We start from the raw sequence: 144,179 nt of genomic DNA on the forward strand, positions 1-144,179 counted from the left end.
CAGGATTCCTTCTGTTCTAATTCAATTGTTAAATGCTTAATAATGACTAACACTGTCATTAATGTTAGGAAAGAAAGGTATTGTTTTTTGACACGATCTGTGAAGACTCCAAGCATATTTTACTGTTTACAATGCCTTTATCAATGAATTCTCTTTCTAAATGGTGATTGTGTGATGACAGGATATAATGGCTAATCTTTATCTCAATGGCGCTTTCAAGACAACTTGGAACTCTGGGTGGCAAAAAAGGTCAAATCATAACGTCAGTGATCTTCAGTTTGCAAAGTCAGAGTTCTAGAAAGATGTCAGTTTCCAACTTGGATTTTCCCAGTCTGAGCAGCTTTATCTGATGCCTGCGTGTGTTCATGTGCAGTGCTTTACTTGGACTGAAATAGGTGCCAGTGCTCATTTTGGGTGCCGGTACGGTTTACATTTAGGTGCAGAAGCTCCACAATACTTTTGACCTAATATTTTATAAGAGTAACAGGAGCTCAAGCAGTACAACATTTGAAGTACCCAGCTCCGGTGAGCTCCTGCTCAAGTCGAGCACTGTTCATGTGTGTAAAATTGGCTCGGCTGAGAGGGTACGCTACCGAAAGTGTTGTAGGCATAGTGGTTTAATGTTTTTTTTTTTTTTACCACACTAGGCTACCGGAAGGCCAATTTGAAGTTCATGGTAATACACATGGTAGCCTAGTCTAGTAAATTGACCTTGTATAAAAATAAAATACACTACATGGCCAAAAGTATGTGGACACTTGCTCGTCGAACAAATGGGCATTAATATGGAGTTGGTCTCTCCTTTGATGCTATAACAGCCTCCACTGTTCTGGGAAGGCTTTCCACTAGATGTTGGAACATTGCTGCGGGGACTTGCTTCCACTCAGCCACAAGAGCATTAGTGAGGTCAGGCACTGATGTTGGGCGATTAGGCCTGGCTCGCTGTCAGCGTTCCAATTCATCCCAACTGTCATTGATGGGATTGAGGTCAGGGCTCGGTACAGGCCAGTCAAGTTCTTCAACACAGACCGACAAACCATTTTTGTATGGACCTCGCTTTGTGCACGGGAGCATTGTCATGCTGAAACAGGAAAGGGCCTTCCCCAAATTGTTGCCACAAAGTTGGAAGCACAGAATTGTCTAGAATAACATTGTATGCTGTAGCGTTAAGATTTCCTTTTACTGTAACTAATGGGCCTAGCCTGAACCATGAAAATAGCCCCAGATTATTACTCCTCCAAACTTTACAGTGTGCACTGCATTCGGGTAGGTAGCGTTCTCCTGGCATCCGCCAAACCCAGATTCGTCCGTTAGACTGCCAGATGGGGAAGCGTGATTCATCACTCCAGAGAATGCGTTTCCACTGCTCCAGAGTCCAATGGCAGTGAGCTTTTACACCACGCCAGCCGACGCTTGTCATTGCGCATGGTGATCTTGGGCTTGTGTGTGACTGCTCGGCCATGGAAACTACCAGAGCCAATTTGGAACTCGGTAGTGAGGGTTGCAACCGAGGATAAACGATTTTGAACCGCTTCAGCACTCGGTTCTGTGAGCTTGTGTAGCCTATCACTTTGTGTCTGAGCCATTGTTGCTCCTAGACTTTCCACATCACAATAACAGCACTTACAGTTGAATGGGGCAGCTCTAAGCAGGGCAGAAATTGTATTAACTGGTTGGAAAGGTGGTATCCTATAACGGGGCCACGTTGAAAGTCACTGAGCTCTTCAGTACTGGCCATTCGAATGCCAATGTTTGTCTATGGAGATTGCATGGCTGTGTGCTCGATTTTTATACACCTGTCATTAACGGTGTGGTTGAAATAGCCGCATCCGATAATTTGAAGGAGGATGCGTAGTGTACATAGGCTAACTGAACAAGAACGTTGCATATTTTCAGTTGCCCTGCTGGCAGTAGTGACGTGTGTGAGCGCTGTTCCAGGTGGCGCCACACACAAGACTAATGTAGCTCCTCCGAATGGGGCAGATGATTTTGCCATCTTTGGATTTCAGTTTGTGGCTCTGGTAGATCTCTGCCGTTTCTCCGTTCTGCTTCACCGGAGTTCAGGATGCGGCTTGTGTTGTCTGAAATCCTGCTTGCAGAGGTCAGGCTCTGTCACGATTAGAGTTCAGACGAAACCGGTGTTGCGCGACCGTTCTGGTGGTCCTCCGGCACGTGCCCCTTCAGCTGTGTAATGGTGGTCTCCGTATGACCGGCGACATCAACAAGTTGATACAGCAACCTTCCCAATTTCATATAGAGGACCACAGTTTGAGTCATAATACCCATAAACCCTAGCGGTTAAACAAGGAAATGGTTCCAATCGTTTCCCACAGTGGTGGAAAACGTACCCAATTGTCATACTTGAGTAATTGTAAAGATACCTTAATAGAAAATGACTCAATGTCAGGCGGTGGGTGTAGCTGGTGCATGAAGTCAGGCGCAGGAGAGCTGAGTGAACGCACTTTACTCAAGAAAATAGCACAAGTAACAGTACCAAATGTGCGAACAATAACGGTTGCCACAAAACACGGGTGAAAACAGCAACCTGACAAAACCAGACGGAAACGTACCGACATGAACAATAAACAATCACACACAAAGACATGGGGAAACAGAGGGTTAAATACATGACCAGTAATTGGGAAATGAAAACCAGGTGTGTGGGAAACAAAGACAAAACCAATGGAAAATTAAAAGTGGATCGGCGATGGCTAGAAGACCGGCGACATCGACCGCCGAGCGCCACCCGAACAAGGAGAGGAACCGACTTCGGCGGAAGTCGTGACACTCAAGTGAAAGTCACCCAGTAAAATACTACTTGAGGAAAAGTCAAAAAATGTTTGGTTTTAAATATACTAAAGTATCAAAAGTTAAGTACAAATCATTTAATATTCTTTATATTAAGCAAACCAGATGGTGCCATTTTCTTGTTTTTTTAATTTATGGAATGCCAGGGGCACACTCACTCCAATCAAACATTATTTACAAACGAAGCATGTGTGTTTAGTGAGTCCGCCAGATCAGAGGGTGTAGGGATGACCAGGGATTTTCTCTTGATAATTGTGTGGATTGGATCCTTTTCCTGTCCTGCTAAACATTCAAAATGTAACAAGTAATTTTAGGTGTCAGTGAAAATGTATGGAGTAAAAAGTAAATTATTTTCTTTAGAAATATAGTAAAGTAAAAGTTGTCAAAAATATAAATAGTAAAGTACAGATACACCCCCCCAATGACTTAAGTAGTACTTTAAAGTATTTTTACTGAAGTACATTACACCACTGGTTTCCATTAGGGGATTTTAGAAACACTTAAAATAAAGGCTGTGTTTTGTGTAGGCTTACCTTGGTGTGAAGTTTTGATCATGTGTAAATCTCTGTTTTTGGTAGGTATTAACACATGTAAAATACTCAATCTGATTTAGTGGGTCCCTTTTGTCTCATGAATGCATTGTTTTCAAGTTTGTATTAATCCAATATTTTGCCTAATTGTTGCTTTTACAGAGTACTATACTGCCCTACCAAACAAAAAGGCAGTAACTGCTTATTTGGTCGAAAATTAGTTAACGTAATTTTTGTTACATTAAATACATGCTTAATCATGTGGATAAGTTTCCTGCCTCTATTGTGTTTTGGAGAAAATGGGGGTCATGTTAGCAGTAACTGCAACATGATTACTATTTAACCAATTTTTCTCAGTTCCACGTTATGAGTAGTTACTGCCTTTTTGCTTGGTAGAGAAGTATAATGGGCATGGTTATAGTCTGTGAGATTTTAACATAAACGTTGTGTTCTAAATGCCTCAACTCTACATTGCTGACAGAATTCCTGATTATTACTGCAAATATGTAAATGTGTTAACTACATGGCGGTGTGCTCAATATGGCCCTGAAAGGGTTAACGGGTTTAAACGTTAAAGGTCAATGGGTGTCTTCTTGATGTTGTTTTGAATTCTGTTTTAAACATTCTACAAGATGTTTACTGTGATGTTAGAAATGGAAGAGTTCCGACTGAGGGTTCCAAGTGATTCTGAAGAGTTCCGAAGTTTGACACGTTTCACTTTTGTCTTCGCTAACAAGCTACTCAACTTTCAAGCTCTTTGCTTTATACCGCTATAATTTTCATCATTTAAAAATTAATAATGTGGTAAGTGATTTATTTTAGTTGTTTGATGTGTTCTCTTGTTAGTAAAGGCTACTTTATTTATCTTTATCTTTCATTTTAGGCACTGACTGTGAAATCTCAGATGGAAAATAAGGTATTATTTCACTCTAGTGGAAATTTTGAAGTCAGTCTTGGTCCAAATCACACAAAAAATACAGAAAACTGCTTAAAACTGAAACCTTTTACAAGTCAATAATTGTCTATTTGTCAGAATTTGAACAATGCAAGATATTATATACTCTATTAATTCTTCCCTGTTTTGTAGGAGAGCTACAGGCATGAAATCAAGTTTTCTGAAGCCTTGCACCAGGTACACCCAACCAGATTGGTGCTTCAACAGCAATCTGGTCACCAATAGGTCTGAGCTGCAGAGGGCCTTAGCCTATCAGATCAACCAGGATCTTCACTGCGCACGTGGAGATGCTACCACTCAGGTAACACATTGTGGCACGTTGTGTCCCCCAGCTATTTTAGAGGAACCCTACTGCTCTCTTTTCAGTGTATTGGAATAAACCCTTGCACACCTCACAATCTGGGGGTGAAATCTCAGGTCTGAGGGTTGTGCTGACAAAACATCAGATCCAGGAATGCAATGTCCACTCCTCCCCCTGGCTTAGATTCGCTGGGCCACCTGGAGCACAAAGAACCACCTGACCTACCGCGTAGAGGAGCTAGGGCACTGGCAGAGCCAATCAGCTGACATCATCGCAAGAGTAGACCAGGAGATGGCTGCCTTAGTGAAGGTAGAGTGGATTCAGGGTGTATGCAGGGCCAGGGAGAACAGTTGGGACACTCGAGACACACTGCACTGCCCTTGATACCTTCAGAACAGACAAGGAGACACTGTCTGCGTTTACACAGGCAGCCCAATTCTGATATTTTTTTCCACTAATTGGTCTTTTGACCAATAACATCAGATCGTTTCACATCAGATCTTTTTCAGAGCTGATCTGATTGGTCAAAAGACCAATTAGAGAAAAAAAGATCAGAATTGGTCTGCCTGTCTAAACACAAGCATAGAGATGCAACCAACATCTGAGAATGTTCAGATTTCAATGTGTTGTGTAGAACCAGGTGATTGGTGATCATGTAGAATAGGGAATCTGGTCCACAGATACTACATTCCCATGACTCGGGACATTCTAAATGTTGCTGCTCACCCTCCATGACTGTAAATGACCCTCTCTTTTCATGTGTGTGATTTAAACTGATTTCATGGGTGTTGGGTGTTTCCAGGTGAAGGCGATCGCTGAGTGCTGTCTGCAGGAGAAGGTCCTGTACAGGCAGGTGCTGAGGGAATGTGTGATGCTCTGAGACGGCCGGACGGCGGTGAAGCTGGTCCATGACGACATGGATGCTGAGCTGAAGCGGGAGGTGGAGCTGGCTGAGGAGATCATCCACCTGATTCAGCTGAAGATCCACCTGGTCCTGGACAACCTCTGGTCAGAGACTGGCCCCCTATTCCCTATTTAGTACACTACTTTTGACCAGGGCCCATAGGCTGCTGTTGTGATGAGTCTTGGATAATAAAACGCACCAATGCTTGTCTCGTTTTTGTACAAGTATTCCAATGACATTAATGAATTATTTGCAGATTGTAAAGTCTTTATCTCAACTGTTTCAAATCGGTTCCATAGGCATACCTAGATTGCTATCTATTGCTGTGTTTACACAGAGAGCCCAACTCTGATATTTTGCCAAATTATTGGCTGCCTGTGTAAACGCAGCCATTGTGTCTGCAAATTGTTCACCTGATCTGACTGTATATGAATGCATTATGTCCTCACTCTACCTGTAGCTCTCTGAAGGACGTGCTTACCCAGATGATGCCCGACCACATGGACAAGGGACAAGCTTTGAAGCTCAACGAACACTGTCTGACCTTTGACCTCCAGTCACCCAACCTGGGCTACAAGTACCAGCCTTGCCACATCGTCAAGGGGTGAGTTAATCAATCAATAGATCAATCAATCAATGAGCGTGAACATCTGTCCCCCGGGTCATATTGTCCTACCTAAAACTTTTTAGTCTCGTTGGAGGTGAAAAGAAAAGCCGGAAAGTTTCACTACTTTAGTGATTTATATGATAAACCCTCTCTCCATCCTCTTTCCCAGAACCCTGACCTATGATCGGTGGTTGCTTACTGCAAAAGACTGAAGCAAACAGCAGAGAAACTGGTCCTGGACTGCTCTTACTTCCGTGGGAATCTGCAGTAAACCCTCTCCAAGGTATAGTACAGGCTGGAACATAGTTTTGTATGCTCCTCCTTATGTTGACTGTATGTACATTAACTGCATTCAACAATGCTATATCAGTGTCTTATTTGGCAAGAGATTGACAGAAAGACTGGCACAGACTCTGTTTATGTTTGAAAAACATATGTCTATCTGATAAAAGTCTGTGTCATTCCTGTATGTCTGACTCGCTGTATGTCTGACTACACTGTTGGTGTAGCTGATGAAGGCTCTGGAGACCCAGAGCTGTGCCACTGACTTCGGCCTGAGGAAGAGGCTGAATGAGCTGAGCGCCACCAGGGATGCCCTAGAGTGGGAGAAACACTGTTGTGAAACGTTGTGTAAGCCTAACAGAGACCGAAAGAGTTCTACATAAGAATTATGCAAAACACACTGTAGAAAATGATAGTCATAGTTTATCAATGTAAACAATTCACAATTGTCATTGTGCTTAGTGAATAGTGATACTAATGAGATAAATTGACTGACCTGTAACTGACCTTTTAACCTGTCACCAGGTGAAGGCGACAGTGGTGGTCCTGGTCAAGGAGATGCAGAAGGTGGAGAGACAGATCATGAGCTCTGGCTCTGAGCAGCAGCTGGCCCACACCCGGCTGGATGTCCTGGCCCAGAGGGCCAACTACGAGCTCTGCATAGACCAGGTCTGTCTGTCTGTCACCTGCCTTCTCTCATCCTATAACAGTTTCATGTTAACAATACAATGTTAATTGTTTGTTGTCAGTATGTATGTGTGGCTGCCCTAACCCAGTGCTACCCCTCCAGCCCCACATTGCTCTTCTGCAGGAGACCAAGAACCTGAGGAAGAACACCTTTGGCCTGCAGAAGAAACTCCTCTCTCAGTGAGTTATCCCTCACAGTAGTGAAGATGACAAATTAATCTGCTAAAACATACCTTCTCTGGAACTAACAGTGTGAACATATGACACCTAACTGTTCTATGACAGCAACACCACACACACCTACCTCAATATTGCCTCCTTGTGGTTATGGGTATGAAAGACATTAGGATAATTTTTTGTCTTGGAAAAAAGTTATCTTGACTATATCAACAACATAACAAAGTATTTTTTCTTGTGTGTATGCTTTCAATTTCAAGTCAAGAGATTGGGTTGGAGCCAAAACCTGCTTGCACAGGGGCCACTACAAGCCTAAAACCATTTGGAATGGGACTTATTTGGAGGACAATTGATTGAGTGTTGTTTTGCGGTCACCCGGACACCTACTGCCTGTCCAGGGGGTGTCACCTCTTTAACCAGGTCAGATTTATTGTAGCAACGGCCCATGGTAACGCAGAGAGTCCATGGCGACATGGGTCGCGCTATCTGTGTGAAGGAATGCGACTGAATGAGAGGTTCCCTTTGCGTTAATATCCCGCGAAATGCTCTATTATTGGTATATCAAAAAGAAAACTAGCCGACCACTGTTCTCTTGAAAGTAAATATGGGATGCGGCAGCTCCAGGTTCACGGTGGTCGAGCCCGTGAGATCAAGCGAGTTGGACGGAGGAGAGGTACGCTGCCTGCAGTTCCTAATTTCGATTCCTATTTAAAAACTGTAATCACAATGTTATGAAGATGTGTAATACAGAAGGCAAAGTGGAAGACTTTTGGAATGGAATGGCACACACCCGGCGTGATGCGCGCCAGAGCGCTTTTCCTCTCAATTGATTCCCTTATTTGATTTGCGGGGGGCCTACCGATAGCCTAGTGGCAGTCTTTCTTTTTAGTCAAACTATTTGGCTACTTGATCTAGAAATAAATATGATACACTTTGTATTATTGCACCTGTCAAAACACCTAAGACACTATGCATTTGAGTTTGACGTTGTAATTCTCCAAACAGGATGACACAGTGAGTAAACAAGGCTGTAGGGGCGACTCTGCAGTGTCAAAGTTAACCACAGACAGTGGAGTGGTCCTGGACACTGGTGTGGTCCCCACCTTACTGGGGGCTGTACCCAGGAAACTATCACCACTGGCAGGTAAGAGGTTGGTGTGTGGTGGGGTGTGTGTGAGAGAGCGTGTGTATCTTGTACTCGTCAGAGACCTCCTATTTGTGTGTGTCTCCCACTCAGCCCACATCCCTGGCCTGGCCCAAGAGAGTGGTGAGAGACCCAGGTCCAGTGAGATCCTGGAACAGCTTCTGAGCCAAGGCATCATCGCCCAGCCCAGGGAGAGGGCCAGCGGCGAGGCATACAACATCATGGTGGGTACCGGTCAGGTCTAATGGTGGGGCAGAGCAAAGTGTAGCTTCATGTAGTCTCAGCCCTCTATGGTGGCGTCAGAATCAGGTGAGAGGAGGAGTTCCATAATCTCTTGTCATCATAAGACTGGGGCCTGGTTGGATAGTCTCTTGATTAGTTTCCTGGTTATTTATAAAGCTGCTGTCATCTTATGGAAGTGAGTGCATAACTGATTGACTATGTCAATATGCCAATGACAGTCACTGTATTGAAGAGATTATATTTTAGAGTTATACTGTAGTTACTGTGTAAATATGAGTGTTTACCTAATATGTGTTGTTGGAGTGTGTATTAACTCATGGTTTAATTGCTGTGTGTGTACGGTCAGATTGATGACAGAGAGACACCCAAACGTAGGCCTCCCCCTCACCTGGAGTCTCTGATGGGCAAGAGGGACCAGTCTGTCACCAGCCAAGTGGACATGGAGGAGAAGATGAGACAGGCGGAGGAGGAACGGAAGGTGAGGATTATGAAATCATGAAAAATATGAATGTTAGGTGAGGGGAATAAGGGAAAACTGGGTTTAGGCGGTTAAATGGGGACCAACTTTAACTAAATCTGCCTTGAATATGACTTGTGTGTCTTGAATATGACATGTGTGTGTATCTTGAATATGACCTGTGTGTGTATCTTGAATATGACATGTGTGTGTATCTTGAATATGACCTGTGTGTGTATCTTGAATATGACCTCTGTGTGTATCTTGAATATTTATTTGTTTTCTTTCTCATCTCAACAAGGAGGAGCTGAACGTGAACCTGAGGCCTAAGTCAGCTGGTGTCCATGACCCAGAAGCTGCATCAACATCCAGAGAGGGGGACGTAGTCAGCCCTGTGGAGGTCCTCCACACCCCTGATGCCCCTGAGACCCCACCCAGCCCAAGAGGGATCCAGCAGGAGCCACTGGATCCAGACCCAACTCAGACTCAAGAAGGAGTGGATGGAGGGAGTGGAGGGGTCAGGGAGGGCGGGGGAGAGGGAGTCCTAAGTGGGCTCACTGGGCAGCTTCTCTCAGCCTCTCTTGAGATGGAGAATGACTCCACATTTCAACAGACTGAGCAAGCTGAGGAGCAATTCTAGCACCTGGCTGGGAGCACCTTATCTGTCTATTGGAGCCCAGTGTGTCTGAGAAGGGAAGGATGGATGAAATGAGGGAGGGAGAGGATAGAGAGATGGTGCAGGGGGAATTAGAGGAAGAGTGAGCAGGTGAGGGAGAGAGAGATCAGTGATATCTATTTGTGTTTTGTATACAAAAGAGCCGAGTGTATGTGCATACAGTCTGTTTCTAAGACTTGTTTGATGTATGTGGTATAAAGAGAAGAGATCTCTGAGGATTTACTTTATGATGCAAAATCATACTGTATAAAGGTGGGCAATATTATGATTTGAAATTGAAATCATGAAGATATTTATTTTCCATTAATTTAAAAAAGGTCAAGACCCCCCCCCCCCCCCCTCTGTTTTGTGTGTTGCAATAGTGGACGTTGAGTTGAAAGCTGTTTTAGACACAAGATGGCGGTGTTTCCATGGAATTAAATTACTTCTTCAGCACTGTTCATTATAGTTCACTTGCAGAAAGTCTTTGGTGTCATGATCATATGTAAGAGTATCTTGGTGTTTTCACTATAAAAAGTAAGTTTTATTACTTTAATGTTAATTTGGCGACAAGCACCGGGAATTATTGTAAGCTTCTGTGTGGTGGTGTAATGCATCGGATGGTCGGACATTCATTGTATCTGTCCCTAATGTAAATAAGCAATTGAAATGAGAGAGAGAGTCAAGAACCCGACACCCTCAGCACACAGGGGGACAAACACCTACCTGGAGGTGACAGCATTCCCTCCCCCATATGCCCCCTTAGATACAACATAACCAACAAAAATGGATCACGACTCCTGCAGCTCTGTCGGATGCTGGATATGTACATAGTCAATGGTAGGCTTTGAGGGGACTCCTATGGTAGGTACACCTATAGCTCATCTCTTGGCAGTAATACTGTAGACTACTTTATCACTGACCTCAACTCAGAGTGTCTTAGAGCATTCAGTCTGTCCTCTGACACTCCTATCAGATCACAGCAAATTTCACACTACTTGAACAGAGTTATGCTCAATCATTAGGCATCAAAGCCAAAGGAACTGAATAATATTAAGAAATTATATATAATGGCCTCCCGAGTGGCGCAAGTCACTGCATCACAGTACTAGCTGTGCCACTAGAGATTCTGGGTTCGAGTCCAGGCTCTGTCGCAGCCAACCGCGACCGGGAGACCCATGGGGCGGTGCACAATTGGCAGTGCACGCTGACATGGTCGCCAGGTGTACGGTGTTTCTTCTGACACATTGGTGTGGCTGGCTTGAGGTTTAAGTGGGCATTGTGTCAAAGAAGCAGTGCGGCTTTGTTGGGTTGTGTTTCAGAGGACGCACGACTCTCGACCTTCGCCTCTCCCGAGTCCATACGGGAGTTGCAGCGATGAGACAAGACTGTAACTACCAATTGGATACCACAAAATTGGGTAGAAAAAGGGGTAAACATTTTTTTTGAAATGCTATAGATGGAAGGAAAATAGTGTGGAAATCTACCAAAAAAACAATTAGGCAACAAATTCAATCCGTTCTAGACAATTTCCTGGACAAAAGGTTTCATTGTAATAGTGAAAGTGTAAGCTTGGCAGTAGAAAACCTAAACAGTATATTTGACCTCTCAGCTTCCCTATTAAATTAAAACATTTCAAGCAGATAACCTAAGAAAATTAACAACAATGACAAATGGTTTGATGAAGAATGCATAAACCAAAAAAAGAAATTGAGAAACCTATCCAATCAAAAACAGAGACCCAGAAAACCTGAGCCTACGCCTTCACTATGGTGAATCACTAAAACAATACAGAAATACAACATAGAAAAAGAAGGAACAGCACATCAGAAATCAGCTCAATGTAAATTAAGAATCCATAGAATCAAACAACTTCTGGGAAAATTGGAAAACTCTAAACAAACAACACAAACAGTTATCTATCCAAAATGGAGATGTATGGATAAACCACGTATCCAATCTTTTCGGCTCTATAACAAATATACATGATCAAATACAAATCTTAGAATCAACTATTAAAGACTACCAGAACCCACTGGATTCTCCAATTACATTGAATGAACTACAGTACAAAATACAAACCCTCCAACACAAAAAGGCCTGTGGGGTTGATGGTATTATAAAATATACAGAACACAAATTCCAATTGGCTTTACTTAAAATCTTTAACATCATCCTCCGCTCTGGCATCTTCCCCAATATTTGGAACCAAGGACTGATCACCCCAATTCACAGATGTGGAGACAAATTTGACCCCAATAACTATTGGGGATATGCGTCAACAGCAACCTTGGGAAAATCCTCTGCATTATCATTAACAGCAGACTCGTATATTTCCTCAGTGAAAACAATGTACTGAGGAAATGTAAAGTAGGCAATTTTACCAAATTAACATACCCTGCACACCCTAATTGACAAACACATAAACAAAGGCAAAGTTTCTAATGCTTTGTTGGTTTCAAAAAAGCTTTTGACTCAATTTTGCATACGGGTCTGCTATACAAATTGATGGAAAGTGGTGTTGGGGGAAAAGCATACAACATTATAAAATCCATGTAAACAAACAAGTGTGTGGTTAAAATTGGCAAAAAAACACATTTCTTTCCACAGGGCCCGGGGGGTGAGGCAGGAATGCAGTTTAAACCTCACCCTCTTCAACAAATATATCAATGAACTGACGAGGACACTAGAACAGTCTGCAGCACCTGGCCTCACCCTACTAGAATCTGAAGTCAAATGTCTACTGTTTGCTGATGATCTGGTGCTTCTGTCCCCAACCAAGGAGGGCCTACAGCAGCACCTAGATCTTCTGCAAACTAAGCCCTTGCGACCTTAGTTTGACTGTTCCCAAATGACCCATCATTACCTTTTGGGTGTTATATGGTTGACAGGTTTGCTGTGTTTTTCAACTGGTGAAAAACCTAGTCTCAGTTCCCAAAATGACAAGATCTGATCACATGTCAGGTTAAGTATTACTTTGACATTTTCTAAACATGGCTGTCCTCCTAACGCTCCCTTGTTTAATCAAGTTGGAAGCCCATCCTGATAGTCAAGGATGGTGAACTTGAAGTGGAATGCTGAATGGAATTTGTAATGGAATTCCACAATTTTTTATTTAGTTAGTTACATACTCACATAGCGTTCATTGCGTTAAAGGATATCTCTATACTACAGTATATAGGCTATGCATTTAATTTAACAGGGCGCATTTGGCACACTCCCAATGTTATAGCCTATAAATGTATACTATAGGCCTATACACATCAAATATATGCACATAAGGGATTTAAGGATATCCATTGATGAGGATTTACCAGAGACTCTGTAGCTACGTTTTGTTAGCCAAAATGTAAGGTGATTCTGATTAGTTAGCATGCTGCACGCGAACGGAGACAACAAGGGGACGCAACTCGATGGTATCTTTATTGTGTGGCCGCTGAAACCCGAAACGGACCACTATGCGGCGGCTCTGCTCCGGGCTGTAATTTAAAGGGCGCGTGGGCACGCATGAATAAAATAGTATCTGATCCACCGAGATACAGAAAAGTCGCTCTATCAGGTTGCGGCCGGGAATAGTGACCAAGGAGAGGGCTATGGCATTTATTTGGTACAGAAGAGTCCAGTGGCAATTCACGCTATTGCATTCCGGTGATGGAGGAGATGACAATTATGACAGCTAGCCAGCCACATCAAATTTGCAACTCATAATCTTACTGTAGGCTACAAGCAACCAGGCACATACCAGTATTAGGGCCTATGTAGGCAGCGTGTCTCCATGGCTGACTTAGTCCATAGAGGTGGAACCATATGAACGATTTAGACAATAGTTCCGTATCAGATTTCTCAGTATAAAATTACAGACCAGTTGTGGAAAACAGGAGGGAGAATCATAATTTTCCACATTCATTCATGAAAGACAAAAGTCAACAGTTTTACAAAGTCTTATAGTTGTTATTAGGCCTATTTTAGTTATCACAGGCACTACAAGACCCACAAGTTGACATTCATCTGACCTCAAGGCACTGCTGTACTAAAATATACAATTTAATCTATTATTTGTATGATGTATATAATCACAAGCATAAGTAGCCTATTTGAAAAATGATCTGAAGATATGATTTTGTATGGACGGATCCTGCACGGGGCGGGTGCCCAATTGCCCTGGCAGCGTATTTACGCACGTACCGCTCTTCCCTTCAAGTCCACCTAAAAAGGTTATCATAAATTCCATCATTACCCGGCTGAACTCAATCCTAAACGCGTTTTAAAACAGTCCAGTCATCAGTGGCCTTCTATGAGACATTAGGGGCCCAGAAAACTAAACATTTATGTCCCTACCCATTGTGCATTATTCTCTTAGCAGCATCGCGTGTTTGATAGTCCAAAATATAATCTAACACGCTACTGCATTATTCTACAATGAAACTTGAGGCCCAGAGATTACACCTGTCTGCATTGGTCATGCTGAACTGCTGCTGCCACTAAAACACATGCGTCCCTGGGCTGGCCACTGTCTGTCTCCTCTCTGTGCGTAATGGGCCTTCCCGACCCGACCACCTGCTGCCAGGTATCCCTTGGGACAGGAAGAGAACCAAGACCTTCCTTTTTCAAGTTATATCTTCATGGAGTATAGTGGGGTCTTGTGTGTGACACTGTGGGTTATTAAGTAGCCGAAACCTTGCCGTGAGCACTAGTCTATACAATTGATGTAAGAACAGATCATTTTAGGGGTATGAAAAACCGAATGACCATAACTTTCCTGGTGGTTTAACATGTGGTAGGTAGTATGGTCCATTCTTCATCACCACTAAGCAGGCATGGATTTTTAATTGTGCGCGCTTCCCAGCTGTTTGCTGGAGCGTGTAGGGGAGCATGTGGGCGGGCAGCAATGCACGCACAGTACCGCCCTCGGTCTTGGAACTGGGTGGAGTTATTGGAAGCACTTTTAGGAATGGGTCCGAAACATATTTAGTTAGTCACGACAGTTACGAAGAAGAGTTGCAAACACCTGACGATCTCTTGGACAATCCGCTCCATATCTCCTTTAAGTGTCGAAACATAATCTACCTCGAATCTTGATTTTTGTCGACTTTGTTATTTCCCTGAAGCCTCTCCAGTGGTAAATGTCTTATTGTTCGTTTTTATAGCAATACTAATAAATAACGTAACTAGCTGATAAGGAAACATTGCACTATATTTTTGATTGTTTCTGTTAATACAATTTTGCACAAAAATATTGGTGAAGATGCACACCACGCAGAAGGACACGACCTACACGAAGGTTTTTGTCGGGGGTCTTCCATACCACACCACGGATTCCAGTCTCAGGAAATATTTTGAAGTGTTTGGAGAAATTGAAGAAGCAGTCGTGATTACCGACCGACAGACCGGCAAGTCCAGGGGGTATGGATTCGTAAGTATCAATATAGTATTTATTCTTCATAACTTTCTTACACAAAGTGCAAGTGAGACAGTGCAAGTGTCTGTCTAAGGCCTGCATTATTTCAAATGGCAGTAAATCACATGTCATCGTTAAAGTGGGTGTTGGTTAGGCTACTGTAGGCCTATTTTTTTTTTTTTTCATAAGTAGGCTTGTGTTTTCAGCTTGAAGCGTTTTATCATTGAAAACACCCGATTGGCGCACACGCGCACTGTTCCGCGCTAACATGTTCAGAAGATGAGTTTTGGGAAGATGATGAGCAGAACCTCATGTCAATGTCTATGAGCATTAATAAGAGACAGATGGGCTACTATAAAACTGGTTTACTGTCATGGTACCTCCCTCCTTGCAGCCATTTAGTTTTAAGCACATTTATGTGAAATATTAGCCTGTAGTATTTGATGAGTTGAGAGGTTTTCCTCGGGTTATTTGAAAAATACCCTACTACAGCACCAAAAACTCTTACATAGTCATTACTCTCAAATAGCGTACTTATAGTCACAAGTAAACTTGACTTCAGAGAAAAACAATGTACTGACAACAATTATTTTGAATGGATGAGTATCTATGGCCAGAGATGGCGTTATATCTAGCTTCTACTCTGGAAAACAAGGAAATAACTCATCAGGAGCTTAGAGCCTACCTAGGACCAAAGATCTCAACTTACTATAAGTAGTGGTGGTTATCTTAATTTTCAAAATATTGACTGACAGTCGGGTTGTGTGTGATATCCATATTTTCTCTATTTGCCTCCCTTTAGCTAATTGAATATGAACATTGGCGAGTCTTTTATTTTTCACCACTTCTTACCTGTGCTCTCTCCCCCTCTCTGTGTGTCTCTGCAGGTGACGATGGCGGACCGCTCGGCTGCAGACAGGGCCTGTAAAGATCCGAACCCCATCATCGACGGCAGGAAAGCCAACGTCAACCTGGCGTACCTGGGGGCCAAGCCACGGGTGATGCAGCCAGGTAAACACACTCTCACACTCACAGTCACACAGTCACATAGAGAGATACCTATAGGTGAAGTATACTTAACTCAGTAGGAAGCAACAGTACCTGTTCTGTATGGTAATGTTCTTAAAACATTGAGGCTGTTTGTTCTATAGAACATGCCCCAGGTCTCATCTTATTTTTATTTCCATATTGTCCACATTTTTTCCTCACAAATCATGCCTGGTGCAGAATACTTTCATGATGATCCCAAGGCTTATTAATCATTCTGTCACATAAATATGTAAAATGAATGTGTTCAATACATGATTCAGGATGTCCCGATGTGTCTAGAATGAACTGAATTACTGCATCCCAAATGGCACCCTATTCCCTATATAGTGCACTACTATGGGTACTGGTCAAAAGTAGTGCACTAAAAAGGCAATAGGGTGCCATTTGGGACTCACAGATGACATGAATAAGATCATTAATTAATTTGACCATACCTCATCTCCATCCAGGTTTCACTTTTGGTGTTCCACAAATCCATCCTGCCTTTATCCAACGGCCTTATGGGTAAGTACTGATGCTTCTTTGTGTGTGTTGAGGGAATGGTTGGGTGTTGATGAGTATACATTTACAAATGACCTCATCAGTGAAAACCTATATGAAACCTCACTAGAGTTACCTCACTGAATCTGTTATTTATAATATATTAGCAGTGATGTCCCTCATTTGGCGAAAGTCTAGCATTGTTAGACATGTTCATACAATGACATGTATGTTTATATAATCTGTTTATGTAATTGTTTTGTGCTTAGTCCTATTTTTCTCCATACTTGCATGATAATTATGTTGAGGGAGAAAAACAGTTTCACAAGTCCTCTTTCTTTTTATCACTGACTACAAAGTTGACCACCAATATAAGGTTTGTGTGAGTGAAAGAGAAAGTGTGTGTGTGTGTGTGTGTGTGTGTGTGTGTGTGTGTGTGTGTGTGTTTGTGTGTGTGTGCACTTGTGTGTGTGTGCACTTGTGTGTGTGTGCATGTGTGTGTGTTATGTGTTGAGTACAACTAATGGAAAGTTAGAGCCTCAATGACTCAATGTTATCTATCTCTCTCTGGTCCGACAGGCTCGATACAGGTTAACATAACTGGTGGTTTCAGGATTAGTTCTGTGGGCATGTCACAGATCAGAACAGGGAATTACCTGTAATTTCAAACGCACACAAACAAGCTCAAATGGTGATTATAGATGCATGTATGTTGGTTTTTAATTTTGGTTTTGAGTTTGAATTCATTTTGAATAGCAATTAGAGCTTTGTGTGCTTTTTTTTTTGTTACTGTTATGAAGTGGTGTTCATAGCTAAACCGTGTGCTGTCTATTTAATGACCAAAAAAAGCTGGTTTGATGATATTTGGGATGTTCTTTTACGATTTTGTGGAAGAGTGTTGACTTTGCCAGGGGGAGCAAAGTCTTTTTAATTTTTTATATTTGATGCTTTTGTGTTGTAGCTTGTGGTTTACTTTTTCATTGGTAACATTATGTTCTATATGTTGTTGGATGTGTTGTTGGAGTGAGGGACGGTTTTCTGTGTGCTTTTTTATTATTCCCCTGTCACCCCTACTCCAAACCAAACCCACTAAAACCATCAACAGCTCACAGCTCATTGCAAGACATTTCTAGGACCTTCTTGGTGTTATTAATTATCTTGCATTAACACCTAACCTCTCAAACTCACCCACAATTGAGTATTTCCCAGGAATTGCATATTCTCTCTTTCTCTCTCTCTCCACCAAGGGCATGTGCCGCATGGTCTTTGTCTCTTCTAACTCTCATTCTCTCTTATTTTCTCTCCCTCTCTCATCTATCTATCCGTATATGGTATACTTCAGGGCCGACTCTCAGGAGAGCTGCTGTTTCTCATTCAGAGATGATAAAGAAGAGAACAGTGAGAGGTCCATGACTAAACTGTAAATTGACAGTAGTCACTAACCTTATCCCTTACAGGACACGGGTGACAGATGAGGAAAAGTCATCCAAGGCTAGTAGTTTAGTTGAAGCAGAACACCTACTAATGTGTGTTTCTGTTAGTGTGTGTTTGTTTGTATTTGTCTGACCATAGTATTGTATGTGTGCGCACACATGTTCGCTTGTGTGTGTGTCCTTTCGTGTGTAGTCGAGTCCAGTGGTAGAGCAGTGCACCAGAGTCTCTACTGTGACACAAACAAATGTCTGGATGCCACAGCCTCTGAACAAGCTTTCATCACATGGGTCTGCGGCGTTAAGGAAAACAAGCTTCTCCATTGTGCCTCACAAAGGCTGGAGTGCTGACGCTGCAGTCGCATGAAGCCTGCACTGGTAGCGGGGTGGGGGGCTGGGCAGGGGTTCTGGGGCTCACTCCGTCCTGATGGGATGGGACACTCTTTAAAAACAGCAGTCCCGAACGCATGGAGGCTGGAGGTCCCAGGGAGGTTTAAAGGGCCACAGACACATCCAGTCAGTGCCACCTATGTGCCACCTGTGCTTTCCAACACATGTAGAAGGCCCAAGGCTGCAGAAAAAAGGATTTGTCCCAAATGGCACCCTATTCCCTGTATAGATCACTACTAGGGCCCTGATGAAAAAAGTGCAAAAAAGTGCAATCTATATAGGGAAAAGAGTGCCATTGGGACGCAGACATAGATGGGCACAGCTGTGGGAGGGTAGCAACCAGCTCCATGGCTATCACACCACTAGGTATGAGTCTCACCAATGATATGATCCCAACACATGTAGGAGGCTTGATAGATAGGTATAAAGCAGAGGAGGCTGGTGGGAGGAGCTATAGGAGGACGGGCTCATTGTAATGGCTGGGATAGTATGAATGGAACGGTATCAAACACATCAAACATATGGAGATCTAGTTTGACTCTGTTCCATTGATTCCATTCCAGCCATTACAATGAGCCCATCCTCCTATAGCTTCTCCCACCAGCCTCTTCTGATGGGTACTAGGTAAATGGCAGTACGTACAGGTCTGGGATCAGGCTACTGTTTGAGCCTGTAGCAACCAGATCCATTGTTATTATTATAGCACCATGTCGCCCCTCTCCTCAGCTCCTAATGCAACAGAATCCCAATGGTTCTAATGTGTCGGAGAGCAACAGGTGTGTACTCCTAAACTCCCTGCCACCCCTCCACTCTTCCCCCTCTCTGGTCGAAGATGTCACCCATCTGACATGTGATTGACACAGACCTTTATTTAGCCTTGAACTTTACCGACCGCAATGTTCCAGACAGAAAGATAATATATTTACACAGAGCATTGAGACACACAGTAACCCTAGTATTTTTAACCTTGCTTGTATCTCTAGGGAAACGAGGGCACTTAGATGGGAGTCAGAGGGTAGCCAGTGCTTCCCATGAGCAACACCGTTACGGAAGTGAATCCAGGCAGATGTGTGTGTTTTGTTTGTTAGGTGACACAGCATTTACCAACATATAAGAGGTTTATGCTGTTGGAGATGGAGAAACAGGTTGTAGTAGTCTAATGTTGAATGAGATTACGAAGGGGAGAGGGAGAAGGACAAGATAGAGGAAGTGAATAAAGGTATGGTGGGATATGAGCCCAGATGAGTTCTAGGGGTGGGAACATACCACTAGGTACTAGTAAGTCATATGTAGGATGACAGGCAAGCAGAAAATAGCTGGGGCCCAGCCTTCAGCCTCTCCTGTCAATCATACATGAGGCCAGGCAACAAAGAGCATGTCTGAGACCAGATCCACATTACAGGAATGTCGTCATGACTACTTATGGAAACCGTACTTGTGTAGGACTTATTGGCACTTTGCTATATATTTATGGAAAAATAACATTGGAATGAAACTCTTGGGCAGTCTTCAAACAGTCTAATGCAGGACAACAATCATGGGCCATTTTAATGTCTCTGTCTTCTTCATACTTTGGATGCATCCCAAATGATACCCAATCCCCCTGTATAGTGCACTACTGTTGACCAGATCCCTATGGGCCGGTGGAAAGGGAATAACGTGCCATTTAGGATGCAACCTTTATTTCCAACAACAGCATGTTTCTTGGGCTCCTGACTGGTGCACCGGTCTAAGGCACTGCATCTCAGTGCTAGAGGCGTCACTAAAGACCCTGGTTTGATTCCAGGCTCTATCACAACCGGCCATAATTGGGAGTCCCACAGGTGACGCACAATTGGCCCAGCGTCATCCGGGTTAGGGTTTGGCCGGGATAGGCCGTCATTGTAAATAAGAATTTGTTCTTAACTGACTTGCTTAGTTAAATAAAATAAAATAAAATTCACCATTCACCATTTAAACATACCAGTTCAATGCTGTCATTTCATTCTCTACAATTGCAAATATAGTGCTATTAAAAAGCACCTTTGCTGTGTGTTGTAACACTGCATAACATATTTTATATGTGGTGTGAAAGAGCTTCTTTTTGTGCCGGTTTTCCCCATACTGTAAGAAATAATCGTTTTTCCGAAAAGAGATGAAAACAGCATTTCAAAATACCTGTTTGATCCAACTTTTGACACCATGCTTCCATCCTGAATGGTACCTTATTACCTGTATAGTGCACTGCTTTTGACCCTGTGGGGATGCATCCCATATCTTAATATAGCTAGTAATGGGGAGGCACAACAATGGTCAGCTTTGACATGTGTTTTTCGGTGGACACTGCATTTTGTTGTTTCGTTGTGAAACCATCCTTTGTGTGTGTGTGTGTTTGAGAGTTTTTCTTTGTAGTGGCCCGTGTGTGTGTACACGTGTGTGTGTGTTGCGTTTTGTTTTGTTGTGCATTGTCCAGCCTGTGTGTGTGTCTCCACCTTGTATTGTGACTGTAACACTGTGCTGAGACAGCAGCGTGCCAGCAGGCCAGGCCGAGGCATCTGCCAAGAACGTGTTGTCATAGGAGCGCCCCTGACCCCTGAGTGATAGAGCTGTACTTGATCTTTTATTTTTCTTCCTTTTAATGTATTTATTATTTCCTTTTTGTTTCGTTCAGTGAGTGTTTGTGCTGTGTTGGTTATCCATGTGGACTGTTTTGAATTTTTTGTCTTTGACGTCTGTTTCTTGTAGAATTGCTGTTGTTTTTTCCTGTTTCCTCGTTGGGGCCAGTGTTTTGAGATGTGATTGGTTGGATAGTGGAGTGCTGACAATAGGGTTGCCACGATAGATCTTGTCTTTGGTTTCTATAATCCAGATTCCAAACTGTTTGACTGTACAAACGATTCCTCTCTCCATCTTGTTTCTTATTGGCTTGATTGATGTCAGTATTTATTTGGTCCGATCAATTGTTAGGTTGTTTCTCAAGAGATTTGAATGACCTGTTGACAACATCATCACACCATGCACATCATCATTCCAGACCATTACAAATCCACACCAGACCACAACTCATTGAAACCCAACACTGACAAATGGTGGTAAGTCAATATAAAAGTGATTGTCAATCATTGTCATAACACTGATTAGGTTACTCAGTCTTCTCTTACTGAATCATAAACTTGACTCCAATTAACACCAGTTTAGTTTTTTTGAGGAATGTCATTTGTGATTTCCCCATCAAGGTCAACGACTTGGGTTTCCTCCACCAAAACAATAGTGTAACTTTCCCAAACGACCATCATCATGCTAGCAGATAGCGCTAGAGAGCCTAGCGAGCCGAGCCTCATGGCCGGGATTTGTCATGAAGGGCTGAATATGCTCATTGTTCCTGATTGCTTATTTAATGAAAAGGTCCCTCTGAGTGCAGCTAGCCTAGCGCCCGGCCCGGGGCTCTTTGTCTAAGCACAGAGGGGGAAACAGCCAGCAGTGTCCTTTTTGAAAACTGTCCAGCTGTCAAAGTGGCAGTGACATTTTCACAATGCCCCCCTCATCTCATGTCCTCTCCCCCTCTCTTCCTCCCAGCGCTGCCTGTGAGCCTCCCTCCCCTCCTCTGTTCCCCATCCCCTCCCAACTAGGACTGGCACCAGAGCCAAATCCACATGTGACCAAGCACACACAAACCAAGTTCTCTCTTCTCGCCATCTCTGGATTGTCTCTCCATGACGGCATCAGTCGGTCACTGAAAACCCAAAATGTCTTCCTATCCCTTATCAGAGGACAAAACCCCTCTGAGCTTTGAACACCTCTCCACCAACCCATTTTTTTTATCCCACAGAGAGATCTCTATTTTGGCAACCCTATATCTCTAATAGCTACTTGCAGGCATCTCCGTGGTGTTATTGACTGGTGTATTGATGTGTTGGGGGGGCCCTTGGCCGCAGTGTGGTTGGGTTGGTTGCGTTTGGTTCTGCTGTCAAACTTGGGGTTTGCTGCTGTCTGTCAGTGGCTGTGTAAGGCCAGGTCTGTGATCTCTACCTCTAACTCCATGTCTGTTTCTGTCCTGCAGGATCCCTGCTCACTATGTGTACCCTCAGGCCTTCATGCAGCCAAGCACCATGGTCATTCCCCATGCCATGCAGCCCAGTGCAGCCTCTGCCTCCACCGGTTCCTCACCATACATCGACTACACTGGAGCCGCCTACGCACAGTATTCCGCCGCCGTGGCGGCTAGCGCTGCTGCAGCCTACGAGCAGTATCCCTACGCTGCCTCCCCTGTAGCGGCCGGGTACATAACTGCGGCCGGTTACGGCTACGTTCAGCAGCCCCTGCCTACGGCCGCACCGGGATCAGCCGTCGCTGCAGCCGCAGCTTTCGGTCAGTACCAGCCTCAGCAACTGCAAGCTGACCGCATGCAATAGCAGCCACTGCAGCCATTGGACACGAGGGGATGGGAGGCCCACTGCTGATTGGCTGTGCAGAGGAAAGGAGGAGGAGGAGGAGGAAGAGAGAGGGGCCGTGTTAAGTGACGGAGTCGTTAAGATGGTGGTGGTGAGGTGGGAGCTCCATACAGTAGCTTTCCAACTTGCTGTGCTTAACCCCCCCCCCCCCCCCCCCCCCCACACACAAAAAATGAGTAAACGTTACCAATTCACAGAACAAAGTAAGGTGGATATATCCTTATGATTATTATTGTTGTTATTAATATAACTATTATTATAATTGTAGTAGAGTATTTATTTATAGAAGAGAAATGCAACAACTAAGCTTGGTGTAAAATATTACCTTATGTTCCATTGCTGTCATTAACATAGAAGAGAGAGAGCGTTCTCTTTACGGGACACTTAGACGTGTCCCAAAGTGTTTTGTGTTCTGAAGCCCTTATAACATATATTTATTATCACATTTCGAGGACTCTTGTCGTTCTGTCTTTTCAAGTGCATTGAAGTAAATGTTGTGATAATCAGGGAAATGGACCAGTTTCCAGTGTGTTAGTAAAGACAACCTCTGCGTGTCAGGGAGTAGCTGAAATAACTGTGGAGAAAAGGTGAAAGTCTTGTCTCGTGTTAAGAACATATCTTCCTGATGCTGATTGTCCCTTTTTTGACTCTGTATCTTGATCTCTTGACCTATGCAAAGCAAACAGTTCACCAGGAGACAAAAAAGCTGCAGGAATAACCAAAAATGCCATCTACTCATCAACTCTTCAAAGGGCATCACAAACAATATGAAGGAAACTCCGAAAGAAAGGTTTTCAGACAATGAGAAGCACCAAATCAGTTACTCTCAAACACATACATTACGCACACACACACAGTTGTGTACATAGTGGTAAAGGACAAAGGGCTCAGTCGTGTTCCCCTCTGGCTCTGTGCAATGGGATCTAGTCAGAGTGAAAGAGAGGGAGGGAGCAGCTGCGGGTGGGGAGGGGGGTGGGACAGTTAGCCCAGCGCCACACAAATGGATCACTCTGGAAAGAACGCATCACTTGTGCTTATTTGTTGAGCTGTCACATTTTAATCCCTGGGCCCATTTGGGAACTGGCCCCTCTGGTCTGTCTGCCTGGCCCTGTCAGCATTTCCACCTCTGTCCTAGAGCTGGCCGGCTGGGCTGGTGTCAGGTACATACACTGCCCTTCTATCCTAACCCTAACCTTGTCCTGTACCCACTCCTCACAGCCTCACCAACCCCCTTGCCCTTGCCCTGTACCCATTCCTCTAAGCCTCACCAACTCCTCCTCTATCCAGACTACACACCCCAACTCCGGAGCTCCTTTCTGTGGGTCTGGAAAGTGGTAGCAGTGGGGAATGTAGAAAGGGGGTGGCGGGGCTGCAGGCGCTTGACATGAATCTGGGGGTTCTTTGTGTGCCTCACATTTGTGTTGCTATTTAAGAGTAAGAAAAGAGATCTATTTAAGATATTTATTTTCAGAGTTGACTATGTTCTATACGCTCTACGGACAAAGACTTAGTGGCGGTACTGAATTACTATTGTTATGTATTCATCTCAAGGCATATAAGTTATTGAGTAGGTTTAGTTGTATTATTATTAACATACTCTACCAAAAATGTTGATTTATTTAAGATACAATTCTGTATGTGCACTGTACAATTATACTTTTTGCCTTTTTGAAATCTTAGAACATGACATTAAATATTGGCTAGATTAATGCCTTTTGTATGAAACTTTATTTAAATGCAGGCATACTTGCGTGCAGACTGTTATTCTGCCTCTGTGTTTAGAACTGTTGGAAAAGACAAAAAAATCCTGACAAAATTAGCAAAATGCTTGCTTTATACATTAGAATGTATAGTCATTGTCATGGTTTGGATAGCTGTGCTTCTATTGCTTTTAATATACATCAGATGGGCTATTTTACACTTGGGAATTTTTATACTTGAACTATTTCTTACAAGGGAAAATATGAAAAATAAATGACAAAAAAATACTTTTTAAGGAAGCTTTTCATTGTCACTGGATTAAGGCATGTACAGTGTTAAAACCTTATTTCAGAATTTCAACACTATTTACTCTAAATTGAAATAAAAGGTTCTATATTTAAACAATGTTTTTTAAATTTATTTAAGATGGATATACGATGTTGAGTTGATCAATTATGTTGTTTTCAGGTTGGGTAACTTTTTGTGGGCCTTGTTGTGGAGGCCTGAGACCATTAAGTCTCCAGAGCAAATGATGTATGAAAGGTGAAGGTGTTAAAGTTGATGTTCAGCAGGTTCTATGGATACACATGTCCCAGATTTGTACCCTACAACACGAGAATGGCTGAGTCACCTCTTCACTAGGCAAAAGCTTCTCTCTCAAACACACATGGATCTGCATCTCAAATGGCACCCTATTCCCTTTATAGTGCACTACTTTTGACCAGGACCCCTGGTCAAAAGTAGTGCACTATAGGCTGAGTGCCATTTGGGATGCGACTGCTTATTTCTAGCTCCAGAACTCACAGGTCTTGTGTTGTATTATGTAAGGACTGTTCCATCTAAGTGTATTAAACACCTATAAACAGACTCACTGTCTATTTGTGCATACATCCTCAATTCCCAAGCCTCTCATCACCAAAATATGGTTGTAAAATCTTTTGGGAGACTGGTGTTTAAAAACAATGTTCTTAGTTTAGTTGGGTTAAGTAGCTGATTACTTTCCAGTGTGTGTGTGTGTGTGCTTCGTAGACTAACAGTGAAACGCTTGCTTACGGGTCCTTTTCCAACAATAAAGAGTTAAAGATGAAATAAACCGTGAAAATAACATGACTATATACAGTACACTGGTCTTTCCATGAAAGACTGATCAGGTGAAAGCTATGAACCCTTATTGATGTCACTTGTTAAATCCATTTCAATCCATTTAGATGAAGGGGAGGAGACAGGTTAAAGAAGGATTTTTATGTGTGCCATTCAGAGGGTGAATGGGCAAGACAAAAGATTTAAGTGCCTTTGAACGGCGTATGGTCGTAGGTGCCAGGCGGACCGGTTTCAGTGTATCAAGAACTGCATGCTAAACAGTTTCCCGTGTTTATCAAGAATGGTCCACCACCCAAAGGACATCCACCAACTTGACACAACTGTGGGAAGAATTGGAGTGACCTTGATAATTTATTGTTAAAACGAGAGGCTGCTTGGATCTTTAACTTAAAGACCCTTGCTCCCTTCGGTCTTAACGTGGACTTTGATCTGAAGCCATTCTTGTGATTGTTGTGATTGTTGTGACTTTGCCATTGTGGTTGTTTGTGGGCTTGTGTGGTCTTAAGTGAGTCTATGATCGTATGCTATCCATTTGTTTTTTGTATGCTGCTCTTTCTATGCCATTTTAATATTTGATAAATTAACCAATGATATTAGGCCACTCTTGGCCATGATTACAGACACCTGTGTGTCTTGACACTATATATAAACGAGTCATCCCGCAGTGTCTGTGATTGTACCCTGATGAAGACAGCTTGCCTGTCGAAACGTTGGTAAATTAAATATTTTTGCATCTGAGCTCCTAGAGTGTGCGGCTCTCCTTTATTTTTAAGGAAGAATTGGAGTCAACATGGGCCAGCATCCCTGTGGAATGCTTTCAACACCTTGTAGTGTCCATGCCCGATGAATTGAGGCTATTCTGAGGGCAAAAAGGGGGATTGGGGGGTGCAACTCAATATTAGGAAGGTATTCCTAATGCTTTGTAAACTAATTGTATAGGGAGTAGAAAATAACATGGCTATATACAGGACCCGCTCCACTACAGCCCCGTCAATGTGAATGGGGGCGTTCTCGACCCTCCGTTTCCTGTAGTCCACGATCAGCTCCTTTGTCTTCCTGACAAGGCAGAGGTCCTGAGTTTGCGCTAGGTATGGGCCGAATCGGGAGGAAGTGGTACTCGAGCAGCGTGACGTCCTTCACAGTGTTGCCGTGATCCGGATCTACTGTTGCACTCAGCTCAAAACTTGGGTTGCTGTTGGGGAAGTTTGAGGGGTGTATGTAGCACATGTAGCACATGGGGATGTGTGAGACTCCTCAGTCTCAACTGTCCCCACTTGAACCAGCAAATAGCTCGTTTTTTTCATGGCGCCGACAGGTAAGACACTTCAGGAGGGCGTTCACGTGTACTAGCAAGACAGAGGTCCCGAGTTTGCGTAAGCTATGGGCTGAATCGGGAGGAAGTGGTACAAGCTAAGCAAACAGCGTGATGTGCTTTACACGTGCTTGCGTGTAAATTACCACAGAGCAGCCAGAAGCCTTATGGGATTACATACAAAATGTCTGCTGGCTGTATGCTGGTGACCATGCTCCTGCTCTTCATTTTGTAACACTGTCACCCAAGGCCCCTCCACCATTTTAGCCGAACATTCAATGACGTGGGACAAGCATTCACCTCACACTCAAACAAACACGTCTGGCAGCAGAGAATTTGGGAATGGAGTCCTCTGTGGAAGCCTATCAATGATTCAGAGGCTTTTCTAATCAATAAAAGATCCCTACCCTCTCCTCCCTAACCTGGCACGAGGCAGCATGGTACCCTTTTCTGGTCAAAGTAGTGCACTGCATAGGGAACCGGGTGCCATTTGGGACACCGATGGTCTATTTCAGCCACAGTGTAACTCAGGCAGCTGCCATGACACAGCAGAGATAGAGGCCTTTCACGTGACATCACTACGGCTTCCATGGCATCTGACGTCCGCCATGATGGAATTCAGAGGCAGGTTGTGAATTGGGATGTGACAGACAGACAGTAGTAGGTGCCGTTAACATAATCAGGGGCACAGTGAATGGCCCTGTTAAAACTTGCTCCCAGTTTTATTTGAGTTGACGTGAGAAAGCTATAACCAGTGATTATATCAGCACATAATGATCCCCGCACACTGGGCACAGACGTCAGTTCAACGTCTAGTTTTGATTTACATTTGTTTGAGTTGTCAACTATTGTGAATTCAAGGTGAAATTCCCCCCCAGAATCTTAATTTAGGTTAAAAGTTGGGTAAAAAATAAATAACAATCCCCTTACGTTGATGACTTTTTGCAAATCCAATGAGTTTTTCACATTGATTTAACATCATCACATACATTTTTGTGGTTAAAATGATGTGGAAACAACATTGATTCAATTCGTTTTTGCCCAGTGGGCAACTTTATGATATTGGAGAGGATGATGATGAGGATGATGATAATGTTAATATACAATTTTCATATGACTAGCTTTTATAATTTGAATGTCCACACAGCACTATCCTTTGAGTCATAGGGTAAGACCATTGCCAGCCTACACAACATTAGACGTCAATCAGACGTTCCATACTTAGTCTAGGTGTCTGGGGCTCCCACCACTGCTCCTCAAGACCAGGCAGGGGGGAGAGAAAGACTGGAGGCACCGACTGGTACTTTGCCAGTGGTCCACTCACTCAACTGCGTTATCAGGTTCACAAATGTTGCTTCATTTGGAAGTCCCGGAAGTTTAGGGTTATCTGCGCGATTGACTGACAGGGAGGCTGGGTGAGGCGGCAGACGTAGGAACGAATCAACCCGGGACATTACAAAAGCGAAATAAAACACTACGCCAGGATTTGATAGGGACCTATCGAAGGTAAATCTGTTGGTTAGTTTGTTTTCTAACGATTGTTATATTTTTGACGAGATGGGAATGGGAGGGAGAGCGGCAGAGAGTTGGGGACTGGGGCGGCACGTTTGTAGATGGCTCGCCTCAGAAACGCGTGCGGTTATACTATTCGCTGTATTGGCACGAGAAAGGAAGACACCGATAGCCACAAAGGTCTGAACAATCGCCCTTTCCATATTATCTATGTGTGTCTTGTCTTTGTGTTTGTATGGCTAGTTAGACCATTGCGTATTTGCGGCGTTTTGTTTATTCTAGAAAACAGGTATTGCGTCAAAAAGGCTACAGTTACTGCTAGAATATACGAATTTGAGTATTTTGTATGTCGATGACATTGTTATTTGTGTATGTGATGACAACGGTATAGCCTATACAATGCAGCCTGCCGATGACACAGGATGAAAGTGTAAAGGATGACATGTCAACATTTGTTTTATTATTATGGTGTAGTGTGTGGCGCCGAGTCGAAATGACCTGTCACCTGACGCTATTATCATACCTCATACCTTGTTATCTATGTGAGGACACATGAACATAACATACATAGTTGTCGCACAGGATCAGTGCACATGTGTCACACCAACCTTGAATGAACCTTCAGGGAACATTATGAATGTTGACAGTTTATGTTGATATTTAGAAATTTTGTTTATATTATTATTCAATTCTCACGTGTTAGCCTGCTGAATATTTCCATATTGGTATAGATAGATTATTACTCTAAAATGTACAATTCATAAGCTCTATAAGTATACGAGTTTACAGATCTCTCTCTCACTCTCTTGACAAAACTCGAGTTTCAGATCTAGATGTTTTTTTATGAAGGGCCATCATCATGTCTAAGAATGAAATGGTCCTTAGCCCAAAGACCTTATAGGCCTATCAAGCACCAACCATAGAACCTTCCAACTTAGAATAGATGACAGGAAATCAGCACCACTAGCTTGAAGCAGGGGCCCAATATAGCCCTGAGATCAGATACCCAGGGCATAGAGTTATGAGACCCTATGGTGATTCTTAAGTATAATGGCATTCTCATTTCAGTAGAATAATAACACACCACCGATGTCTGCTTTCACAGCTGTTGGGTCCAAATCCCTCCCCTTGGTCAGACAATTGTTAGGTGCTTTGTTTACTAAGAAAACAATTTCTCGAAACCCTCTAACTTCAGGGTTCAACCTGGTCTCAGAGCATTTCATATTATTCTGTAAGTAAATCAGAGACACTCCATTTAGTATGATATGTTACGTTTCGTATGGTATGTATTCATTTGTGGATGTCCATTACCCATTTCGTATAATGCGTTATGAATTACAATTTGTATTATATGTTACGAATTTACTAAACATACAATATGTTACAAATTTACAAACTATACAATACGTTACGAATTTGAAAAACATACAATATGTTCTGAATTTGCAAAGCGTATGATATGTTATGAATTCCAGCTAGGTGGCTAACGTTAGCTCGTTGGCTAGGGGTTAGGGTTAAGGTTAGGGTTACATTTAGGAGTTGGGTTAAGGTTAGGGTTAGGGGAAGGGTTAACTAACATGCTAAGTAGTTGAAAAGTAGCAAGTAAGTAGTTGAACAGTTGGTAATTAGCTCAAATGCTGAAGTTGTCCATGATGAGATTCGAACTCGCAAACTTTGGGTCGCCCACCCATCCACCCTGACCAATCACCCTACGTTAGTTTAAGTAATTATCTGTTTATGTAACCATATCAAACGAAACATATCACACTAATTTGAGTATCACAGAATACATTTACTATGTTATGTCTAGTCTATGAGACCAGGCTGGGGTTCAAATCCTGTCCTGGCTCTTTCCCCTCAATCACTTTATACAAATAACTTACTGTAACACTGTATAGCTGGGGTCCAACAGTGAAAGAGCTAAAATGGCATTCGCTATGCTTTCTATCGCCATGGAGACTTTGGCAAACTCACAATGGCGAAGAGATGCTAATCAAGTCACACTGTGCCAGATTCTAGCTGTTGCATTCACACAGTTTTCAATGTTAATGTTTTCAACATATCTTCTGGTGAAAGAAATTATGAATAGGGCTGGGGCAAATACAGTGGCAGACTGTACTCTGTTTTATAGCATGTTGCAAGGCTTGTCAAATGTCTTTATTTACAACTATAGACATCTTGATATTTTGGAATAAAGGTAGTTCAATTGTGGCTCATACACTCTATGATCAGATATTCAGTGTTATGTATGCTAGTGAGCAGTCAACTCTGTCCACTGATCTAAGATCAGCTTTCCCTGCCTCTTATACCTTATCTCACCCATTGGAGCACAAGCACAAAAATGGACTCTGGACCAGTACTTAGAGAACGCCTCCACCTATCAGTCATTATTATACACACAGTCCAAAGATATATGATTTTAAGGAATAACCCTGATCAAGTTACATTGTCATTACATATTGGGTTATTTGTATGTTTTTATTTATTAGGCCGTCTTTAGAGGACAAAAGTAACTTTATTTTACATTTTGTGACATTTTACATACATGGTACTTTTTTTCATATGGCACATGGAAATCAGAAGAGGGTAGTCTACAGAGATAGGTGCGATTGGCTGAGAGTAGCTGAGAGGTGTGTTTATGGAGATAGGTGGGATTGGCTGAGAGTAGCTGAGAGGTGTGATTAAAAGCTCATGATCTATAGAGTGTGCAAAGCTGTCATCAAGGCAAAGGGTGGCTACTTTGAAGAATCTGAAATATAAAATCTATTTTGATTTGTTTAACAATTTTTCGGTTGCTACATGATTCCATATGTGTTATTTCATAGTTTTGATGTCTTCACTATTTTTCTACAATGTATAAAAGAGTAAAAATAAAGAAAAACCCTTGAATGAGTAGAGATTTATATTGTTGATTGATTGACTATGGCTTTTCAAATCTCACAATAGTGCTATTTGTAGGGTTAATTTTAAATTACAGTTGTGATTTTTCAGCTGTTCCTGAACCTCTTACCAGAAACAAGGTATATGGGGCTAATAACAGATATTCCTCTAATGATTGTCTCTTCGCAGCAAAATCTGCAGATCTGAGATGGTTTTATTCCCCAACATTCTGTACACAGTTGTTTTAACAACAAAGACACATTTGTCTTTCAACTTCCACTGTCTTCCAAGGGTGTCTAAATAACTTTCAAACATCCAGTTTGAAGACCTCAAACCAAACCCGAGGTCTCCAGTGGCTGGCTACAGACTCTAGGGCCCTGTACTGTCTGGCAGCCTGCATAAATAGACAGTGAAGCCCATGTTAAATATTTGGCACTGCTGGGAGAATTCTCTGGAGTGATTAATAGCATACGCCCAGGCTGCACCTCCCATCCACCACCAAGGAATTATTGCACTCACAGCACTGCTGGTGTGAGGCCTACTGCACACTTCAGATCACTAATGAATGTGCTAGCTGCTAGGTCCTACTGTAGCAGATAGCTAGGAGGAAGGCTGATGCATGGTCAACACAGGGACTGACTGAAAACCTCTTCTGCTTCTTATTAAAGTACTGGTGAGGGATGTTATCATGTTGAAGTGTAGGTGAGGTAGGGATACACAGCACAGCGCCTTCTCTGCTCAACTGGACTGAACTAGACTGTTCTAGGTAAAAAATTAAAAAATAAATGTTATTTGTCACATGTGCCGAATACAGTGAAATGCTTACTTACAAGCCCTTAACCAACAATGCAGTTTTAAGAATAAAAAAAAAAAGATTTACTAAAATAAACTGAAGTTAAAAAAAAGAATTTGAATAAAAATTGTAATAATAAATAAATAAGGAGCAACAATAAAATAACAGTAGGGAGGCTATATAGAGGGGGTACCGGTACAGAGTCAATGTGCGGGGGCATAGGTTAGTTGAGGTAATTTAGGTAATATCTACATGTAGGTAGACAAAGTGACTATGCATGGATAATAAACAGAGAGTAGCAGCAGCATAAAAATGATGGTGGGGGGTTGGCAATGCAAATAGTCCTGGTAGTCATTTTATTAGCTGTTCAGGAGTCTTATGGCTTTGAGGTAGAAACTGTTAGAAAGCCTTTTGGACCTAGACTTGGCACTCCAGTACTGCCTGGTATAGAGGTCCTGGATGGCAGGAGGCTTGACCCCAGTGATGTACTGGGCCGTACGCACTACCCTCTGTAGTGCCTTGCGGTCGGAGGCTGAGCAGTTGCCATACCAGGTGGTGATGCAACCAGTAAGGATGCTCTCAATGGTGCAGCTGTATAACTTTTTGAGGATCTGAGGATCCATGCCAAATCTTTTCAGTCTCCTGAGGAGGAATAGGCACTGTAGTGCCCTCTTCACAACTGTCTTGATGTGTTTGGACCATGATAGTTTGTTGGTGATGTGGACACCAAGGAACTTGAAGCTCTCAACCTGCTCCACTACAGCCCCGTGGATGAGAATGGGCGCTTGCTCGGTCCTTCTTTTCCTGTAGTCCACAATCATCTCCTTTGTCTTGATCACGTAGAGGGAGAGGTTGTTATCCTGGCACCACCCTGCCGGCTCTCTGACCTCCTCCCTATAGGATGTCTCAATGTTGTCGGTGATCAGGCCTACCACTGTTGTGTCGTCAGCAAACTTAATGATGGTGTTGGAGTCGTGCCTGGCCACGCAGTCATGGGTGAACAGGGAGTAAAGGAGGGGACTGAGCATGCACCCCTGAGTGGCCCATGTGTTGAGGATCAGCATGGCAGATGTGTTGTTACCTACCCTTACCACCTGGGGGCAGCCTGTCAGGAAAACCATCATTTCAAAAACAAAACGTTTATTCTTTCAGTGAAATACGGAACCGTTCCGTATTTTATCTAACGGATGGCATCCCTAAGTCTAAATATTGCTGTTACATTGTACAACCTTCAATGTTATGTCATAATTATGAAACAATTCTGGCAAATTAATTACGGTCTTTGTTAGGAAGAAATGGTCTTCACACAGTTCGCAACGAGCCAGGCAGCCCAAACTGCTGCATATACCCTGACTGCTTGCACAGAACGCAAGAGAAGTGACACAATTTCCCTAGTTAAAAGAAAGTCATGTTAGCAGGCAATATTAACTAAATATGCAGGTTTAAAAATATATACTTGTGTATTGATTTTAAAGAAAGGCATTGATGTTTATGGTTAGGTACACATTGGTGCAACGACAGTGCTTTTTTCGCGAATGCGCTTGTTAAATCATCACCCGTTTGGAGAAGTAGGCTGTGATTCGATGAGAAATTAAGTCGGCGGAGGCCGTTCCTAGGCCGTCATTGAAAATAAGAATGTGTTCTTAACTGACTTGCCTAGTTAAATAAAGTTATAAAAAAATCTAATATTTTTTTTTTGTTTGTTATGAAACCTTGAAATCGGCCCTAATTAATCGGCCATTTCGATTAATCGGTCGACCTCTAGTGTCTATGTAATTCTGTGATTGATGAAGTAAGTTAGTAAATAAATAATTAAGCCAATTTGTATATCGCTGATTCATGATCTATATTAGGGTTCGTGCAGATATCCAAGGGTTTGCGACATTCAGAATATGACTGAGGTAGTAATACAGAGACTGTAATCGATAAGATATGAAAATATCTGAAGAGTTATATTTGGGAAATTGAAACTCTATAAACAACATTTTCCGTGGTGCCCTGACTTCCTAGTTAATTAAAGTTACATGACTATTTTAATTGCGAAATTAAATTACACAGAGAATTGATTTGATAATATAGAGTCTTCACATTTAATGATAGTCAATGCTACGACAGTAGTCATTTAGGCAGGTTACCTTGGGGTTCTTGGGCACAGGGACTATGGTGGTCTGCTTGAAATATGTTGGTATTACAGACTCGGTCAGGGACAGATTGAAAATGTCAGTGAAGACACTTACCAGTTGGTCAGCGCAGGCTCCTGGTAATCCATCTGGCCTTGTGGACTTGTTTACTCACATTGGCTATGGAGAGCGTGATCACACAGTCGCCTGGAACAGCTTATGTTCTCATGCATGCTTCAGTGTTGCTTGCCTTATAGCGAGCATAGAAGTTATTTAGCTCGTCTGGTAGACTCGTGTCACTGGACAGCTCTCGACTGTGCTTCACTTTGAAGTACGTAATAGTTTGCAAGCCCTGCCACATCCGACGAGCGTCGGAGCCGGTGTAGTACGATTCGATCTTAGTCCGATTCGATCTTAGTCCTGTATTGACACTTTACCTGTTTGGTGGTTCGTCGGAGGGCATAGCGGGATTTCTTATAAGCTTCCGGGTTAGAGTCCCGCTCCTTGAAAGCGGCAGCTCTACCCTTTAGCTCAGTGCGGATGTTGCCTGTAAACCATGGCTTCTGGTTGGCGTATGTACGTACGGTCACTGTGGGGACGAAGTCATCAATGCACTTATTGATGAAGCCAGTGACTGATGTGATGTACTCCTCAATGCCGTCGGAAGAATCCCGGAACATATTCCAGTCTGTGCTAGCAAAACAGTCCTGTAGCTTAGCATCTGCGTCATATGACCGCTTACTTATTGAGCGAGTCACTGGTACTTCCTGCTTTAGTTTTTGCTTGAAAGCAGGAATCAGGAGGATATAGTTATAGTCAGATTTGCCAAATGGAGGGTGAGGGAGAGCTTTGTACGCATCTCTGTGTGTGTAGTAAAAGTGGTGTAGAGTTTGTTTGTTTTTTCCTCTGGTTGCACATTTAACATGCTGGTAGAAATGAGGTAAAACGGATTTAAGTTTCCCTGCATTAAAGTCCCCGGCCACGAGGAGCGCCGCCTCAGGATGAGGATTTTCTTGTTTGATTATGGCCTTATACAGCTCGTTGAGTGCCGTCTTGGTGCCAGCCTCAGTCTTTGCTGATAAATAGTCAGCTACAAAAAAATATAGATGAAAACTCTCTTGTTTAATAGTGTGGTCTACAGCTTATCATGAGATACTTTACCTCAGGCGAGCAAAACCTAGAGACTTCCTTAATATTAGATTTTGTGCACCAGCTGTTATTTACAAATAGACACAGACAACCACCCCTTGTTTTACCGGAGGCAGGTATTCTATCTTGCAGATAGACCGAAAACCCAGCCAGCTGTATGTTATCCATGTTGTCGTTCAGCCACGACTCTGTGAAACATAAGATATTACAGTTGTTAATGTCCCGTTGGTAGGATAGTCTTGATTTGAGTTCATTCATTTTGTTATCCAATGATTGTACGTTGGCTAATAGAATTGACGGTAGAGGGGGATTACTTACAAGGCACTCCGACCTACGTCCCCAATATCTCTGTCTCTTCTTCACGTGAATGATGGGGATTTGGGCCTTGTTGGGTGTCTGAAGTAAATCCTTTGCGTCCGACTCGTTAAAGACAAAATCTTCGTCCAGTACAACGTGAGTAATCGCTGTCCTGATATCCAGAATCTCTTTTCGGTCATAAGAGACGGTGGCAGAAACATTATGTACAAAATAAATAACACGAAAAAACACATACAATAGCACAATTGGTAAGGAGCCCGTAAAACGGCAGCCATCACCTCCGGCGCCATCATAATAAGACTGGATTATGAGAAGTGTGTGTGTTTGTCTCTGTATCCGTGTGTGTGTACCACAGGAGGTTGGTGGCCCCTTAATTGGGGAGGACGGGCTCGTGGTAATGGCTGGAGCGGAATTAGTGGAATGGTATCAGATACATCAAACACATGGTTTCAGTGCGTTTGATACCACTCCATTCCAGCCATTATTATGAGCCGTCCTCCCCTCAGCACCCGTGTGTGTGCGTGTCTGTGTGTGTGTGTGTGTGTGTGTGTGTGTGTGTGTGTGTTAGGGAGGGCTCATAATCCAGTCTGTGTGACGGTGACATCACTGGAGCTGATCCCTGAATGGGGATTGGTTTGCTAACGCTGGAGGAAGAAATACAATCAGGCGAATGGCCTGGCCTATGAGGTCAGTCTCCACTGATAACAACCGGATCAGGTGACCAGATAGATGCTGTTTTTCCTCAACTAAGAAAAGAGAACTTATATGGCTGAGTCCCAAATGGCACCCTATCCCTGGACTCCGCTATAGTGCACAACTTTTGACCATAGAACTCTGGTAAAAAAGAAATATTGCTACTAAAGTATACAGGGCTACCAATAGATCAGCAAGTTTTTCATGGACGATGACTGAAAGCAATGCCCTGTTTCTGTATGCATGAAATGCCCCCTTCTTTCCTTCTCTCCTCATGGTCACGGGAAGATGTTTAGGGGTGGTGGTGCTGAATTTTTCTCCCCGCTCTGCAGATGGCTATTTCAGTGTGCTCATACAGGAGTAGTAATGGTCCAGCGCACTACTTAATGTGTGTATATATATATATATATATATATATATACAGTACCAGTCAAAAGTTGGACACACCTACCCATTCAAGGGTTTTTCTTTATTTTTACTATTTTCAACATTGTAGAATAATAGTAAAGACATTAACACATATGAAATCATGTAGTAACCAAAAAAGTGTTAAACAAATCAAAATATATGTTATATTTGAGATTCTTCAATGTAGCCACCCTTTGCCTTGATGACAGCTTTGCACACTCTTGGCATTCTCTCAACCAGCTTCACCTGGAATGCTTTTCCAACAGTCTTGAAGAAGTTCCCACATATGCTGAGCACTTGTTGGCTGCTTTTCTTTCACTCTGCGGTTCAACTCATCCCAAACCATCTCAATTGGTTTGTAAAAAAAAAACACACCAGGAAATCAGCTCCAAGTGATTGGAATTTAAGAAGTCTGTTCCCAAGTATTCCCATGCATTGAGAGACACGATGTGATCGTATACAAATGTAAGCAAGGTTTGAAATGATTGTTTTAGTCAAACATATCTGTTTGGGGTTCTTGCGATCAATTTGCAGTCCACAAATTATTTGTAATTATGTTCCAGAACCCCGACGATCCGCTCAAGAACAAATCGGCCCGCGGCTGAATATAGTTGATGATCCCTGACCTATGGTATGGTGTACATGATGTGATATGAATGATTGTGTAGCGGAAGTTGTGGCAAAGGACCAGATGGCTAGAGGTCCAGAAAAACTCTGCCTGCGTTCTAAATTGCACCCTATTCCCTTTATAGTGCACTACTTTTCACCAGGGCCCTACGAATCCTATCGTGTTTTGGGTTTTTAGGTGTCTGCAGTGTCATAAGTGTCCTATAGCATTTCAAATGTCCCTCTGACCCTACAAATTAGCCAACCCCTATAAATCTAGACACAAAAGAAAAGTAATGGGTTGTATTGCATTTCTCTTGAAATCAAAAGAGAGACGTCATGGGGAACATGACCAACCCTGGTTACAGCCCCAGTGATGGATATCAGTACACTGACTTTATCTGCTTCGTTCCAGGACTGTCGCCATGGAAACGCTAGTGCAGCGGCTGGAGCAGGCCGTGATTCGTGTGGAGCAGGTGTCCGTCAACATGCAGGTGTCCAATGGCATGGCCAACGGGGAATGTAACGGGATCAACAGAGGTGAGTAGTAGAAACGTAGTGGTCCAGACCGTGACAGCAGTGTATAGCATTGGGTAGTGAGGTTCTAGGTTCAACTGGGAACACTACTTTATCCAATGAACGTTTATAAACATGTCATATTCTATGTAAAACTCTGAAAAGATACTGTAGTAGAAAAACGCCTGACCTCTCCTCTGTGGGCATTGTTTTCTCCTTCTTCCTCCTGTCTCTCCAGGTCAGTCCCAGTGTATGGAGGCCTTTGACCTGCTGCTGATGGGGCCGTTGTCAGAGTACTTGAAGAATAGCCGTGCCATAGGAGAGGATGTGGAGAAGCATGTGAGTGGCAGGAATGTGTGTGTGTGATTGCATATGACTGACTATCCTTGCGTGTTTGAGTGGCATCTTGCCAAGGCCGCAAATGGGAAATGGCTCTGTGCCATTAAGATCACAAAGTCTCCTCCTCAATCCCCAAATCCCTCAAATGTTCTCACTTACACACACACACACACACACACACACACACACACACACACACACACACACACACACACACACACACACACACACACACCAGCTGTCTTGGTTAACACACTGCCATTATATTTGGTCTTTGTCTTTATCTTAAACTGTTAGTCTACAGAAAATGAAACGAAGCAGGCGCCTTAACTGACAGAAACTCAAAGTGATGTTTGTACCAGAGCAGCAGATAAGAACACACAAAAAGATAATATGGATGATGAAAATAAGACAGTTGCCTACTCTGTCCTGTTATACTACTCTGTTCTGCTATACTACTCTGTTCTGCTATACTGCTCTGTTCTGCTATACTACTCTGTTCTGCTATACTGCTCTGTCCTGCTATACTACTCTGTTCTGCTATACTACTCTGTCCTGCTATACTACTCTGTCCTGCTATACTGCTCTGTCCTGCTATACTGCTCTGTCCTGCTATACTGCTCTGTCCTGCTATACTGCTCTGTTCTGCTATACTGCTCTGTTCTGCTATACTGCTCTGTCCTGCTATACTGCTCTGTTCTGCTATACTGCTCTGTTCTGCTATACTGCTCTGTCCTGCTATACTGCTCTGTCCTGCTATACTGCTCTGTCCTGCTATACTGCTCTGTCCTGCTATACTGCTCTGTCCTGCTATACTGCTCTGTTCTGCTATACTGCTCTGTTCTGCTATACTGCTCTGTTCTGCTATACTGCTCTGTTCTGCTATACTGCTCTGTTCTGCTATACTGCTCTGTTCTGCTATACTGCTCTGTTCTGCTATACTACTCTGTCCTGTTATACTACTCTGTCCTGCTATACTACTCTGTCCTGCTATACTACTCTGTCCTGCTATACTACTCTGTTCTGCTATACTGCTCTGTCCTGCTATACTACTCTGTTCTGCTATACTACTCTGTTCTGCTATACTGCTCTGTCCTGCTATACTACTCTGTTCTGCTATACTACTCTGTCCTGCTATACTACTCTGTTCTGCTATACTACTCTGTTCTGCTATACTACTCTGTTCTGCTATACTACTCTGTCCTGCTATACTGCTCTGTTCTGCTATACTGCTCTGTTCTGCTATACTACTCTGTCCTGCTATACTACTCTGTCCTGTTATACTACTCTGTCCTGCTATACTACTCTGTTCTGCTATACTACTCTGTCCTGCTATACTACTCTGTCCTGCTATACTACTCTGTCCTGTTATACTACTCTGTCCTGCTATACTACTCTGTCCTGCTATACTACTCTGTCCTGCTATACTACTCTGTTCTGCTATACTGCTCTGTCCTGCTATACTGCGCTGTCCTGCTATACTGCTCTGTTCTGCTATACTACTCTGTCCTGCTATACTGCTCTGTCCTGCTATACTGTGCTGTCCTGCTATACTACTCTGTCCTGCTATACTACTCTGTCCTGCTATACTGCTCTGTCCTGCTATACTGCTCTGTTCTGCTATACTGCTCTGTTCTGCTATACTGCTCTGTTCTGCTATACTGCTCTGTCCTGCTATACTACTCTGTCCTGTTATACTACTCTGTCCTGCTATACTACTCTGTCCTGTTATACTGCTCTGTCCTGCTATACTGCTCTGTCCTGCTATACTACTCTGTTCTGCTATACTACTCTGTTCTGCTATACTACTCTGTCCTGCTATACTACTCTGTTCTGCTATACTACTCTGTCCTGCTATACTACTCTGTCCTGCTATACTACTCTATTCTGCTATACTACTCTGTCCTGCTATACTACTCTGTCCTGCTATACTACTCTGTTCTGCTATACTACTCTGTCCTGCTATACTACTCTGTCCTGCTATACTACTCTGTCCTGCTATACTACTCTGTCCTGCTATACTACTCTGTCCTGCTATACTACTCTGTCCTGCTATACTACTCTGTCCTGCTATACTACTCTGTCCTGTTATACTACTCTGTCCTGCTATACTACTCTGTCCTGCTATACTACTCTGTCCTGCTATACTACTCTGTCCTGCTATACTGCTCTGTCCTGCTATACTGCGCTGTCCTGCTATACTGCTCTGTTCTGCTATACTACTCTGTCCTGCTATACTGCTCTGTCCTGCTATACTGTGCTGTCCTGCTATACTACTCTGTCCTGCTATACTACTCTGTCCTGCTATACTACTCTGTCCTGCTATACTACTCTGTTCTGCTATACTACTCTGTTCTGCTATACTGCTCTGTTCTGCTATACTGCTCTGTCCTGCTATACTACTCTGCCCTGCTATACTACTCTGTCCTGCTATACTGCTCTGTTCTGCTATACTGCTCTGTTCTGCTATACTGCTCTGTTCTGCTATACTGCTCTGTTCTGCTATACTGCTCTGTCCTGCTATACTGCTCTGTCCTGCTATACTGCTCTGTCCTGCTATACTGCTCTGTTCTGCTATACTGCTCTGTTCTGCTATACTGCTCTGTTCTGCTATACTGCTCTGTTCTGCTATACTGCTCTGTTCTGCTATACTGCTCTGTCCTGCTATACTGCTCTGTTCTGCTATACTGCTCTGTCCTGCTATACTGCTCTGTCCTGCTATACTGCTCTGTTCTGCTATACTGCTCTGTCCTGCTATACTGCTCTGTTCTGCTATACTGCTCTGTTCTGCTATACTGCTCTGTCCTGCTATACTGCTCTGTCCTGCTATACTGCTCTGTTCTGCTATACTGCTCTGTTCTGCTATACTGCTCTGTTCTGCTATACTGCTCTGTTCTGCTATACTGCTATGTCCTGCTATACTGCTCTGTCCTGCTATACTACTCTGTCCTGATATACTGCTCTGTCCTGCTGTACTGCTCTGTCCTGCTATACTACTCTGTACTGCTATACTGCTCTGTTCTGCTATACTACTCTGTTCTGCTATACTACTCTGTCCTGCTATACTACTCTGTCCTGCTATACTGCTCTGTCCTGCTATACTGCTCTGTCCTGCTATACTACTCTGTCCTGCTATACTACTCTATTCTGCTATACTACTCTGTCCTGCTATACTACTCTGTCCTGCTATACTACTCTGTCCTGTTATACTACTCTGTCCTGCTATACTACTCTGTTCTGCTATACTACTCTGTTCTGCTATACTACTCTACCCTGCTATACTGCTCTGTCCTGCTATACTGCTCTGTTCTGCTATACTGCTCTGTTCTGCTATACTGCTCTGTTCTGCTATACTGCTCTGTTCTGCTATACTGCTCTGTCCTGCTATACTGCTCTGTTCTGCTATACTGCTCTGTCCTGCTATACTGCTCTGTCCTGCTATACTGCTCTGTCCTGCTATACTGCTCTGTTCTGCTATACTGCTCTGTTCTGCTATACTGCTCTGTCCTGCTATACTGCTCTGTTCTGCTATACTGCTCTGTCCTGCTATACTGCTCTGTCCTGCTATACTGCTCTGTCCTGCTATACTGCTCTGTTCTGCTATACTGCTCTGTCCTGCTATACTGCTCTGTCCTGCTTTACTGCTCTGTCCTGCTATACTGCTCTGTCCTGCTATACTGCTCTGTTCTGCTATACTGCTCTGTCCTGCTATACTGCTCTGTCCTGCTATACTGCTCTGTCCTGCTATACTGCTCTGTCCTGCTATACTACTCTGTCCTGCTATACTGCTCTGTTCTGCTATACTGCTCTGTTCTGTTATACTGCTCTGTCCTGCTATACTACTCTGTTCTGCTATACTGCTCTGTTCTGCTATACTGCTCTGTTCTGCTATACTGCTCTGTTCTGTTATACTGCTCTGTTCTGCTATACTACTCTGTTCTGCTATACTGCTCTGTTCTGCTATACTGCTCTGTCCTGCTATACTACTCTGTCCTGCTATACTACTCTATTCTGCTATACTGCTCTGTCCTGCTATACTACTCTGTTCTGCTATACTACTCTGTTCTGCTATACTGCTCTGTTCTGCTATACTGCTCTGTTCTGCTATACTACTCTGTTCTGCTATACTACTCTGTTCTGCTATACTACTCTGTTCTGCTATACTACTCTGTCCTGCTATACTACTCTGTCCTGCTATACTACTCTGTTTTCCCTACTTCCATTGAGATAAACTTGGTGTAACTTGATTTAATGATACTGTATATGCAACTGTTGTCACCAAGCCAAATCGCAATGACATTTAAGATGAATCTTTAACACAGTGAGATTTTCTCTACCAGTGACAGTAGGGCTGGAGGGATGTTGAGAGGAGCACTTAGTGACCACTTCACTCCCCTGTCTGCTTTCTGTCAATGGGACTAGTATTATATGGAGATATGCATCCAATATGGCAGCCTGTAAGGAATTGGGTTCCATTTGGGACAGAGACATGGTAGATTCCTTGTTTTATCTCTCATAGAGTTGGCTCTGGGAATCTCTGACTGTGTGGGGTCCAGGGCTTGGCCAGGGAAAACCACTCTAGATAGATGGGAGGAGTAGGAGTGATTTAAATTACAGTTTGTTTCCTGTCCCCTACAAAGCCAATGGCGGGAGTGTGTTTGAACTTTAACCCTACATTCCAATATTTAAAATGCGACACAAGCACCTTTTCCACCAAGATGTCAGGCCGTTTTCCAAAGGGAGATGAGGTGTAGTTTGTGGCTGTAATCATGTTGGCAACCACTTTGATGATTTCTCTTCCGACTCCCAAAATAAAGCCAACAGTTTAACCTTGATTCATACCAGGCACTGGCAGCAAGTCCAATTGCAGAAATCCCTTTCTCAAGGGAGACATGATTTCAAATGGGAATTAAATAAGTGAGGACTTTAATATGTGGAAAAGCAGAATGACAGAGAAATAACCTTAATATGTGGTGAAATGGGACTGGGGGATGGGGGGAGGATATGCCTTCATGTGTCTTTTCTTTCGTAAAACAACATTCACTTAATCTCCTTCTCCCATCACAGTGAAATGAGGAGGAGGGGGTGTGTGGGTTAGAGGTGTTTTTTTAAGTTAGGAAAGCTCCTTTTATGGCAAAAGTTCCAAAGTTCCTCTGGAGGTTTTCCCAAACATGGGACATGCCTCGTGGGACCTGACTAATGCATTGTTACCAGCATGATGCAGTGCAGAGTGTGGCTTATAATAACCTCAGATTTGACATTTGAACCTTTTTCCTCTGTGATCGACAGGCGGAGATGGTGAACAACGCTCTGCAGCTTCAGAGAAGCTTCCTCAAAATGGCCACCACACACCAGGAGCCTGCTCAGGTAAGGATGATATGTGTAATGGCTTGGAGAACTGTCCTGAATGCAGATACCCAAAGCAAGTAAACAAATGTGTATGGATCAGGACTATTGGCCAACTGCACTGCACTTCAACACAGTTATCCAATGTGCACGTATCTACTGTTATCTACTGTAATGTAGCCAGTGTTGCCCATTACAGTGTCCCAGTATCGCCCATTTCAGTATCGCTCATTTCAGTGTTCCAGCAGCAGCCTTTTCCAGGCCTCTCTGTGTTTCCCAGTGCTGCTGGGCCAGTGGGCAGCCATGCGGTGCCCCGGAGCTCTGTTCATAGGGATTAACCCCCTTTCAAAAAGAACACTAATACAACACATTCACATATGGGGAATTGAGGGGGAAAGGGAGGGAGTATGGAGAGGAAGGGGGGGTTAACGTGATATCATCGCATTGGCTGTTTGTTTGTATTGGACCAGGAGGAGGGGGGTGGGGGGCAGAGCCCTAAGCTGAACAGGAAGTGATTAACTCCTATCTCGCATGTCATTGGTCAAGAGGCAGTGAGAAAGAATTCACCAATTGTCTGATACACAAACAAGGAGGAAGGGTTTAAGCGGAGGGAGGGGACAGAGAGGAAGGGAATAAGAGAGGAGAGGGAGGAGATGGAGAGGGAGGAGATGGAGATGGAGAGGCGAGGCGAGGAGAGGGAGGAGATGGAGAGGCGGGAGATGGAGAGGCGAGGACGGTGGTGGGTGGTGGCTGCATGGACTGTTTGCTTAAAGACCCCATGCAGTCTTCTAAATGATTCAATCATCACTGTATGTCTAATAAATCACTGTGTTTATTTAATTTTAAAAAGCTGAATGTTTTTTAAATCATTTATTTCCCTTAGCTGTCTTTGCCATTGAAATGCTCAGTCTGATCGTATGGGTGTGTTGATACACATTTTTATATATATACATACACAGCCCTGATTGGCGGATAGGCTCGTCTATACTAACTAGAGCCTACCCCGCTTACCACTTCATAGTAGGAGGATACATATGCAGATAAAAGATGATTGGTCAGAATAATCAGATCGTGATGTCATGATGTGGGCCAAAAACTCCATCCCACCACTTCTTACACTAAAAGTGCATTAGCATAATTTTCACAATTTCAGAGTGTTATTTCGACCTCGTAGTGTGTAAATATCATTACAAAAAAACAGGAAATCAATGTGGACGTGAACTAGTGAGGAGAACTTCCTGTATCTTTACTTCAGATAGTTAAGAGCCAGTAGAGAGCCAGTAGGGAGCCAGTAGAGAGCCAGTAGAGAGCCAGTAGAGAGCCTGTAGAGAGCCAGTAGAGAGCCAGTAGAGAGCCAGTAGAGAGCCAGTAGCCTGTAGAGAGCCTGTAGCCTGTAGAGAGTCTGTAGCCTGTAGAGACTGTAGAGAGCCAGTAGAGAGCCTGTAGCCTGTAGAGACTGTAGAGAGTGTGGAGCCTGTAGAGAGTCTGTAGAGAGTCTGTAGCCTGTAGAGAGCCTGTAGCCTGTTAAGAGAGACTGTAGAGAGCCAGTAGAGAGCCTGTATGGAGACTGCAGCGAGCCTGTAGCCTGTATGGAGACTGTAGAGAGCCTGTATGGAGACTGTAAAGAGCCTATAGCCTATAGAGAGCCTGTAGAGAGCCTGTAGCCTGTAGAGAGACTGTAGAGAGCCTGTAGCCTGTAGAGAGACTGTAGAGAGCCTGTAGCCTGTAGAGAGACTGTAGAGAGCCTGTAGCCTGTAGAGAGACTGTAGAGAGCCTGTAGCCTGTAGAGAGACTGTAGAGAGCCTGTAGAGAGCCTGTAGCCTGTAGAGAGTCGGCAGCCTGTAGAGAACCTGTAGAGAGCCTGTAGAGAAGCTGTTAAGAGAGCCTGTAGCCTGTTAAGAGAGACTGTAGAGAGCCAGTAGAGGGCCTGTAGCCTGTATGGAGACTGCAGCGAGCTTGTAGCCTGTATGGAGACTGTAGAGAGCCTGTATGGAGACTGTAAAGAGCCTATAGCCTATAGAGAGCCCGTAGAGAGCCCGTAGAGAGACTGTAGAGAGCCTGTAGAGAGCCTGTAGCCTGTAGAGAGTCGGCAGCCTGTAGAGAACCTGTAGAGAGCCTGTAGCCTGTAGATAGCCTGTAGAGAGCCTGTAGCCTGTAGAGAGCCTGTAGCCTGTAGAGAGCCTGTAGCCTGTAGAGAGCCTGTAGCCTGTAGAGAGCCTGTAGCCTGTAGAGAGCCTGTAGCCTGTAGAGAGCCTGTAGCCTGTAGAGAAACTGTTAAGAGAGCCTGTAGCCTGTTAAGAGAGACTGTAGAAAGCCAGTAGAGGGCCTGTAGCCTGTATGGAGACTGCAGCGAGCCTGTAGCCTGTATGGAGACTGTAAAGAGCCTATAGATAGCCTGTAGAGAGCCTGTATGGAGACTGTAGCGCGCCTGTAGACTGTATGGAGACTGTAGAGAGACTGTAGAGAGCCTGTTAAGAGAGCCTGTTAAGAGAGCCTGTTAAGAGAGCCTGTAGAGAGACTGTAGAGAGCCTGTAGCCTGTAGAGAGCCTGTTAAGAGAGCCTGTAGCCTGTTAAAAGAGACTGTAGAGAGCCAGTAGCCTGTATGGAGACTGTAAAGAGCCTATAGCCTGTAGAGAGCCTGTAGCCTGTAGAGAGCCTGTAGCCTGTAGAGAGACTGTAGAGAGCCTGTAGCCAGTTAAGGGAGACTTAAGAGGGACTGTAGAGAGCCAGTAGAGGGCCTGTAGCCTGTAGAGAGCCTGTAGCCTGTAGAGAGACTGTAGAGAGCCTGTAGCCTGTAGAGAGCCTGTAGCCTGTAGAGAGCCTATAGCCTGTAGAGAGACTGTAGAGATCCTGTAGTGCAGTGTTTCTCAAACTTGGTCCTGGGGACCCCAAGGGGTGCACGTTTAGTTTTTTGGGCCTAGAACTATAAAGCTTGATGATTATTTGAATCAGCTGTGTAGTAGTGATTGGGGAAGAAAGAAAAAACGGGTCCCCAGGATCGAGATTGGGAATCCCTGCTGTAGAGAGACTCTTATAGCTGTTTTCTGAGAATTTGGGTGACGATCCACAATGGCATTGGCAGAACGGACAATCCTCAAATTGGAGAGGCATTGATTTAGCCCGCCCAAAAATATATTGTTGTCAATCAATATACCCCCAGAGAAATCTACTAAAAAACCATACAGATACTGTATGGACACATTTTCACATGTACATAGTTTTATATAAACCTAAATCATTGCCTCTGGTGGAAAAGTGATTGTGACCCTGTACAGCTCTCCCATAGGGACCCCAGAGCTGCTGGTAAAACCTGTTTTTTCTCTCTACCGCACTGGCCCGGGGTTGTGCTCCGTGGCTTTTTATGGGCATGTTCTATATTTGAGCCGCTCCGTGTATGGGTGTGTGTGTGTTTGAAGCTGGGCTCACCTGACCCTGTGTGTGTGTGTGTGTGTGTGTGTGTGTGTGTGTGTGTGTGCCCACATATAAAAAAAAGACTACAGTTTACAATAGAATAGTATTCTGTAGTAAACTGCATTATACTATAGAAAACCATACTTCAAACTGTAGAAACCCTCGATCATGTGTAGTACTTACTATAACATTTTGTGGTATACTGTAGAATACTACATATATTAAATAGTACAGTATTATCTACAAAAAACACTAGTAAATACTACAATAATGTCTGCAAAAACACTACAGTATAGTATATACTACAGTTTTTACTATAGTAATACTACAGTATTTAATTTGCATTTACTCCACCCATTGCTCCCGAATGACGCAGCGGTCTAAGGCACTGCATCTCAGTGCAAGAGGCGTCACTACAGTCCCTGGTTCGATTCCAGGCTGTATCACATCCGGCCGTGATTGGGAGTCCCATAGGGCAGCGCACAATTGGCCCAGCGTCATCCGGGTTTGGCCGGGGTAGGCCGTCATTGTAAATAAGAATTTGTTCTTAACTGACTTGCCTAGTTAAATAAAGGTTAAATAAAGGTTACACATTCCCCTCCCTATTTGTGCCACCCATGAGTGAGAAACCAACATATTGTGTTCAGACTCCAGGCCTACCTACCTACAGGTTATGGAAAATTTGGTCTTAGTATTTGCCCAGTAGGTTTCCTCAAGGAGGAAGCCCCACTTCTATGTCAAAGATAATAAAACAAAAAATACCACAGTAATTACTAAAGTATATACAACAGTAATATTACAGTATTTATATTATAGTCAACTTTACTACAGTATACTACAATCATGTCCACAAAAACACTACAGTGAATACTATAGTATGTAAATACAGTAATACTACAGTATTTACATCATAGTATACTATAATATTTTTTCATATGGGTGTTTATCCCACAGTACAGCTGTCTTGCCTCGCCAGCCCTCTGCTCTGCTGCGAGGCTTTACACTGTAAAATCCAACCAGAGTTTTTTCCTTTGTTACTTTCACTGAGAACGTTGATATCATGTTTGCATTATAGCTCAGAGCCTGGCATGTCCGTGAATGTTAGCATATGGGATGCCAAGCCATGGTATCAGATATTGTACGCTTATATGATACAGATCAAATAGCTTGATCGTACACTTTAGGTAGCCTGGCGGGTAGAAGCGTTGGGCCAGACAAGGGAGAGAGATCTCTAGCCTCAGAGATATGTAGAACTGACAGATGAATCATCACGAGGGCCGGGAGGTTTTCCTGAGCACATGATTTGACCCGGCTCTGTTGACCGCCTGGGCTTATCATCATCACAGATGTATTGGAAAACCTCCTGATCCTTATCATCACATTTCATGTAGAAGTGGTTTTCTTTTTAGAATCCTTTAGCAAGTTCTTTTCGATGGGATCTGTAGATAGTGAAACTAAAAAGTCAGTCGACGTTGGTCCTACCTATGAAAGGACTTTCTATTTCGGGTTATGAAAATCATGTGCGTCTGATTTGGGCAAGAATTTGTTCAAAAACGTGTTCTCTCTCTTTGCCTCTCCCTCTGACACACGAGATAGACAGTCCTTTCATACGAAAGTCGACTGACTTTTTACTTTCACTCTCTCCAGATCCTATTGAACAGTCTTACTAAAGGATGCGGTGGAAAGGAGGATTATTTCATCCTCTCCACGTCTGTAAACGTTCTCTAGGAGGGGCTGTCTTCCCACTGATTGGACGACCTCATACACACTGGAATATGTACTTTATTATGTGTTTATTGTGACAACATATCAAAACCTTAAAGCATGTTCAATCAAAATACATTTTTGTAAGAGAAAATGTATCTAACCCATAATGCAATTCAATTGGTTGCCTTAGCAACACAAGAATAATCAAATAATTTCTCTAAATAAAGCTAAATAAAGAAACAGAAATGATTATACTTGTTTATCTTTCCCACAGCATATCGACAAGGCAGGGGATATTTAGTTCAATTGTCATAGCAACATCAGTTTAGATACAGGTCAAAATAAGAGAACTGTACAGCAGTATTACTAGGGAAACAATGCATTCCTTTCCCCAGTGCCTTACAAGGCCAGAGGGATCTCCTAATGAACAGAGGAATGCTGGGAGGGGAGGGAGGAAAGAAGGATGGAAGCTAGAAGGGATCTGGAAGTTCCTAGTGAAAATAGGGTCCTTCTAATAAAGTCCCAGTAAACTGTCATTAACATCTAACTGGCATGCATGGCAGGTTGCTTGTGGGCAAGGCAACCCGTTATAACCCCCCCCCCCCCCCCCCCCCCCCTCCCCTTGTATCTCTCTCCCAGATGGAGCTGGCTGACCTGCTAAAGCCTATCTCAGAGAAGATCCAGGAGATTCAGAACTTCCGGGAGCGTAACCGTGGCAGTAGCCAATTCAACCACCTATCAGCTGTCAGCGAGAGCATCCCAGCGCTGGGCTGGGTTGCTGTGGTGAGGAGAAAACTAACTGTTCACTTATCTAACCTCCTCATCACCCATTCACTCACTCACTTTGGTGGCACATAGGGCAGCGACACAGGTCTCTATTTCTGACAGTCTTGGACCATGCATCTTCTTCACTGTGTGTCTCCTTTTCCCTCTCGGTGTTTCTAAACTACCAGTAAAAAAAAATGGTTCCGTTGAATGTTGGTATAATATCCATACCATTACGTTCATCAAATCCCTTCCACTCAAGCTGCTTTGAGACTGAAATTGTGGTCTGGACTCTGTCAGAACAAGTCTACGGTTTGCCAGGGAGCCACTGTTTCACACGATTTGTGTCAAACCTGTTTGAACGCTCATGTCACCACATTCTCTTGAGTCTTTGCTCGACACTAGCCAAAGATGCATGTGGCCTATCCTTTGTGTGTGTATATATATGGCTTGTCTACTGTACAGTCACTGTGGTTTAATGCATTTCTGTCCAATAGGTGGTGAGTGACATAATAATATTCTCTCCATTTCTCTATCCATATGTCATTGAATGCAGAGCAGAGCTGTCTGAATTTATATGGGGTCAGCTTTGTTTTACAAGTTTTTCCTCTGGTGTCTCCATCTCTCTTCCAGAGCCAGAAGCCAGTTCCCTATGTGAAGGAGATGAATGATGCTGCCATTTTCTACACTAACAGAGTTCTGAAAGACTATAAAGACTCGTGAGTATGGCTGCTGGTGGATTACATCAACTGTTGCTGATAAGCAACTTTGCAGATTATTGTTGCTCTATGAATACCTCTCTCTTTCTTCCTGATCTGTCTGTCCGTCTGTTTCTCTCTCTCTTCGTCCGTCTCTGTTTACATCACTAATTCTCATCCCCCTCTCCTCTTGTCCCTCTCTCTGTAGAGACAAGCGTCATGTGGAGTGGGTGAGGTCCTACCTATCCATCTGGACTGAGCTTCAGGCCTTCATTAAACAGTATCACACAACAGGCCTGGTCTGGAGCAAGACTGTGAGTAGCTTTCATAACATAGTTACAAAACAGTGTAACAGCAGTGTAATTATATTATCATAGTATTGAGTTGGGAGTGAAACAATAGAAAAACATCAGTCATATAAAGACATCATGAACAGTTTCTATGTCTTTTTATTACAGACTGTAATTTACAGTGCTTCAGGACTACAATCCTCTAGCTAACGTCCAGTGGGACATTCCCTCTACATTCCATTATCTATTGTATGTGTTACAGCAGCAAATAGCTCCTGATCCAACCTCCTCAACCCTGCCCTGAGCACACAGCACTTCGACGTATGTTGGAGGAATAGGAACAGGGCCATGAGTTTTTCCCAACTGTGTAACCTGAGCAGGAAAAACTCAGGTCCCACTGCCTAACTTCTCAGAACTTTTATCTGACATTGGATAAATAGGACCAGAATTTTTCGTGATCAGGTCACATGGTCAGAAAATGCTCCTGGCCCTATGGATGAACTATAACCCTGCTTGCCATACAGGTTTAAACAGACAGGAACAAGACTCAATGAATTACAGTTCGCTTCGAGACATAATAGTCTGATTATTATGGCATGTCCAATTGTTTTCATGTGTAGCAGAGCCTGATTGTGGTTTTCCGTTGCCATATTGCTGAAGCGGTTCAGGGCTTGCATCCCAAATGGCACCCTATTACCTACATGGAGCCCATAGGGCACTGGTCAAAAGTAGTGCACTATAATATGGCGCCATTTAGGATGTACAGTAGTTCTCATGTTAATTACCCCGCAGTGTATATTTCTATGTGTAGTAATGCAGGCAGGCAGCTGGTTGCGTAAGGACCAGCCTGTATGAACGACTTGGTCCCTGGTGTTCGGGTGGCTGCTTTGTGGTTCTCAATCGAGCAATTGTAGAGTCAAACCCCCCCACCCTGTCCCATCACACACACTTCTGTTTATGAAAGTTTGCTGGGAATTCATGCTCTTCTTCTACAGATGTAGGATCTTAATTTGACCAGTTTCTCACAGCAGGAAAATAATCCTGCAGCAACTGGAAATTATTGTGTGGATTATAATTAATTAGTTGATAATTAATTAATGGACATTTTTGTAGATGTTGATACTAGTGGAGGTTGGTGGGAGGGGCTATAGGAGGACGGCTCATTGTAATGGTTGGAATGGAATTAATTTAACGATATCAAATCATATTGAAACCACATGTTTGACTCCGTTACTTTTATTCCATTCCAGCCATTACAATGAACCCGTCCTCCTATAGCTCCTCTCACCAGCCTCCACTGGTTGATACATTTTTTGTTAGGGCAAATCAAGTCTGAAATTTCCTGCAACAACAGGGTGATCAAATTAAGATCCTACATCGTTTCTCTTACCCTCCTCTCTGAAAAGAAAGTCCAACTGTAGGGCAGGTTTCCAGTCAGAAATCATATCCCTGCTTCCAGTGGAAGTGAAGCGTTTATTTGTTTGGCTTTTTATGTGATAATAAAACTAAAAGTAAAACTCCTTAAACTTCACATTTAGTCTCTAAAATGTTGAGTGTTGAACTCAGGTCAAGGCCACTGTCTTTTTTCAGTGATATGCCAGAATCCTCTGTGTGGTCCTTTGAGGGACACAGGCTGCCACACAATTTGATGGACTGTGTGTGTGCCTGTGCACGAGAGTGTGTGTGTATGGAGTGAAACCCGAGAGCATGCAGTGGCTGTATGTCAGCTGTCCCTCCTGCCGTTAGGTGTCAGGGTTGTGTGTGTGTGTGTGTGTGTGTGTGGGGAGAGGACAGGTGGTCCTCAGGGTGGACTTTAATGGAGGTTTTCTTCAAAAAAGAAAGACCCAACAAAAGCCCTGTGTCTCAGGCCATACACACCTGCTTCAACACACCCCACGGCGTAACTTAAACTACTGGGCTTTTCTCCTAACTCTAATCTGGCGGCTGCTGTTCAGAAGGGCAGGCACACATGCACACACTCTCACACACAGACACACATATACACACACAGCTCGGACTTAATTTCATTGCACTCAGCTCTAATTCTTGGGCATATGTACAGCTGTTGTGGCTTGTTTGAGCGTTGAAGGTGGACCATGTGTAACTATCCGCGGCAGCTGTGCAGTCTGCAGTCAGAGACCGACAGACCGACACAGAAAGAGACAGAGAGACTGTCTGCTTGTCTTTACTGGAGTTGGCAGGCAGGTGGCTTTACATTAATCTGTTCATTAGCTTGGTAAGTAAGGCTTTCAGTGAGAAAAAAAGGCATCTATAGTAGAGCAGCAGGACTTAGGCCGGGATTCAATCCAACCCGCCTTAGAACTGTGTTATACCACACCTGACATTTAAAGGAAATCTCTGATTGACCCAGCATATGCAGCGTTTACCGTGAATGCAATTTCTGCAAACATTGCCTTTAAAACCTGCATTGTCAGATTGAATCCCAGCCTCAGTCAGAGAATTTAGATCTGTACTTTATCGTCATATGCATATCAAGAACAGCCCCCTGACACAGCTCCACTTTAGATAAGATTCCTATTGGCCAGGGTTAGACAACTATGGTCCTGGAGAGCCACAGGGACAAGGTGTGAAGGCTTTTGTTTTAACCCAGCTCTTGGCTTTGGCACCTCTGCTATAAGAAACCAGTTGAATATAAATATTTGTCCTATACTCCACCTGCTGGCCAGGGGAAGAAGTACAACTGTATTTCCAGAACCCTTCTCACCATCATCTTGTCTTGATTCACAGTAACATGCCTCTCTCTCTCTCTCTCTCTCTCTCTCCCACAGGGTCCCATTGCGCCTCCCTCTCTGTTCTCCCCTGCCCCTGGTGGTCCCTGCCCCCCTCCCCCTCCACCACCTCCACCCCCTGGACCGCCACCAGTCTTCACAGGCGAACCGCCCCAGGCCGACAGCACCACGGCCCAGCATTCAGCTCTCTTCACCCAGCTGAATCAAGGAGAAGCCATCACTAAAGGTAGCCAAGCCAACGTCACCCAGGGGTTGAAGAGCTCTGATCCAACTTCAGAAGTGGGAGAGAGGGAGGGAGGGAAAAGGAGGAGGAGGAGAAACAGAAGAAGAAAGGGAGGGAGAGTTGAAGAGGGAGGATGTGGGTTGAATCAACAGTTACAGAGTCCTGAGAGCACCACTGCCCAGCACTCAGCCCTGTTCGCCCAGCTGAACCAGGGAGCTGACATCACTAAAGGTAGCCAAGACAGGAGAGGAGGAGAAACAGAAGGAGAAAGAGAGGGAGAATTGAAGAGAGTTGCTGTGTTTTGAGGACATAGAAATAGTCATTATATTTCTATGGTGTTTATTAATCAACAGTTAGGGTAAAATTTGTTTGATTTTGAGATCATACATTTTATTATAGATGATTGTACTAAAACAATAACTTCTAAACGAGTGAATACAAGTAAGTACCCTCTCTCTGTCCACTAGCATTAAAGCACATCTCAAAGGACCAGATGACCCATAAGAACCCTGCCCTTCGCTCCCAGGGAGGAGAGCATCATGCCTCCCCACCCAAGAGCCGAAACCCTGGAGGCTCCTCCAACAGAGCGCCTCCCCAGAAACGACCCCCCCTACTGGAGCTGGAGGGGAAGAAATGGAGGGTGGTACGTTACCTATTATATTGCCTTGCATGCCAGGCTTCTAATTTGTCCTATTATCTACACTCAGGGTTGGGTAGGTTACATTGTAAATGTAATCCGTTAGTTACCTGTCAAATTGTAATCCGCAATGTAACTTTTGGATTACCCAAACTCAGTAACGTAATCTGATTACATTCAGTTACTTTCAGATTACTTTCTCCTTAAGAGACATTAGAAGAAGACAAAAAGGTATGTTACCAACAGAATGACATCTATTGCAGGATAAATCAGTGTTAAAGTTTACATAGCTGGCCATATATGGATGTTACATTTTACTTTATGGGTTGGTTATGTAGGCTTCTTCTAACCCATCACTTTCTACTACAGATAATAATACGATTCAATTATATCTTTACATTAAAAACCGAAGTCTATCAGAATTCCAGTCATTCCAATAAATGTTATACCCCTTGATCTTCAAGAACAGGACTTGGAATTATGGAAGTATAGATTATCCAAATTGTTTTGCCTGAGCATGACCCCAAAACAAAGGACTTATTAGCCAGCCTTACTCTGTTTGTTGTTTATGATTTTGTTGTCATGGAGGACTGATTGGGCTCGTTGATTCGAGTTGAAAAATAAATGCTGCACTCATGGAATGGCATGCTTTGAGAACTACTGAAAAGTGCTATTTACATGTGAAAAATGAATGCCATATGCTGCATTTGCTATAGGCCTATTGTTTACCTTTTTGTTGGTGACATTTTGATATCTTGATAATATGCAGCTGTTTAAAGGGCCACAGATTAAACAATAACAAAATGGCAACCTGTTTTGGTAAAAAGATGAGTGATGGGCCTGGAGAAATGCAAAGACTGACCATCCATGATATATAAATGATTGTTTTAACCATGTTATGAGGCTATACAGATTGTTACATTTACAATGTTTATATACATTGGAGTAAAACAAGGTAATATTTTGGGTTCTCATGGAGTGTGACAGTTAAATTAAGCTCATGAGGCATTTATAAGTTATATTCTTCAAGACTCAATGGATATATAAGTCCAAAATTGGATGTAGCAACTACAAATTGCCACTTTTAAGTCTATCAAAAGTGTGCAAGTTTGAGCATGTGTCCATTAGGCCTATGAATTATTAATTTTTTATCAGTATGAATTAGATTGAGCAATAAAAGCCCAACTTTTATTCCATAGGCTGGGATCTGCCCTATGCAGCTGTTGCAAGAGCACATTTTTCACTGGCTGTCCACTGGTTTCAAAAACAATGATTGAAAGGCAGCTTACACTTCTTGAATTCAACCATTATTGGGTTCAAATACACAGATTTGTGAACAGCCATCCACAACAACCACAATCTGTGAGGCACAAATAGATAAATAAGAGAGCAGCAGTGTGGTTCACATCAATGCTCTATGTAGATATCAATAATAAGTTATATCTGTATCGCTGTAGACTACACCACTGCTGTCATCCTTAACTCCAAGCATTTATTCAAGTTGGATAATCTTTGGATGCCGACAGCAGTCGCACCATTGGAAGATGTAGCTTGGACTGTAGCCTACAAAAGCCTGTTCCTGCTCTTCTCCCGCAATCCATCAAACCCATTTGGTGTGTCATCATAGTGGTCTCTGACTTCTGGTCAGACTCGCTCAGGTGGAACAAAGTTAAACTTGCGTCTTTTTTCAATGCTGATTTGAATGTCTTTGAGAAAACAGAGAAGTGTCAAAGATTTTTTTTCCGCAAACATCCTTTCTGAATTTAAAAGTAATCCCAGAAGAAATCATCTAGTTTTTCAAAAGTATCTGTAATCTGATTACAATATTTTTGCTGGTAACGTAACGGATCACAGTTAGCGTTTTTTTGTAATCCCTTACATGTAATGGATTATATTACTACCCAACCCTGTCTACACTGAACAAAAATATAAACATGCAACAATTTTAAAGATTTGACTGAGTTACAGTTCATATAAGGAAATCCGTCAGTTGAAATAAATTCATTAGTCCCTAATCTATGGATTTCACATTACTGGGAATACAGATATACATCTGTTGGTCACAGATACCATTAAAAAAAGGTAGGGATGCGACTCCTTCGCATAGAGTTGATCAGACTGTTAATTGTGGTCTGTGGAACATTGTCCCACCCCTTCAATGGCTGTGTGAAGTTGCTGGATTTTGGCGGGAACTGGAACACAGTGTCGTATAGGTCGATCCTGAGCATCCCAAATATGCTCAATGGGTGACATGTCTGGTGAGTATGCAGGCATGATGAATGGCAAGACAATGGGCCTCAGGATCTCGTTACGATATCTCTATGCATTCAAATTGCCATCGATAAAATGCAATTGTGTTAGTTGTCTGTAGCTTATGCCTGCCCGTATCATAACCCCACCGCCACCATGGGGTACTCTGTTCACAACGTTGACATCAGCAAACCGCTCAACGCCATACACGGTGGCTGCCATCTGCCCAGTACAGTTGAAACTGGGATTCATCCTTGAAGAGCACACTTTCCAACGTGCCAGTGGCCATCAAAGGCGAGCATTTGCCCACTGAAGTCGGTTATGACGCCAAACTGCAGTCAGGCCAAGATCCTGAAGAGGACGATGAGCACTCAAATGAGCTTCCCTAAGTCGGTTTCTGACTGTTTGTGCAGAAATGTTTTGGTTGTGCAAACCCACTATTTCCTCAGCTGTCTGGGTGGCTGGTCTCACACGATCCCGTAGGTGAAAAAGCCGGATGTGGAGGTCCTGGGCTGGCGTGGTTACACGTGGTCTGCGGTTGTGAGGGCGGTTGGATGTACTGCCTAATTCTCTAAAATTACATTGGAGGCGACTTATGGTAGAGAAATTAACATTAAATTCTCTGGCAACAGCTCTGGTGGACATTCCTGCAGTCAGCATGCCAAATGTACACTCCCTCAAAACTTGACCTCTGTGGCCTTGTGTTGTGTGCCAAATTTGCACATTTTAGAGTGGCCTTTTATTGTCCCCAGCACAAGGTGCAACTGTGGAATGATCATGCTGTTTAATCAGCTTCTTGATATGCCACACCTGTCAGGTGGATGGATTATCTTGGCAAAGGAGACATGCTCACTAACAAGGATGTAAACAAATTTGTGCCCATAATTCTTGAGAAATAAGCTTTATGTGCACATTAAACATTTCTGGGAACTTTTATTTCAGCTCATGAAACATGGGACCAACACTTTACATGTTTCGTTTATATTTTTGTTCAGTATAAATGGAGGACATGGAGGCCCTTAATCATTTTTTTCTAGTGATTAAGGAAGGTTTAGGTGCCTCACAGATTCAAAGACCAAGACTTCTGTTTGTGTGACTGTACTCTTTCAGAGGCGATTGTGATGTCTGGTGCTAAACCCAATGAGGTCATCCAAAAGTGAAGGGTCAAACATGAGATGGTTCAGATGGTCACAGGTCTTGTTTGTTGTTTCACCCCACAGGAGTACTTTGACCAAGCTCATGACCTGGTTATCGAGGAGCCAGAGCTGAGACAGGTGGCCTATGTCTTCGGCTGCAGCAACTCTACTCTACAGATAAAGGGAAAGATCAACTCCATCATTGTGGGTGAGTTCAACCATCCATTGTTTTATTTGTTATAGTTCTGTTATTAAGATTTGATTATGTATACGGCAACGTCATTTGCAAAGGCATGGCCATATACTGTACAGTGGACAATTTCTTTGTTGTCTTTGACAGCATCAATCCTGTATCTCTCTCTCTCTAAACCTTGACCGATTTCATGTTTTTCTGTGATGTTCACCTCTGACAGATAACTGTAAGAAGCTTGGTCTGGTGTTTGACAACGTTGTTGGCATTATGGAAGTCATCAACTCTAAAGACATTAAGTTGCAGGTCAGCTCAAATTTCATACATGTTCTAGAAAATAACATATGGCATCTCTTTCCTCTCTGCATCTGAAGTTCAACTCCAATGTACCCGCTATGAAGCTATAGTAGATGTAAGGTACTGCCACTTTTATTTTTATACGTTATGTTGGGCCACAATTTCTTCTGGTGAGGTTACATGGTCAGGATAAATTCCAGTCTCGAGACTAGTTATAAGATAGAAGAATCTGTGCTGATGCTCTGCCCCACTTTTGTCCAGGTGATGGGTAGAGTTCCCACCATCTCTATCAACAAGACAGAGGGCTGCCAAGTCTACCTGAGTAAGGACGCTCTGGACTGTGAGATTATCAGCGCCAAGAGCTCTGAAATGAACATCCTGGTACCGCAGGACGACGACTATGTGAGTGTGTATGAAAGTGTGTGGAGTGCTTGCATTTCAGACTGTGTGTGTGTGTGTGTGTGAGAGAGAGATGAGTGTAAGTATGAGACTGAGTGAGAGTGTGGCTAAGTGTGGTTTTGTTTTAAACATTGTGTGTTTAACAGAGGGAGTTCCCAGTTCCTGAGCAGTTCAAGACGGTTTGGGACAGGTCCAAACTGGTGACAGAACCCACAGAGATCGCTGGCTGATCGCTGATACTTCCTCGTTCTCATCATCTCTCTCACACCCCCACATATTCCTCTTCCTCTCCTCCCTTTTCCCTCTACGTCAAAGATTTCACAAACCCATATAGGCTGGCTATTACAAGTAATAAAAGGACAAGCCAGACACTGTAACTGACTAGCTAGTAGTACTGTAGGTTGATTGTAAGCCTGGTTGTATCCATTAAGATCACTTGTTATTGTTTTTTTCTCAGCACTTTGAAATGGTAGATTGTTATGGAACTGTTTGTTCAGCTTATTGGTCGCACAGCACTCCTCCACAAAACTACTGTACTATCTACAGAATTATGGTAGGTCTACTATTTAAACACGCAGATAGTATGTCAGGTTTCGTCATGTGTAGAACTAGTTAAACTTGCAAACTAGTTAAAAAGTTGCATTCAAATTTGGAATAAAGAGGAAGTGTAGCCATTATGTTAATCTGTTAAATCTGCTGGTGCAAAATAAGGTATCTCTTAAACTAAGTATCACACTTACATGTGTGTGCCATAGCAATAAAATCATGTGTACATATGCGTACAATATAATTACATATTTTCAAATTGAAAGCAGAAAATGCAACCCTGATAAGACAAACTGTATTAAGATGCATTATGGAGGTGCATTTTGATTGGAGAGAACCTTCAGATTCAGTCCTCCTTGGCATTGTCATGTTGTTTTGTGCACTGTTGTGGTGATTTTATTGGATTGAGGCAGAAAGTATTGAGAAATGAGGTCAAGCGTTGACTTTTGATTTGTATGAGAAGTAGGATGAAGAGAATGTCCCACAGATGGAATTGAACAGCCAGTTGGAGTATGTTCCACAGGATGTCCTAGCATACACTGTTTTGGTTTGCTGTAATACTCTACAATACTCAACTATTCACATCTAGCTGTCGACTCAACGGTTGTATCATGTTTATATTGCATGATAGAGTTGTAAATGTATTTTTTATACTACACTGAACAAAAACATAAATGCAACATGCAACTATTTCAGTTCATATAAGGAAATCAGTCATTTGAAATAAATTCATTAGGCCCTAACTAACTGACTGGGAATACAGATATGCATCTGTTGGTCACAGATACCTTTAAAAAAAAAAAGGTAGGGGTGTGGATCAGAAAACCAGTCAGTATCTGGTGTGACCACCTCATGCAGCGCGACACATCTCCTTTGCGTAGAGTTGAACAGGCTCTTGATTATGACTTGGGAAATTGCTGGATATTGGTGGGAACTGGAACACGCTGCCGTAGATGTCGATCCAGAGCATCCCACACATGCTCAATGGGTGACATGTCTGGTGAGTATGCAGGCAATGGAAGAACTGGGACATTTTCAGCTTCCAGGAATTGTGTACGGATCCTGGCAATATGGGGCCGTGCATTATCATGCTAAAACATGAGGTGATGGCGGCAGATGAATGGCATGACAATGGGCCTCAGGATCTCGTCACGGTATCTCTGTGCATTCAAATTGCCATTGATAAAATGCAATTGTGTTCATTGTCTGTATCATAACCCCAACACCACCATGGGGCACTATGTTCACAACGTTGACATCAGCAAATCGCTCGCCCACACGACACCATTCACGTGGCCTGCGGTTGCGAGGCTGGTTGGACGTACTGCCAAATTCTCTAAAACAACGTTGGAGGCAGCTTATGGTAGAGAAATGAACATTCAATTATCTGGCAATAGCTCTGGTGGACATTCCTGCAGTGAGCATGCCAATTGCACACTCCCTCAACTTTTTTTTTTTTTTTTTTTTACATCTGTGGCATTGTGTTATGTGACAAAACTGCATATTTTAGTGGCCTTTCACTGTCCCCTGCACAAGGTGCACTTGTGTAATGATCATGCTGTTTAATCAGATTCTTGATATGCCACACCTGTCAGATGGATGTATTATTTTGGCAAAGGAGAAATGCTCACTAACAGGGATGTAAACCAATTTGTGCACAACATTTCAGAGAAATAAGCATTTGTGCTTATGGGACGTTTCTGGGATCTTTTATTTCAGCTCATGAAACATGGGACCAACACTTTACATGTTGCATTTATATTTTTGTTCAGTGTATATTGCATTGATAGCAGACTAGATGTCAGTATTACTCAAGCAAATGTAATTGTCATAGTGAAATGGAAGGTAAAAAATGTAAAGGATAACAATAGCGAGAGTTTAATTTCATTTGATATCTAGTTTGTAAGATATAACTTGCTTATCTCTTGTTCATGTGCCTAACCCAAATATATATGTTTGTAGCATCACCACCAATAGATTGTTCTAATATTACCAGCTCTGTATTTGTAAGCCTTAATATGCGTAGATACAAATCAACATAGAGAGAAATGTTTGTCATGTTAAATGCGCACTGAAGTCTTGTCTATTTCCCTGTTAGTCGGAATACCCTACTGTAAATTTCAAAATTATGTTTTCATTTCTTTAATGCATTTTGTATTGGGGCACAAATGCATTCAGTAGCACCAGAGAGGAAATACACAAGTAGTGCTTGTCACATGTTCTAATTCATACCCAGCCGTGAATTTAGTGTATGTAAATGTCTATCGTTTTTCAAAATGAAATCTAAACTTTAATGCTTGTGTGACGTGTTTTGATATTGGTTTGGACTTGATCATCAATTTTTTTTGTGGTACATTTTATTCAGTGCCATAAATATGGAAAAGAGCAATAATGTTCAGAGAATTTAAACTGGAAACATAATAAATGTTCTAGTGGAGACCATGATAGCTCAAACAACAAGTGATTACATTCCAGTCATTAGGAACCTAAACCTACAACACACAAAACAACATCTAAAATGTTCATCATTTCATTCATCTGTTCGCACTAGCATACATTCAAATACATGCATATACATTGTTTGTGTTTGCTAACTGTGTTTCCCTGAGAGCATCTCCTCCCTCTTCCTGCAGGGTTTTATCAGCACCACATCTACTGTCTCTACCACTATCAAATACCTTAGTCTGGTCCTTTAGTGGGCTCCTTGATAACAAAGCACAGTGAGCAATCACCCCGAGGCCCTCCGAGTCCTGAGTGGACAGCATGGCAAGTGTGTCTCCTTCAACGGTTGTTCTGGAATATGTTTCATGGGCTGTTCTAAAACATGCTTCCATGGTGATGGACTACTTGGTCCTGTTGATCGATGAGTGTGAACAGAGCTGAGAGGAGGAGACGTCTTGCTTGGGAAAGACTTTGATGGTGACGAGACGTTCCCTTTTCTTTCTCCCTCCTGTGACATCAGAGATGGTACAGGCCTTCGCTGGGTGGAGGTTCTATCCTGTAGACCCTGCTAAGCCCTGAATCCCCCCTCCCTCTGCATGCTCTCCGGGAAAGCAGTGCCTGAATCACTGGCCTGCCCCACTCCAACAAGGGGTTCCTGGTTTTGTCAGAACACACTACAATTCAGAATCTGGCTCAGTTAGATCTTGACTATACTGTGGGCTGCTACAGGCACTTAAAGGGTCCTCCTGACTGAAGGTTCCCAGAGAGCCTTCTCTTTTTGTCTGGTTCCATCATCTCCTCAGATTGATGGTCCATGTTTAGATGGGGCATATGGGCCTTCTAATATGCTCTTCTCCTGAAGCTCTGCCTGTCCCACTGACAGCCTGCTCCCTCAGGGCTCTTCTGTAGGGTGGTGGGTTGGGCTCCTTTACTCTGTGCCCGACTCTGAACCCACTGCACGTTTCCATTTGGTCCCACTCCCAATGTTAACATGTCTGGGGGAAGTTGAGGCACATCTGGTGGAAGTGGAAGGTGTGGGGTCCAATGGATCCATACATGGTTCTGTAGGCGGTATCCCCTTTCCCAGAGTACAAAGAAACTTGCCGTGACCCTGTGCAACACCCTGTCGTTCTCTGCAAACATCAAAGCAGTGACTCGCTCCTGCAGGTTCATGCTCTACAACATCGGTAGTGTACGACCCTACCTCACAGGAAGCGGCGCAGGTCCTAATCCTTGTCATCTCCCGTCTGGACTACTGCAACTCGCTGTTGGCTGGGCTCCCCACTTTTGCAATCAAACCCCTGCAACTTATCCATAACGCTGCTACCTACCTGGCGTTCAACCTTCCCAAATTCTACGATGGCACCCGGCCCCTATGCATACTCCACTGGCTTCCGGTCGAAGCTCGCATCCACTACAAGACCATGGTACTTGCCTACTGATCAGCCAGGGGAACTGCCCCTCCCTACCTTCAGGCTCTGCTCAAACCCTTCACCCCAACGCGAGCACTCCGTTCTGCCATCTCTGGTCTCTTGGCCCTCCCACCTCTACGGGAGGGCAGCTCCCACTCTGCCTAGTCCCCAGCTCTTCCCTGTCCTGGCACCCGATGGTGGAACAAGCTTTCCCCTGAAGCCCATCTTTCGGAAAACATCTGAAACCCTACCTCTTCAAAGAGTATGTTAAATAATTCCGCAGCACCTGGATAAGAGCTTCTGCTAAATGTCAAATATAAAAATGAGACGCAGGTGCCTTTTGGTCCACTGTTAGAGAGAGTGACATGGGGAGCCTTATAAAACATTATAGGCATTTTACACTAACAATACATGAATTACTATAATAACAATTGATGACAATCAATTTGCTGAAGTATAGCCTAATAACGAAGCAACACTTCCTCTGCAGCTGAGATTACCTTTGTGCTGTGGGGTAAAACATGAGGATATGGAGCTCTGTTTGGTGACAGGCATCTGCATTTTGGTCTTTGTAAAATTAGGCGCCACTGCTAAGCTTTAAACTCCAGACCGGACCAAAGGATTCAGTGGTTTTGAGATGGGTCGCAATGACCTTCTCTGGAATGTGAAATGAAGGGTTTTTAAAATAACAATTGGGAAAATGGATTCAGTCATTGTCTCCACAAGCTCAGAGCAAGAAAAACAGATAGTCTTTTACGATCATAGACATTGCATCTGTCCCATTATGGTGTCAGAGAGCACGGCCAACGCCATTGAGGCCATCTCTATTTTGAAGTAGTCAATTGTCTTCTTCATTTATTTTGGTACTGTCCATATGTAGATTGTTTTTGGTCACAAATCCAGGAATGTCTGAAGAATTGCTACATTTACCTAGAACTAACGCTGCAGATAGCAATACTGGGTGATTTGAAAAGTCATAGTCAATCAATCAATAATATAATAATTATTTTAGGATAAAATAATCTTTAATTTACAATATGTAGAAGCTATGAGAATAGAAAGGTTCAGTACTTTTGTGACGCATCACAGCACAGTTGTCGTAGCAGTGAAGACGTGTTTTTGTTCGTCCTCTCGTGTGCTTTTGTATTTTTCTTCTTTTTTGTATATATTTCAATTTTATATTCACTCTTTTCCATTTGAATTCCATTTGATTTCGATTATACCTTCCGGTAACCTGCCTCATCCAATATGATACGGAATCACTATTATTTTTCATTTTAGAACACATTCAAGAACCACCAGAAGCTAACAAGCTAATTAGATACAAACTATTTAGTCATTGTTACCACTGCTAGCGGCTTTTATCTTCTGCACAGATACCAGCCCTGTTTTTAGCCTGGATAATACTCGCTAATCTACCAGTATTGGACTATCTCTCCACTACAACGCCAGATTCCTGCCGTAATCCCTGGACCACCACTTCTGATCTTCACAGCTAGCTAGTGGCTAATGCCCCTGCCACGAAGCTAGCACCAGTTAGCCTTGAGCCAGGCGCATCTCCCGGCTAGCAAACTAAATTCTACAATACCTCTTTCACCATCTGGCTTGGATCCTCTGTCGACACGGCGACCCGCCGCACCACCACGGCTGGTCTGCCGACGAATACTCCATCCACTGTGCATTCAACCGGCCTCCGTCGGCGTAGACGCTCCTACTAGCCCCGGGCTACTAACTTTAAACGCTGTGTCGCCCGCGTGCTAGCGTAGTGGCGACTACTCCGCGGCTTCCCTGTTCCATCTACTGCTGCCCCCTGGACACTATGATCACTTGGCTACATAGCTGATGCCTGCTGGACTGTCCATTAATTCCCTGTACTCCATTCTGTTTATTTTTGATCTGTCGGCCCCAGCCGCGAACTCAGGCTCTGGGTGTAGTTAATCCGACCCTCTCTGCCTAGTCATTGCCATTTTACCTGCTGTTGTCGTGTTAGCTGATTAGCTGTTGCTGTCTCACCTGTTGTCTTAGCTAGCTTTCCCAATCAATACCTGCGATTACTTTATGCCTCGCTGTATGTCTCTCTCAAATGTCAATATGCCTTGTATACTGTTGTTCAGGTTAGTTATCATTGTTTTAGTTTACAATGGAGCCCCTAGTTCCACTCTTCATACCTCTGACACCTCCTTTGTCCCACCTCCTACACATGCGGTGACCTCACCCATTATAACCAGCATGTCCAGAGATACAATCTCTCTTATCATCACCCGGTGCCTGGGCTTACCTCCGCTGTACCCGCACCCCACCATACCCCTGTCTGCACATTATGCCCTGAATCTATTCTACCACGCCCTGAAATCTGCTCCTTTTATTCTTTGTCCCCAACGCTCTAGGCGACCAGTTTTGATAGCCTTTAGCCGCACCCTCATCCTACTCCTCCTCTGTTCCTCGGGTGATGTGGAGGTAAACCCAGGCACCCTCATTTGTTGACTTCTGTGATCGAAAAAGCCTTGGTTTCATGCATGTCAACATCAGAAGCCTCCTCCCTAAGTTTGTTTTACTCACTGCTTTAGCACACTCCGCCAACCCTGATGTCCTTGCCGTGTCTGAATCCTGGCTTAGGAAGGCCACCAAAAATTCTGAGATTTCCATACCCAACTATAACATTTTCCGTCAAGATAGAACTGCCAATCTACTGCAGAGAGAGCCTGCAAAGTAATGTCATACTTTCCAGGTCCATACCCAAACAGTTCGAACTTCTAATTTTAAAAATGAATCTCTCCAGAAATAAGTCTCTCACTGTTGCCGCCTGCTACCGACCCCCCTCAGCTCCCAGCTGTGCCCTGGACACCATTTGTGAATTGATCGCCCCCCATCTAGCTTCAGAGTTTGTTCTGTTAGGTGACCTAAACTGGGATATGCTTAACAGTCCTACAATCTAAGCTAGATGCCCTCAATCTCACACAAATCATCAAGGAACCCACCAGGTACAACCCTAAATCCGTAAACATGGGCACCCTCATAGACATTATCCTGACCAACTTGCCCTCCAAATACACCACTGCTGTCTTCAATCAGGATCTCAGCAATCACTGCCTCATTGCCTGTATCCGCTACGGGTCCGCGGTCAAACGACCACCCCTCATCACTGTCAAACGCTCCCTAAAACACTTCTGCGAGCAGGCCTTTCTAATTGACCTGGCCCGGGTATCCTGGAAGGATATTGACCTCATCCCGTCAGTTGAGGATGCCTGGTCATTCTTTAAAAGTAACTTCCTCACCATCTTAGATAAGCATGCCCCGTTCAAAAAATGCAGAACTAAGAACAGATATAGCCCTTGGTTCACTCCAGACCTGACTGCCCTCGACCAACACAAAAACATCCTGTGGCGGACTGCAATAGCATCGAATAGTCCCCGCGATATGCAACTGTTCAGGGAAGTCAGGAACCAATACACGCAGTCAGTCAGGAAAGCAAAGGCTAGCTTTTTCAAGCAGAAATTTGCATCCTGTAGCTCTAACTCCAAAATGTTCTGGGACACTGTAAAGTCCATGGAGAACAAGAGCACCTCCTCCCAGCTGCCCACTGCACTGAGGCTAGGTAACACAGTCACCACCGATAAATCCATGATAATCGAAAACTTCAACAAGCATTTCTCAACGGCTGGCCATGCCTTCCACCTGGCTACTCCAACCTCGGCCAACAGCTGAGGTCATCCCCCTCTCAAAGGGGGACACCCTGGACCCAAACTGTTACAGACCTATATCCATCCTGCCCTGCCTATCTAAGGTCTTCGAAAGCCAAGTTAATAAACAGATCACTGACCATCTCGAATCCCACCGTACCTTCTCCGCTGTGCAATCCGGTTTCCGAGCCGGTCACGGGTGCACCTCAGCTACGCTCAAGGTACTAAATGATATCATAACCGCCATCGATAAAAGACAGTACTGTGCAGCCGTCTTCATCGACCTGGCCAAGGCTTTCGACTCTGTCAATCACCATATTCTTATCGGCAGACTCAGTAGCCTCGGTTTTCCTGATGACTGCCTTGCCTGGTTCACCAACTACTTTGCAGACAGAGTTCAGTGTGTCAAATCGGAGGGCATGTTGTCCGGTCCTCTGGCAGTCTCTATGGGGGTACCACAGGGTTCAATTCTCGGGCCGACTCTATTCTCTGTATATATCAATGATGTTGCTCTTGCTGCGGGCGATTCCCTGATCCACCTCTACGCAGATGACACCATTCTGTATACTTCTGGCCCTTCCTTGGACACTGTCCTATCTAACCTCCAAACGAGCTTCAATGCCATACAACACTCCTTTCGTGGCCTCCAACTGCTCTTAAACGCTAGTAAAACCAAATGCATGCTTTTCAACCGTTCGCTGCCTGGACCCGCCCGCCCGACTAGCATCACCACCCTGGACGGTTCCGACCTAGAATATGTGGACATCTATAAATACCTAGGTGTCTGGCTAGACTGTAAACTCTCCTTCCAGACTCATATCAAACATCTACAATCCAAAATCAAATCAAGAATCGGCTTTCTATTTCGCAACAAAGCCTCCTTCACTCACGCCGCCAAACTTACCCTAGTAAAACTGACTATCCTACCGATCCTCGACTTTGGCGATGTCATCTACAAAATAGCTTCCAATACTCTACTCAGCAAACTAGATGCAGTTTATCATAGTGCCATCCGTTTTGTTACTAAAACACCTTATACCACCCACAACTGCGACCTGTATGCTCTAGTCGGCTGGCCCTCGCTACATATTCGTCGCCAGACCCACTGGCTCCAGGTCATCTATAAGTCCATGCTAGGTAAAGCTCCGCCTTATCTCAGTTCACTGGTCACGATAACAACACCCACCCGTAGCACGCGCTCCAGCAGGTATATCTCACTGATCATCCCAAAAGCCAACACCTCATTTGGCCGCCTTTCCTTCCAGTTCTCTGCTGCCTGTGACTGGAACGAATTGCAAAAATCTCTGAAGTTGGAGACTTTTATTTCCCTCACCAACTTTAAACATCTGCTATCTGAGCAGCTAACCGATCGCTGCAGCTGTACATAGTCCATCTGTAAACAGCCCACCCAATTTACCTACCTCATCCCCTTACTGTTTTTATTTATTTACTTTTTTGCACACCAGTATATCTACTTGCACATGATCATCTGATGATTTATCACTCCAGTGTTAATCTGCTAAATTGTAATTATTCGCTCCTATGGCATATTTATTGCCTACCTCCTCATGCCTTTTGCACACAATGTATATAGACTCATTTTCCCCCCCTACTGTGTGACTGACTTGTTTATTGTTTACTCTGTGTAACTCTGTGTTGTTGTCTGTTCACACTGCTATGCTTTCGCAGTTGTAAATGAGAACTTGTTCTCAACTAGCCTACCTGGTTAAATTTGTGCACATTTGTGGCCTGCTGGAGGTCATTTTGCAGGGCTCTGGCAGTGCTCCTCCTTGCACAAAGGCGGAGGTAGCGGTCCTGCTGCTGGGTTGTTGCCCTCCTACGGCCTCCTCCATGTCTCCTGATCTACTGGCCTGTCTCCTGGTAGCGCCTCCATGCTCTGGACACTACGCTGACAGACACAGCAAACCTTCTTGCCACAGCTCGCATTGATGTGCCATCCTGGATGAGCTGCACTACCTGAGCCACTTGTGTGGGTTGTAGACTCCGTCTCATGCTACCACTAGAGTGAAAGCACCGCCAGCATTCAAAAGTGACCAAAACATCGGCCAGGAAGCATAGGAACTGAGAAGTGGTCTGTGGTCACCACCTGCAGAATCAGTCCTTTATTGGTGTTGTCTTGCTAATTGCCTATAATTTCCACCTTTTGTCTATTCCATTTGCACAACAGCATGTGAAATTTATTGTCAATCAGTGTTGCTTCCTAAGTGGACAGTTTGATTTCACAGAAGTGTGATTGACTTGGAGTTACATTGTGTTGTTTAAGTGTTCCCTTTATTTTTTTGAGCAGTGTATATGTATGTATGTGTGTGTGTGTATATTTACCCAAAAAATATGTGGGGGATTGGAAATTATGCAGACAATTACATTGATGGAAGCAACAATCTATCCGCAATATTAAAGCTGATCCACCCCTTTACTATCAGTTGGTAAACAAACTGAAAGGGTTCATACTGCCACCTGAAATGTGTTGTTTGAACAGGTATAAAGTCAAGGTTGGCGATTTTACTGCCACCTGCAGTTATGGAATGTTTGCTTACACGTATAATTCATTGGCTGATCCCTCCTGGTGATCTGGACGGAATTATGTGATCCTTTTAACCCATTGGAAACCCCACCCAGTTGACTACTTCAAAATTATGAAAGTCCTCAATGGCGCTGCCCATGCTAAAACAGGCTTTTGGGCACTAGCGTCCTCTATCTTTTTAATTACGATAAAGAATCATAGTAATGGAGTATCTTGTTTTCATGACATAACATTCACTTTGAGCACTTTGACTGGGTCATGGCTAGAAGGGATCCAGCTTTTGTCAAATTAAGGTCAGATTTGTAGCAGGTTAGGAGAAGTAACATAGCAGGTTAGGAGAATTAGGTTAAGGTTAGGCAAAGGATTAGGGTTACTTAAGTGCCCCAAAAAATATGGACACTAATTTGACAAAAGCTGGATCCCTTGTTAGACATTACTCTTTGACTGGCTCAGAACCAATGGGACAGAAGTTTTCCAAGGTACAGTACCTTTTTTTGCCTTTCCTTTGATGTCTACAGTGTCCAGCCAAACCCCACACTCCTCCTGTGTTGAAGTCTGAGATGATGCTTTGGAGATTTACGTGGTAAGAAAGGACAGGCTTGCATACACTAATGAATAATACGTTTGGAAGCCAGCCTTCTTCGATTTGCATTGAAATCCCCGTTTGCTTTGGATGACAAAATAAAGACTAATGAAACAGGAACTTCACCCACGACATTTGTCAAAACATATACCAGCTTTAGTTAGTATATCAGAGAGACTCTGTAGAGGTATGGGGGGAGTTTTTTTTATATTTTTTAAATCCAATTTGCTTTTTCACCTAGCAAATGCAATACTATTTTTGTCTCGTGCGCCAGATAGTTCTTATAAAACTCCACTCACTCACTTTATGAAAATATCAGTAGAAAATTTCATTTAAAATAGCCACATTTCGTCAAGTGGTGACAATTTTCTAAATGATCTTGTTTGTATTTTAATACTTATTTCAAATTATATGAATTTAAGTGAGGCACAGAAGGGCACCTTATGTTTTGACGTCTGTGGGTCCTTTGGTTCCGCGAGGGGTGTGTTTACACCATAGACCGTGAACGGTTTACAGTGATGTCACTTCAATTTGCCAAGAGGGTGAGTGGAATATTCCTAGCAAATGTTGATTTGTTATTCAGATATTGGTCGGATAACATGTGTATACAATTTGAATCGCCGTACCAGCGATACCGCGAATTGTCCTCACTTATCCATCCAATATAATGTGTCCTTAAGTGTTTCTTTAGGCTAAATAAATCACAAAGGAAACGCTAACTAGCTAACGTTAGCTATTTAGCTAGCTTATTTTTCATACAGGATCTCATCACTTTTGAATGTTGTTGTTGATATCTATTTATCTTGTCATGGCCCTTGCCAATATCTGTAATGAGATGAATTCACCACTAATTTAGCAACATGTAGTTAGCTAGCTAAGCTACATTACGTGTTTGCAATCCAAGAGAGGTCTTCTTCCTGCTTTTCTTCTCTCTTGCTATAGTGACAGTAGCTAGCTAGCTAACATGACAGATCTGTAACGTTACAGCCACAGTTTAGTCAATTCATTTACTTAGATATGTATTTTAATTGGCGGTTGTTCACTTACTGATGTCATCCTCCAACTCTTAGCTATTGGTTTGTCTAACCTTCCTAGCTGTCAACACTGTTTATACTGTAGCTGAAGAATTTGAAATAGATTTGTGTTAACATGTATTACTTTCAATAGATCAAGTTGTGAGAGCAGCATTCACCATGTTTCACGGAATACCTGTCACGGGAGGTATGGGAGGAGGTAAGTTGGTCCTTTGCAGCTCAGTTGGTAGAGCATGGCGCTTGCAATGGCAGAGTATTGTGTTTGATTCCTGGGACCACCCATACGTAAAATGTATGCACGCATGACTTAGTCGCTTTGGATAAAAGTGTCTGAAATGGCATATATTATTATATATTGAAGGCCTAGTCAGAAACACAATTTTCCTGTGTTTTATATATCCACACTGAGGTTAATAATACTGTGAAATTGTGAAAATGATGATAATACCCTTTTAGTGTAAGAGCTGTTTGAAAATACCTGACATTTCTGCCTTTTTTGGTGGGATAGAGTTTTGGCCAGTAAATTAGTTAATAGACTAATAAGAAATAGTTCCCAAACTCTGCCAATAACAACACATTTTCTGTTTTTGCCTCCCCACTCAGACCACACCCAGACAGTCCTAGCACAATTATTGCTTGAGAAATTGCTCTTTGTTAAGAAGCTATATTTTTTGTTAGCATTTTAATTGAAAGCAATCACGATAAGGTACATAATTGTTACCCATAAATTATTTGATATTGAGATAAAAACTGCTGCATTGGAACTTTTAAGTTTGCCTTGAAACAGTCACAGATGGGGCGGCAGGTAGCCTAGTGGTTAGAGCGTTGGGCCTGTCACCGAAGGGTTGCTAGATCGAATCCCGGAGCTGACGAGGTAAAAATCTGTCGTTCTGCTCCTGAACAAGGCAGTCACTGTTCCTAGGCCGTCATTGTAAATAAGAATTTGTTCTGCAGTTAAATAAAGGTTAAAATAAAATATGCACTTTATAGACATGATCATCAGAAATTTGCTCGTCTTATAAAGCATCTGTGACTGTTATACTTTTATATTTCTCTTCATTATAGCTCCTGCCAATAAACCTGAATTGTATGAGGTAAGTGGCGTGGAGTTTTGTAGGGTTTGCATAATTGCTTCTTGTGACATATTTGGTGGAGCTCTTTTAGATATTTAATTTGGCTTTGAGTTTCCTGCTGTTACCTGCTTTTTGTACCTGCATTTTATCAGAAAGAAAAAATAATACCGTTTTCTGTTTTTTTAGGAAGTAAAATTGTACAAGAATGCAAGAGAACGAGAGAAGTAAGTGAACATTGACTGTAAATTAATAATATAAGCTATTCACAATCCATGTAGGTTAAATGTTAACATTGAGCATTGTGCTTGTATTAATCAAGGTTTGACAACATGGCAGAGCTGTTTGCTGTGGTGAAGACACTTCAGGCCCTGGAGAAAGCTTACATCAAAGACTGTGTGACCCCTAATGAGTGAGTTTACACTCTTCACTGGTTGTGTACGTATGTGTTATGGACTGTAAATAAAGGTGTGTGTGTGTGTGTTAAAAAATATTGTCTGTATATGTATGAGGTTGTTTCAACATTGGAGTTTGAAAATCTGTTATGAGATTGATTACTGTGTGTTTCTGTCAGGTACACGGCTGCTTGCTCCAGGTTGCTGGTGCAATACAAGGCTGCTTTCAAACAGGTCCAGGGATCTGACGTGGGTTCTATCGATGACTTCTGCAGGAAGTACAGAGTGAGTTTATATCAGTCACACTGCTTTGAGTAGAGTGCCGGTCTTGCAGATAGAAGATGTAATCCACTCAATGTAACACATAGTGGCTGATCCCAGATGTATAAGTGCTTTAGGCAACTCTGCGGGCTGCTGAACAATATCTGAATATGAGTAAATTGGGTTATGCCATATGTTGTTCTCCTCTACCTTCTCTTTTATGTTAGCTTGACTGCCCGCTAGCTATGGAGAGAATCAAGGAGGATCGACCAATCACCATCAAGGATGACAAGGGCAACCTGAATCGCTGCATTGCAGATATCGTATCGGTAGGTCTCTTCGCCATGCCCATGACATTAAACACTGACAGAGTGATTTCAATCCCAGTGTTCACTTTGGGCCTTTGGCCAACATTGAAGCCTTTTACAGCCCCATATAGATTGAATAATAAAGTGCATTCTGTTTCAGCATTAAGTCATTTTCTTAATTTGAATCATTCTCTGGCTCGTCCCAGAACACTGTGTTGGTGCGCCCTTAAGTGCCACAGCAAATTGCATCCCACATCAATCCTGCCAATATCCAACAGGGCCGCTGAACAGAGAGGAACAACTTGATATACTGGCATCATAGGACATATAACGCTCACTCGTTGATAAGCTCGGACTGATTGGAACACACGTTTTAAAGAGTATGCTTGTGCTGCAGTAAATCTCAGGTTACTGACAGATGGTGAAATAGTCAGTCAAACATTATTGCCCTCTGTCTCTGTTTCTCCTCTCTTATCCCCAGCTCTTTATCACTGTGATGGACAAGCTACGTCTGGAGATCCGGGCCATGGATGAGGTAAATAGATCGGACTGAGACAAATGACAATGAACATTAACATATCACCTATAATTAGGGCTGGGAAAACCTCAGTGTCCCTATTTATAGGCTACATAGCCCAATTTTGATATTTTGCACATTTATTGGCAAAAGATCTGATTGGTCAAAATACCATTTATTGGCAAAAGATCTGATCTGATTGGTCAAAAGACCAATAATTGGGCAAAAGATCCGAATTGGGCTGCCTGTGTAAACGCAGCCGTATAACTTGTTAGGAACTACACCAGGCCCTATGTTTGATTGACTGACTGATTAATTGGTTTGAATTGTTCAGATCCAACCAGACCTGAGAGAGCTGATGGAGACCATGAACAGAATGAGCAACATGCCCCCAGACAATGAGGCCAAGGACAAAGTCAGCCTCTGGTAAAGATGTACCTCTTTTACACACATTGAGGGGCTGGTTTTCCGGACACAGGTTAAGCCTAGTCTTAGGCTAAGTAGCACATTCAATGGAGAATCCTCATTGACCATGCTCTTTAGACTAGGCTTAATCTGTGTTCGGGAAACCGGCTCTTGTTGTCTAAGAATGATGAAGTAGGCTTAACACTAACACCGAGTGGCGCAGCGGTCTAAGGCACTGCATCTCAGTGCTAGAGGTGTGACTACAGACCCTGGTTCGATTCCAGGCTGCATCACAACCGGCCGTGATTGGGAGTCCCATAAGGCGGTGCACAATTGGCCCGTCCAGATTAGGGTTTGGCCGGGGTAGGCCGTCATTGTAAATAAGAATTTGTTCTTAACTGACTTGCCTAGTTAAATAAAAATAGTTTAGTAATTCAGAAGGTAAAGAGTTGCTTGTTCTCCTCTGTAGGTTGACCACTCTCAGCAGCATGTCAGCCTCTGATGAGCTGGACGACTCCCAGGTTCGCCAGATGCTGTTTGACCTGGAGTCAGCCTACAATGCCTTCAACCGCTTCTTACACTCCTCCTAATCTACCCACATCATCCAGGACTGTTGTCACCTTTCTTATATCATTGTACAACCCCTTCCTCCTCTCCTCTACACGTCTCCGAAGTCATCACCCCTGTTTGTGCTTTGTATTATTCCATTGAATAGTATATTTTTTTCCTCCCATCTTTGGTACAGTATCTATCTGTCTGTCTACTCCTTTGAACTCTAACCTAGACTCTTGGCAGCATCCAGTGCTGTGGCCTTGCCTAGTGGGGTGGTCTTCCTGTTCAGTTGGATGCCTTGTTGAGTTGTAGTTCTCCAGCCTGAGTGACTGTACTGTGTTAAGGCTGCTTGTATCAGCCTGCATTCTTGAATCTACGTAGAACCATGTTTACTACTGGGTTTGACATATCAACACAAGGCCCAGTGAGTCTGATCCCTTTATAAGTCACTTTAGCTGAAGACGAGATGTAAAACATGTAAAAAGTGACCTGGGGTGGTTTAAGACGTTTGGTTGGCTTGGTAAGGGAGGGACAATCCCTTGACAAGTGATGGAAATAACATTTAGAAAAGAACAAACTGCAATTTTGGGGTGAAATCCAGTATATTGCTGTTCCCCATCTGCACTCCGAGACAGTCCAATAACTTGTGTAGAGGTTATTACTTTAACTCCAGTTGTAACAGATGGTTAGGTTAACTTGGTGGGCCTTCAAATAGTTATGAGTTGTATGTAATGCACCCTTATTGATGATTATGTTGAAACACTCTGGTGAAGGAATTGTGGCTGTTGTCTATGGCTTTGTGTTTCTCATTTGATTTGAGTAAAATATTATAGTAGTACTACTACTTCATTTAATGTGCATAATTAAGCTTTTCTTTAGATGTGAGGGTTTGGCCACATCAGGTGGGCAATGGAGACCGGTGGATTCATAGAATTCCCTCTTCATTTTGGGATGCTGACTAAATGTGTTTCACCCCTCAATTTTAATTAGGGAGAGCATATTTATTAAGATTTATCATTGTAAATAATGCAACTTTGAATTTAAAAAAGCATGTAACATCTTTTTTAGAAATAAAAATAAAAAATCTACCTCCAACTTTGGTGTCCGCCTTTTATCATGTTTTAACATTTATGTGTGAATTCTATGGTTATTCATTGCACATTTTGCTTTGTATCTTGGACATATTGATGAGACTTTCGGTTCAGAAAAGAAAGAATACGGCTCCTTTAAAAGCGGTCGGGAACGGGTTCAGCAGCAAAGATGCGTCTCCAGGACAACAAACAATTACAAAAAGAACCCGATATGCTTTTTTTCTATCCAGCAGCAACCCGCTGTCGCTGACATCCTTGAACCGGACCTTTTCAGTGCTTTCAAAGTAGACCATGGGTAATTTTATTTTAGGGATATATTTGTGAATGAATGTGTCGGTGGGCAACGATTGTACTTGAGCAGTAACCATTCAACATTAGCTCAGAAGTTCAAAGGGCTGCTAAACAACATAGCTAGCTAAAATCACGTGTTTTATATTTAACTCATTCAAACGAAAGGGTATGAAGATTCCAGCTCCAAGAAGTTGATACCTTGAATCACATGTTTTCAGAACGTTCATGATCAAACGTTTCTTTGCAGAATTTCAATTTGGGGCTGAGACTGTTACATTGTAATTAAGGAATGAGAAACATTGCATAGAGTTATCTAAACAAAGACTAAGGATGAACGTCACAGAGGTGGAGGATCATATTTCCATGAAATATGAAATACAAAGAAGACTTGGAAAGGGGGTAAGTAATTTAGGCTGTCTCCGGTTTTTATAGTTCTGTGAAAAGTGATTTGTTGGGAAGAAGGTCGAATTTATGAATGACAGCTGTATTGCACACTGCTGTCAAACAATAATAGTATATACAAAAAGCAAGTAGTTGTGTACGTTTTCTGTCGCTTTTTAAAATGTATTTTAAATGAATAATCAAAAAAATGACTTTCAATTGCACACATTGCTACATTTCACTTTTTCCTCCCCAGTCTTTCCTTTAAGAAAAAATCTTACAATTCCCCAGAATTAATGTTCCTTTGAATAATGATGTCATAAGCTAGAGGATTGTCTACTTTTTCAGAACAAGCTGTTTCTTTCAGCCAGATCAGTAGACTTTGATACTAGGGAAATTAGAAAAATCAGTGACTTCAGAGTCCAAAGCTTTTGTTTTGTTTTCCCCCAGACATAGACATAGAATAATGGAATCCCTGCCTTCATTCCCTTTGACAAACCAAGAGAGTCTCTCCCCATGTGTTATAAGCATCCGAGAGGCTAGATCTATCTCTGAACTGTATAGTGCCAGATGGTAAACCTGGGACACTGTTGAGTCATGTAGATACATCATACAGATGCTAACTAATCTTCCCTTGAGGGGAGGCCAATGGTCATATTACACTTGTTAACAGTTAACTACAGTTTAATTTTACCCAAGAAAATAATGTGTGTTTGGGCACTATTCCTAGGTTACAATACCAAGAATACCATCATAAGTTCCAAGACAGTAATTTGTCAAAAACATGTAAGAAAGTCTCCCTTGACAACCCCTATTTCCCCAGTTTTCGTTCCATCTGACAATATTAAAGTAAGCCTTGCTTTGCTTGTTAAGCAGGATGTCATTGACGCCAGGTGGGACTGGCCACAGAGGGACCAGTGTCTAGTGAACCTGATCATGTGTTCTCTCAGCTCAGCACTGGGCTGTCTGTCGGGGGACCCATTGTCATAACCAGTCACCTCTCCTCGATGTGCCGCTGACTCTAAAAGTGCTTAGTAATCTCTCTCTAGAACGTTTTGTCTTTCCTTACTCTCCACTCTACTTCACTGTCTGTTTTCATATTGTGATTTTAGTTTCTCTTAGGGCTCAACTGCAGTCTTGTGGCAGTTTGTTTGACCTTTAATCCTTATAATGATTCACTAACAGTTTTATATTTCTGTATCTGTGTCCAGGCATATGGGATTGTATGGAAGGCTGTGGACAGGCAGACAGGAGAAGTTGTGGCTGTTAAGAAAATATTTGATGCCTTCAGGAATAGGACTGATGCCCAGGTTTGTGATACATGATGATATTGGTCATTGACATTGTCTGCCACTAACTAGGTGTAGCTACAGAGGTATAACCTTAATACTGTATATGTTGTGCAGGTTTCTGGAGCATACCAAAGAAGACTCTGTTCAACAACCTTGACTATATCTAATTATAATTTTATGAAAATACTGTAACAGCCAGGGGTTCTCAAACAGCTTTGTATTATTTTTGTTGTTGTTAATGATTAAATAGATTGTCAATTAAGATTGACTTGTCACAATGTTTTTTTCTCAACAGCGGACATTCAGAGAAATAATGTTTCTTCAGGTAAGAATGAATACCTATATCAGTTAGTGTAACAGTGTTGCTTACGTCCCTCTCCTTTCCCCAACCTGGGCTCGAACCAGGGACCATCTGAACACATCAACAACTGCCTCCAACAAAGCATCGTTATCTATCGCTCTGCAAAAGCCATGGCCTTTGCAGAGCAAGGGAAACAACTACTTCAAGGTCTCAGAGCAAGTGATGTCACCGATTGAAACGCTAATAGCGCGCACCGCTAATTAGCTAGCCATTTCACACCGGTTACATTAACAACAAATGGAAAGTTGAAGTGAGTTTTGTTTGAATGATGCACAAGCGCAGCCTGCAGCCAGCTCCATAGCCAGAGTGGAATGGTCCTGTTGCTGTGGAAACTGGGGCCGTGCTTGCATACCGTAATGTAAACACCAGATGGCTCCTGCTCTTCAGGAAGAGTCCCTGATGCTGATTAGACCCTGCCAAGTGTTGAACTGGTGTATCTAAAGTTGTGAATAAGATGGGCAAGCTAGAACCAAAAATCTCACGTAAACATAGTCTGTCCACGAGAGATTATGGATAACAAAATGGACATTAAAATGTTTATGGCATGGTTTTTAAATGAATGTGTAAACTGATCATTCCCTATGCTAATGTGACAGAGACAGTTCTGTTTAGTTATTCTATAGATGAGCAGAAGCCTCAGTCTGGGGGTGGGGTGTGCCATATGTAAACTAACATATGGAATTATTTTAAGATGGTGGATAATTTAGCTATTTGTTTTAGAATTTTAGGACCCCTGTCGGTATAAAACAAATATATACAAAAATTGGTTTGACAAAATATAGAATTTGGCCTTTACTTCTATAGCCCATAGAAGCACATTGAATAACACATTCATAAATGGCAAAACAAACAGTCAAAAAGGAGATATAAGAAAGCTCAGGAAACATTTTTGTTTTTTGGACACATATTTAAGCCTTCTGTTTTATTTGCACAAACTACCTCCATACTTCCATTTAAAAAATAGAACCAGTACCAGGTTACCTTTTTAATTTATCTAGGCAAGTCATTTAAGAACAAATTCTTATTTACAATGACGGCCTACCCCAGACGATGCTGGGCCAATTGTGCACCGCCCTATGGGACTCCCAAACACTCCTGTTATGATGCAGCCTGGAATCGAACCAGGGTCTGTAGTGACGCATCTAGCACTGAGATGCAGTGCCTTAGACCGCTGCGCCACTCAGTAGCCCAACTATCAGACGAGTCCCGTGACACTTGTGGGGGTCGTACAGCAAAACGGAGAACTCCACCATGTTCATGGGAATCTCATCTTTCCATAGAGTGGTTCATTATTAGTTAAGCCAAACCCTTCGAACACTACAGATGTTTTAGTGAGAAGATCGATTTTCGGAATGTCTCGTGGTCTGACAAACACCGCTGTAGCCTGGCCACCTTCTACCAGTGGTGGGAAAAGTACCCTAATTGTCATACTTGAGTAAAAGTAAAGATACCTTAATAGAAAATGACTCAAGTAAAAGTGAAAATCACCTAGTAAAATAGTACTTGAGTAAAAGTCAAAAGGTTTTGTAACGGTGTTCGAGGAGGAGCATGGATTGAACCAAGGCGCAGCGTTGTGAAATGACATGATTTATTAAACAAGACGAAAAAACGAACTACACTTGAATAATTAACAAAACAAATAAACGATGTAGACAGACCTGGACGACGAACTTACATGAAACACGAAGAACGCAATAACAGGAAAACTGACTACACAAAAACCGAACGAACAAACATACCGAGAACAGTCCCGTGTGGCGCAACATACACAGACACGGAAGACAACCACCCACAACAAACAGTGTGAAAACACCTACCTTAATATGACTCTCAATCAGAGGAAACAACACACACCTGCCTCTAATTGAGAGCCATATTAGGTACCCATTAACCAACATAGAAACAGAAAACATAGACTGCCCACCCAAACTCACGTCCTGACCAACTAACACATACAAAAACTAACAGAAAACAGGTCAGGAACGTGACAGGTTTTGGGGTTTTAAATATACATTTGACCATTTTCCTTCCTGCTAAGCATTCAAAATTGAACAAGTACTTTTGGGTGTCAGGGAAAATATATGGAGTAGAAGTATATTATTTTCATTAGGAATGTAGTGAAGTAAAGGTTGTCAAAAATATAAATAGTAAAGTACCGATACCCCCCCAAAAACTACTTAAGTAGTACTTTAAAGTATTTCTACTTAAGTACTTTACACTACTGCCTTCCACCTAAAATGCAGAAGGCCGACATAGGTGGATGCAGTGGATTGAGACACAGCCCATGCAAAAAAATATAGTTCTAGCTTAAACAGATGGATGTTGATGGGAGATTTTTTTTCTTATGTTATTTCGATTGATGCACGGGTGCGTCAATAGACTCTTAAGGATATTTAAAGAGACTACTAACAGTATTGGGGAAAGTTTGCTGTGTGATTTTGGTGCTTAGTTAATCATTCAGATGGTGACCATATATTCTGACCTCATGAAAGTGGATAGAAAACTGGTCACACGGGACAAGCAAACAATGTGTTGTCCGCATTTATCGGTCTCCAGTCTCCACCATCCACTCCAGTCAGGGAAAACAGAGGCCAGGGCCTTAAGCTGTGTGTGAGTGTCCATAATAAGGCTGTTACTATCTCCCACAGAAACACTGGCACCCCAGTCTCTGGATGGTTTACATCACATAGCATTTCAACATTGACCCATTCCAACACCACCTAGACTGTTATGTCACTATCCCTAAGAAGATTCTCCCTTTTGTAGTCAAACCAAATCACATTTTAGTTGTCACATGCACCAAACAGGTGTAGACTTTACCATCAAATGCTTACTTACAAGCCCTTAACCAACAATGCAGTTTTAAGAAAATGGAGTTAAGAAAATATTTACTAAATAAACTAAAGTTAAAAAAAAACATTAAAAATAGTAACACAATAACATAACAATAATGAGGCTATATACAAGGGGTACTGGTACCGAGTCAATGTGCGGTAATACAGATTAATCGAGGTCATTTGTACATGTAGGTAGGAGTAAGGTGACTATGCATAGATAATAAACAGCGAGTTGCGGCAGTGTAAAAACAAAGGGTGGGGGGGGGGGGGGGGGGGGTCTATGTAAATAGTCCGGGTGGCCATTTGATTAATTGTTCAGCAGTTAGTTGTTCAGTTCAGTTATGACTTGGGGGTAGAAGCTGTTAAGGAGCCTTTTGGACCAAGACGTGGCGCTCCGGTACCGCTTGCCATGCGGTAGCAGAGAGAAAAGCCTATTACTTTGGTGACTGGAGTCTTAGAAAAAATGTTTAGGCCTTCCTCTGACACCACCTAGTATACACAATACCAGTCAAAAGTTTGGACACACATACTCATTGAAGGGTTTTTCTTAATTTTTTACTATTTTCTACATTGTAGAATAATAGTAAAGACATCAAAACTATGAAATAACACATATGGAATCATGTAGTAACCAAAAAAGTATTAAACAAATCCAAATAGATTTTAGATTCTTCAAAGTAGCCTTTTGCCGGTTGGAACCAAAAATCTCAAATTTGGACTCATCACCAAAGGACAGATTTCCACCAGTCTAATGCCCATTTCTCGTGTTTCTTGGCCCAAGCAAGTCTCTTCTTATTATTGGTGTCCTTTAGTAGAGGTTTCTTTGCAGCAATTCGACCATGAAGGCCTGATTCACACAGTCTCCTCTGAACAGTTGATGTTGAGATGTGTCTGTTGCTTGAACTCTGTGAAGCATTTATTTGGGCTGCAATCTGAGGTGCAGTTAACTCTAATGAACTTGTCCTCTGCAGCAGAGGTAACTCTGAGTCTTCCTTTCCTGTGGCAGTCCTCATAAGAGCCAGTTTCATCATAGGGATTGATGGTTTTTGCGACTGCACTTGAAGAAACGTTCAAAGTTCTTGAAGTTTTGCAGATTGACTGACCTTCATGTCTTAGAGTAATGATGGACTGTTGTTTCTCTTTGCTTATTTGAGCTGTTCTTGCCATAATATGGACTTGATCTTTCACCAAATAGGGCTATCTTCTGTATGCCACCCCTACCTTGTCACAACACAACTGATTGGCTCAAACGCATTAAGAAGGAAAGAAATTCCACAAATTAATGTTCAACAAGGCGCACCTGTTAATTGAAATGCATTCCAGGTGACTGCCCTCATGAACCCTTGGGCTCCCGAGTGGTGCAGCGGTCTAAGGCACTGCATCTCATTGCTAGAAGCATCACTACAGACCCTGGTTAAATTCCAGGCTGTATCACATCTGGCTGTGATTGGGAGTCCCATAGGGCAAATAAAGAAAATTCCCTCAAATGAGTAGGTGTGTCCAAACTTTTGACTGGTACTGTAGGTCCTGGAAGGCAGGAAGCTTGGCCCCAGTGATGTACTGGGCTGTCCACACTACCCTCTGAAGCGCCTTAAGGTCGGATGCCGAGCAGTTGCCATACCAGGCGGTGATGCAACCGGTCAGGATGCTCTCGATGGTGCAGCTGTAGAACCTTTTGAGGATCTGGGGGCTCATGCCAAATCTTTTGTCTCCTGAGGGGGAAAAGGTGTTGTTGTGCCCTCTTCACAACTTTCTTGGTGTGTTTGGACCATGAAAGTTTGTTAGTGATGTGAACTTGAAACTCTCTACCCGCTCCTCTACAGCCCCTTCGATGTGACTGGGGGCGTGTTTGGTCATAACATTGTTTTAATTAATTTACGGTGGTCTTTGAGGACTGTGTGTGCGTGCTTGTGTCTTTTTCAAACAGTTATGTATTTCTCCCTGCAGGAATTTGGAGATCATGCCAACATCATCAAACTGCTGAACGTCATCAGAGCTCAAAATGACAACGATATTTACCTGATCTTTGAATACATGGGTGAGGACTCTTATGTGGATTGTCTATTGACATCCATTTTGAATCTTCTGTCGGTTGACTTCAGGATTGTGGTGATTTGTGAAATGGTAGCACGCTATATAATATTACATGCCTATTAATAATAACAGATATACATGCAAGATGCTTGCATCGATGACTCTTGATGGTCAAAATCACCCTGATACCCAATAAAATACATTTTCAGGGCTTTCCCACTGTATTTATTATTTTCCACCTACCTTGTAATACATTTGATGGGGTCGGCCATTATGAAATAACCACAGAAAGAATGTAGGCAGTCAGGCAGGCAAGCTGCAAGGTTATGCAGCAGTTTAAACCTGGCACCAGAGGGAGGTGTGAGAGGGGAGGGCTCTTCTCCTCTTGGCTGCCTGCGATGCCTGCTGAGTCCACACATTGGACTGCTCTCTGATCTCTGCAGGCTAATCTCTGAGTGTGGGCCAACATCACGGCACATGTTTTCCCTGGCACACCCCACCATGGAAAATGCCTCCTTTGTCCAACCCTGGCTAATTTTGGGGCACTGCAGGAGTGTGCAGATTGTTTATGGGAAACGTGACGTGTCTGGTTTGTTATTCATTGAGTGTTTTATTGAAAGGTGCCATTATTCTGAGTGTGGTATGGATGTATGTTCAATGCTGGATGATTCCTGTTGGTTATTACTGTTTTTACCACCTGTGTGTTGCAGACACCGACCTGCATGCGGTGATAAAGAAAGGCAACCTGCTGAAAGACATCCATAAACGCTATGTCATGCATCAACTCCTTAAGGCCACCAAATACATGCACTCAGGCAATGTCATCCACAGAGACCAGAAGGTACAGTAGAATGTTTAAATTGCCATTGTACTAAGAAGTGTGCATATTGAGAATGTGACATTATTGCATTTGCAGATGTGCTGGTGCCACCAGTATGGGTGATGTTATCCAATTCTTCTGTTTCTTCTGGAGGAAAAACTATTTGGATGACATTATTGAATTTGCTTTCCTCTTCCCACAGCCGTCCAATATTCTGCTTGACACGGATTGCTTTGTGAAGCTGTGTGACTTCGGTTTAGCAAGATCTCTCTACCAGATCCAGGAGGATGCTGGGAACCCGGCGCTGACAGAGTATGTGGCGACGCGGTGGTACAGACCTCCTGAGATCCTGCTGGGCTCCTCAAGGTACACATGCACTGGGACCTGCTGTACGTTTCTCAATAAACTGAGCCACTTCTTCAGGCTTGAAGACATCTTTGAAAGAGTGAATTGTTTTCTTGATTTAGTGTTAACTTGGGTTTCTGATCAAATAATGCACCCAATGGGAAGGTAAGTATTCATGCAGAAACCTGTCCGTGCCTGTAAAATCACTGAAATACTTTGATTTCTCCTATAGGTACACAAAGGGTGTAGACATGTGGAGTATAGGTTGTATTCTAGGAGAGATGCTGCTTGGGAAGCCCCTTTTCCCTGGAACCTCCACCATCAACCAGATAGAGAAAATCATGAGTGCCATTCCACACCCTAGCCCAGAGGGTGAGTATTCATTCCTGGCTGCACAGTTCACAGAAAACTGCTAGTGTGCTATTTGCTTGTTGAGCACTAGTGGTGGAATCAAGCTTTTATGCCCCTAACTGACCAAGTTAACTGACCAACTGATCATTACTTAAGTAATGATATGTGATTTTGTTTTCAGACGTACTTTCGATCAGATCTGAGTACGGTGCCTCTGTAATTCAGAGGATGCTACTGAGGTAAGTCATAGCGGAAGTCCTACAGAAGTAAATATGTCTATATAAAGGTGTCTAGACATTTTGAGAGCTTGAGACTATAAGGTTCTATCTGCAGTTTTGTCAAAATTTAGTTATTGATATTGCCTTGTTCTATTCAATGTTATCTACTTATATAGTATTCTATTCAATTGATGCTGTTAAGTTCAAAAGAATGCTCAATAAAATTTGCTAACACCATTCAAACCAATGAGGGTTCGGAACGTTAAAGCCAATTATCTCATAATCATCTTTTTGCAGATATAACCATATAGTTGCAAGCTCTTGATTTATTCCCAGTGCTGCACTCTGTCTGTATTTGTCTGCCTGCGTGGCCAGGCCCCATGTGCCTCTAGAGGACCTTCTGCAGCCGTCGGTGCCCCCTGATGCCCTAGACCTGGTGTGTCGCCTGCTGGTGTTCAACCCAGACAAGAGGCTGACCGCTGAGCAGGCCCTGCAGCACGTCTACGTCTCCAGGTAACGTAGAAATCAAACCTAATTTATTTATACAGCACATCTCATACATTAAAATGCAGTGCAATGTGCTTTATACAAGCTTTTATAGGCTATAGGCTGGTTATCAATCGTGTCCAGTCAAATGTATTGTATAACGCCCTTTTTAAATCAGCAGTTTAGAGTAACCCAGGCTAGACCCTAAAGGGCAAGGAAGCTGGTTTGATGACACAATGCTAGAATCCTTTGATGATGCTAATACCGTTCATTTCTGTTATTGGAGTGCATCCCAAATGGCACCCTGTTCCCTACATAGTGCACTTCCTTTGACTTGGGCCCTAGTTAAAAGTATTGCACTATGTTGGTTAGTTTTTTGCTTTTACAATGTTACTGAGTAGTGCTAGTCTTGGATTTAACAATGTTGTTATTTTCTATTTGTGTTGTGTTATGTCATAGTCTTTGTGTTTCCCCCTTAATTTCACTGGAGATTCCACAACCCAGACAAGGAGCCAGGTCTGGACCATGCCGTGATCCTGCCTGTGGATGATGATGTCCAGTTGTCGGTGGTTCAGTACCGCAACAAACTGTACAAGGTAATACTGAGGGGAGGCAGGATGATGAACACCTGTCTCATGTTTGGTTGGCTTAGGGTGGATTATTACTGCCAATTGTTGAACAGTTACTAATAGAGTTTGAAACAAGTTCCTTTCAAGGCATTATGACAATAGACATTTTTATTAACGACTGAAAAAAGGCACAGTATCTATAATCAGTCTTCTGTATCCCTCTTTTATCTCTGTCCTGTGGAAAAGATGATTCTAGAGAAGAGGACCACAAGGAGAATGCTATGTAATATCCAGCCCAGGCCGAAGAAGAAAGAGGAGCCGGTTTCTGTGTCTGGGTGTGACAGTGGAGACCGTGGGAAGGAAAGGCCCAATGGAAAGAACATAGGCGGGCCAGAGCCAGTCCCAGTGGTTGGTGATGGTGGAGGGGACCTTCGGGTTAAATCCCTTCATGATAAGACTGAACACCAGGCTGCTCGTCCAGTTATCACCATACCCAACCCAGTACCTGTGTCTACCCTGGCGGCCCTGGAGAAGACCAGCCCTGCAGCCAGCCCCGTCATGGGAAAGACTACATATAATCCCATCACACATGTTGCCAGTGAGTACACGAACACACGCATATGGTCCCCAACATTCACACACACCTTCACACTTCATACACACAGGCGCATTCTTTCTCATGGTATTTGTCTTCTATTTCTCTCATGCAGATGGTTTTGTAGGAAGTCTGGCTGAACCACCTCACTATTTTCGCTCTGGTACTGCCAGCAGGAAATTGGAGCAACAGACGAGTGATGAAAATGTAACTGTACTGCCAGCAGAGGGCGCTAACGGCAACACTGTTGTAAGTACCACTGTCATAAAAAACTGAGTTGTAATAGGAAAAACTCTGTTCCCAGGAAAGAGTTTAGTTACAACAGATGTAACAGATCACGTTAAATACAATACAACCTGCAACAAGGGAACAATAATCAACAACAATTCAAAAAGATTGTTGGACTTGCAGAATAAATCACCCATTTTATATCCTCTTGAGATACATGATGTAATACAATACCTACAGGTAACTGCCAAAATAATGGTATCATTTGAGTAAATGAGGGCTACAAAGTATATAGAAAGCAGGTGCTTCCTGAGTTAATTAAGCAATTTTTTATTTTATTTAACTAGGCAATTAAGAACAAGTTCTTGTTTACATTGACGGCCTACCAGGGAACAGTGGGTTAACTGCCTTGTTCAGGGGCAGAATGACAGATTTTTACCTTGTCAGCTCGGGGATTCGATCCAGCAACCTTTCAGTTACTGGCCCAACTCACTAGGCTACCTACCACTAGGCTACCTGCCGCCCCAAAATTAACATTGGAATTAACATCCCATCATGCTAAGGGAGATGTAAAAAAATAAATAAAATGCTGGGCCGGCCATTCATTTGGCTATCAAGACTATGTCCCTATAGGATGACAATGTCCCCATCCACAGTGCACGGGGGTGGCAGGTATAGCCTCGAGGTTAGAGCGTTGGTCCAGTAACCGAAAAATCTGCTGTTTCAAATCCCGGAGCCGACAAGGTGAAAACCTGCCGCTGTGCCCTTGAGCAAGGCAATTACCCCCAATTGCTCAAGAGGCGCTTGACAATTGTGACCCTGGTCGTGATCCCACTCCCTGCGGGTGTCTCAGGGGGAGTTGGGATATGCAAAAAACACACTTCCATTACAGACTTGCTACAGGAAAAATATAAGCTTCCCCCCAAAAAATTATTATGAGTGGTCACTGAATGGTTTGATGAGCATGAAAACGATGTAAACCATATGCCATGGCCGTCTCAGTCACCAGATCTCAACCCAATTGAACACTTATGGAAAATTCTGGAGTGGCGCCTGAGATAGCGTTTTCCACCACCATCAACAAAACACAAAATTATGACATTTCTTGTGGAAGAATGGTGTCACATCCCTCCAATAGAGTTCCAGCGTCACTTGTTCATAGCAGAATAGAAGAGAATAAACTACACACAATTCCAAACATTCAGACTGACGCAACCTTCAGCTAGCACCTTGAATGTCTCAAATATAGACTACTGGATAGACAAGCATGTTGGTCGTGTGTATTACAGACAGAGACTGTAGATTTATGAGCCTTTGTGTTGATCACTACACAGCACAACAAGTTCTTTTGAGTGTCCACTGCAAAATATACACGCATGGAGATATTTTTCTGTAATAATTTCTCTCTCTTTTTTGCTCTCTCGCGCTCTCTCTCTTTTCCTATCTGTTAGTCTATGGAGCAGATTCTGCAGCGCGGTCGCTCAGCACCTGTCAGCCACAACCGTTCCTTCTCCCTGACCCTCTCCCATCCCCAGAACAACCCGCTGGTCCGCAGAGACGAGCCCTCTGTGTCCTCAGGGATATGTGTCACCTCTGCACGCCTGGTGAGTGGACATTGCCCTGCTACTTTAACAAACTCATACTCTATGATCTCATATACTGTTGCTGCTGCCACTATTGAGAAGACTTTATGTCAATGCCATAAATCATCTTCTGTAATGTGTCCTTTTCCAATGTTTCATTATCAACCTGTTGAGAGCAGGGAACTCAGATGCCGGCTGTGATATGTTTTTACATTGTAGCCTAAATTTTGACGTAAAGGACTTGTCCCATATTAACCCATATTTTCTCTCCATTTGGTTCTTTTTGGGGGTTAAACAAAGAACCAGCGGTCCCAGTCTCAGACACGAGAGGCACGGCCACCTCCTCCCAGGTTCAGTAAGAAGGTTTTCCAGAGTAAAGCCAATGTGGTTGCTGCCGGTGATCCCCGTGCCAAACTGGGCAGCTATTCTCAGGCCTATGGCACCATCAACAAGACAGAGCTGGATAACCTTATGAGGTGTCGACACCACCAGTAACCACCACACTATGCTGGATGTATGGGACACTGTCTGACATCAGATGGGCAATAGACAAGGGGACAGGGAACAGGGAGATATAGGCTAGTGGAATGTTTGGGGAGGAAAATATTATTGCGAGACGAAAGTTAGGAGTTCAGCAGTACAGATTGGAAGTAACCATGGAGACATGGAAATCCATAGAGTAAAGGTGACAATGATTAAATGCCGTCAACTTAGCCCCACTTCCTTTGTGAAATAATGACTCGATGGGAAATGGGAGCTATAGATCCTTAGCTTAATGTAACTAAATTTGCAAGGGTTTTTACAGTGAAATGCTTTATACTAGAGGACAGCAGATATACCAGTGTAGATATATACAGTACCAGTCAAAAGTTTGGACACACCTACTCATTCAAGGGTTTTTCTTTATTTGTACTATTTTCTACATTGTAGAATAATAGTGAAGACATCACAACTATGAAATAACACATATGGAATCATGTAGTAAGCAAAAAAGTGTTAAACAAATCAAAATATATTTTATATTTGAGATTCTTCAAAGTAGCCACCTTGATGACAGCTTTGCACTTGGCATTCTCTCAACCAACTTCGCCTAGAATGCTTTCCTTTTTCAACAGTCTTGAAGGAGTTCCCGCATATGCTGAGCACTAGTTGGCTGCTTTTCCTTCACTCTGCGGTCCAACTCATCCCAAACCATCTCAATTGGGTTGAGGTTGTGTGATTGTGGAGTACAGGTCATCTGATGCAGCACTCCATCACTCTCTTTCTTGGTCAAATAGCCCTTACTCAGCCTGGAGGTGTGTTGGGTCATTGTCCTGTTGAAAAACAAATTATAGTCACTAAGTGCAAACCAGATGGGATGGCATATCTCTGCAGAATGCTGTGGTAGCCATGCTGTTGTGTGCCTTGAATTCTAAATAAATCATAGACTGTGTCACCAGCAAAGCACCCCCACATCATCACACCTCCTCCTCCATGCTTCATGGTGGGAACCACACATGCAGAGATCATCCGTTCACCTACTCTGAGTCTCACAAAGACATGGACCAAAAATATGAAATTTGGACTAATCAGACCAAAGGACAGATTTCCACCGGTCTAATGTCCATTGCTCGTGTTTCTTGGCCCAAGCAAGTCTCTTCTTCTTATTGGTGTCCTTTAGTAGTGGTTTCTTTGCAGCAATTCACAGTCTCTTCTGAACAGTTGAAATTGAGATGTGTCTGTTCAACTCTGTGAAGCATTTATTTGGGCTGTAATCTGAGGTGCTGTTAACTCTAATGAACTTATCTTCTGCATCAGAGGTAACTCTGGGATTTCCTTTCCTGTGGTTGTCCTAATGAGAGCCAGTTTCATCATAGCACTTGATGGTTTTTGCGACTGCACTTGAAGAAACTTTCAAAGTTCTTGAAATGTTCCACATTGACTGATCTTCATGTCTTAAAGTAATGGACTGTCTTTTCTCTTTGCTTATCTGAGCTGTTCTTGCCATAATATGGACTTGGTCTTTAAAAATATATATATATTTAACCTTTATTTAACTAAGCAAGTCTGTTAAGAACAAATTCTTATTTACAATGACGGCCTACACCGGCCAAACCCGGACGACGCTGAGCCAATTGTGCGCCGCCCTATGGGACTCCCAATCATGGCCGGTTGTGATACAGCTAAATGGGGCTATCTTCTGTATACCACCCCTACCTCACAACACAACTGATTGGCTCAAACGCATTAAAAAGGAAAGAAATTCCACAAGTTAACTTTTTAACAAGGCACACCTGTTAATTGAAATGCATTCCAGGTGACTACCTCATGAAGCTGGTTGAGAGAATGCCAAGAGTGTGCAAAGCTGTCATCAAGGCAAAATTCTACTTTGAAGAATTTCAAATATAAAATATATTTTGATTTGTTTAACACGTTTTTGGTTACTACATGATTCCATATGTGTTATTTCATAGTTTTGATGTCTTCACTATTTTTGTACAATGTAAGAAGAAAAAAAAATGTAAACCCTTGAATGAGTAGGTGTGTCCAAACTTTTGTCTTGTACTGTATATTGAGTCAAAACTGTCTTGCAATAAATGTGTAGAACATATGTAAAACAGAACATTTATGTTGTGTATAAATGCTATTTTATCTACAATTTCCTTGAAAGCAAATTCAAGATACTTTATAGCAAAATGGTGCATTCAATATGCACAGCAAAATAAATGTTGACAATGGATGTATGTAAAGCAAACCTGTGGTTTCATAATAAAAAATATTATTTATTTATTTTTAAACTTAGTGGTGAATGTAATTTGTTAAAGTATGCATGGTACAGTACACACCACTAAATTCAATATAAGGTATTGATTCTGACACACCCAAACGTATCAGACATGACTCTAGTCATATTGCAAGGGCATCAAAATTACAGTACACTCAATATAGTGGATGCAATTTGTTATCAATTAAATAGCCCTTATCAGTAGAAATTGGTGGTTTCCACCAATGACTGAATTGGTATGAAATTCCACAAACAGCAGCACATGACGTCAGTTACTGTAGCGCTCACTGTTGCGGGAAAAGCTGTTCACCGATGACTGGACATTTACATCAGATGAAATAGCTGGGTTTCGAAAGCGAAACGTCAAGTCAACGGGGTTTTGCAGTGGCTAATATATTACACTGTTTAAGAAGGGTAAGGTTGCTTTCTATTTGGAAATGATTAAATTGCTTCTAAATACATTTAGCAGTAAACGCTGTAGCTAGCATATGGCTAACGTAGCTGAACATGTCATGCCATGTTCAGTCGTTGTTTACTAAAAACATGAACAAACATATTGACATATGCATTTTGTCTTTGACTAAGTAGGATAACAACACTTGGGTGGTGCTAAAATGCCAGACAGTTCGGTTTGCTAAAAAACTGACGATGCTAGCAAACTAACGATGCAAGGCTTGTTGTACAACTTTGTCGAAATGATGAATGGATAACTCGCTAGGTAGTGAGCTACATCTGCTACGTCTTTATTTTCCCCATGCGCTAACATAATATAGTTATCAGTTTTAGCTTGCCATCCTTTTAATGTTATTGTGTATCGAAACGAAACTATTTTCTTTAATGAAACGTTATTAAGCTAACTAACAATCGTCTCCCGCAGTCACGGGCTCGTTTAGTAACTGAGAGCGAGGTAACGTACGAGCGCAGACAACATGCTCATTTTTCATCTAGACTATTCAGCATTAATGAATGACAACACTGTCTGGGAGGCATTTGCTGTAGGTAAGTCTACACAACAAAATCGTCATCTGGGAACGAGCGCTGTAAACGAGAAGGCCCATCTGATAATTTATTCAGCGGAGGCAAGGTGCATTCAACTGATACGATGCACATCGTAGTTCAGGCCTGTGGATGGATGGATGTACAACACTGATATGATGGGCGAATTGAAAAGCTAGGATTAGGTAGCCGGTTGTAATGCACGGATGCGTTGTTTATGTATAGCTTATTAACTAGCACGTTTTATTATGAGGCAAACAGGGATGCTATCAGTGTTTACATTCAATTTCCTTTGTTTGCAGCCAATTAGCTGGAAAGAATGCGCCAGTCAGTGGGCTTTAATTCTCAAATAGGCCTACTGTCCAATTGTTTACGTTGTTGGAATGCATACAGAATATTCCTATTAGTGCTGATTACATAACATCATAGTGCTGCCTGTATTCATGCAGCTGATATTTGTTTATTTCTAGAAATGTGAACCAGCAGCCTGATACTCAGCCTCATCATTTTCAAGGTCTTGAATTGTGCTCAACAAGAAAATAACTCAAACTTGCTGTCGCCGACACAGGCTGTTAAGGCCTACTTTTTATTCATCTTCTCCCAATAAATACTTTATTTTACTGTGCTCCTGTTTTTACTATGGTCGGGACGATACCAGTATCGTGATAATTTTTCCATGGCCAAAAATGAAAACACTAAGCAAATCAAACTCTTTGGTCCTTTAAAAAACGATGGCGCTTTGTTTCCTTGCCACTATACTAAGGAGCAGAGGTGGGACCAAGTCCCTATTATTCGAGTTACAAGCAAGTCTCCAGTCACAAGGTCCGAGTCCAAGTCGTCCATTCTAAGTGCTGAGTCAAGCTTTTTCAAGTCAAGTGAAGAAAAAAAATCTATACATGCAATTTCTTGTTCAACTACAAATCTTAGTCTATTTATTGAGGTTACCAGAAAGCCCTTTTCATTATTTTGTCTACAACATATATTGATGTAAAAAATTCATTTAAACTCATTCCAAATGCAACCGTCATAAGTGAATAATAAATTTCAAGCAATTTTGACATAACAAAAGACCAGTAGGCCTACTGTAGTAATTGTTGCTTGATGCCCCAGCGTTTTACACCTGCATTTTTTGTTGTTGCTGAAAGTCTTTCATGTTAGCAGCCAATATCAAGTAGGGATATCATGTCACTTCTCTGAAATCCAGAGCAAGCAGAATAATAAGGCCTACCTACCTGTATGCAGCGATGGTTGCAGGATTGCCTGGAAAGCATGGTCTGTCTGCACAGCACACTCACTTTGGAGGGCTACTCGTTGCCATCTGGCTAGCCCTTTGCTTCCTCACAAATACTGTCATTCATTTGCCAGAATGTCACATCTTCATTCCATAATATTGAAGGGAGTGCGATGTCACATATCTAAAGACATCTAGCCAGTAGCCTATTGTTCTGGTAAAGATGCCTCGGTAGTACGTTTATCCATATAAAATACAGTTGAGAAACTAGATGGCCTAGTCTGTTTTTGTCAGGCAAAACTGGAGGAAATGAAAGGAGTGCTTTCTGGGTCACTAATCTGGATATGCGTGCCCTCCTTGACATGCCAGTGCTGATGGCTGGGCGTTATTCAACAATCAAGACACGTAGCCTTTTGGTTCTGAAGCACAGATGAGTTTTTTGAGACCGTCATTTGGTGCAGTACCGTAGGCCTATATTAGAAAGCAAATAAAATAGGCAAAGGTGTGTGTATGTGTTTTTATTTATATATAAATACAAATGGTAGGCTAAATATAATACATTTTATATATATGTATATGTGTGTGTATGTATATGTGTAGCCTATTTAAAATGTGAATAAAAATATGTATTTTACCCCCCATTCAGTTTCATTCACCCCCCCCAAAAAAACAAGAACTGCTAGACTATCTCACCCGGAAGAAAAATAAACGCACACCTATTTAGGTGAGGTGCTGGCTAGCGGAGTAGAAAACTTAAAAATAAAGGAGAGCCGCACACTCTAGGAGCTCAGATGCAAAAATATTTAATTTACCAACGTTTCGACAGGCAAGCTGTCTTCATCAGGGTACAATCACAGACACTGCGGGATGACTCGTTTATATATAGTGTCAAGACACACAGGTGTCTGTAATCATGGCCAAGAGTGGCCTAATATCATTGGTTAATTTCTCAAATATTAAAATGGCATAGAAAGAGCAGCATACAATAAATACAAATGGATAGCATACGATCATAGACTCACTATGAGTCTATGATCGTATGACTCACTAGTGAGTCTATGATCGTATGCTATCCATTTGTATTTATTGTATGCTGCTCTTTCTATGCCATTTTAATATTTGAGAAATTAACCAATGATACTGTTATTGTCCCGGAGGTACTGTTTTCCTAAGGATATTAAATCTGCTTCGTGATTTGTTTCCTTGCCACAATACTAACAAGTATCGCGATACTGGCATCGTCCCAGCCCGTAGTTGTTACGGTTTATAATTGAGACTGGATAGTTTTCCCTTTATGGCCTAGCCCTAGCAGTTGAACAGTAAAATATTCCTGTAACGAGATAGTGAAATGTCTGCCCATCTGATAAACAGGCCTTCTCTGTGTTCTGGGGATGCATGCTGTTAACACATAAGCTGTGTTAGTCTTATGTGGAGCAAATTCATTTGACTCTTTCATGCATTGCATTGCGAACATGCACACTTCCCTTTCCTGGCTTGCCATTTGAGAACTCTTCAGTGCATTACATTAAAAGCATGATCCAAATACAATTCATTAATCTCCCATTCTTTCCAGTAGCATTAAGGATGAGAAAGATGGGGCCGATTTGCTAATAGGTTCCTGGATATTTATGCTGTGGAGTCAAGCACCATCGTTCTGTGATGGGATTGAATCGGGTTCAGACATTACTGAATCTCTATAGCAGCCATGGAAATACCTGCTCAAACCACTTCAAGTTTTTATGAGTCCATTCTTTTCACTGTCAGAGAAAGCCAAAGAGTAGAGAGAGTAGAAAGTACAGGCCATGTTACACATTAGGCTTGTTGGGATAGGCCCATCTGTCCCACGTTGTCTCCATTCCTTTACAATCAGAGAACAGTGAACACCAAAGAATGGATACCACTGGAGAAAGTACATGATTTGTTACATAGTAGGCTGTCTTGTCCAATATCACCTCCACTGAGTCCTTTACAATCAGGAACCACCAAAGCAGGGAGATAGTCTACTACTACGTTACAAGGCCTGTAGTTTTTCCACCCTATCTGACTCCTATTGTCTCCATTCCTTGACTATCAGAGTACATAAAATAATGGAGGAGGAGAAAGTACAGGCCTCGTTATGTACAGGGAACTTTTCTCCCCCATATTGTCTAGTTATCTCTGTCTGCCTTCAGAGCACTGTACATGTCCTAGAGAGTAGGGGGAGGGCTCTGCAGGTTTACCTGGCTAGAATTGCTGCTGACACTGCAACATCCTGTTATAAGCCTACTCTGCTGGATTGGCAGTCAGGCTGCTGTGGAGTGAGCTCATTGGCTGCCTTCTAGAATGTTGCATTTTCAGGTGTTCTGACTGAGTGGATATTATCTAGTTTTATAGCTCAAACTCTTGGGGTTTCCGTATTGAGAATTATTTGGTGAAATTAGAATATGGACATTTAGTCTAGTTAAGCTAGCACTGCATCACTCAAGCCTAAATATTTGCAGTTAGATATTTATCATTTGAGCCACCCGAGACATCAGAGACATGAAACATCCTGCTGTTTCCAGTGCATGGTGTTGCCTAGTTCATCATCCAGTGTGGTAATCCAGTGGTGGCTTCCTGCCACATACTGTACACACCCCCTTGTACATCAAAGAAAACACAAGTCCCCACCCCACTTAAATGACATCTTGCTCTCCCTAGCCGTTGAGCAGCATTGCTGACTTCCACATCTAAACCTAAGCCCTGACACTTTGTGTAGTTGTCTGTTGTTCAGTAAGGCACATAGTTTGTTGTTCATAGGTTAGTCCAGTTATTGTGGTTGTGTGTGGACTGGACTGCACGGAGCAGAGCGACGGCGAGGCTCCCCCTCCCTTAATGAATGAGGCATATGCTTGTCTACCTCCCAAATGGCACCATATTGTTCCTGGGTCAAAAGTAGTGCACTACATAGGGAGTAGTGTGCCATTTGGGACACACAATATCAGCAGGAGCCATTGATAGTGGTAGTGTCTTTATCCACCATGAGGAGGCTCCTTAGATTTCAATTTTTCATCTTAACCTTTGTGGAACTCAACAGTGTTGCAGTCATTATTTTCTTCTTAATTGCTTGTGAATTGATTAGGACTATGTTTTGAGCGATTAGTGCTTTTTGAGGTCTGTTTCGGTTAAATTATTACAAAATAATACGTTTTACATTTTGGTTTAGATTATATATATTTTTTTACATTAGATGCATTATGAAATGATAACATTCAAATTATTTTTGAGCTTTTTAATGTTCAAAGTCAAAAATAGTGAACATTCAATTGCCAAAATATTGAAAATATTCCATTGTCACTGTCTGGTCCACATTGGGTAGACATCAATAGGAAATTACTATGAAGTAATAAAATATTACTTTGTTTTTGGTCTATGACTTGATTATTTTTCATTCCTTAGTCATCTCATCTCTGCTCAGGCAGTAGCAGCCAGTCAGTCAGACAATGTTATCTCTGCTCCCCATACTGTACTGTCTTTAGTCATCCTATTCAGCTAGGCTAGCCTGCCTAAGCATGCTGCAGCGCTGTCAATTTTACTAGTTTTCAAATTAGATTTGCATGGCTCAGACATGTAATTTTCCTTTCACTGTCAGGCCCCTGGAAATGACTAAGCATTTTCTTAGAATATTACCTAATCAGTTTTGTTACATGGGTTTGGTCAATCACAACATGGGCGCCTCAGAGGGGTTCTTGATCAATATTTCTGATATTAGCTAGAAGCAATGTTGTGTGCTCCCCTCTGGGCTGTTTCCTAGAGCTGGTTTACTGGTAAATATACAGTGACTTCAGAAAGTATTAAAACCCCTTGACGTTTTCCACATTTTATTGTTGCAAAGTGGGATTAAAATGGGTAGATTTGTCATTTTTTTGTCAACGATCTACTCAAAATACTATGTCGAAGTGGAAGAAATGTAACATTTGTAAAAAAATAATAATAATAATAATCTCTCTATATATATATCTATATCTCACACACACACACACACACACACAGTTGAAGTCGGAAGTTTACATACACTTAGGTTGGAGTCATTAAAACTCGTTTTTCAACCACTCCACATTTCTTGTTAACAAACTATAGTTTTGACAAGTCGGTTAGGACATTTACTTTGTGCATGACACAAGTAATTTTCCCAACAATTGTTTACAGACAGATTATTTCACTTATAATTCACTGTATCACAATTCCAGTGGGTCAGAAGTTTACGTACACTAAGTTAACAGTGCCTTTTAAACAGCTTGGAAAATTCCAGAAAATTATGTCATGGCTTTAGAAGCTTTTGATAGGCTAATTGACATCATTTGAGTCAATTAGAGGTGTACCTGTGGATGTATTTCAATGCTTACCTTCAAACTCACTGCCTCTTTGCTTGACATCATGGAAAAATCTAAAGAAATCAGCCAAGACATACGTACATACATACATGTATGTGTGTGTATACATACATATGTGTGTGTGTGTATATGTATGTATATATATATATATGAGGTCGACCGATTATGATTTTTCAATGCCGATACCGATTTATTGGAGGACAAAAAAAGCCAATACCGAATCGGCCGATTTTATTTAAAAAAATAAAAAAATAAATTTAAAATATATATATATATATATATATGATACACACACATTTTTGTAATAATGACAATTGCAACAATACTGAATGAACAATGAACACTTTTATTTTAACTTAATATAATACATAAATACACACACACGCACACAGCTCTGAAGTGACAATGATACTGAAGAGTCTGCTTAGGAGACAAATACTCTCAACTGTTTGAATAAAAATAGAGTTTAAGTTACCTGTGATGAATGTTGAAAACAAAAACTTTAATTTCTATATGCAGGAAATCCTATTTTAATAATGGGCATGGTAAGAATTGACAACCAAAGTGCGAGTCATAATTCCCATGACACCTTCTAGCAAAATCTGAAAAGCGGTTCCTTCATTTATTCCATAGGATATTTTTTAGATTCACTTAAAATAAGGTCTGTGTTTCGTGTAGGCTTACATCACCGTGCCAATTTTATAACTGTGTAGATATCCATAGGACAAGGTAACTCGGATCAATATTGGCTAAATATAAGCGAAGATAAAAAAAATTGTAGAGTGGATTTATGAAAATATGTTGACAAACGTTACCTTATCCTAGTGAGATTTACACGGGTATCAAAACGTCGAGGCGGTTTAAGCCTGCACGAAACACAGACCTTATTTGAAGTAGATCAAGACATTCTCTATGGAAGACATGAACGGTAAAATAACGAAGGAAACCCTTTCAAATTCAGCCGCAAGTTATTACAGGAATTATAATGCGTCGACTATTTCTCTCTAAACCATATACCTTTGACTAATCCGGAAACTATCACCTCAAACAAAACGTTTATTCCGTTACGTATTTTATCTAACGGGTGGCATCCATGAGTCTAAATATTCCTGTTACATTGCACAACCTTCAATGTTGTCATAATTATGTAAAATTCTGGCAAATTAGTTCGCAAAGAGCCAGGCGGCCTAAACTGTTGCACATACCCTGACTCTGCGTGCAATGAACGCAAGAGAAATGACACAATTTCACCTGGTTAATATTGCCTGCTAACCTGGATTTCTTTTAGCTAAATATGCAGGTTTAAAAATATATACTTGTGTATTGATTTTAAGGCATTGATGTTTATGGTTAGGTACACATTGGAGCAATGACAGTCATTGATTGATTGTTTTTTATAAGATAAGTTTAATGCTAGCTAGCAACTTACCTTAGCTTACTGCATTCGCTAACAGGCAGGCTCCTCGTGGAGTGCAATGTAATCAGGTGTTAGAGCATTGGACTAGTTAACTGTAAGGTTGCAAGATTGGATCCCCAGAGCTGACAAGGTTAAAAATCAGAGGCAGAACGTTCCTAGGCCGTCATTGAAAATAAGAATGTGTTCTTAACTGACTTGCCTAGTTAAATAAAGATTAAATAAAGGTGTAAAAAAATTTAAAAAAAATCGGTGCCCAAAAATACCGATTTCCGATTGTTATGAAAACTTGAAATCGTCCCCGATTAATTGGCCATTCCGATTAATCGGTCGACCTCTAATATATATATATATATATATATTATATATATATTTATTATTTTCAAAATTCTTCAAGCTCTGTCAAATTGTTGTTGATAGAGAATCATTTTCAGGTCTTGCCATAGATTTTCGAGCAGATTTAAGTAAAAACTCAGGGACATTCTCTGTTTTGGTAAGCAACTCCAGTGTAGATTTGGCCTTCTGTTTTAGGTTATTGCCCTGCTTAAATGTGAATTCATCTCCCAGTGTCTAGTGAAAGCAGACTGAACCAGGTTTTTCTCTAGAATTTTGCCTATACTTAGCTCCATTCCGTTTCTTTTTTAATCTGGAAAAACTCCCCAGTCCTTAACGATTGCAATCATACCCATAACATGATGCAGCCACCACTATGCTTGAAAATATGGAGAGTGGTACTCAGTAATGTGCTTTGTTGGATTTGTGCAAACATAACACCATGTATTCAGGATAAAAAGTGAATTGCTTTGCCACATTTTTTTGCAGTATTACTTTAGTGCCTTGATGTAAACAGAATGCATGTTTTGGAATATCTGTATTCTGTACAGGCTTCCTTCTTTTCATTTTGTCAATTAGATTAGTATTGTGGAGTAACTACAATGTTGTTGATCGATCCTCAGTTCGATCCTCAGTTTTCTCCTATCACAGCCATTAAACTGTTTTAAAGTCACCATTGCCCTCATGGTGAAATCCGTGAGAGGTTCCCTTCCTCTCCGGCTACGGAGTTAGGAAGGACGCCTGTGTGTTTTGTAGTGACTGAGTGTATTGATAGACCATCCAAAGTGTAATTAATAACTTCATCATGCTCAAAGGGATATTCAATGTCTGCTTTTTTTACCCATCTACCAGTCAGTTCCCTTCTTTGCGATGAATTGTAAAACCTCCCTGGTGTTTGTTTGAAATTATTATATATATTTTTTTACATAATTCCACTTTGACATTGGGGTATTGTGTGTATGCCAGTGATGACAAAAATCTTAATTTATTCCATTTTAAATTCAGGCTGCAATACAAAGAAAATTGGAGAAGTTAATGGGTGTGAATACTTTCTGAAACCACTGTATATATACGTGTGTGTGTGAAAGGGAGTGTGTGACTAAGAATGAAAATGTATGCACTCACTACTGTAAGTTGCTCTGGATAAGAGCGTCTGCTAAATGACTAAAATGTAGATGTAAAAGAGCGGTGTTGTGGAAAGCTTGTGTTGTCCGCAAAGCCACTATTCAGTCCCAGACAGTTCCTAACTGAGCTGATGGATTGATTGTCTACACTACATTCTTGTTGATTCAGACATGCAGAGGTGAGTTCAGACAGCCCATGGATCAAGCCTACAGGAATTGCTGCTGGGTTCTGTACCTACCTTGTCAGCAAGCAATTATGATTGTCGGAACAGTCAAGATGGCTTGTGTCAGATAAGGATTGTAATCTGTTATGATCAAATTGTATTTGTCACATGCTTCGTTTACAGCAGGTGTAGACTAAGTGAAATGCTTACTTACGGGTCCTTTTCCAACAATGCAGAGTAGAAAATAACGTGGTTATGTATATGAATATCAGTACCGAGTCGATTCGCGTGGTATGAGGTAATTGAAGTAGCTATGTACTGTACAGGTAGGGGAATGTTGTGAAGCCAGATGCCAATGAATGTTACCCATCTGGGTCGAGTCCCCAATGGTCAAGCCAGTGTGGAGAGACCATATCGGGGTGCAGGGGCCTACGTCCCAAATGGCACCCTATTCTCCTTTTCGTGCACTACTTTTGACCAGGGCCCATAGGGCTGTGTTCAAAAGTAGTACACTCTATAGGAAATAGGGTGCCATTTGGGAGACATGCAGGCTTTGGCACCAAGGGGAAATGGGACAGTCAGGTGTTACATAATTATACTGTTATTCAATGTGGCCTGAAAAGAGGGAGTGAAGGGGAGGAGGAGTGGGGTGGCCCCAGATGCTGTAGTGATGTGATCTGCCCCTCTGCTTTCCCTTGCTTATCCGATTGAGTGTGAGAGAGACAGGATTAGTGTGTGTGTGTGTGTGTGGGGGGGGGGTTGTTGACTGTACAAGCCATGGGGAACTTGTTGTGCAGAAGCTACCGTCTAGGGATACAAAGGCTAAGTTACACAACCAGAAGTGTCTCCACAAATCACTCGATAAACCTGCCATACAGTTGTATGTGTTTTTTTTTTTTTTATGTGGTTGGCCCTGACCACCTGCATTTTAAATGTGTTTTATAGGAGGACAATAGAATGGAGCGAGCTTGAGATGGCTGAGGGACCCTGTAGAGTGAAGGAAGGGGGCATGTGTGTCAAACACAAGGCCCCTTGGACACATTTCTATCTGGCCCGCGCAATTATTTGTGTTTTCAATTCATTTTTTCCCGCTTCCATATAGCCTGTGCTGCACTACAAGTCACAGCAATGCACTACCAACATGCTGTACACCAAACGGCAGTGCATTGCCACACACACACCCTTTCTCACAGACCCAGCCACACCCACACACGAGCCAGCCAGTGTGCAGTATCATATCATCACTAATGGCACTGACTAAATCTTCTACAGAACCAAAAGTTTAAACTTGTAGGCTAAATGTCCATACCAAGTTTCTGTTCCAAGGAGTCATTGCCATAGCCTACAGAAAATGTCTCTTTGGTGGTCATGAAGTTATATGGGCTCCCGAGTGGCGCAGCGGTCTAAGGCACTGCTTCACTAAAGTCCCTGGTTCGAATCCAGGCTGTATCACATCTGGCCGTGATTGGGAGTCCCATAGGGCGGTGCGCAATTGGCCCAGCGTCGTCCAGGTTTGGCCGGGGTAGGCCGTCATTGTAAATAAGAATTTGTTCTTAACTGACTTGCCTAGTTAAATAAAGGTTAAATTAAAAAATAAGATAAAGGATTCACATACGGGTATAAATTACTACTAAAGGACCATAGGACACACAAGCAAGTATAAATTAGTCGACAGTTGAGTCATCTACTTTATGAAATTACAGCCTGATGCACTGGCATCGTGAATTCAACCTCAATTGCGCCGCTATCATGTGTCTCGTTTACCTTGCACAGCAGATGGAAAGTGTACAGACACATGCCACAGTCCTAGCTAGGCTAATAAATGTTGCAGTCTGGCTTTGGTTTTTAAAGCTTGACAATGAATAACCAAAAACCTAAACTTGCAACAAAACACCATGCAAAGGACAAACATGTCGGCCTATTACAGCAACATTTGAGCAGTATCCTAGGCTGGCTAATAAACTGCAATACATTTTGAGAACGCCATACAGCAATACTGCATTCAACTGCACTGGTGATCCATGCAGTTTTTTTTTTAAAGTTTAAATGTTTAACAACCTATAGCTACATTTTTTTGTTGTTTATTAAATGCTTTTTGATTTGGGTGACAGCATATTATTCACATCTGAAAGCATAGCAGCAAAGGCTGAACAGATATAATTTATTCCTTTTGTTTTAATATGTTAATGCTATATACAGCATCCCATGTACGTAAGTGGAATTATAAAGGGCCATCTTTTTTTCAAATAAAACCAGTTATAGGCATGAGTTTTTGGGTGTAAAAACTAACATAATAGACTATGTCTGGCCCGTGAATTCCTTGTTTTTTTTCCAATATGGCCCTTGTGCTGATTGAGTTTGACACCCCTGCTGTAAGGCAAGTGTTTGAAGGGTGCGTCCCTTTTTTCCTATATAGTGCACTTCTATGGGCCCAGGTCAAAAGTAGTGCACTATGTAGGGATTAGGGTGCAATTTGGGACTCAAGCCCAGGTCTCCTACCAAAGCGAAGCAGATTAATAAGGCATTCAATTACCAAGACACCACCTGCCTGGGTCCGTGGTGACGCTGTGCTCTGGTGCAGGAAAGCTTTTAGGGGAAAGCACTGTACCATTTCCTGGAAAGTCTGAAGGATTGTGTGGATGGTCCGTCTTTCCTCATCTAGGTATTTTTGTGAAACACGTCAGGTCCTATTCAGTCAACTGGTAACTGGGTCTTCAAGATGTTTGCAAAACAAACTTTTTTTTTTTGCTTTATAGGCTAACATGCAGTTTAACTTTTCTTTTTGTTTTGCCCCATAGCCTAAACACTGTTTGGTTAAATAGCATACTGGCTGGTGCAAAATTCTAAGTCCAGCGGTGGAAGCTGGTAGGAGGACGGGCTCATTGGAATGGAATAAATGGAACGGTATCAAACAGATCATACATATGGAAACCACATGTTTGACTCCGCTCCATGAATTCAATTCCAGCCATTACAATGAGCCTGTCCTCCTCTAGCTCCGCCCACCAGCCTCCACTGAAGTTCAGTTTGACCTGGTGGTGGTGTAACAATGCAGTGGGGGAAAAGCACAACAAAACATCATGAGAGTGACGGGGCACAAAGTGTTCTCTCCAGTGAGTGTATTATTTGGATTAGGCCTAGACGTGGACAAAGGGGTCTGTCATTCTACATCCTTCCATTTCAGTTTACCGAGAATCCTATTGTCAGGACAAGTGGATCATAACCTAACGTTCCAGAATCACCTAGCCTATTCAAGAACAGCCAGTCGTTGGACAGTGTTTAATTTGGCTTGATTCCTCTCTCGCCCTGCCTCCTGCACATTGCAGAGAGCAGACTAACTAAGCAGCTTAGCAGTGTTGATGGAGGATATGTGACTGTGTGAAAACTGTCTGGGTGTTCTCAGGAAGAATCACTGGGCTGCTGCCTGGGCCTTTTGCCTGCCAGCTTCCTCGGTGTTCTCATCAGCTTTGTAATCAGGCAGATTCAGTGTTTGAATCTTTGCCAGTGTGGCCAAGACCGTGCTAAGACTATCATTACTTTTCCCGGTGCCTCCTTTTAGAGGGAGGGAGTAAAACAAGCAAGGTGAAGAAAAATACGTTAATGCTGAAGTTGTCAAACATCATTAGCCTAAGTTTACAATGTTTCACCATTTCCCTTCCCCTGCCTCACTTTCCAGAAAACTCCAGCTTGTCATGTTATCTCAAATGCAAAGTCCCACCCAACAGTGGTCTGTTCCTGTGAATGCCGGTTTCTTTTCATTTTTCTTTGTTTCCTTGTTCCTCAGGCTGCCAGTGAGAGAAACAGACCATGTCTCAGGACAAGAACAGCTACCCCGGGGTCATGGGGGAGAACAACCCCCTCCACAACAACGTCTACGGACCGCCCCAGCCCGGGTTCGGGATAGCCCCTCCCAACTACACCCCAGCTCCAGTGCAAGCTCCATACCCCGGCCAGCCTGCAGCCTATGGCCAGCCTACACCATACGATCAACCTGCCCCCTATGGTCAACCTGCACCCTATGGTCAGCCCGGGTTTCCCCAGGGAGGCCCAGGGTTTGGACAGGGACCCTACCCTCAGATGCCCTATCCCCAGGGCCCCTACCCCACAGTGCCCTACCAGCAACCTGCACAGCCAGGGTTCCCTGGTGACCCTAACAGTGAGTAGACCGTAGTGGACATATAGCTGTGCTTGAGACATTTCACATGATTTATGTTTGGAAGAGAAGTCATATGGTGTCATGGCGAATCTAGGAAAAGGTTGCTCTCTAGACACTCTTTCTGGTTCTTCTGGGTTTACCTCCATTCTATGCTTTAATGGCTATAAGATTGCAAAACTGTCCTAAGACCTGGGCTAACATGCACATTATTTCTACACTTAAATGTTTTGTAACACTCAAGCCCATGTCATACATCATTATTCCAAGTGGGCCAAACACAATGTGCTCAGGTACAGTTTAATTAATTATGTTACCAGTCTTCACTCCTGCTTATGTCAGTTTTCCATTTGAAAGGCAGGTTTGGAAATTCGTAAGGTCACTGTTTGGTTTTCGACTTAGATGGATGTATAATTACCCTGAGAAATTGCTGCCTGTGTCTTTCACTGTCCATCATCAACCTAGTGTGCTGAAGAAGCACACACATCATCCTCCTGAGGTTAAACTGTCTCACTGACTGACTGTCTCACTGACTGACTGTCTCACTGACTGACTGACTGACTGTCTCACTGACTGACTGTCTCACTGACTGACTGACTGATCAACAACTATATTGAACTAACCCTGTTAATGACCCGTGTCAAAACAACACATACAATAGTCTCACAATCTACAAGCATTTGATTGCCAATAGTCTCACCCCTGTAGTGATTAAACACATGGTTGCTATTTGGTCCTTATTGTTGTTGTTGTCTGGGGTTTTCAGCTTCCGCGGGTGACGGTTACCATGGGGACGTGCCGCCGTCTTACTACGACAACGAGGAGTTTACCAACTCTGGCTTTGAGGACAAGAGCATCCGACAGGCGTTCATCAGAAAGGTGAGACAGGAGATTAGAGGGGACGGGACTGCATGAATGAGAACAGAATAACATGCTGTCAGTTGAGTGAGTGGAGGAGATTGAAACCAAACCATTCTATCAGCTCCTAGTTATTCAGATGTAAATTAGCTTTTACCTAAATCTGGTGCAAAAATGTAAATAAATAAATGGTGCAACGCATCACTTCTCACTTTTGAGATGTACTCTGTTTTTGCTGTACATTGTCCCTGTCCAAATAAACTTCATGAATAAAACAATGATCTGCTATTCTTTTCATGTTTTTGACTATTATTCAAAATAAAGTAATTCCCTAACAAATCTAACCAGCAATGTTTCAACTTTAATTTCAATAGCCAATGTTGACTGACACTTTGTCATAGTTCTTGAAAATCTTTCTTGAGACAGTCCTATAACATCTGTCTGTCCAACCTTCTCCACCTCCTCCTAGGTGTTCCTGGTGCTGACCGTTCAGCTGATGGTCACCTTCTCCTTCGTGGCCGTCTTCACCTTCGTGGACGATGCCAAGTTGTTTGTGCGGCGTAACCCCTGGACGTACTACGTGTCCTACGCCATCTTCTTTGTGTCTCTCATCACCCTCAGCTGCTGTGGAGAGTTCCGGCGCAAACACCCCTGGAACCTGATCGCTTTGGTACAGCCCCACCCTGACTCTGGCTGCATGCTAAATGGCACCCTATTCCCTATGTAGTGTTCTATTTTAAAAGTAGTGCACTATGTAGGGAATAGGGTGCCACTAGTGCACTACGTAGGGAATAGCGTGCCATTTGGGACTTAGACTCTGTCTTTTAACCTCTAATAGATGCATTGTCTAATGTTTCAACCCTATGTATCTGTTAATATTTCAGGTCTTGGTTTGGGACAATGTTGCTGGAATTGGGTAGATATTGATATTAGACTAGAGTGACAAATATAAGATAGATATTGTCACGTTTTATAAAACCGTGAAATCAACGAAGCGATGAAACACAGATTAGATTGATTAAAGGTGCACTATGCAGAAAGCACTCTGCCATTTCCTGGTTGCTAAAATTCTAAATGTTTGCCTAATTTCAGTTTTTATATGAAAAAAAACAAGCAAATATAGTGTAGAGATTCATTTTCCATAACCCAAAATATTGTATTTTCAGCGGTTTGAAGCTGGTGTACAAAACCGAAAACTAAACTTAAAAACTGGAAGCATAGAAATAGTGTACATAGAACAGATCTACCACTTCATAGATTTGCTTTCAATGAGAATTACAGATCTATAACTCACATTTGTAAGTGAATTTTGTCTGGTCGCCCAAAAAGTTACATATTGTGGCTTTAAATACAATTGATGACCTGATTTACTCATCCCGGATCCGGGAGCACCCTCATTAGTAAAAAAGCTGACTAGCATAGCCTAGCATAGCGCCACAAGTAAATACTAGCATCTAAATATCATGAAATCACAAATCCAAGACACCAGATGAAAGATACACATCTTGTGAATCCAGCCATCATTTCCGATTTTTAAAATGTTTTACAGGGAAAACACTATGTATTTCTATTAGCTAACCACCATAGCAAAAGACTCAACCGCATATTTTCACCATTTTTTTACCGCATAGGTAGCTATCACAAATTCGACCAAATAAAGATATAAATAGTCACTAACCAAGAAACAACTTCATCAGATGACAGTCTGATAACATATTTATTGTATAGCATATGTTTTGTTCGAAAAAATGTGCATATTTCAGGTATAAATCATAGTTTTACATTGCAGCCACCATCACAAATCTCACCAAAGCAGCTAGAATAACTACAGAGACCAACGTGAAATACCTAAATACTCATCATAAAACATTTATGAAAAATACATGGTGTACAGCAAATGAAAGACAAACATCTTGTGAATCCAGCCAATATTTCAGATTTTTTAAGTGTTTTACAGCGAAAACACAATATAGCATTATATTAGCTTACTACAATAGCCTACCACACAACCGCATTCATTCAAGGCAACGTTATCGATAGCGAATAAACCAGCAAAAGATATTCATTTTTTCACTAACCTTCTCAAACTTCATCAGATGACAGTCCTATAACATCATATTACACAATACATATATGGTTTGTTCGAAAATGTGCATATTTAGCGGCACAAATCGTGGTTTTACAATGTGAATACGTAGTGAAAATGCAGAAATATTGTCCGGAGAAATCTTTGAGGAGCACCTAATCTAATCAAATAACTAATCATAAACTTTACTAAAAAATACATGTTGGACAGCAAATTAAAGATACACTAGTTCTTAATGCAACCGCTGTGTTAGATTTTTAAAAATAACTTTAGTACGACATACAGCTTACGTTATAGCGAGACAGCGCCCAAAATCCTGGCGGAATATACGTCTAAACATTTTCGACAGAAATACGAAATAACATCATAAATGGTTCCTACTATTTGATGAGCTTCCATCAGAATCTTGTACAAGTTGTCCTTTGTCCAGAATAATCGTTGTTCGGTTGTAGAATGTCGTCTTCATCTCTAGAATTAGCAGCCAACGCTAGCCATGTGGCGCAGCAGTGTCCAACTCACCATAACGCAAGACAAAGAAAATCCAGAAAATCGAAATAAACTGATATAAACTGATATAAGTCGGTTTAAAATAACTAGTTTATGATGTTTTTAACACATATATCAAATAAAATCAGAGCCGGATATATCTAACGTCTATAACGAAAGCTTTTCGGAACGCAATCCTGAGGTCCCTCTCGCGCCAAGCTGAACGGTGAAAAGACTAGACCCACCGTTCCAAGAGGTCTTGTTCGGCCTCACATAGAGCTATACACCCCATTCCAACTCTCACTGCCTACTGACATCTAGTGGAAGGCGTATGCAGTGCATGTAGACCCATAGATTCCATGCAAATTAATAGGCTGACCCTGGAACAGAGCCCCCGATTTCAGATTTCTCACTTCCTAACAGGAAGTTTGCTGCAAAATGAGTTCTGTTTTACTCACAGATATAATTCAAACGGTTTTAGAAACTAGAGAGTGTTTTCTATCCAATAGTAATAATAATATGCATATTGTACGAGCAAGAATTGAGTACGAGGCAGTTTAATTTGGGAACGATTTTTTACAAAGTGAAAACAGCGCCCCCCCCTATTGAGAAAAGGTTATATAACATTCTGAGAGGGATGTGTTGTGGTTCTAATACTGACGTTGTTGTCTGCCCTCAGTCCATCCTGACCCTGAGTCTGTCCTACATGGTGGGGATGATCGCCAGCTTCTACGACACGGAGACTGTCATCATGGCTGTGGGCATCACCGCTGTGGTCTGCTTCACCGTGGTCCTCTTCTCACTACAGGTCAGTAGTACACACATGCACGCAGGCATGAACGCGTATACACACACACACACACACACTCCATCCTTACTCCCACCTTGCTGTCAGTGTCACACTTACAGTTTTGCAAACCATGATATTATGGAGTCTTTTTCTGCCTCCATGGCCTTTGTTTCAGTTTCACTATTACTATCACATACTATTACTATTACTATTACATACGGTCACTATTACTATCACATACTATTCCTGTCACTATTACATACTGTCACTATTACTATCACTTTACTATCACTCACTATTACTGTCACTTGCTATCACTCACTATTACTGTCACTATTACATAATGTTACATACTATTACTATCACGTACTATTACTGTCACTATTACATACTGTCACTATTACTATCACATAGTAATAGTATCACATAACATTACTATCACATACTATTACTATCACTTACTATCACATACTATTACTGTCACTATTACTATCACATACTATTACTGTCACTATTACGTACTATTACTATCGCTTTTACTGTCACTATTACTATCACATACTATTACATACTGTCACTTACATACTGTCACTATTACATACTGTCACTATTACTATCACATACTATTACTGTCACTTACATACTGTCACTATTACATACTGTCACTATTACTATCACATACTATTACTGTCACTATTACATACTATTACTATCACTTACTATTACTGTCACTATTACATACTGTCACTTACTATCACATACTATTACTGTCACTATTACATACTGTCACTATTACTATCACATACTATTACTGTCACTATTACATACTATTACTATCACTTACTATTACTGTCCCTATTACATACTGTCCCTATTACATACTGTCACTTACTATCACATACTATTACTGTCACTATTACATACTGTCACATACTATTACTGTCACTATCACATACTGTCACTATTACTATCACATACTATTACTGTCACTTGCTATCACTCACTATTACTGTCACTATTACATACTGTTACATACTATTACTATCACTTACTATTACTGTCACTATTACATACTGTCACTATTACTATCACATAGTAATGTTATGTGATACTATTACTATCACTTACTATCACATACTATTACTGTCACTATTACATACTATTACTATCACTTACTATTACTGTCACTATTACATACTGTCACTTACTATTACTGTCACTATTACATACTGTCACTATTGCTATCACTCACTATTACTGTCACTATTACATAATGTTACATACTATTACTATCACGTACTATTACTGTCACTATTACATACTGTCACTATTACTATCACATACTATTACTATCACTTACTATTACATACTGTCACTTACATACTGTCACTATTACATACTGTCACTATTACTATCACATACTATTACTGTCACTTACATACTGTCACTATTACATACTGTCACTATTACTATCACATACTATTACTGTCACTATTACATACTATTACTATCACTTACTATTACTGTCACTATTACATACTGTCACTTACTATCACATACTATTACTGTCACTATTACATACTGTCACTATTACTATCACATACTATTACTGTCACTATTACATACTATTACTATCACTTACTATTACTGTCCCTATTACATACTGTCACTTACTATCACATACTATTACTGTCACTATTACATACTGTCACTTACTATCACATACTATTACTGTCACTATTACATACTGTCACTATTACTATCACATACTATTACTGTCACTTGCTATCACTCACTATTACTGTCACTATTACATACTGTTACATACTATTACTATCACTTACTATTACTGTCACTATTACATACTGTCACTATTGCTATCACTCACTATTACTGTCACTATTACATAATGTTACATACTATTACTATCACGTACTATTACTGTCACTATTACATACTGTCACTATTACTATCACATACTATTACTATCACTTACTATTACTGTCACTATTACATACTGTCACTTACTATCTCATACTATTACTGTCACTATCACTTACTATTGCTATCACTATTACATACTGTCACTTGCTATCACTCACTATTACTGTCACTGTTACATACTGTTACATACTATTACTGTCACTTGCTATCACTCACTATTACTGTCACTGTTACATACTGTTACATACTATTACTATCACGTACTATTACTGTCACTATTACATACTGTCACTATTATTATCACATAGTAATAGTATCACATAACATTACTATCACATACTATTACTGTCACATACTGTCACTATTACTATCACATACTATTACTGTCACTATTACTATCACATACTATTACTGTCACTATTACATACTGTTACTATTACATACTGTCACTTTTACTATCACATACTATTACTATCACTTACTATTACTGTCACTATTACATGCTGTCACTTACTATCACATACTATTACTGTCACTATCACTTACTATTGCTATCACTATTACATACTGTCACTATTACTATCACTTACTATCACTATTACATACTGTCACTATTACTATCGCATACTATGGCATAGCCTTGAGAATTGAGGAATGTTCGGGGGCTTTAATCTCAACTCCCTCTTGGGACAATAACAATCCTTGACCATCCCTAATTTCCCTGTTTTCTCCCCTAATCCAGAGCAAGTATGACTTCACTTCCTGCCGCGGCGTTCTGTTTGTGTGTTTGATCGTCCTGCTGCTCTTCTCCATCCTCTGCATCTTCATCCGCCACAGGATCCTCCACATCGTCTACGCCTCCCTGGGAGCCCTGCTCTTCACCTGCGTAAGTAGAGGAACTCGCCTGCATTTTAATGATGTATTGCATTTATATGGCACTTTTCAGGGCTTCATGTTTTAAGGGGGGCTCTCGCCTCATCCACGCCACTGTGTGACCTGTGAAAGTGTACTAAGTAAACGTGGCATGGTTGACTATCAGGACAAATTTTAGCATAAAGGTTCTGTTGTTTACTAGGGATGTCTGTCATTATAATCAATGTTATGGTGCATATGGGATGGTTGCTAAATGACAGGGTTGTGGCAGGGCTATACCAAGGATGTGTATATAAACCCTGTCTTCAACACAGCGCTGCCTTTCTTGTGTGTGTGTATATGTAAGTCATTGGGCTATACCCATTGAGCTCTAACAGAGTCAAAGCTCAGCGGGACAGGAATTGACTGAGTCCAACTGTTTGGCCATGTGACCGGATTATCACGCAGCTGCTGGTGGCCTCAGGTTTTCCAGCTCTGTCTGAGCCCAGTCTGCTCTCCCTGCAAACTGAGATAATTTCATCTTTTTGTGTGTAAAAGTGAGAACGAAACAAAAAATGTATAAAAAAACATGGTTACATTTTGGAAACTCTAAAGGTGGAAAAACGACCTTGCTGATGCGATCAGTCAGTTATGGGCACTAGTTAGACTCACCAAAAGTGTTGTGCCCAAAGCTCTCATTCACCTTTAAACAAGGCAGTAAAAAGAGAGGGAAGCATGTTAGTGAGGATGGAGGGAGAGAGGGATGGCTGGAGAGAGGGATGGGGAGAGAGCAGCGTGTTAGTGAGGACGGGGAGAGGGCAGCGTGTTAGTGAGGACGGGGAGAGGGCAGCGTGTTAGTGAGGACGGGGAGAGGGCAGCGTGTTAGTGAGGACGGGGAGAGGGCAGCGTGTTAGTGAGGACGGGGAGAGGGCAGCGTGTTAGTGAGGACGGGGAGAGGGCAGCGTGTTAGTGAGGACGGGGAGAGGGCAGCGTGTTAGTGAGGACGGGGAGAGGGCAGCGTGTTAGTGAGGACGGGGAGAGGGCAGCGTGTTAGTGAGGACGGGGAGAGGGCAGCGTGTTAGTGAGGACGGGGAGAGGGCAGCGTGTTAGTGAGGACGGGGAGAGGGCAGCGTGTTAGTGAGGACGGGGAGAGGGCAGCGTGTTAGTGAGGACAGGGAGAGGGCAGCGTGTTAGTGAGGACGGGGAGAGGGCAGCGTGTTAGTGAGGACGGGGAGAGGGCAGCGTGTTAGTGAGGACGGGGAGAGGGCAGCGTGTTAGTGAGGACGGGGAGAGGGCACCGTGTTAGTGAGGACGGGGAGAGGGCACCGTGTTAGTGAGGACGGGGAGAGGGCAGCGTGTTAGTGAGGACGGGGAGAGGGCAGCGTGTTAGTGAGGACGGGGAGAGGGCAGCGTGTTAGTGAGGACGGGGAGAGGGCAGCGTGTTAGTGAGGACGGGGAGAGGGCAGCGTGTTAGTGAGGACGGGGAGAGGGCAGCGTGTTAGTGAGGACGGGGAGAGGGCAGCGTGTTAGTGAGGACGGGGAGAGGGCAGCGTGTTAGTGAGGACGGGGAGAGGGCAGCGTGTTAGTGAGGACGGGGAGAGGGCAGCGTGTTAGTGAGGACGGGGAGAGGGCAGCGTGTTAGTGAGGACGGGGAGAGGGCAGCGTGTTAGTGAGGACGGGGAGAGGGCAGCGTGTTAGTGAGGACGGGGAGAGGGCAGCGTGTTAGTGAGGACGGGGGGAGGGCAGCGTGTTAGTGAGGACGGGGGGAGGGCAGCGTGTTAGTGAGGACGGGGGGAGGGCAGCGTGTTAGTGAGGACGGGGGGAGGGCAGCGTGTTAGTGAAGGACGGGGGGAGGGCAGCGTGTTAGTGAAGGACGGGGGGAGGGCAGCGTGTTAGTGAGGATGGGGGAGGGCAGCGTGTTAGTGAGAACGGGGGGAGGGCAGCGTGTTAGTGAAGGACGGGGGGAGGGCAGCGTGTTAGTGAAGGACGGGGGGAGGGCAGCGTGTTAGTGAGGACGGGGGGAGGGCAGCGTGTTAGTGAGGACGGGGGGAGGGCAGCGTGTTAGTGAGGACGGGGGGAGGGCAGCGTGTTAGTGAGGACGGGGGGAGGGCAGCGTGTTAGTGAGGACGGGGGGAGGGCAGCGTGTTACACGGAACCCAAACCGGCTGCGCACGTGCACTATCGTGCATCAATTTATTTTGCCCCCCCCCACACCAAACGCGATCACGACACGCAGGTTAAAATATCAAAACAAACTCTGGACCAATGACATGAATTTGAGGACAGTTCGAAAAGCATTAAACATGTATGGCAATTTAGCTAGTTAGCTTGCACTTGCTAGCTAACGTTAATTTGTCTTATTTAGCTAGCTTGCTGTTGCTAGCTAATTTGTCCTGGGATATAAACATTGAGTTGTTATTTTACCTGAAATGCACAAGGACCTCTACTCCGACAATTAATCCACACATAAACGGCCAACCGAATCGTTTCTAGTCATCTCTCCTCCTTCCAGGCTTTTTCATCTTTGAACTTATATGGTGATCGCATCTAAACTTATATTGTATTACCACGACAACCGGCAACAAAGTTCGTCTTTCAATCACCCACGTGGGTATAACCAATGAGGAGATGGCACGTGGGTACCTGTTTCTATAAACCGATGGGAGAGGCAGGACTTGCAGCGCGATCTGAGTCAGAAATAGGAACGACTTCTATTTTAGCCCTTGGCGTCGCAGACGCTCGTTGGCGCGCAATAATTGAATAACATGGATTTCTACATTTATTTTGCGACGTGTCCGGTCTGGTGAGCATGTTAGTGAGGATGGGGGGAGGGCAGCGTGTTAGTGAGGATGGAGGGAGAGCGGGATGGATGGATGGATGGGGAGAGGGCAGCGTGTTAGTGAGGATGGGGGAGGGCAGCGTGTTAGTGAGGATGGAGGGAGGGCAGCGTGTTAGTGAGGATGGAGGGAGGGAGGGATGGATGGAGGGAGGGCAGCGTGTTAGTGAGGATGGAGGGAGGGAGGGAGGGATGGATGGATGGGGAGAGAGCAGCGTGTTAGTGAGGATGGGGGGAGGGCAGCGTGTTAGTGAGGATGGGGGGAGGGCAGCGTGTTAGTGAGGATGGAGGGAGGGAGGGATGGATGGGGAGAGGGCAGCGTGTTAGTGAGGATGGACGGAGGGCAGCGTGTTAGTGAGGATGGAGGGAGGGAGGGATGGATGGATGGGGAGAGGGCAGCGTGTTAGTGACGATGGGGGGAGGGAGGGATGGGGAGAGGGCAGCGTGTTAGTGACGATGGGGGGAGGGAGGGATGGGGAGAGGGCAGCTTGTTAGTGAGGAGGGAGGGATGGGGAGAGGGCAGCATGTTAGTGAGGATGGAGGGAGGGATGGGGAGAGGGCAGCGTGTTAGTGAGGATGGAGGGATGGGGAGAGGGCAGCGTGTTAGCGAGGATGGGGGTGGGGCAGCGTGTTAGTGAGGACGGGGAGAGGGCAGCGTGTTAGTGAGGATGGGGGTGGGGCAGCGTGTTAGTGAGGATGGGTGGAAAAGTTGGTCCAGTGGCCTGGAGGAAAGAATAGAGCGGTGACATAAGACCTAGTAGAGATGGACAGATGCGAGGGATGAATTCCAATGGTTGGTTGTGGGATATGGTAGAGACATTTAACGCGAGTGGGGATGAAGAAAGACCATTTAAAGATGAGAACATTATTTATATTTTATTCAGAATAGTCTATGATGATTTCAGGCTAATGCAGTATGGCAGAACATCACTGGTAACTTTTGTGGTTATAAGAATATGAAGCATTAAAAAACATCAGCATAATGGGCTGAATCCTAACCTGAAAATCAATGTGATGTACCTACTCAGATCTGTGTGCACAGCGTTACAATTCTGCCATACATGATTGGCTGATTGAATGTCTCTCTTGCCATAATAATTCCTTACTCCATGTTCTGTGTGGTTGTAGTTTTTGGCCGTGGACACCCAGCTCCTCCTGGGCAACAAGAAGCTGGCTCTGAGTCCAGAGGAGTACATCTTTGCCGCTCTCAACCTCTACACAGACATCATCAACATCTTCCTCTACATCCTGGCTATCGTGGGCCGTTCCCGTGAGTGATGGAGCGACGCCCTCTAGAGGAAAGGGAGAGGAAGGCAGCCAGGAGGATTGAATGATGCTCTTTTCCCCTCGGTGTCTTTTTGTATGATTTGTTCCACTTTTTGAGGTTCCCTCCAATTTGTCTGTTATACCTCCCCGCCATCATCTCACCCCCTTCAGGAGACGAATTGGGTGACAGAAAAAAGGGTTCTGTCACCTATTGCAGCAGGCCTGCCATAGAGTGCAGCAAAGAAGGGCACACTTTTGAAGTTATTTATTTGAAGTTCTATTTAAGTATGTTATAAGTTATTCCTTTTTTTTTTTTTTTTTTTACATTCCTTGTTTGTTTTTATGTATTCTGCTTGTTCTGTCCTCCTTGGCAATCTGCTTCTACTTACAGAGATATGGTAGCTAACTAGTACATCACTTCTGAACAACATTAGCTGAACGAATTCTATAGAACTCTCCTGTCCTCTGCGATTTTGGCGCTTTTCCTTGCCTTGTAGATTAAGCACTGTAGAGAGAGAGAGTGGTATGCTATCTGATAGAGAAAGCCACGCTGTGATGCAGGCCAGCGCTTTTTAAGGAAGAAACCTAGAAACAACACATTTCCTGCTATATTCTCCCCCTCTGGTGTTCCCTCATTTTCCTGCCAATGTAAATTAACTCTGCATGGCACCTGAAACAGCTGAAATGAGCTGAATAGATGAATAAAAACCCTCCAGAGGGATACCTCTCCTAGCCTGCTTGTTACGTAGCTGTACATAGTTCTGTGTGAAATGTATATGACGCTTAGTTCCCTAACCAGCTCTCTCTAGGCATGCCCGGGGAGTGTATGGCTGTGATGCTCACTATATATATATATCACATACTTTCTCCCCATCCCTCCCTCCCTCCATCCTCACTATCACGCTGCCCTCCCTCCATCCTCACTAACAAGCTGTCCTCTCCCCATCCCTCCCTCCCGCCATCCTCACTAACACGCTGCCCTCTCCCCATCCCTCCCTCTCCCCATCCCTCCCTACATATATATATAACTGATGACATCACTAAGCATCGCTAACCAGTACAAAGACCAAAACTCCAAGCTATTAAAGCGAGAGCGCTCACCTCTAACCCACTCCACAAGATGTGAATGTCGTTTGTGTTGTTAACATGGATGTACAACACTAATACACATGAATAATAATGTATGTTCAGTACCAGTCAAAAGTTTGGACACGCCTCCCGAGTGGCGCAGTGGTCTAAGGCACTGCATCACAGTGCTAGCTGTGCCACTAGAGATTCTGGGTTTGAGTCCAGGCTCTGTCGCAGCCGGCCACGACCGGGAGACCCATGGGGCGGCGCACAATTGGCCCAGCGTCATCCGGATTGGGGGGGGGGTTTGTCCGGCAGGGATGTCTTGTGCCATCGTGCACTAGCGACTCCTGTGGCGGGCCGGGTGCAGTGCATGCTGACACAGTCACCAGGTGTACGCGTTTCCTCCGACACATTGGTGCGGCTGGCTTCCGGGTTAAGTGGGCATTTGTCAAGTAGCAGTGCAGTTGGGTTGTGTTTCGGAGGACGCACGGCTCCCGACCTTTGTCTCTCCTGTGTCCGTACGGGAGTTGCAGCGATGAGACAAGACTGTAACTACCAATTGGATAACACGAAAAAGGGGTAATAAAAAATAAAATTAAAAACGTTTGGACACCTACTCATTCAAGGGTTTTTCTTTATTTTTACTATTTTCTACATTGTTGAATAATAGTGAAGATATCAAAACTATGAAATAAGTGTTAAACAAATCAAATATATTTTAGGTTCTTCAAAGTAGCCACCCTTTAGCTTGATGACAGCTTTGCACGCTCTTGGCATTTTCAACCAGCTTCACCTGGAATGCTTTTCCAACAGTCTTGAAGGAGTTCCCACATATTCTGAGCACTTGTTGGCTGCTTTTTCTTCACTCATCGGTCCAACTCATCCCAAACCATCTCAGTTGGATTGAGGTCGGGTGATTGTGGACGCCAGATCATCTGATGCAGCACTCATCACTTTCCTTGGTCAAATATCCCTTACACAGCCTGGAGGTATGTTGGGTCATTGTCCTGTTGAAAAACCAATGATAATCCCGCTATGTGCAAACCAGATGGGATGGCGTATCACTGCAGAATGCTGTGGTAGCCATGCTGGTTAAGTGTGCCTTCAATTCTAAATAAATCACAGACGGTGTCACCAGCAAAGCACCATCACACCACCACCTCCATGCTTCACGGTGGGAACCACACATGCAGAGATCATCCGCTCACCTACTCTGTGTCTTACAAAGACACGGTTGGAACCAAAAATCTCACATTTGGACTCATCAGACCAAAGGACTGATTTCCACCGGTCTAATGTCCATTGCTCGTGTTTCTTGGCCCAAGCAAGTCTCTTCTTATTATTGGGGTCCTTTAGTAGTGGTTTCTTTGCAGCAATTTTACCATGAAGGCCTGATTCACGCAGTCTCCTTTGAACAGTTGATGTTGAGATGTGTCTGTTGCTTGAACTCTGTGAAGCATTTATTTGGGCTGTAATTTCTGAGGCTGGTAACTCTAATGAGCATATCCTCTGCAGCAGAGGTAACTCTGGGTCTTCCTTTCCTGTGTCGGTCCTCATGAGAGCCAGTTTCATCATAGCACTTGATGGTTTTTGCGACTGCACTTGAAGAAGCGTTCAAAGTTCTTGAAATTTTTCGCATTGACTGACCTTCATGTATTAAAGATGGTCTGTTTCTCTTTGCTTATTTGAGCTGTTCTTGCCACAATATGGACTTGGTATTTTACCAAATAGGGCTTTCTTCTGTATGCCACCCCTACCATGTCACAACAGAACTGATTGGCTCAAATGCATTAAGAAGGAAAAAAAATCCACAAATTAACTTTTAACAAGGCACACCTGTTAATTGAAATGCATTCCAGGTGACTACCTCCATGAAGCTTGTTGAGAGAATGCCAAGAGTGTGCAAAGCTGTCGTCAAGGTAAAGGGTGGGTACTTTGAAGAATCTCAAATATAAAATATATTTTCATATGTTTAACACTTTTTTGGGTTACTACATGATGGTTACTACTACATACTACCCCTATGTGTTATTTCATGTCTTCACTATTATTGTACAATGTAGAAAATAGTATAAATAAATAGAAGTCCTTCGAATGAGTAGGAGTGTCCAAACTTTTGACTGGTACTGTATGTGTATATATTATTAATGGAATGCTAGATGTTTTTTTCCCCCCCTTATGTTCTGAATGTTGGGAAGCTTGGTAATTGAGATGCTTTTGTATAAGCTAAATATGGAATGTCCCATTGGCTTCTTTTGGATAAATGTTTTCACTCTTACTTTTCACTTATCCTTACTAATTCCGCATTTGTCTCTGTCTTCATGTATAGTAAATAGTATTATTATTATTTATTTATTTTTCATTCTTACTAATGTGAAATGTTTAGGTATTGGAATTTCGGAACACTTTTATACAGAGCTGTTAGAAAAATATCACTTTTTTTTTTACTGGCATGTAGTAGATGAACACCGAGATTGAAGGATATAAGTTATTAATTATAAATTTATTGAAGTTGCTATAGAAGGCAGGGCTGCTGTGAAGTTGAAAGTAAATGAGCAGGAAACTCAACACTTTTCTGTCCTTCTGAATGATGCATGGGACGCAGAGGGGCATACATTCTGTGAGGCTTCCTGCTCGAACATGGATTTGTGTAAACACTGGAAGACTTGAAGGTAGAATAAGGAGAGGCTGGAAACACAGAATCACTTTGACTACTAGTCACTAGAGAACACATTCTTAGTTTTAACACTCCACTACTGCCAATGCTGACCAATCTGTTGATGTTCTCCATTGAAACTATACACTAAGTTACATCCACTAAAATGAATACCATTTTTTGAAAACCACATCAGTCTTAAATATCTCAGATTGAGTTATAATTTGACTCCTGTTGCACGATCCTTCCCTGTTGTTGCATGTGCTGTGATTTCACACTGGGCAGTGCACTAGCTGTTTATTTGAGTCATGTTGAACGAAGAATAATCATAAATGATAGAAGTGTTATTGTTGTGCTGCCTACGGCCCTGTTTTGATTGAATGTTTCTGTTTATCTAAGTAAATGTGTATTTACACTGAGTGTACAAAACATGAGGAACACCTTCCTAATATTGAGTTGCAACCCCCACCCCACCTTTTGCCCTCAGAACAGCCTCAATTCTACAAGGTATCGAAAGTGTTCCACAGGGATGCTGGGCCATGTTGTCTCCAATGCTTCCCACAGTTGTCAAGTTGGCTGGATGTGCACTGGGTGGTGGACCATTCTTGAATCACATGGGAAACTGTTGAGAGTGAAAAACCCAGCAGCGTTGTAGTTCTTGACACACTCAAACCGGCGTGCCTGGCAGCTACTACCATAACCCGTTCAAAAGCACTTAAATCGTTTGTCTTGCCCATACACCCTCTGAATGGTACACACAAACAATCCATGTCTCAATTGTCTCAAGGCTTAAAAATCATTCTTTAACCTGTCTCCTCCCCTTTATCTACGCTGATTGAAGTGGATTTAACCGGTGACCTCAATAAGGGATCATAGCTTTCATCTGGGCATTTGGTCATGAAAAGAGCAGGTGTTCCTAATGTTTTGTACACTGTATAATACAACTCCTTAGTGGTTTGATGTGTATCGAGTAAATTGGGGCTTTGTAGTTATGTTTGCACTGTAAATTTGCATTCAAATTAACTGGAATTGCATTCCTCTACACTACTCTTTGTTTTTCATTAAAAGAGCTATACACACTATTTTTTTCTGTTGTGTGTGTGTGTGGTTTGAACCACTCTGATTGATGCTAAGGCTATAATAGCACTTATTGTATTAAAAGATGTTTAATGTGGAAGGGGCATGTGAAGGAAATATTACTATGTGAAGAGACAGCCTTTAAAAGGTCGTCTTGCCTTTTGGTGTCATAAACAATCATTGGTTCCTGCCTGTGCTTGGTAAATATATGAAGGGGGCCTTTCCGCTACAATTTGGCGTCAACGAACAGGATCAGTAATTCCACTTGTGGAGCATCCCAGTGAAGGTCTGTGAGGGAGATACCGTATCGGTATCCCTAGTGGGAAAGGGTAAGGGAATTTCCCGTCTGACCAAAGAGGATGTGGAACCGCCCAGACTTTTATTGAGAGCTGCCCTGGGGAAAATACCTGATCCGTGAACCTCTGAGGGACGTGTCTAATGAATTTCAGTAAGTCAATTTAAATGAATTTGTATTAAAAACATTTTGTTATAAATTTAGAAAAATGGCAGCTGTCTGTTGGCATTTATAAGAGCAGTGTCTGCGTGGTCTGCAGCCATTACTAATAGCACGTGGTGTTATATATTTATAGGAAGTAGCGGCAAGAGAACATATGGTGATACATATGGTGCATAGCAAGTAACAATAAGAGAATCGTTGAAAATGCAAATGGAGTAATAAGGGAGATTGCCAAGTGTTTGGGAATAATACTAAGTGGATGTAAAAGTTATGTGAGTGTGGAAAGGATGTGTTAAGCTGATTGATAGACATTTGGATATAAAGCTGATTGATTGAAATGTGGATATTAAGAGAATTGAAATTTAGCTATTAAGTACTGACTGAATGAGAGCTGTCAGGAGACTAGCTCTGGTGTGAAAGAGGTGAATGAATACCCCAACCAGTTCTGTGTGAGCTGAGTTTTCCAGTTCTAAGTTTTTAGATCTATAACATTATGTATGAAAGGAGAGAGTACTATTACTGAATATGATGTATGAATGGAACACTAGTGTATGGGAGGATTTTGTTGAAACAATGTATTGTGTGATCGACTAATTTACTGAACAGGAGATTTGCTCCAGCGTGAAAGCTGCGTGGTTGTGAAAGCAATGTCTTAATTTGAGGAACATTTTTTTATTTTTTTATTTTTAAGACGCTTAAAATATGGGTTATGGAAATCGTAAGAGCAGGAGGGACGATCCGAGCTAGGAACCAAAGGGGCTGTGTAAAGTAATGGCTAAGAAATTTAGTAGGGGGGTACTGAACCAAACAGAAGATTGGACCAAATGGACAGTTGGCGATTTCCCAGCTGACGAGACACTAAGCACTGATAAACTAGAGTCTGTGAGAAGCCGACTTGAGAGAAAAGAGACAGAATAATGAAGTGAAAGTGGAATGGGACGATTTCAAAAAATGGGAAAGGGAAGCAGAAAATGCAAAAGATTAAACCTGTAAGAGGACTGATGGTGAAACAAGTGGAACCAGAGAAGAAAGAGGAGGGTGAGAAGAAGGCACATCTGATGTACTACTCTGGATGAGGCAGAGGACATCAAGGAAATGGTGGTAACCATGGAAACCGAAGAGGTAGAGGCCGAGGGACCCCTGCTGGAGCTGACGGAGGGAGAGACTGGAGCTGCTACAACAGTGCGAAGTTAGGGTATTTCTCAAGAAATTACCCTGAAGAACAAAACGATTGGCCTTCCCCACCTGTTGGCATGCAGGTGGACAACCCATTTGGAGGAAGAGGTCGTCGAGGGGGCTACCAAACATAGGATGAGGTGGAAACAGAAGAAGAAACTAATGAAGAACCAGAAGCAACCTGTCAAATGTTATAATTGACCACCTTGTCAATCCAAAACCCCCTTACTGACATTTGGACACGGGCCGGTGTTGAAAATGTCTGCCCTATCTGTTCTCCCCTCAAAGAAAATAATGTGCATAGCTGGAGCATCTGGAATTCCCTCTGAAGAATGTTTGACCTTTCTCCTAGATGTGGGGTAAGGGGAAATGGAGACACTGATTCCTGTATTCATCTGCCTGCCCAATAAATGTATTAGGAAGAGATTTGATGTGGAAAAAATGAATTTATCTGTTGCCTGTATTGAAGGATTGTCATTGGGATCAAGGGAAAATGGAATCTTCCCGTGCCTAATGAACTGTTACTATGCTTGGCACTTGAATGATCAACATGTTTAGGGACAGCTGAGAGAGCGATCCCTTTCTTTACCGTTGCATGCTAACTGGGAAGTGTCTGAACACATACATTGTACTGCTGCTGTTCCCTCATGCAAAGGGAACCCTGAATACCAACAGAGATGGTTAAAACAAAAAGAGAAAGAAGAGCACACCATGAATGGGATATATAGAGGAGAAGACTTCGTAGCAGCTGGAGGGTTGTTGACAGATACTAAGACAAGTCCCTGGCTCTGCTCCCCATTGTAGCTCATCAAAAGCTCATTGAAAGCAATGGAAAGTGGGGCTGTTTGGATGAAGACAGTGATGGAAGCAACTGATTGGGTGGCTTGGGAAGGAGAAGGAAAGTGGTCAACTTCAACAGCAGCTTTCTCTTCCCCATACTGGGCTATTGCAATGATATTACCAAGAAAATAACCAATTCCCGTTGAAACCATGCCTGTGGTATTACAAGATAATTCACACATTGATTGGCTAAAAGATATACCTGAAGAACTGTGGGCTAAATCAAAGACCAACTGTAGTGGCTTCCTTTCCTCTTTACCAAAGCCACTGCCCTAGCCTGAAAACGGGGTTGTTTCGTACACATACAGTCCACATTCAAGGTTTCCAAACGGCCAAAACATTCCATGAGATCCAGGGATATAGTCCAACAAATAGGTTTATTCTTGTTAAAAAAATAAATTCTCCAATCCACTTAAAGCATAGATTACTTGACATGAAAAATACATAATATGACCTGTTTGTATGTCTGTATGGTCAAAAGACTATACCGCTCCCGCGTCTAGCTAGGACTCCTCCCCCCGAAGGCCCAACTTCCTGCCTTTATCCTAACAGACTTACCACAGTACAATGAATGGGCAAGAGGGAATGGGGGCAAAAACTAAGTTACACTAATAACAAATGAATATATCTCATTCAGATAAATATAAATCATAAAGGTACGTACCTAATATTTCATCATATACATTCATATTTAATATATTTACACAAACATACATAGAGCTCTATATTTTCTCTCTTTTATACAAATATGTCAAAATCGGCTCTAACACCGACATTGGACATATTAAAGAAGCTGCACCAGTTGTGGTCATTACAAAAAGCACCCCCAGACCTTACAAAGCTCAGTACCCTCGTAGCAAAGAAACCGAAGAAGCATTCATAGTGCGTTAGCTGAAAGAGGCGCTTTGATTCCCTGTCCGAATTCACCCTGTAACACATCGATTTGACCTGTAAGGAAACCATCTGGTGATTATCGTGTTGTGCTTGACCTTAGACTAGTAAATGATGCTGTACATGTACAGCACCCTGGTGCCTACCACTGTTACCATTTTATCCCAGGTGCCTCCAGGTTGTTTTTTTCTGTGATTTATTTAGCAAATGCTTTTTTTCAGTATCCCTGTGACTGGAGAGTCACAGGAGTGGTTCTCATTTACGTTTCTTGGTTAAAATAATTTTACTTGGACGGTGATGCCCCAGGGGTATGTTGAATCACCCGCCATCTTTGGACCAAGAAATGGCTAGGAACCTTTTGTTGCCCCTGGTAGTAGCATTTAGGTTCAATATGTCAATGATTTGTTGGTTTGCTCACAATCAGAGGAGATATGTCACGAGGACACTCGGGAATTGCTGATTTTCTTAGCAGAAAGTGGTCATAAAGTTTCCCCCAGTTATACCGGAGATCCGTTAAATATTTAGGTCATGACATTACTTCTGAGGGTTGTGCCCTCTCCAAAGATAGATTACAGGCAATTCAAGTTTTGCCTAAGCCTGTTACCAAGCAACACATGATGTCTTTGTTGGGTGTGGCTGGTTAGTGTCATCCATGGTTGAAAGACTATGCAGAGTGTCACGCCCTGACCTTAGAGATCCTTATTATTCTCTATGTTTTGTTAGGTCAGGGTGTGACTCGGGTGGGAAATTCTATGTTTTCTGTTTCTTTGTTTTTTGGCCAGTGTGGTTCCCAATCAGAGGCCGCTGTCTATCGTTGTCTCTGATTGGGTATCATACTTAGGCAGCCCTTTTTCTCACCATTAGGTTGTGGGATCTTGTTTTCTGTTTAGTTACTGTTGCCTGACAGAACTGTGCGTTCTCGTTTTCGATTTTGTTATTTTGTTTGAGTGTTTTTAAAAAATTCAAATCATGAACACTTTCCACTCTGCGCTTTGGTCTACTCTTTCTGCCACCAACGAGAGCCGTTACACAGAGAGAGTTCAACCACTCCAAGATTGTATTTCTGGGAGAAAAATGGAGGCGAGTGAAGTTGTGGCATAAGTAAAATTGAAACAAACTCTGATGTCCACCCCTTGCCTGGGCCTGCCAGACCATACGAAACCTTTTCATCTGTTTGTTTCTGAGACGGGTGGGTTTATGTTTATGCAGTTTTGACACAGTATCATGGGATATAGACCTGTTGGTTATTATTCTAAACGATTGGATAGTGTGATCAGAGGAATGCTTTCCTGGTTGAGATCGGTAGTGGCTGCTACTGAGGCTGTTTTTATCTCCTCTAACCGTCCATGTGCCCCATACTGTGCACTCAATTATTACACATGCAAGAACGGATCAATTGACGCCTGCGAGACTATCAGAACATTCTATTGACAATGTCCCATGTTCCTCTGAAACGATGTACAATTCTTAACCCTGCAAATCTTCTCCTTACACAGGATGCCGGTGAATATCATGATTGTGACCTAGCTATTGAAGTTGACTGTAGACCTAGGTTGGACTTGAGAGGCTGAGTTTTTTGTAGATGGGTTTGCTCAGTGTAATGATAAAGGAGAGCCTTTTGTTGGTTATGCTGTTGTAACTAGTTTGGAGACTGTGGAGAGTGCAAGGCTCCCATTGCACTTGTCAGTTTAAGCAGCAGAATGATTTGGTTTGATGAGAGCTTGTTAACATGTACTCCGACAGTAGATATGTGTTTGGGGTAGTGCATGATTTTGGAACATTGTGGAAGAATAGAGGGTTTTAGACCTCTGGAAAACAAACAACTCACGGAAAGCTTGTGCCCTCTGTTAGAGGCTGTTCGACTCCGCTCTTCAATGTCCGTGATAAAGTGTCAGGCTCATACTCCCTCTAAAGATAACATTTCTCTGGAGAATGCGAAGGCTGACTGTGCAGCTAAACTGTCTGCTTCTTCTTCTGTTTCCCTCTTCCTACAGATGACAGCAGTTCCAGCTCCCACCAACCATTTCTCTGTTAATGATATTGTTGCTTTACATGCCACAGCTGATGCTTCAGAGAAACTCAAGTGGGCGGGGTGCTGTAATAAGGGCACCGCGAGTGTATGGCTTGATGAGTGGAGCAGACCAGCCATGTCCCGTTGTACTTTCCATTTCCCCTCAAAATTGTCACATGGTCAAGACCATGTGTCAAAAGGAGAGATGGTGGTACTTGTAAATAAATATTGGTGTACAGTAGGTTTTACTGTGTTTGCAGAACATTTCAGCAAGAAATGTTTGATTTGTATGACTAACAATGTTGGACGTGGCATTTCAATATACCCCACGTCCCATCCAAGGCTTGAAGGATCTTTTGAGCACTTAACCTCTTAGTGCGGATTCGACAACATCCGGTGAATTCGACAACATCCGGTGAAATCGGAGCGCGCCAAATTCAAAATACGAAATCGTAATATTAAACATTCATGAAAATGCAAGTGTCTTACATCGTTTAAAAGCTTAACTTCTTGTTAATCCAGCCGCTTTGTCAGATTTCAAAAATGCTTTACGGCGAAAGCATACCATGCGATTATCTGAGGACAGCGTCCCACGTACAAAAGCATTACAAACATTTTCCAAACAAGCAGAGGCGTCACGAAAGTCAGAAATAGCGATAAAATAAATCACTTACCTTTGAAGATCTTCCTCTGTTTGCAATCCCAAGGGTCCCAGCTACATAACAAATGGTCGTTTTGTTCGATAAAGTCCTTCTTTATATCCCAAAAAAGTCAGTTTAGTTGGCGCGCTTGATTCAGTAATCCACCGGCGAATTTTAGAAACATTCGCTGACGTCTAGTAAAGGACCGTACATTTGCAATATGGAGATTCTCATCGATCATACAGCAAATGCCGAAAAGTGCCCTTCAGGTATGTAAAGGAATTACAAAAGTCAGAAATAGCGATAAAATTAATCACTTACCTTTGAAGATCTTCATATGGTTGCAGTCACAAGAGTCCCAGCTACACAATAAATGTTAGTTTTGTTCGATAAAGTCCTTCTTTATATCCCAAAAACTCTGTTTTGTTGGCGCGTTTTGTTCAGTAATCCACTGGCTCCAAGGCAGTCAAAACATGCAGACGAATACATCCTTATAGTACCGGTAAAGTTCGTCGAAACATGTCAAACGATGTTAATAATTCATCCTCAGGTTGTCAATTGCCTAAATAATCGATAATATTTCAACCGGACAATAGCGTATTCAATAGAAAGAAAAAACAACGAAGGGCGCGCAATCGGCCAAGCGCGCAAACCAGCTCTGCCTTCTTCCTCAGTCCACTGACAAAAAGGGTCTCATTCTTTTTCATTTTTCAGAAAACAAGCCTGGAACAAAGTCTAAAGACTGTTGACATCTAGTGGAAGCCATAGGAACTGCAATCTGGGTCCTAACCCATTAGATAGTCTATAGGCATTCAATTGAAAATACCCACATCAAAAGAATCCCACTTCCTGGATGGATTTTCCTCAGGTTTTCGCCTACCATATCAGCTCTGTTATACTCACAGACATTATTTTAACAGTTTTGGAAACGTTAGCGTGTTTTCTATCCAAAGCTACCAATTATATGCATATCCTAGCTTCTGGGCCTGAGTAACAGGCAGTTTACTTTGGGCACGCTTCTCATCCAGACGTTGAAATATTGCCCCCAAGCCATAAGAAGTTTTAAGACTCTTTTCCCCCAGGTGAAGGCGCCTTTGCCCAACCTGGCAGGTGGAGCTGAACACTGTTGGAATCCAGGTGATTTCATGGTGGTAAAAGACTTCAGGAGAAAGAGTTGGAAGGACCCCCGTTGGAGAGGGCCGTACCAAGTTCTTCTGACCACCCCCACTGCGGTGAAGGTTGCTGAGAGAGATACCTGGATCTACGTGTCAGACTACTGACTAGTTCCTGATCCAGAAGAAGATGGGGCCTCGCCAGTTCCGGTGGTGCAGTGTGGCCCTCCTCTGCATTAGTACAGGAGTGCTAATAAGAACAGTTGGTTGTTCTCTGGTGGGAAACCTGACAGAGGGTGAGATGAGTCCTGAGAGAAAGGGACCAACGCCAACCCGGAGTAGAGGCCCAGAAGTAGATGGTCATCGTCGAAAGAGAGCCTTGCTAGGCCCTCACAACAATGAGGACAATTTGTTCTTATCTAAAGCAGAAATGTTTGCTAATCTTACATCTGGACAAAAAGAGTGTTGGATGTGTGGGTTGGGGCCAGTTAAGGTAGGAGCAGGTTTACCGCTTGTGGGAGTTCCCATAGGGGTCTAACTATGCAAATGAACTTACCATTCCTAGTAGAGATGCCATGTAAGTTAACTTAACAATGCCGACACTGGGGAACCTGGTAATGTTGTTTATGATTTTATGCCTCTCCAGAGGATGGTGAGACTAATGAGTTGCCGACTCTGGATGAGCTCCCATTTCCCCCTGTAGATACGGACGATGAGTAATGATTGAAGGTTGTTTTTGTTTAACAAGTTGAGGGTAACGTAATCTAAACCAATGTTCTTTTTCCATTACTTGTAACACTGAGCTGATAAGCCAGCAACAACTTTTTGGGGGTCTTAGCAGATTTGTTAACTTCTTATGGCTGCAGGGGCAGTATTGAGTAGCTTGGATGAAAGGTGCACAGAGGTGCCCAGAATAAACGGCCTGCTCCTCAGTCATAGTTGCTAATATATGCATATTATTATTAGTATTGGATAGAAAACACTGAAATTTCTAAAACTGTTTGAATTATGTCTGTGAGTATAACAGAACTCATATGGCAGTCAAAAACCTGAGAAAAAATCCAAACAGGAAGTGGAAATTCTGAGGCTGGTCGATTTTCAACCAAGATCCTATTGAAATCACAGCGAGATATGGATGAGTTTGCACTTCCTACGGCTTCCACTAGATGTCAACAGTCTGTAGAACCTTGTCTGATGCCTCTACTGTGAAGGGGGGCCGAATGAGAGGGGAATTAGTCAGGTCTGCCATGACCTGACCATTCTTTGACCATGCGCGTTCACATGAGAGGGAGCTCTGTTCCATCGCTCATCTGAAGTCAATGTAATTCTCCGGTTGGAACGTTATTCAAGATTTATGTTGAAAACATTCTAAAGATTGATTCAATACATCGTTTGACATGTTTCGACTGACTGTTACGGAACTTTTGGACATTTCGTCAGCTTTTAGTGAGCGCGCTTCCTGACGTTGGATTTGTTTACCAAACACGCTACAAAAATTGCTATTTGGACATAAATGATGGACATTACCGAACAAAACAAACATTTCTTGTGGGAGTCCTGGGAGTGCATTCCGACGAAGATCAGCAAAGGTAAGTGAAGATTTATAATGCTTTTTATGAGTTTTGTTGACTGCACAATTTGGCGGGTAACTGTATGGCTTGCTTTTGTGGCTGAACGCTGTTTTCAGATTATTGAATATTGTGTTTTGCCGTAAAGCTTTTTGAAATCTGACACAGCGGTTGTGTTAAGAACAAGTGTATCTTTAATTCTATGTAAAACATGTATCTTTCATCAAAGTTTATGATGAGTATTTCTGTTATTTGACGTGGCTCTCTGCAATTTCTCCGGGTATTTTGGAGGCATTTCTGAACATGGCACCAATGTAAACTGAGGTTTTTGGATATAAATATGAATTTAATCGAACAAGACATATACAGTATATCACAAAAGTGAGTACACCCCTCACATTTTTGTAAATATTTGAGTATATCTTTTCATGTGACAACACTGAAGAAATGACACTTTGCTACAATGTAAAGTAGTGAGTGTACAGCTTGTATAACATTGTAAATTTGCTGTCCCCTCAAAATAACTCCACACAGCCATTAATGTCTAAACCGCTGGCAACAAAAGTGAGTACACCCCTAAGTGAAAATGTCCAAATTGGGCCCAATTAGCCATTTTCCCTCCCCGGTGTCATGTGACTCGTTAGTGTTACTAGGTCTCAGGTGTGAATGGGGAGCAGGTGTGTTAAATTTGGTGTCATCGCTCTCACACTCCCTCATACTGACTGGTCACTGGAAGTTCAACATGGCACCTCATGGCAAAGAACTCTCTGAGGATCTGAAAAAAAGAATTGTTGCTCTACATAAAGATGGCCTGGGCTATAAGAAGATTGCCAAGACCCTGAAACTGAGCTGCAGCACGGTGGCCAAGACCATACAGCGGTTTAACTGGACAGGTTCCACTCAGAACAGGCCTCGCCATAGTCGACCAAAGAAGTTGAGTGCACGTCCTCAGCGTCATATCCAGAGGTTGTCTTTGGGAAATAGACGTATGAGTGCTGCCAGCATTTCTGCAGAGGTTGAAGGGGTGGGGGGTCAGCCTGTCAAATCAAATCAAAGTTGATTGTAAGGCGCTACAGAGGGTACTGCGTACGGCCAAGTACAGTGATGTACTGGGCCGTACGCACTACCCTATGTAGCGCCTTACGATCAACTTTGATTTGATTTGAGATGGCGAGCAGTTGCCATACTAGGCGGTGATGCAACCGATCAGGATGCTCTCGATGGTGCAGCTGTATAACTTTTTGAGAATCTGGGGACCTATGCCAAATCTTTTCAGTCTCCTGAGGGGGAAAAGGTGTTGTCATGCCCTCTTCACGACTGTCTTGGTGTGTTTGGACAATGATAGTTTGTTGGTGATGTGGAAACCAAGGAACTTGAAACTCTCAACCCGCTCCACTTCAGTCCCGTCGATGAGAATGGGGGCCTGTTCGGCCCTCCTTTTCCTATAGTCCACGATCAGCTCCTTTGTCTTGCTCACACTGAGGGAGAGGTTGTTGTCCTGGCACCACACTGCCAGGTCTCTAACCTCCTCCCTATAGGCTGTCTCATTGTTATCAGTGATCAGGCCTACCACTGTTGTGTCGTCAGCAAACTTAATGATGGTGTTGGAGTCGTGCTTGGCCACGCAGTCGTGGGTGAACAGGGAGTACAGAAGGGGACTAAGCACACACCCCTGAGGGGCCCCAGTGTTGAGGATCAGCGTGGCAGATGTGTTGTTGCCTACCCTTACCACCTTTATCGTAATAATGCTAAAATCTACATTGAAAGGTTAGAATCAACGGGAGTGAGTATGAAATATACATACCCATACACATGGGATCTGTAGATTCAGAGGTGAATAAATCTCTCAATGTTTAACCATTGTTTCTATAGTTCTTACCACAATCGGGGTGGAATGACCTATGTTCTGCGCTAACTGTCCCTGGGACATCAACTAAGTCAAAATAGAAAACCCTGTTGTTTAAAACTTCTTATGGCTGCAATCCCGTTAACGGGATCGATATGACAACAGCCAGTGAAAGTGCAGGGCGCCAAATTCAAACAACAGAAATCTCATAATTAAAATTCCTCAAACATACATGTATCTTATACCATTTTAAAGGTAATCTTGTTGTTAATCCCACAAAAGTGTCCGATTTCAAATCGGCTTTTCAGCGAAAGCACCACAAACGATTATGTTAGGTCACCACCAACTCAGAAAAATGTTGCCATTTTTCCAGCCAAAGAGGAGTCACAAAAAGCACAAATAGAGATAAAATGAATCACTAACCTTTGATGATCTTCATCAGATGACACTCATAGGACTTCATGTTACACAATACATACTGTATACTACATGTTCTATCCATATACTGTCCACTTTGTCCATACATCCCATCACAAATATATACAGTGCCAGTAAAAAGTTTGGACAAACCTAGGCATTCAAGGGTTTTTCTTTATTTGTACTATTTTCTACATTGTAGAATAATAGTGAAGACATCAAAACTATGAAATAACACATATGGAATCGTATATTAACCCAAAAAGTTTTAAACAAATCAAAATGTAATATTTTAGATTCTTTAAAGTAGCCACCCTTTGCCTTGATGACAGCTTTGAACACTTGGCATTCTCCCAACCAGCTTCATGAGGTAGTCACCTGGAATGCATTTCAATTAACAGTTGTGCCGCCTTGTTAAAAGTTAATTTGTGGAAATTCTTTCCTCAATGCGTTTGAGCCAATCAGCTGTGTTGTGACAAGGTAGGTGTGGTATACAGAAAATAGCCCTATTTGGTAAAAGTCCATATTATGTCAAGAACAGCTCATATAAGAAAAGAGAAACAACAGTCCATCATTACTTTAAAACATGAAGGTCAGTAAATCCTCAAAATGTCAAGAACTTTTACATTTTCTTCAAGTGCAGTCACAAAAACCATCAAGCGCTATGATGAAACTGGCTCTCATGAGGAAAGGAAGACCCAGAGTTACCTCTCCTGCAGAGGATAAGTTAGAGAGAGCCAGTTTCATCATAGCGCTTGATGGTTTTTGCAACTGCACTGGAAGAAAATGTCAAAGTTCTTGACATTTTGAGGATTTACTGCACCTCAGATTGCAGCCCAAATAAATGCTTCACAGAGTTCAAGTAACAGACACATCAACTGTTCAGAGGAGACTGCGTGAATCAGGCCTTCATGGTCGAATTGCTGCAAAGAAACCACTACTAAAAGACACCAATAATAAGAAGAGACTTGCTTGGACCAAGAAACACGAGCAATGGACATTAGACTGGTGGAAATCTATCCTTTGATGATTTTTGGCTCCAACCGCCGTGTCTTTGTGAGACTCCGTGTAGGTGAACGGATGATCTCTGCATGTGTGGTTCCCGCCGTGAAGTATGGAGGAGGTGGTGTGGGGGTGCTTTGCTGGTGACACTGTTGGTGATTTATTTAGAATTCAAGGCACACTTAACCAGCATGGCTACCACAGCATTCTTCAGCGATACGCCATCCCATCTGGTTTGCGCTTAGTGGGACTATAATTTGTTTTTCAACAGGACAATGACCCAACACACCTCCAGGCTGTGTAAGGGCTATTTGACCATTAAGGAGAGTGATGGAGTGCTGCATCAGATGACCTGGCCTCCACAATCAACCGACCTCAACCCATTTGAGATGGTTTGGGATGAGTTGAACCGCAGAGTGGAGGAAAAGCAGCCATCAAGGGCTCAGCATATGTGGAAACTCCTTCAAGACTGTTGGAAAAGCATTCCATGTGAAGCTGGTTGAGAGAATGCCAAGCGTGTGCAAAGCTGTCATTAAGGCAAAGGGTGGCTACTTTGAAGAATCTAAAATCTAAAACATATTTTGATTTGTTTAACACTTTTTTGGTTAATACATGATTCCATATGTGTTAATAGTTTTGATGTCTTCACTATTATTCTACTAATGTAGTGTAAAAAGTAGAAAATAGTACAAATAAAGACAAACCCTTGAATTAGTAGGTGTGTCCAAACCTTTGACTTGTACTGTATATACAGTGAACAAAAATATATATGCAACATGCAACAATTTCAACGATTTTACTTAGTTACAGTTCATATAAGGAAATCAGTCAATTTAAATAAATACATTAGGCCCTAATCTATGGATTTCACGTGACTGGGCAGGGGCGCAGGCATGGGTGGGCCTGGTAGGATATAGGCATGGGTGGGCCTGGGAGGGTAGAGGCCCACACGAAGGGGAGCCAGGCCCAGCCAATCAGAATGAGCTTTTCCCCACAAAAAGGATTTAGTACAGACAGAAATACTCAGTTTCACCAGCTGTCCGGGTGGCTGGTCTCAGACGATCCCGCAGGTGAAGAAGCCGGATATGGAGGTCCTGAAGTATGAGTGAACTACAAGACTTTTAGTGTGAAGTCCCCAGGTACAATTGGGCAAATCATGATGGAGACATTCGCATTCATATAACATTTTTCTGCAAGAATATTGTCAAATCTGTATACTTGGACTTTGAATTAGCTTTCCAAGTATTAGTAGCCATATTATAAGTTCAACATTTGCAAAACAACTAGTTTTCATAACTTTATAACTCTGAGTATATTTATAATTTTTGTCCAAAATGAAAAGGCATGCTGTCGTACAAGGTGAGTACCTACATTTTATGACATATACATGGTTTCCGGATACTCCCTTAAAGCCCAGCTCATTGGCTATCTAGCTAGCTCTGTTTTACCCCAATTGGTGCTTGTAGGGGGTGCGTACTGGCGGCAGAGAAGTCAGGCGCAGGAGAGCAAAAACTGATTTACAACGGCGCAGTTTAAAATACAAAACCACCGTAAACAGAACAAGAAATTAATGGGTAAACAAAACCCGTTACACACCAGCATAACGTGCACAAGCACTACAATAAACAATTCCGGACAAGGACATGGGGTGAACAGAGGGTTAAATACACAACATGTAATGATGGAATTGAAACCAGGTGTGTGGGAAGACAAGACAAAACAAATAGAAAATGAAAGGTGGATCGGCGATGGCTAGAAGACCGGTGACGTCGACCGCCGAACGCCGCCCGAACAAGGAGAGGGACCGACTTCGGCGGAAGTCGTGACAGTGCTTATTTGACAAAGATACAGTCATTCAAGTGTTGACCGCCCGCGTCATCGGCGTGCCATGAAGGCGTCGCTCTTTGACCAAATATGGTGTCCTATAGGATATACTACACCCTTAATGATATAGTGAAGTCTTCTTACCTTCTAGAATCTCTGAGGAATACATACGAACGTGATTTGACTCGTTGAAACAACGTTTATTGTGAGATTTTCACAGATTCCTTTATTTGCAAATTGAACGAGTGGAAATCCAAAATCGATTGTGCATGCTATATGGACCTTTTTAGGATATGAAAAACGACACTTCATGTTATCTCTGGGACCCTTTGGATGATAAATCAGAGCAAGATTTCAGAATGTAAGTACACATTTCACCTTCAGAGGGGAATTTATCAAACCTATCGCGGTGAAAAAAGTGTTTTGTTGTTAGGAGCTCTCCTCAAACAATAGCATGGATTTTTTTCGCAGTAATAGCTACTGTAAATTGGACAGTGCAGTTATATTAACAGGAATTTAAGCTTTCAGACGATATAAGACACTTATATGTACCGAGATTTGTTGTTTCTCTAAAATCTGCGATCTTGACATAACGCGCTGCATGATTTATGACTGTTCCGTTGACGGGCCCCCTGATAACAGTGATAACGTGCTGTCTCACTACACAGGGGGGTAGCAAAAACACTCACAAGCCAACATGAAACAGCAGCCACATTCAGAAATGATTTATATGTACCTTTTAATAATAATCCCTTGACCTTGCTATTGAATGAGCACATTCACATGATACTAAAATTGGTGATCACACCACATTTAACTTCCTGAGGACAGATTTAGCAAAACTGCAACCCCAGAGAATCATTGTGAACGCTATAAGACATTTCAGCTCACAGCTCTGGGCTATGAACCCTACCCTGAATCCTAGGGCTCTAGAATGTTATCAGACAACAATAATTACTTAGTTACCATGACAACTTATTGTTGTCAATTTACTGTCTTCTATCTTCCACTGTAGAAGGCAGAAGGTTTAGGGATTTGGTTACAGAACATCATGTATTTTTGACTAAAACACGCATAACAACGAGTGTGAGTATTTTGCATGATACACTCTTTACATTAAAATGACACTGTAGTGCAACTTTCAATTATTGACATTGTGTTTTCTCTCATGTAACCCTCTCCATTTAGCCTGTTAGCACCATGACTATTGGGATTTTTGGCACGTGGGACCATCAGTTCAACGCCACTGAGCAAGCACTCACAGATAAGATCAAGAACAACCCTTGCTATCCATTCACTATAGTGAAGGACGGTAAGAGATCTATCGTTGACGTCTCTCATTTCTATTTAACTGTACTTTTATTGCTATCTCAAATTATTTTGTTTCAGTTGATTTGTTTTCAAATGTTCCTTTGGTTGGTTTTCTGGTTGATGGTGATATGATTTGTTGCAGTGTTTGTTCTTGAATACCAGCATGAAAACATCTGGAAAGGTTCACTGCTACTGATCGCCTCCACCATTGGAACTGCCTGTTACATGAACATGGAGTTTGGGGTATGTGAGTGCTCCCATGAGGAATAGGCACACAACCTGAAATTGCCCGACATGCTATTTCTCTTTTTTGAATACTGGTTGAAAAGGGAGAATTGTAAACACATCTCACATGTTTAGTTTTCCTTTTGTGAGCAGTTGTAAATCTCATATCATTAACTGTTGTCCTTGTAGGTAGGCTTTCTTCAGTCGTTCTCCCTTCGACTGACCTTTACCATAACCTTTAAGCTTACCTCTTCCTGGTTCAGGACCATCACAAGTATACTGGGTTCCTGGTGTTCAGCATGTGTCTCTCTCTATGGCTGATCTGTTCCGGGGCCTTCCGCCGGCGCCTGGTGATCGATCACAAGAAGAAGGAGTACCGCTACTACATCCACACACACCTACGCCACAGGGGCCCCTTGCACCAGATCTACATACGCATGATAGCGCAGAAGAGTGGTGAGGTCCTAGTACTGTTACTCCTTTTCTGTCAGTGTGGAATTGTGATCCTTCATTCAAATCAGTCATGGGCTATTAGTGCTCAGATAATCAAAACAAAAGTGAAGAGATAGTTTGAATGGATGTCCAGCAAAAGGACTGATTTAAGTCTCAAGGCATTGCAGGTGAATGTTCATGACATAATTTCAGGACAGGTACTGCTGATGTACAAGCTGATGCTGAATGGATACAAGATTGAAGAGAGGGAACTCAGTGGCTTCTCAGAGAAATATGAGGTATCATTGCTGAGTAGAATTACTATTGCCACTATGTGACGAAGCGTCTCAGAGTACGATTGCTGATCTAGGATCTGTCCATATAATCCTATTCATTATGATCTAGAAGGCAAAACTGATCCGAGATATGGGCCCTGGCCTGCTTCTCATCAACCAATCATATATTTTAGTAAACATCTGACCATAATGTAGTATGTGGTCTATATCACTGCCCATTCCTTCCCTTGCTCATCCACTTATATTACAGAATATTTTTATATTTATTTCACAGCTGTTGGAGTGCCAGGGCAGGAGGATAGCGACGAAACTCAACCTCAATTACTTTGACTACCAGGACACTTCTAAACGGCACCTTGTCATCCACAGGCCCAAAATCATCCTGTCTGCTAACAATGATCGCAACAATCCACCTGTCTGAGGATGAGGAAGTTCCTCTGTGATCAATCACGTAGTGCTGTCAGTGTCCCTGCCATGTTGCCTTTACCCTATCCATATTCCATAAACAGACCAAATTTAAATATTGTGTTTCTAACTGTAATCAAATGTCTCTGCATGTCTTTTTCATGATAGTTTTCTGAAATATCTCTTGAAATCATTGATTTGGTCTTCGACAACCAAGTCTATCAAATCATGTTGCCATCCCTAATATTCTGCTTCCACTGTGACTGCTCTTTCCACATTGCAACATAGCACAGTCAGAATCCTGTAACACCAACACAGCTCTTGAAAACAACTTCATCTGCATTGTTTGGGGTTTTAGGCTGGGTTCCTGTATAGCACTTTGTGACATCAGCTGATGTAAAAAAAGAGCTTTATAAATACATTTGATTGATTGAGATATAGCCTACCATTTGCTACAATAAATATGTTGAATTTACGATATCAATGGAGTCATTGCAAATCAATTTGTGCCACTTGTGCAGCCCACCTGGAGCTGGTAAACGGTTTTAATAAATTGACCATAACTCAGTTTATTGTTGTAGCCTTGTGTTATTATGCCATTGAATGGTCATATTTGGTTAATTAAATTGGAAGTCATCAATTGTGATCATGGTCACAGCTCTATCACAAATGTATCATTATCCACATTTAATGCCAGTTTCATTGTGGACTTTTCCCTGAAATGAATGTCTGCCTGACAGGGGCTATAGGCTACCTGCATCTAGCTCAGCAAACCATTGCAAAGTTGAATTGCAATTATAAACCCTATTGAAATCCAAATCCAAAGACTCCCAATCACAGCCAGATGTGATTAAGCCTGGATTCGAACCAGTAGTGTCGACACTGTAGTGTCGCCTCTTGCACTGAGATGCAGTGCCTTAGACTGCTGCGCCACTCAGGAGCCCAGCCAAGACAACGCAAGAGTGACTTCGAGACAAGTCTCTGAATGTCCTTGAGTGGCCCAGCCAGAGCCTGGATTGGAACCCGATCGAAAATTCCTGGAGAGACCTGAAAATAGCTGTGGAGATAGGCTCTCCATCCAACTTGACAGTGCTTGAGGACCTGCAGAGAAGAATGGGAGAAACTCCCCAAATACAGGTGTGCCAAGCTTTTAGCATCATACCCAAGAAGACTTGAGGCTGTAATCGTTGCCAAAGGTGCTTCAACAAAGTACTGAGTAAAGGGTCTGAATTGTTATGTAAATGTGATATTTCCGTTTTTTTATTTTATAAAATTCCTAAAAACCTGTTTTTGCTTTGTCATTATAGGGTGTGTTTTTTTTAATTGATGAAGGAAAAAAACTTTCATACATTTTTTAATAAGGCTGTAACTTAACAAAATGTGGAAAAAGTCAAGGGGTCAGAATACTTTCCGAATGCACTGTATATGGCCAATATACCACAGCCAAGGGCTATGTCTTAAGAACAACCCTTGCTGTGGTATATTGGCCATATACCACACCTACTCGGGCCTTATTGCTTAATCATAACAATCAAAACAAATTAAATCAACATCCATTGATGGAAAATGATCTGGAGAGTTTAGTAAGTGTGATTTATCTTTTCTCTTGCGACATATTCTTAAACTTGCAATAATTAATATTTTGATGGTAAACCGAATTTTGCTTCTTAGCCTAGGTTGTTAAAAATGACTTCGATATACCTTTTTAATTTGCTTATGGAAAAATTGTTAATTGGATAAATGTGGCAACTCCTCTCTTGCTGCGAAAAAACTATTTTGTAGGAGGGTATTCAGAGGTCATTAGTATATATAAGTTTTGGCTAGACCTGGCAACCGTGGTGTATACTTTAGATACATTTTGCTCTAAACAGACACAAATGACCCTGCGTCCGTCGGTAGACACAGGGCGGTAGCTTTTGCACAACACATTGAGTGCTAGCTAGCTAGCTAGCTAGGTAGGTAGATTGCTAACCTTAGCTGTGAGACCTAGCTAGCATCCAATATCTGGTAGAAAACTATTTTCTCATTATTTGACATTATCGTTGACATGTCGGCCTTTTCAGAGGCAGCTTTGGAAAAGAAACTATCGGAGCTTAGCAATTCCCAACAAAGTGTCCAGACTCTGTCACTGTGGCTTATCCATCATAGAAAACACTCGAAGACCATCGTCAACGTTTGGTTCAACGAATTGAAAAAAGGTAATGTTAGCTAGCTAAAATATATTAATCAATAATAACATTTATCTCCCAAGTTTTGTTCAGTTAGCTAGGAATTAACGTACACCGTCTATTAAGTGTAGATAACGTTAGATAACATTTTATGTTTGTTTACTTGCAAAGGTTACTGTAGTGTAGCTAGCCAGCTCTTTCACTTGACCACATCCCAACTAACGTCAGCTACTAGCTAGCTAACGATATGTCATTAACTTTTCTCTAATTTAAGTTTGCTAGTAAAGTATCGAACCGCCAGTTACTGTAGCTAGATAGCTTTGTGGCTGAACTTTTTTGCTAATAGTGTAGTTATTAATGCTTACTAACTAGCTAGTTAGCTTAACTTTAGTTGTTTAGCTAGCTAGCTCGCTCCTCTCCTAGTGCCAGGGTGGGGTAGTCGTCGTCACACGGTGGAGGCATGTCTACATTCAAGTGTAGAGGTTAACGATCACCCTGCTAAGCAAGGTCTTTGCTTGTATGGATAACTACACTGACGCGAGGCCCCATTCAGGCCACTCAGCTGCCACCTAGCTACGTTAGCTCACAAGTCTAATCTTTTGTAAAGTTGAAATTTAGTTGGACTGCCTAGCTAATTTGTATATCAAAGTTACGTCATTGGAGTGATTGCTCAGATAGTGAACGAGAAGGCAGTAGCTACTAGTTAGTCATTTGAGTCCTAAAACCAGGCAGTCTTGTTACAGCTAAAGAGCCCTTCGCATTGGGACCCTACTTCACTGTCAGACATTTCCTAGTATGTTCAATTTAAAAGCAGGGTAAGGTAGCTAACCCACATGTGACCAAGGGTCAGCATTGCTGCCCATCATCGTTTACACATGTAGTTAGCTTGTGTGTGCTGCATGCACCTGCTCATAAAGTGCAGATCCACGAACTTCTCTGCATCACTGCACATGAGCCATGGGCTATATCTGTGAAATAGGGTGACATACTGACATTAGTCTACCTATTTTACTCATCTAGGCCTACATTCCCTGCTTTGCCAATAAAAGTTCACAATAAAATTAAGACCTAGAAACACAAATATGACCTTTGTATCTAAGGATTTCTCACACTACCCTGCCACAAGGTCTCAATGTGTGAATACCTTTGGGAAACTGTTATATCTTCCAAATTGACTTGTAGAAAGATGCAGGGTGGCTTTAATGTTTTTGTTGTTGATTGAGCTCAAATCATTTGTAGTGTATTGCCATGTTAAACTGGTGATCAGATCACAGATGTTGAGTGTGCATAAAATGTACCAGGGAATAGGACAATCTGCATTGGCATAAATCTTACCTAGTAAAACCAATATACCTGGCCAAATAAAGCTTTAAAAAACCCATCTGTTGTGTATGACATTAACTTACCAGTACCTGTCTATCTTATCAAGCCTACTGCATAGATATAAATGTATGAGGTCTGAGCTTGTGTGCTAGCTAGTTGGTAGGGAGTAATATTTTGATGCATGCTCTCGGTTTTCCTTTGGGTAAATTATATTTTCCTTTGGCCTAATGATATCCCAGTTGGCCCTCTGTATTTTGGGAGCTGCTGACTCTTCTCTGGACTGGGAATAGCATCGGATGTTATCTCATTTCTCTGCCTCGGAGGGTTCTCTGTAGCCGACTCGTGGACAGAGTTGTGGTCTCATTTTCTAGGTTACTTATTTCCTGTTGTCATCGCTGTGCTTGGTGTTTGATGCTCACTAACCACAAATCACAAAAAGGGCTATCTCTGGCTTCAAGTCCTTACGAACAGCTACGAAGTATGATTTTGTGCTGTGTACAGTCAGTGATTGTCTAAACCTCCAATGCCGCCAATTCACAGTTCAGTGTCGGTTCATCAAAGCTGTGAGCCTTTGCGAAGGATACATCTAGGCCCTCTTTATAGACTCTTGCGCATTAATGGAGCTGGGATTTAATTTAGAGAAGTGGTGTGCAGTTCCTAAAATGTCCTCTTTTTCATAAGGGCTCCTTGTCACCATGGTGTGTGTGTGTACAGGGCAGTGGCTTGGGGGGGGTGGGCCCAGTCGTGTCACTTGGGGTTGATTTGCTCTCTCAATACATGAACCAGGGAGAAGCATGTATTTCTTTGCTTAGCCTTGGAGAAAGAAAACCCCCTATCCGCCTAGAGACAGATCTTCCTCATACAATAGAGCTATATAACAACACCTGTTTGTCAACTGCCTTATGTGTGGGCTATGTAAATTAGGCTATATTATGCAGCGTCATACTTTTCTGCTCTTATAGTCAGCCAGTGTTTACGTGTTAAGGCCTAAGTGGGCTCTAAGTTAATGTTGTGTAGTCTGCCTGAGTGTTAAGAAAGGTATCCTGAGTTGAAGCCTAGTAGATGCATTTGTTGACACTTGCCTGTGTTGCTAGGCTTTGGTATAGTTTAACTCTGCTCTAAATCAGTTTCCCACAGTTGACTGATCTGTGTCTGCAGCCAAGGTATCCAGGAAGCTCACCTTCCTCTACCTCGCCAACGACGTCATCCAGAACAGCAAGAAGAAAGGACCTGAGTTCACCCAGGACTTTGCTCCTGTCATTGTTGATGCCTTCAAACATGTGTCCAGGTGAGGGGTGAGATGCACAATTAAATCTGTCTCCCACTGTTTTCCCTACAGTAGTAGTTGGGGCATGAGCCTGTTGATGGAAGTTAGACGTGTGTGTGTGTGCGTGCAGGGAAGGAGAGGACCCCTGTAAGAAACAGCTGGGCCGGGTTCTGTCCATCTGGCAGGAGAGGGCTGTGTATGAGAACAACCTGCTGGACCAGCTCTCACACGTCCTGCGTAAGTAGCCTCCTAACCAAGACACATCTGGTTTGTCTCACCGCACTCAGTGGCTTCCTCGTCTGAAAACGGGGTGCTTTCTCCCCTGTCCCGTCCTCCATCTACTCTGATCTGAAAACATAGTATGCTTGACAGGAGGTATTGGCATTCCATAGTCATTACTTCACATACGTGAGTGTCAATAAAGGATGTGAAATAGTATCATGCAATCTTCTTTCCATCTCTCTCTGTTCCCATGATCGCTCACCCTGTATACATGTTCCACAGTGGGAGAGAAGAAGGCCAAGAAGAGGCCGTATGAGGAGATTCAACTGGACGACCAGGACTTGGCCTCCCAAAGCTCCCCCGCAGAGCCCCCACAGGTACAGGCCAACACAACCCCTCACAGGGGGGTGTAATGGCTAGATTAATTTAACCAAACGGAGGTTATTTTTCATTGCATTTACCTCTTAGTATCCCATGTAACTTAATAGTTTTGGTAGTCACATGGCTTTGTTGAGACAAGTTGCCTTGTTAGTTCTTTGTTTTGGATGTTTGACCTACTTTCTAACTGCAATGTGGGACTATTCTCCTTTATCCCCCATCGCTGTCATTTCTTCCTTCTCCTTTCCTCTCCATTTTCCTGACCTCCCATTCCTTCACACTTTGCTCCCCCTCTCTCCTCACTCTCCCTTTCTACCCTCTTTTTCTACCTCTCCTCTACCTGCCCCTCCCTTCCCCGTCAGACGGCAGAGTTAATCCGGGCCCTGCAGGAGCTTGAGAATGCAGCCTCTGGGGACTCAGCACTGCGCCAGCGAATCTCCTCCTTGCCTGCTGAGGTGCAGGACACGTCACTGCTGCACAGGATCACAGGTAGGCCCTGGCACACACCTCTATCCCACACTCCCATTCGCTACAGTCAGCCATGCTCCAGAGAATGCTGTTGTTGGAAGGGGTGGGGTACAGGGTGCAGTTGACCCAGCTGTGTGTATAGCCTAGTTTTTGGAAGTGAATGGACCGTGTTAGTGCTGTCCTCTGGGGGAAAAACAAAGACAGACACCATGCTACATATAAATACTACTTACAGTCAGTTAAACAAACCCAAAATGTTTTGTCACATACACCAGATAGGTGCAATGAAATGTGTTGTTTTACATGTAAGGGCTCCCGAGTGGCGCAGCGGTCTAAGGCACTGCATCTCAGTGCTAGAGGCGTCACTACAGACCCTGGTTCGATCCCGGGCTGTATCACAAACGGCCGTGATTGGGAGTCCCATAGTGTGGCGCACAATTGGCCCAGCGTCGTCCGGGTTAGGGGATGATTTGGCCGGGGTAGGCCGTCAATGTAAAATAAGAATTTATTCTTAACTAACTTAAACATACTGGGCTTTATTTTAACAAACCTAACGCAATGGGAAATCTAAGTGCCGCCGGTAGCGCTATAGGTTCAGGGGTGTGTCAGAAATATTTTTGTTATTTTCACTTACAATTGGCGTTGGAGTGAAAGGGCTGGGTTTTGATGAAAAAACACGGTGTGGGTGTGTCGGCCTCACTGGCCAATCAGAATGTGCGCCATGGCGAAATATGTGGTTTGCTTCAAGTTGTTTATTTATGGTCTTTTATGTATTGCCTTGGAATCAACTCCAATTCCAATGTTAGTCTGTTTTATAGTTTGTTAAATGGCTTACAGAAACGAAATAACAAAATGTAGACCTATCTTGGCTAAATAGTTAACATGAAGCCATTTGCAGTCCACATTGTTCTAAGTGGCTACAATAGCTTAGACACTAATATAGGGGCTAGGCCTACTGTAAATTGCATTATGGCTGAGCATGGACATGCTAAACATAGTAAAAAAACAAGATTAAATGCATTGTTGATAAGGCCTAAAAAGAGAACAAGTAATTATAATCAAGTTTTAAACAAAACAACAGGCACCATCATTTCTCCCCGTGGGTATATATATTAAAACAACGCAGACTATGGAGAGTTTAACACACATCCAGATCCACTATAAAGAGAAAGGGAGGATGTCCACTCACGTTATACTGCTCCCAAATAGGCCTATGTTTTATGAACATAATCAGAAACATCTTACAGATCAGATCACATTTTCACATCCCCAGAAGTTGCATGTGCACCACGGGCGTTGTTACTATAAAACCAGGTGAATCATTGTAATAAGACTGCTTGTTTTGTTTTTGATTGTAATAAAAGTTAAATCTTTTTCTTTTTCTTTACAACAACAATGAATGATTGTGAACTGTAATGATAAAAAAGACATGCATTACTGTTGAACCAGCCTTAGTTATAGTAGACATATGGGCAGGCTTGGGTTTTGAACATATAAAACAGAAAACAAGCAATTGTTGCAGGTTACAGATAACTTCTTAACACGGGGGGGGGGGGTTACGCACTTCCAAAACGGGACCTGCATGGCTAAAATAGTGTGTGCATATATAGAAAGCATATATATATATAGAAAGGGAATGTCAGATCACTGTTCTACTCCTCTCAAACATTATTTGAATAAAGCTTTGGTGATTAAGATTTATTTCCCAGCGGTCTCAGGAGCCAAACTCTTTATCAACA

General features: G+C 42.5%; 8 protein-coding genes across 8 annotated transcripts in view; all 8 read left to right on the top strand.

Moving 5' to 3' along the window:
- The first annotated feature begins 7,855 nt into the window (after positions 1–7,855).
- On the top strand, positions 7,856–9,735 carry stmnd1 (stathmin domain containing 1). The gene is made up of 6 exons (XM_038971916.1): positions 7,856–7,924; positions 8,257–8,395; positions 8,489–8,619; positions 8,985–9,116; positions 9,397–9,591; positions 9,709–9,735. Exons 1-6 carry the CDS (start codon positions 7,856–7,858, stop codon positions 9,733–9,735), a joined length of 693 nt encoding a protein of 230 aa, XP_038827844.1.
- A 5,260-nt stretch (positions 9,736–14,995) lies between these two features.
- LOC120027541 (RNA-binding protein 24-like) lies at positions 14,996–22,889 on the top strand. The gene is made up of 4 exons (XM_038972530.1): positions 14,996–15,163; positions 16,036–16,159; positions 16,648–16,702; positions 22,538–22,889. The coding sequence occupies exons 1-4, from the start codon at positions 14,996–14,998 to the stop codon at positions 22,887–22,889; spliced, it is 699 nt and encodes a 232-aa protein (XP_038828458.1).
- Positions 22,890–28,451: 5,562 nt separating this feature from the next.
- On the top strand, positions 28,452–58,811 carry cap2 (cyclase associated actin cytoskeleton regulatory protein 2). The gene is made up of 13 exons (XM_038972417.1): positions 28,452–28,548; positions 37,937–38,061; positions 38,276–38,376; positions 43,666–43,743; positions 49,480–49,623; positions 50,239–50,324; positions 50,512–50,617; positions 53,383–53,569; positions 54,034–54,209; positions 57,674–57,797; positions 58,003–58,085; positions 58,338–58,478; positions 58,622–58,811. Exons 2-13 carry the CDS (start codon positions 37,947–37,949, stop codon positions 58,703–58,705), a joined length of 1,425 nt encoding a protein of 474 aa, XP_038828345.1. The 5' UTR covers positions 28,452–28,548; positions 37,937–37,946; the 3' UTR covers positions 58,706–58,811.
- An 11,385-nt stretch (positions 58,812–70,196) lies between these two features.
- Positions 70,197–75,320, top strand: vps28 (VPS28 subunit of ESCRT-I). Its single transcript, XM_038972206.1, has 10 exons — positions 70,197–70,225; positions 70,851–70,916; positions 71,783–71,811; positions 71,977–72,014; positions 72,110–72,199; positions 72,362–72,467; positions 72,671–72,772; positions 73,233–73,286; positions 73,603–73,694; positions 74,143–75,320. Exons 2-10 carry the CDS (start codon positions 70,877–70,879, stop codon positions 74,261–74,263), a joined length of 672 nt encoding a protein of 223 aa, XP_038828134.1. The 5' UTR covers positions 70,197–70,225; positions 70,851–70,876; the 3' UTR covers positions 74,264–75,320.
- Positions 75,321–75,922: 602 nt separating this feature from the next.
- LOC120027077 (mitogen-activated protein kinase 15-like) lies at positions 75,923–88,202 on the top strand. Its single transcript, XM_038971917.1, has 14 exons — positions 75,923–76,006; positions 77,200–77,298; positions 77,576–77,605; positions 82,426–82,516; positions 83,223–83,353; positions 83,535–83,698; positions 83,910–84,049; positions 84,210–84,267; positions 84,622–84,759; positions 85,223–85,328; positions 85,548–85,899; positions 86,012–86,145; positions 87,576–87,728; positions 88,008–88,202. Exons 1-14 carry the CDS (start codon positions 75,938–75,940, stop codon positions 88,200–88,202), a joined length of 1,860 nt encoding a protein of 619 aa, XP_038827845.1. The 5' UTR covers positions 75,923–75,937.
- Positions 88,203–90,759: 2,557 nt separating this feature from the next.
- LOC120027164 (protein lifeguard 1-like) lies at positions 90,760–116,273 on the top strand. Its single transcript, XM_038972034.1, has 7 exons — positions 90,760–90,885; positions 103,870–104,241; positions 105,005–105,117; positions 105,566–105,766; positions 108,348–108,476; positions 111,145–111,288; positions 115,219–116,273. Exons 2-7 carry the CDS (start codon positions 103,893–103,895, stop codon positions 115,366–115,368), a joined length of 1,086 nt encoding a protein of 361 aa, XP_038827962.1. The 5' UTR covers positions 90,760–90,885; positions 103,870–103,892; the 3' UTR covers positions 115,369–116,273.
- A 17,988-nt stretch (positions 116,274–134,261) lies between these two features.
- Positions 134,262–137,129, top strand: LOC120027454 (transmembrane protein 249-like). Its single transcript, XM_038972393.1, has 6 exons — positions 134,262–134,306; positions 135,134–135,257; positions 135,399–135,499; positions 135,745–135,937; positions 136,127–136,212; positions 136,484–137,129. Exons 2-6 carry the CDS (start codon positions 135,146–135,148, stop codon positions 136,628–136,630), a joined length of 639 nt encoding a protein of 212 aa, XP_038828321.1. The 5' UTR covers positions 134,262–134,306; positions 135,134–135,145; the 3' UTR covers positions 136,631–137,129.
- Positions 137,130–138,470: 1,341 nt separating this feature from the next.
- Positions 138,471–144,179, top strand: part of LOC120027165 (regulation of nuclear pre-mRNA domain-containing protein 1A-like) — a 9,843-nt gene continuing 4,134 nt past the window's right edge. The window contains exons 1-5 of the mRNA XM_038972036.1: positions 138,471–138,812; positions 141,264–141,393; positions 141,503–141,609; positions 141,877–141,971; positions 142,335–142,461. Coding sequence (XP_038827964.1) covers positions 138,662–138,812; positions 141,264–141,393; positions 141,503–141,609; positions 141,877–141,971; positions 142,335–142,461 — 610 coding nt within the window. The 5' untranslated portion in view covers positions 138,471–138,661. The remainder of the gene's footprint in view (positions 138,813–141,263; positions 141,394–141,502; positions 141,610–141,876; positions 141,972–142,334; positions 142,462–144,179) is intronic.

Source organism: Salvelinus namaycush, chromosome 32, assembly GCF_016432855.1.
Source record: "Salvelinus namaycush isolate Seneca chromosome 32, SaNama_1.0, whole genome shotgun sequence".
Lineage (NCBI taxonomy): Eukaryota > Metazoa > Chordata > Actinopteri > Salmoniformes > Salmonidae > Salvelinus > Salvelinus namaycush.

Excerpts from the sequence above, each read along its gene's own strand:
- stmnd1 (XM_038971916.1), top strand. The coding sequence starts at position 7,856 with ATGGGATGCGGCAGCTCCAGGTTCACGGTGGTCGAGCCCGTGAGATCA. Across the intron at positions 7,925-8,256 it reads GCGAGTTGGACGGAGGAGAG|GATGACACAGTGAGTAAACA; the intron begins GTACGCTGCCTG and ends TTCTCCAAACAG. Across the intron at positions 9,592-9,708 it reads CAACTCAGACTCAAGAAGGA|ACTGAGCAAGCTGAGGAGCA; the intron begins GTGGATGGAGGG and ends ACATTTCAACAG.
- LOC120027541 (XM_038972530.1), top strand. The coding sequence starts at position 14,996 with ATGCACACCACGCAGAAGGACACGACCTACACGAAGGTTTTTGTCGGG. Across the intron at positions 16,160-16,647 it reads GCCACGGGTGATGCAGCCAG|GTTTCACTTTTGGTGTTCCA; the intron begins GTAAACACACTC and ends ATCTCCATCCAG. Across the intron at positions 16,703-22,537 it reads TTTATCCAACGGCCTTATGG|GATCCCTGCTCACTATGTGT; the intron begins GTAAGTACTGAT and ends TCTGTCCTGCAG.
- cap2 (XM_038972417.1), top strand. The coding sequence starts at position 37,947 with ATGGAAACGCTAGTGCAGCGGCTGGAGCAGGCCGTGATTCGTGTGGAG. Across the intron at positions 49,624-50,238 it reads CGCTGGGCTGGGTTGCTGTG|AGCCAGAAGCCAGTTCCCTA; the intron begins GTGAGGAGAAAA and ends TCTCTCTTCCAG. Across the intron at positions 54,210-57,673 it reads AGGGGAAGAAATGGAGGGTG|GAGTACTTTGACCAAGCTCA; the intron begins GTACGTTACCTA and ends TTCACCCCACAG.
- vps28 (XM_038972206.1), top strand. The coding sequence starts at position 70,877 with ATGTTTCACGGAATACCTGTCACGGGAGGTATGGGAGGAG. Across the intron at positions 72,015-72,109 it reads AATGCAAGAGAACGAGAGAA|GTTTGACAACATGGCAGAGC; the intron begins GTAAGTGAACAT and ends GTATTAATCAAG. Across the intron at positions 72,773-73,232 it reads GCATTGCAGATATCGTATCG|CTCTTTATCACTGTGATGGA; the intron begins GTAGGTCTCTTC and ends TCTTATCCCCAG.
- LOC120027077 (XM_038971917.1), top strand. The coding sequence starts at position 75,938 with ATGAACGTCACAGAGGTGGAGGATCATATTTCCATGAAATATGAAATA. Across the intron at positions 77,299-77,575 it reads GGAATAGGACTGATGCCCAG|CGGACATTCAGAGAAATAAT; the intron begins GTTTGTGATACA and ends TTTTCTCAACAG. Across the intron at positions 84,760-85,222 it reads CAGCACGTCTACGTCTCCAG|ATTCCACAACCCAGACAAGG; the intron begins GTAACGTAGAAA and ends ATTTCACTGGAG.
- LOC120027164 (XM_038972034.1), top strand. The coding sequence starts at position 103,893 with ATGTCTCAGGACAAGAACAGCTACCCCGGGGTCATGGGGGAGAACAAC. Across the intron at positions 104,242-105,004 it reads GTTCCCTGGTGACCCTAACA|CTTCCGCGGGTGACGGTTAC; the intron begins GTGAGTAGACCG and ends TGGGGTTTTCAG. Across the intron at positions 105,118-105,565 it reads GACAGGCGTTCATCAGAAAG|GTGTTCCTGGTGCTGACCGT; the intron begins GTGAGACAGGAG and ends ACCTCCTCCTAG.
- LOC120027454 (XM_038972393.1), top strand. The coding sequence starts at position 135,146 with ATGACTATTGGGATTTTTGGCACGTGGGACCATCAGTTCAACGCCACT. Across the intron at positions 135,258-135,398 it reads ATTCACTATAGTGAAGGACG|TGTTTGTTCTTGAATACCAG; the intron begins GTAAGAGATCTA and ends GATTTGTTGCAG. Across the intron at positions 135,938-136,126 it reads CATGATAGCGCAGAAGAGTG|GACAGGTACTGCTGATGTAC; the intron begins GTGAGGTCCTAG and ends ACATAATTTCAG.